Here is a 109,211-nt window from a genome sequence, read left to right on the forward strand (position 1 = left end):
CACTTAGGATCAATTGAAATAAGAACAAACATAAATTGTCTTCTTACTTATCACAGAAAAATGCAACAGTGTTGTTTAGTCAAACATCAGGATGGTTTAGTGAGGCATCTGAATTAGCTCCAAGTGAAGAAGCATTAAGACCACCCCTACTGGGCTCACCTGGGCCGTATTCCGTAGGCCCGAAAAATGCGGCTATTTAATCGATGCTACAAAAGTTGCGGCCCACGCGCGTCGTCCGTTTCAAATCCTACCAACTACCAAGCACGGGGCTGCCCGTTCCCGCCACGGCCGCTGCCATCTCCGCCGCCGCCGCCTCCCCCTGATCCGACCGGCCGCCACGCCATCTGCTGCTGCTGCTGCTGCCTATGGTACGCGCCGCTACCGTAGCCTCCAGGCCGGAGGTTGTACGAGCCACGACCGCCGCCGCTGTCACCCCCCGAACTCCCATTGCCGCCGCTCCACTGGTGCCGCGCCGTCGTCTGGCCGTGGCCAAAGACAGTGCCGCCGCTCCCTCGCCCCCGAGCGTACCTGGCACCGCTCCACGACAGCTGCGCCTCGGCGGCGGGAGGGACGACGGCGGCGACGGCGACGGCGCTCCCTCTGCCTCGCCCCAGCCACCCCGTGCCGGCGCTCCTGATCTCCTCGCGCGGCGGCGGCGGCGTGGTCGACTTCCAGCAAGGGGTGTCTGGCCTGCGGCTCTGCTGCACACTGCAAGAACGCATCAGGATACACTGATTCAGTAAAACCATGGGCGCCCGTGCATCAACTCAACGTAAACGCAACGAGATTTCAGAGATCGAGTACACTACAATTGCTTGGAATTCGCAGGAGATTTCGGGTACGGGTGTGTGTGCCAGAGCCGGCCTAACCGAAATGTCATCTTCGGTTACAGTCTGCATTACACACCAGTTAATTACATAGATGATGATATTAACTGTCAAATGTGGAGTGTAATTTCTTGAAAAGATTGAGTTATGCAGTATAAATTTTGATTACCTTGTCAGGAATTCTGACACTGTCAAGTAGCCTTGTGGCTGGCTTCACTGTCTCAGGATTGAAGAACTTAGCTGATCTGAAACATACACAAATTTGATGAAAATTCAAAACTTCAACGGCCGCCACCAAGCATGACAGCATATGAATGATAGGATTCAAGAATCAAGAACTCTCACAAAGACAGGTTATTTTTGACAGGAGAGCTATCGAATCCACTTAAACCATCATCATCATCATCAGGTAACAACCATCCTCCAATTTCACTATGGAGAAAAAAAATCAGCAAGAGTTCAAAACTAGACTTCATATTTCACCAGTTTTAAACCAGATCATTTCAGGATTTGCATGTACCTAGTAGCAGGATCTATCGGGAGCTTTTGCAGGGAGCAATCCAATGTTTGCGCAAACGCTTCATTGTTTGCCAGGGCATTTGATTTCCTCAGAAAGATCTTCTCTTGACGAACAGCGTTGCGTCTCAACTCATGCACCTAATTTTGTAGAAACCAAAGAGAGTGATTAGGTGATTACCTATCGCTATCTAGGTTTAACGAAAATAAGTTTGTGCAACATTAGGATAGATAGTAACAAATTGTTTTACCGCAAGCTCTTTCTCTGCCTCCTTGGTGACTGAAAGAAGCAGCTTGTCATCTATGAACGGCAGCTTCGCAATGCCCTGAAAAATTAGCATCTGAGTCGTGTTTGACAAGTGCATCAATCGATTCTTGATTACACTAGCTAGTGCACTTACCTGCCACAAGAAACGTTTCCCATCTGTGTCGATATCTAGCTCTGTTAAGAAAAGACGAAAGGAATTTGTATATTTACTAAAGCAGAAAAATAAAACCATGGTGATGTTCACTGATGGCATGTGTTTTTGTATAATAGAGTAATTTTGCCATACTTTAGAAAACATAGACGGCACCACATTTTCTAATGTAAACTTTGGTAGTTCCAATTACTTTGTACTTAGTGCCAAAAATTTTAATATAAATTTTGGTTACTAGAGGTACCTTTCCAAGGAAGCTAAAATTGCTCATGCTAATATACCTGATGGATAATACGCTCGTATCAGAGACTCTTCAGAGTTCATCACTTTGCTGTAACATTTTGGTAGTGCAAACGAGCTGCAAAAGGCAATCAAAGTTAACTTTCGAAAATAATGTGCATGGGAAGAACTTAAAGCATGATAGATGATCCAGTGTGCCTTTCAGGTGGTAGAACCGCCATGAGCTGATCGAATGGCCTCAGTGGTTTGTCCAAGGTGAATGATATCTTAAACCGGGAAAGACCTTTGACATCAGATGCAAAAGGAGCATAATAAAATGGATAGTACCTGAAAGGGAAAAAGGGAGATGAAACTTATATCTGCATACTTGTACATATAACAAGACTAGTAATTAGCAGTGGCACCACAGCATTTATTGAATTTAGTACTTGTCATTCAGATAATTGCCGTCAATACGATTCAAAGCACAAATTACTGCATCATGACAAAGGAATAAGCAAATATTAATTTACCAGCTCCATGATGGTACATCAGAAAAATAGTAGAGTAGTACCCAGCAAAGTCCTTCCAAATACTTCTGGACCTAGCTCAGCAAATGAAAAGAGAGATTATGGCGATGAGATACCATCCAGTTACTGTATTCCATTTGCATAAGGAATGATGGAAAATTGTAACCATCTCATTCTGCAGCTTCGCAATTTCATCTTTGGCTTCAGCACCAAACTTTTCCTTGAAGTACCGAGATTTCCATCCAAGTGATCCTAGTTTTATCTGCATTATATATGTCAATATTTCTGCAGAGGACCAATTGCCACAACCGACATTACTAACCTTGTCAAGTTTACAAGCTCCACTTTTTAGAAGATTTTGCTTATTAGAAAGAATGTCCTTCAATTTTTGCCTCAGCTCTAAGCTATTCATTTTAATCTGAAAGACAAAGAAGCAGTCAAGTTCATAGGTGTTAAACCAGTTATGTCAGCATTGCTAAATATTTGGCACAGGGAGAGATGAAATTCTAATACAACAGATTCGTCAGTCTTGCAAGTAGAAACTTCATCATCTGTGAGAGAGATCTTGGCCATCATGCCTTGGTAATCAAAACTTTCTTCCTGAGTAAAACAAAACTGATAAAATCAGTATATGTAATACTTGATCTTACGGGTGTACAGTTCACAATCCTATAGCCACAAATGACCCTTACTACATTTTCAGACTTTATTTCATTCCATGCCTTCTCTGCTGCTTGGCGCTCCATTTTGCGAACAAAATCCTGCATGCATTTAACCCGCGGAATGGATTAGGAAACTCCGATTCACAACTGTGAAAAATAACCATTTGATATAGATGAGGATTCAAGAACCTCTCACAGCCGGTATCTTTTCTGAAATATTTTCTCTTCATATAAAGATAGTTCATGGAAAAACTTTTCCAACCTCGAAACTTTCAGAAAGGCGGCATGTTTATCCTTAACCTGTTTCCAGTAGCAACAAAACTAAGTGGGAGAACAACATATGGCCATTGATGTACGTAAATAGGTGGCAGAATTTGTCAGTTACTTTGTCTGTGTCCACAATATAACCTCCCATTTTGTTGAAGGACGCTTTGTATACTTCAATAATTAGATCAACAGCACCCTGTCAGACAGAACAAAATCCATAAGTATTTGTGCAATAGCATGATGAAACAAGTGAAACAAGTAACAATTACTCATGAACTTGTAACCTCATTTATTTCAAGTGACGGAACGTGAGCAATGAAATCATTCCCAGTCAGGAAACAAATGAAGACAAAGTCATCGATTAGCCTCTCGATATCAAGTTGCTGGACCGGGTTTGGTATCTTCATATCAAGCTCCAGGTACTCTCTAAGTACCCAAATGTTCAGAAACTGCACGAGGAAGAAGCTATTAATTTACAGTCCAAATAAGAAATATCTAGTATTTAGCTACAGGGGAACAAACCTGATATGGTTTCTTGGGTAACTTGCCCTCAGGTCTTGCTTCTGTTATCCGAGGGAACCATGCTCTGCACTTGAATTTTTCAGCCTCTTGGGCCGTGAAGACATTATTTTGGATAATAGGGACGACGTTTTCATGCTGGCTTCCAGTTAGCACATCCTGATCATGTTTGTAAAACAGGAGCAAATCTTAGCTCCAGTAGTTACCTTGAATGTGAAGGCATAGTATCTACTCAATCTAGTTACCGAACTAAGATTTGAAGATGTGGATGGACAGAACACAAACCTCGCGTAGAATTGAGAAATGGACTTCATGAGATGCCAAAGCAAGCATGATCAAATCAGCATCCTGCAGCAGTTTGTTCATTAACTCCATTGTAACTAGGTATATAGGACAGAGTGTCTGAATTTGAAATGTCCAGTTGGATTGGATTCTTACCAGTCCATAGAGGCAATGGCGAGTATTTGGGTCATAGCCTTCCCTGCCACGCTGTGCACGGATGAAAGACATGATCTTGTGCTCCCCTTCTCCAGGGACGTTTGCATCAGAGAGAATGACCTTCAAATTAGGTGATGAACTTAATTGAGCAAGAAAATGGTGATGTGTTCCAGAGTCTAATAATCTCTTTGTTTTACATTATAAGCTACTTAGAGTTAGGCCCAAGTTAAACGTTTTCAAATTTGACAACGTTTATAACAAAAATATACTAATATCTATGATACCAAATAGTTTAAGTAAATCCACTACTCAATATATTGTATATGGTATATTTTTGTGTTAGAAATATTTAAATATTTTTCTATAAACTTGATCAACCTTGAAAAGAGTTTTATTTAGAACAAGACCCATGTATAGTACTTCCTCCATCCCAAATTGATCATCATATAAGAGAAGATTAGAAATCTCAAATTGATAACCATATAAGAGATGAGAGCCTATTATACATTAATTATAGGGTGAAAAACTCTTTAGCTAACGCACACATTAAATGCTTACATGCATCTACCCAATCAGCTTTGATGTGATTTGCAAATTTCGATTTTGCATGTACACATGCGGCTTGGGATTTGTGACTCTAGTTTTCCAATGCTAATTAAATATATTCTTGGTTTTTTCGTCTTTGCACCTAGACCGTATATGATAATCAATTTGGGATGGAGGAAGTAACTTATAGTATGAAGCGGAGAAGTTAACACACTGTCAAGTTAAAGACATTTAATTTTGGGTGATTATATATGGTTTACGGAGGCAAAATTAAGGATGGTTATTAATTACGGCAGGGAGCATACTGTAGAAGCAGCTAGCACGAAACTAATGTTGGTATTGGTAGAATATACAATGAACTGGTGCAGGGGCATCACTTACATACTACTAGAAATTAGGATCGGAAGAGAATGGAATGAATCAAAATGCAGTGTGATATAATAGTGTATTAGTGATGAGGAATCGAGACCTTGATGTTGCTCCAGAGTGGGTCACTGCTGAGGCGGGCACGGACGTAGTACTTGAGCGCCTGCGACAGCTTCTCCATGAACTCCGTCCCCGGCGTAATGACGTTGGGATCACGAGACGACGACGCCTCTCGCGGCAGCACCTCCTTCCCTTCCACTCTGAACCTCTCCCTCAGAATCATCTCCTCCGTCTCCTGTATGAGATTCAGATCGATGCATGGATGCATTACGTAGAGGAGGGAGGTGGGCTTGACGATGCGGATGAGGCGATCCATGTAGTCGAACATGGAGACGAACACCTCCTCCAGCGTCGCCGGAGGGCACACCTGCGGATGTTCTCATCGTCAGCTAGCAGCAACCATGGATGGATGGATGGATGGATGGATGGAGCAGTAATCTAATCTAATATTATACTATACTATACCTGCAGGCCCTCGGGGTGGAAGCGGGGGTGGATGATGCCATTCATGTCGAGGTAGAGGTTGTGGTAGACGACGCCATTGCCGGAGCCGGAGGAGGAGGCGGAGCCGCTAGCAGCGTTGCCTTCTTCGTTGGCCGGGGAGACGATGGCCGGGTACTTGCCGACGAGCCACCGGTAGAAAGACGGAGTACTGTGCTACACCAGCTGCTGCTACTGCTAGAAATACGGAGTTGAGTGGGAAGAAGAATGCGGAGAGGCGGTGGCTGCAGTGCGTGGGGAAGGTGGAACGTCGTCGTGTGCACCGCAGGCGAGGGCACGTACTCTGGAGTAGGACGCGCCGCCTCGTCTCGTCTCGCATGCACGGCCAACGAGCAGATCGACAGGCCAGTTCTTGCTTGATTTGCTGCTCGCTCTTCTTCTCTCGGGGACCCAACCAATGATGGCGCCTCCACATTTTTCTCATTTCATTTTAGTTCTTGCGTATTAATGCCCGTACATTGCAGCGATTTAATTAAAAATTATCATTATTTCATTATATTATCATTTTTTTAATTAGTAGCAGTATTTAATACTCTTTCCATCTCATAATATAATTAATGCGCAACTATAACATGAATACCAAGGAAAAGTTATAATCACATCCTCGTGTAAAACAAGTATAATAGCAGGCTATACGCCGACTAAAGGCTGAGGTGGAGGAGAGAGCGGAGGAGAGGGTTGTTAGGTCAATCTCAATGCTCAGTTTTACTACATAGTTTTCAAAACAGCTAACTCGATGAAACGATGTATGAAACAGTTATTCACAGTGCAACGTTTCATTGTACCATTTCCAAAGCTAAATAAAACATTTAATTACTGCTAAAAGTTTGATTGCATGGAGAGAGTGTTAGATTGCATGAAACGCCTCGAGCCCCTCAATGCGAGTTTCACTGTATTATTGAAGACTTGGTAATGGTGTCCAAAGGTTTCATGACCATGAAACAAATTCCCAGTCTCTTCTCACAATTTCATGCAAATATTCTATTTTGTACTGATGTGTCACCTAATTAATATACATGACACAGAACCACCATTGAGACTGACATAAGCTTATAGCCGGCTCGGGCACAAGAACCAAAAAACTCTGTGAGAGAGACAAGTGGATCATGTATTAATGACGAAGAGTATATGGGTGGGCTATAAAAAGACTACACAGAGTCTTATTATTAGCCTGGCTTTTAGATTATTATTAGCCTTGCTCTTAGATTATCTATGTGCATTATACATAATACATGCATGTAATGTGAATGAACGTTTTAATGATAAATAATTTAAAATAAATCAAAATTAGAGGAAAATGTGCTAGTTAATGTATGCTTGCATGCACGCCTTATATTCTTGAAAAATAGTTTCTATAAAATTATTTGGTTTATAAAAATATAGAAAACTAAAGTAAATTATTATTTTTACATGTTACAGAGAGAAAACATAAAAAAAATCATCCCCTCTAACCTTTTGAAAAATGTATATGGATGTTTTACCAGAAGTTCGAAAACTTGTCGGTTTCCTGTTTCCTTTTGAGACAAGCCCAACTTTATCTCTCAGACACCAAGCTTCCTAACTAACTCCTTGACAAGGGACGTGCAAGGTTGGGAGCCCGCCACAAAGTGGTCTACACAACATCGATCTCTAGAATTATCTCTTCCTTCACGCTCCGGAGGTGTTATGTTTCCAAACACTCACAAATCATCTCGAATCTCCACCACAAATTCCTTGGGAGATCATCGTGACTCCACCAAGCCGTTTAGGAGGCAACAACTCTAAGAGTGAAAAATAGTAACCTCAACTTGGAGATTATCAATTGCAAAACACACAAAAATATAATGTTGTATGCTTGGCTACAATTAGACTCAATCACTCACATATGGAGAAGGGATGTTCAATAGTGAGAGGAGTGAGTGCAAGTGCTAAAGTGGATTTGAAAGAGTGCCAAGAGAGGTTAGCTGTGGATGATGGGGGAGTATTTATACTCATACCAACCATAACTACATGTTTGGACGGGGGAGGGGGCAAAATCCCCCAACTGAGGCCAACTTTGGTCCGACCATAGGCAAAGGGCTGGTCTAACCATCGACAAATGTATCCGTTAGGGTACATTTAATGCACTGGTCGGTCCAATCACCACCCCTAATGGAAGGCTCTAGGAGTTACTGGCCAAAGATGGGTGGTTCGATCGCCAGGCGCTAGAAGGCTAGGAAAATTGGAGAAAGCCAGGCATGCAAACCTGGCGTGGTAAATTGATCATTTTTTTTGCCAAGATTGCCATCGCTTTATAGCAAAACAAAGCTAAAAACAAACCCGACTTTACAAAATTGATAGCTCGGCTCCTCGATCATCTTAGCAAACCACTAGAGTTTTTATATTTGCTTAGTCACTTCACATCATCAATTTTAATTGGTGGTTATCATTCTTGACGGGATTTAACTCCTTTAGCATAGACTTAACATAGAGATAAATAATTAGCGGAGCCTATATGCTTCAGCATGGAGGCTGCTAGGGTTCGAGGGGTGATGAATATGGGATTCTTTTAGTTTAGTTTTTTTTACAAAAAAGGTATACATGTGCACGTTGGCCTTTAGGCTATGAGCATTTAATCTTCATATGAATTTCACCGAGCTTTGGATATGTCCATGTACATATTAACCACGTGTCACAATTAGGTAAGAAGTAAGGGGCAGTAATAATATCATCGGACTGACTCTACTTGACATGGATACAGTTTAGTCGTAAACATAACACTTATGTAGTGTAGCAATAAAATAGTTTTTCATGTTGGTTTTGGGGTCCTATTGTCATCCCTATATTCACCCCACCATGCCAATGCAAAAATATGATCTAAAAGCGTGAATGGATATTGGCATGAGCAACATAAAGACTGTAGATATATGTGTCGCACCAATTGCCTGCAATTCAATTTAGTTAGTTAGGATATGTTTCTAAGTATCATTTGACCAAAACAAAATAATACTATTCATCTGTCCCAAAATATAATACTTTTTAGGATTTCAAGCATGTATGAAAATAAAAATATTATGATACTATTCACAAAACTACATATCACACGCAAGATCACTTTTACATTTTGAATTCTTCCTACTTTATCCCCAGCTGCACCCGATGATCATCCGTTCCCTATTTATTAAAGAATACTATAGTTTTTTACTTAAACATAATCCATAATTAAACAATGGCCGCGTTCGACTCTCTCATCAGTAACCATTTCCTTTTTTTACGCGTGCGCTTCCCGAACTGTTAAACGTTATATTTTTTTACGAAAATTGTTCATATGAAAGTTACTTTAAAAATTATATTAATCTATTTATATTTTTTATATTAGTAATTATTTAATTATATACTAATCTATTCTATTGAACACCGATATGAATACCGAAATGAATAGAGGCATCTTACTCGCCCAAGAAGAATAGAAAGTAGGACGGGTCGGGTCAACCTTATTGTGAGCCCGTTTTGCGGATATCCGAGCCGAGTCCAGTCCAGCTCTGCGACGGCAACCAACCCGAACCACAAACGGCCTAGGGTTCGCGACCCACCTTGCCCTCCCCCCTCGCCCCTCGCCGCCGCCGCCGCCAACGCCGGCGTCGCTCGCTGCCCCCGCGCCACTCCGGCGAGACGAGGCGAGGCGACGCTCGCGGATCATCGAGCCTCCCCCCTCCCCCCGCACCCCCTCGTCGTGGGGATAGGGTTTCGACCCCGCAGGTTCGTTCCCATCTGATTCCGATCTCCGATTGGCTCTTTCGTTGCTCCAATCGCATCTGGGGGATGGGGCTACCGATCGTGAGTCAGGGTGCTCCATTTGTGCTAGTTACTGCAGCTTAATTTGACGCTCTTAGATTCGGAGATGCTTGATTTCGCATCTCTCGCCGCCGCCCCCCCCCCCCCCGATTTCGCCATAATTTTGTTGTCTTTTTGCTGGCTGGGTGGAATCGCGTAGGTTTCGATGTAGCGAATTTCCTCGAGGAATCTGTGGGGTGCCTGGTTGTGAATCAACTATTTTGTGTTATTTACTTTGGACAGCGGCATTACTAGTCATGGATTGGATTGGTGCCTGTGAGGACCTAGATTTGTGATTCTTTGTGCCCGTTCCTTTAGTGAAATTTCGGTGTTCAATCTACATGAAACCTATGCAAATTTCTTGACGGATGCGTATTACTACATAGCATTAGTGCAACCATAAATCCAATAACTTGGCTTGAAAGGATCTGTTTCACCATATGGTTTAGCCAGAAAACTACCTTGTAAAAATTGTCAATCTGTAGCTTCAACAGTCGTGAATCCAAATCCAAAATCACCATATACGGTGTTAAATACCTGGTTTCAATACTTCAGGTTGTTAAATCCCTGGTTTCATACTATAACGTGTAAAGTAATTGAACCTCAATACTTTTATGATGTCAAGCGGACCTTTCCTTTATTTATTATCATCATCCACTTGTTACAAATTTGGAGAAGGTCGTATGAATGCTTAATCTTTTATGAACTTATTGTTTTTATATGAGTGGCTAGATGGTTGGAAATCTGAAATATGATTCAGCAATCTTTGATGGACATAATATTTCAGTAGCAGGCCTATTATTTTGTTTTGTTATATTTATGGTGCTCACATCTTACTCTTGATCTTCGAGGAAATTTAACAAAATATCTTTAAATCCTGCAGTTTAGTGATAGGTACTGCTTATGTAATATGTATCGGAATACAAAATTGTGGATAATTTAGCTTTTAGGTTCTAAAATCTGTTTTACAAAATCTAGTTTGGTCAACCAGAGATTCAAACAACCAATTTGGTTCAATTTTGGATCTTCATTTGCTCTGTGCTCGATTAGTTGTAAATCAGCAAATAAGATTTTAGAAAACTCTTTTGTATGCTATTATTATAGCATCCATGTGTGACATGTGCTAGCGACAAATTTGCTGAAACATCCGGGGCTAGTTTTCCAGGCAATTCATATGGGTTGCATGATTATGCGACCAATTTCTTGGTCATGCTGTAACAATATTTTACCGCACCCTGAATGTGGAAGCTGTCCATTGTCTTTATCATGTTCTATGGGCCTTTCATGGAACAAAAAAGGAAATAATCATTTTTTAGATTTAACTCTTTCACCCCTGTTGTCCTTTTTTTCTTTTTAGCTATGCAGCAATCATTTATCCTAACTTTCAACAGTAGGGCATATCCGTTTAGCTATGTGCCCAGCAGCATTACCACGCCACCACTTAAGCAATCATACACAGTTCAGGCTTATTCACCTACCTATTTTTTAACCCATTTGATGTTAAATTTGAAAATGTTAACACATGTACACTTTGTCAGGTAATTCAGAGGTACATCCTACATGGATGGCATACAGACAAGTGACTCTTCGCATCATGGAATCGTAGAAAACAGCCCATATAGAACTCCCTATGATAGGTATGCAGAAGGTGGTCAACTTGGTGCCTCCTGGTATTTTAGTAGAAAGGAAATAGAGGAGAATTCCCTATCAAGAAGAGATGGAATTGATCTGAAGAAAGAGTCTTATCTTCGCAAGTCATATTGCACTTTCCTGCAGGATTTGGGGATGAGGCTTAAAGTGTAAGAATATGTTGCTTTATGACTATTTTATCATTGTACTTGGTTTCCCTGTTAATATAACTGCTGTGTCATCAATGTTTGATGTCTGGAGTTCTTTAAATGTTTGTTTGGAAAACAAGCTGTTTTCTTTTAGCTAAGTTTATTTATTTCCAAGCACCTTTTTTCCCATTGCTGATGTTTATAATATTTGACGACATATCAATTGAACCATGTTACTAAGCACTTAATTGAGATGCTTTATGTACAATAGGATGTTTAAATGCCTGCTTTCTGATTTATCCAATTATTTTTGCCTAAACATTCATTTAGCTTATTGAATTATTTTAAGACACAAGTGCAGTCTGTTGACCTTGTGAGCTTTATGCAAAGTTCTTTATGTTTTGATCCAATTTTGCATCTAGTTTGGTTCTGAATAGGTCTAATTTGCTATGTTAAATCATTCTTTCTGTTCTGTTGAGAGGTGTTCACTAAGCATGCCCCTGTTAATCCATTGATTTTAAATTGAAAATGTTGTTAGTTCTCCATTTCACTGTGCAATTTTTCTTTCCAATTTTCTGTTTCAAAGGTAATACATTCTCTATAAATATGATTCAATTCTAGGAGCAGCTTATTGGCACTCTATGAAATATCAGTTGAAGATAGCAAAGTTGTTCTAATGAGTTATTGTACAACACCAATTCTTGCTGGGTCTGAATAGCAAGGATTTCCTGGTTTAAGTAGAGCAGAAAATATACAACATCGTTTATATATTTACAATTTTGTTTCCTGTATGGCTGTGAATGTTTGTGTATTACCGTGGAAGTACTGTATGTTATATGTCTTGTTGATACTTTTGTATACCTGTTGTCCTAATGATGAATTGCTAATTCAGGCCTCAGGTGACAATTGCTACAGCCATCGTGTTTTGTCATCGTTTTTTCCTTCGTCAATCTCATGCAAAAAATGATAGACGGGTAAGTATTATTGAAATTTCTGATGGCATAATTATAGAGACAGTATTCATGACAACAGTATTTTCAATTTTACCTGCAAAATTTATGGAAATAGTAGTCAGTGTTATATGAATAACTAAATGCTTGTCAATTTAAAGTACTTTCTTCTTTGGTTGCCTCTTATTTGTGGAAGAAATGAAATCTCACATCAGTGTGGTATATAAATAATCAAATAGTGGTCAATTTGAAGTACTTGCAGTTTTGATTGCTACTCATTTGTGGAAGAAACTAAACCTCACATCTGTTTTTAGAGTATGATATGGTTGATATTGTGTGGTCCTTTGAAAAAAGTTACACGGACTAATAAAGTTAGTTTCCTGTGTTGCATACACCAACACCACACATGATACACCATGCAGCTTATCAGGGTGTTGTTTTTCTATCAAGTAATTGCAGCCAGTAATATTTATGTTCATTATAATTTGCAGACAATCGCCACAGTTTGCATGTTCTTGGCAGGGAAAGTTGAAGAAACACCCAGACCCCTGAAAGATGTCATACTCATTTCCTATGAAATCATCCACAAAAAGGATCCAGCTGCTGTTCAGAGGATTAAGCAGAAGGTGAAATTATTGACTGAGAAATCTTTTGTTGGTTTCCTAACCTAGTTACCCCTATTTTTTCAGTTGCCAGTTGCCACTCAGTGCAATTGTACTTCACTTACTGCTTTTCCTCTGAAGCTCGTTGTTTCATTTATCATGTTGGTGCTTTCACTTTTTTCTTTCTTTTTCTTTTTTGTGAGGAGAGGCGTAAGTTTTAAAATATCTTGGTTTCCTTTCTTTATCTTTAACTCAGTTTCTTGATTACTACATGGAATGGACTTGGGACTAATTATGTTGTATTCTGCAGGAAGTATATGAACAGCAGAAGGAACTTATTTTACTTGGGGAGCGTGTTGTGCTTGTAACACTTGGTTTTGACCTGAACGTGCACCACCCTTACAAGCCCTTGGTTGAAGCAATAAAGAAATTCAAGGTTGCTCAAAACGCACTTGCTCAAGTTGCTTGGAATTTTGTCAATGATGGGTATGCTAAAATTACTCTTCTCCTTAAAAAAATAGTAATCCCCTATTATGCCTATTTACTACGCCTTAAAAGGGGTGTACAGGCTACGCACATCACTTTGCCTTCAATTTAAGCCCCACCATATTGCGGCCGGCGCAATCTTCCTGGCTGCGAAGTTTCTCAAAGTCAAGCTTCCATCAGATGGCGAGAAGGTCTGGTGGCAAGAGTTTGATGTAACCCCACGGCAGTTGGAAGGTTGGTGTCTAGATACAAAGGCAGTACTGCATTTTTGCACTACCGCCTATTGGGCTATTCAATTTTCTTGAGGTTTTCAAGTTATGCATAACCCACAAGCAGCTGCAGTTGCCTTAGATTAGCTATCTAAGAATCCCAGCCAAATTTCATCTTCGCAAAACGGTAGATTCATAGTGGAACTAGAGTAGGTTAATGACTTGCAGAGTATTGGGAGAATGTTTTAGGATACACATGGGAATGCCATGTGCAGGAACATACTGGAATGAACTTGTACTGGATTGCCTCTAAATATGGAAATGTAAATATGTTCTGTTGGTGGCACCTTTGAGTGCAACTGCTTTGGTAGATGTTATCTGTTTTGGCTTATGTCAAATCTGTTTGCCAGTCTCGCTCAGCTTCTGTTACTTTTAATATTCTTTTGTTTCTAAGCTGCACATGCTTACATGGTGCTTTTATTATTATTTCCCTTTCAGAGGTTAGCAATCAAATGTTGGAGCTCTATGAGCAAAACCGTGTTGGACCACCAGCATCACAAGGGAATGATACTGAAGGTAGCTCAGCGAGTGTGGTCAATCAACGTGCTCCGGGGAAAGCCCCGGGAGTTTCCGAGGAGCCTCCTGCCCATGATAACCACCTAGCATCCAGACAGTCAAGTGTGTCAGGTCACCAGGTCTATGACCACCCTCATCCTGAGAGGAATGAAGGGAGAGATGGTGCTGCCAATAGCAGTGAAGGCCCCAATATGTCATCAACGATGGATGCAATGAAAAAGATAGACAAGGATAAAGTGAAAGCTGCCCTGGAGAAACGGAGGAAATCGAAAGGTGATGTTGCTAAAAAGGTTGACATCATGGATGATGATGACCTAATCGAGAGGGAGCTGGAACATGGTGTGGAATTGGCTGCTGAGGACGAGAAGATCAAGCACGAGAGGAGGCAGAGTTGGCCTCATTCTGCACATCGAGAGGATCACCAAGGTGCCACTCGCCTGACTGAGAATACTGAAGAGGGCGAGTTGTCCATAGACAGCCAAGAATACCGTTCTCCAGAGCTTGACAACAGAAAGAGAAAGGATATGCACGAGCACAGGAACTACGATCGTGGTGAAAGGGACCTTAAAAGGTTAAGGTCTTAGAGTGGAGTGTTAATGCACGGCATATTGTGGACGATTGGCATAGTATCGCATGTGACTCGGGCCATCTGATTTGTAGAACCTATTTCTTGTCACGAGAGCTTATGCTTATATGTATGTGGGAGATTGAACTGTAATATATAATTTAAAGGATTGTTTCCCCGGGGAGCATGTACATGTTCTAGAGATGTTAGCTGTTCCTGATAGTGTTAAGAATATTCAGGAGCAGCTTTACGCTGTGAACGATATGAATGAGAGAGCATCAGAACACTACATATATATGTATGCCTGAATGAGATTGTTGTAATCTGGATTGCTGCTGACTACAGGTAGTATGGAAGAACAATTGTTTTCCTACAATGTGCTTCTGCTCTTCAGTCTTCATGTCAAAGTCCTTTTTACTTCTTTGGTGACCTTGTGTTTGATTAGTTAGTTTGGTGAAATGCGCTTCGACCCGGGCATGTGAGTAAATGAGGTTCATAGTTTTGTAAGTTTGTATACTCATCCTGCTTAGAGAAAAAGCTGCTTACTCTTTTTTCTCCTGGTGTTAATTATGACATAATTCTTCAGCATCCTCACAAGATAACAGTGTTCACTAATTCCTGGAAGCCATCTTTTCCTCTTATCATGATAGTACCAGTACCATGATATATCATTCAATCAGATCATCATCTGAACCCAATCACAAACGAGTGTCGTTCCAAAAGTGCCAGGCAACTCACATCAGATAAAACAAGAACTGAAGAACACAATTGATGAGGCTGGCCACTTCGGCTGGCCCGGTGGTTGCATCTGCCACCTTTCCTCAACACGTACAGGCTCAGTTCGGTTGCATTTGCAATTTGCAAAGACAAGAAATGATCACAAAAAGATCCATGGGCGACGACGGATCAGAGGCAGCCATATTGCCAGCTTTCCGGTGCCAGAAAGGAGACATGGTGAGGCAAGTGCAAACAGTATCCTGAACATGAGCCAGACACACAAGCAAAAGCAAGGAAAGCGACCCACATGGACATGGACATGGATGCAAATGCAATCAGCATTTCTTTTGCCAATGCTATATTACTTAGCCCCTAATCTTTTCATCACCTTTAGTGGTTTGGGCAACTTCTCAAGCAATGCTGCTAGGAATTAGTTAAGCAGTAACATCCTTTCACAGAGTAAATTACAGATGCAAATGCAGTTTGTGGAATCCTCAATCACAAAAAGGAAAAAAAAAATCAGTGGAGCAGTCTACTTCCTCCTCTTTTGTGAAAAACCAAAGGAGAGAAGAAACAAGTGATAAAACCCTTATCATTTTGGAGGAAATCTGGGCCACATGGCGCTCCTCCAATCATGCAAGCATCACCATGATCCCTAGAATCTTATTGCATCAGTCAGTTAACTCCGAGTTGAAAAAATAAAAATAAAAATAATTGGACACCACTGTCAATGACAGTGTCACTGTTCTATAATAACAACCGTTTACCTAAAAAGGAGAACAGTTGTAGCTACTGACTGGAGCACTGATCAAAAGGCTAAATCATCAGTTACTACTGCAACTACTACTACTACTACTACTACAAGTTTGGCAGGTTCAGAAGAAAAAGAACACCTAGAAACTTCAAAAAACAAGTCTTTGTTGAAAAAAAAAACTCCTTTTTCTCTCTCTTTTATTTGGTTGCTTGGCCACATGGAGAGATGCCAGTACAATGGTAGTGTATAGAGTGTTCTCCATAGTCTCTAAGAAAAATGCATTCTTGGATAAGTGTTCTCCATAGTCTCTAATAAATTTTTTGTTGAAGAAGTTTTTTGCGATCTCCAAGTTCAGTTGAGAGAGAGAGAGACTAATCACCAACTGCTGGTCAGTCCACAACATCTGGGATATCATCTCCAGGCCCAATCTAAAACGTACTTAACATCACCAAATCCCATACTTTGATGTGTGTTTGTGGTTGTTGGCACCAAACTTGAGATCTCCAACAAAGTTCCAAAAAATTCGTTGAGGCCCTCAACTCGTATGCTTCAAAATCGACTTGCAACCTACCAAAAAGCCCCCGAATTCCCCCCAAAAATCCGGACTTGGATAGAACCCATCAATCCACAAAACAACACGGATTGGATGGAAGCTAAGAGACAACACAGAGATCTCGAGAAAGAAATGGGAGAGAACCAAAAAAAAAAGAAGAGTTTTTTTCTTTAACCATAGTTATTACTGCTTATTATATCCTTTTATTAACAATTAAAACGTGGAATTGAAAGTTTAACAAGGTTTAAACACAAAATATAACCGACGCTAAATTTACCTCTATACCCCTCGACGCTACAGTAATCACCGACATGTACTTCTATTCCGCTATGAACACGCGCCGTCGCCGGAGAAGACAAGAGAAGACTAGACCTCGACGCGGCAGTAGGTGGCGGTCTGGAACTTGAGGCCGCTGGCGCCGGGGTAGCCGTTGCCGCCGGAGGTGATGAAGAAGGCCGGGCAGGTGACGAAGAGGTGGTAGTGGCCGGAGATCCAGCTGCCGACCTTCCAGCGGACGCGGCCGTCGACCTTGACCTGGAGGATGAGGTAGCCGGAGGCGAGGTCCTTGGCGAGGGCGTCGCCGAGGTAGGGGGCGAAGGGGACGTTGGGGCCGGCGAGGACCGGGGACCAGACGTCGACGTCGCCGTGGCCCTGGTAGACCGGCGGGAGCGAGGCGGCGAGCGTGATCTGCTGGTACTTGTAGGAGGCGTAGACGTCGAGGCGGTCGTAGTAGACGCCGACGCGGTCGTTGGGGTTGCGCGAGGCGAGGGTCACCTGGATGGAGGTGGAGAGGAGCGCCGACGCATTGGAGCCGTCCAGCTGCCGGAGCGTCGCGTCCTGCAGGAAGAACCGCGGGTGCGTCGGCCGGAGCACCAGGTACACGATCAGCGCGATGATGGCCACCACGAAGGCCAGCCCCAGCAGGACCGCCAGCAGCCGCCGGCACGCCTGCCGCACGTCGTCGTCGCCGTGGTTGCCGCAGTCCTTGCTCATGGCCGCCGACGAGCTCTCTTCCTGTGTGCTTGTGCTGCTTTCTTTCTCAGTGGCTGGCGAGAGGAGGTGGCCGTTTGGGAATGGGAATGGGAATGGATGAACTGGGATTGGAATTGGAATTGTAATTGGAGTTGGAGATGGATTCTTAATAAATGGGTCACCTTCTCCTTCCCTTTTCTTTTTGGGTTTGTTATTTGTTTATTTTTGGAGAGAAGGAGAGAGAGACAAGGACTAAGGTGTCTGGGTGTGTGTGCCGTTTGATGATGGATCATGTTGAATTTCATGGAGGGGAGGGAGAGTTCCATGGTTGGTTCTCCCTTTTTTGGATTGAGCGCTAGATTTTGATCTTGAGGGGTATGATATTTTTCAATAAAATTTTATCAATATTTGGGTTGAAATTTACCTTTTAAATTTGAGTTCTCAAGAACTGTTTAGAATTTCACTCGGAATCTGCCTTTGTCCCACAATAAAAACATCAAAATTTAGCGGTTTTATAATCGAAAACGCAAAGCCTCTTCTATATGTGTTAAGGTTTTTGTTATACAACCTCGTCATTTAGCTTATGCTTATATTTATAAACTAAAATTTAAATTTTTAACCTTAAATTTAGAGATTTTTATCGTAGTTTATTTTTCACTCTTTGCTTTTATATCGATAAGAATATATATACAAAAGTTTGATTTATAAATTATTTTTTATTTGTAAATATGTTGTTTAGTTTTTTTGTTGAAAAAAACCAAATGATGAGGGCAAGTTTTGTTGAAGTGTATGGTTTAAGAGAAATATGAATTATTGTGTATGTTTGGCTGGGTCTCATCAAATTATTTTTAAAGCAATTTATCTGTAGTGGAAGAGGAGTTAAAATTATTTTAAACAAGCTTACGCATTGGTGGATGACCGGTTTTAATCTTGGGGATTATTTGTCGGGGAGGGCTTAATTAGAAAGGAAAATATCCATTATCTAAAAAAAAATAGAAAGGAAAATGCCTATAAACAGTTGAAAGGAGGTTTGATGAGAAATATCAAAGTTTGGTGTTACAGAACAAGTTTTTATATGAAATGAAAAGGATGGAAAAGACAAAGACTTCTTTCATGAATCACCAATCTATGTTATGTATCCATCGCCTTTATTATGAAACAAAATTATTACAGTTACAGGTTAGTTCAAGTCTTGCCATTAAAAATATTAAATAGAAATAATTCATTATGTTGGGACAGTTACATGATAACTTATTATTGTAGCTAGGGAAATCTCATCTATCTGTACACATATAACAGCTCCATGTTATTGAGGAAAGGTAAGTAACCAGAAATCTTAATCCTGATGGACCTATCAACAACAATAGCTTATTTTTACAAGCTATAGAGATCTTAAAGCAAAAGTCAATGTGAGATTGCAACGACAAGAACGTCCTACCTGATTCTACTAACAATGCACATTGTTATATGTCAACCGATCGACCATAAGCATACTGTTGTTCAACCAAACACTCACTTTAAACAATTAGTTGCAAAAGAAAAAGGGTCAAAGTTGATCATGTAAAACATCTAATCAAAGGTTAGTTGTACTTTTTTTTTAAAAAAAGAAGTAGTATTACTCTCGAAGAGGAAAACAAGTCTATTTTAGCGAGAGAGGGGAGTAAATTTAAGAAGTGTGGCGAGAAAGGCTTTATTTGAAACATATTTGGAACAGAAGTATTTTGCATGAGTTTTAAAAGTCTGGAATTACTGTTTATTGGCTTATCCACCATATCTAAAATTTAATGTTTAAAACTCAATTTTAGAGTAGTTTTATGCTTCACCACAATCTATTTCTCATATTTAACCTCTAAACCACGAATAATATAGATAAAAAATTTATCCATAAATTACTTCTCGCTTAGTTTGTATTTCTACCCCTTAGCAATGGTAGCTCAACATTATATTTAACTATTTCTATATCTATAAAAATACATATTTCCTTCGTCCTACAGTATATTTTTTTATTCTAAGAATTATTCATCACGGTTAACCCAATCTGAACAGTACCGAACCGAATTATAAAAAAAAGAGTAATAAAGGATGTGACATTTGGAAACAGTACATAAACCAGGGTGACGTGGCATGCTCGCTGGAACGTTGTATTGTGGGGTACTGTCTGTATCGCTCTGGACCCGTTGGAGTGAGGGCCCACCAGGCAGGCAGACAGAGAAAAAGTGGGTTCCAGCTGCTAGCTACCACAGTATAACCAACTAATACCTCTGCTTCATCTATAACCAATCTAATAGCCAGTTTATATAATACTATAGTTATCTATAAAACATACCATCATATCATATACTCATTCTGTATTAGAGTCCGTGTTGCAGCTGGCTATAAATTAGTAGCTCACTCCTCTTCTTACTCCTCTCTTATTTTCTTAAAATATATTTATAGTTGGTTTATAGCTTCCTATTATACCTTCTCTAACGGTTCTCCCTGTCCATTCCATTCTCACCAGGAGGCGTTTATTACCTGTACATTAAATATAAGCGTATAACGAAAAACCGAGAAGACAAAAATACCGTATCCGTAGATAGATAAGAAAGAATGAGGTGAAAATACGTATAAAAATAAATAATTAATAATTAATAGAATAAAAACTATTATAAAAAATACGGGAACGAGAGAGTATTATTATGGTGTGGACGGCGAGGCCATGTCCACGTGGCACATGTTACACGAGTACCCTGCACACGGACACGCACGGCCGCTACCTCCATTTGTTTTTTGTTTTTTTTTTTTGTTTTTTTGTTTTCTTTCCATGGGGGGAAGAGGAAGAGAAGCTTCAGGCCTTCAGCTTCTCATTTGTGTCCTACGCGGCAAGGACGACGACGGACAATTCTTCACTCGGTGATGAACCGCGTATGCACATGTTAATGGAGTGATGGAACACTACTTTCACTCGCAGCATAGTAATTAGTCATGACAGTTTCTCATTATTACTTTTTTTCCCTATCCTTCAGAAAATTCGTCTCACAATTCTTACATAACTATGTAATTAGTTTTTCGTTTTATCAATATTTAATACTCTATTTAGGTGTCAAAAGATTCGATGTGATGTTTTTGGATAAAAATTTTTGGAACTAAACAGCCCCTTAATCATCTTTTTATGGAAGTCTTAGATGGTTTTATGGCTTAAGCCTGATTTTGCCCCTTGAGCATATCTATTAAAAACCAAAGGGGTACTCGCTACTAATCCTTTTGGAAGATGGACCCGGACACAACTAAGGTTGGATAGTCCTATCTCCGTAACTAAATATTTGACGCCGTTGATTTTTTTATATATGTTTGATCATTCGTCTTATTTAATTATTTTTAAAAAATATGTAAAGCTATATATATACATAAAAGTATATTTAACAATAAATTAAATGATATAAAAATAATTAATAATTATGTAAACTTTTTAAATAAGACGAATAGTCAAACAGATATAAAAAGTCAACGACTCAAATATTTAGGGACGGAGGGAGTAAATTGCATGACCTACAGTTGTTGTTGGTCTGTTCGATTGTGGGGATGATGGGCTAGCCTACGGCGTAATGAAGAGGAGGAAGCAGGCAGGCAGGCAGGCATGGAAGCTTCGCCGATCAGCTTAGAGCAAGTCAAGTCCAATATAGTACTTCTAAATTATCTATATAGTTAATCTAATAATCAATTTATATAATAGTTATCTACGAAACATTAATACCTGATAACACATGTCATATATACTCCGTGTCTTGAAGTCCGTGCTATAGCTGATTATAAATCTATAGCTCACTGCTCTCTTCTTTTATCTCTTTAAAATATATTTAGAGTTGTTTTGTAGTCTGCTATTGTGCTGCTGCTCTCTTCTTTTATCTCTTTAAAATATGTTTAGAGTTGTTTTGTAGTCTGCTATTGTGCTGCTCTTATGGTGGTAGCAAAAGCGGCTTTTAGAGGCGGATCCACATCCACCCACCTCAGCTGCTCTGCTCTACACCTTTCATCCTTCCCCCTCTCTCTTGCTTTCTTTTCCCCCCTACGTTCTCTTTTTACAAAACAAAAGAGAGATTCTGGCCCCAGAATCCGATTCTCCTAAAGCCTAAAACTTTCCTGCTTGTTTCCACCTTTTAACACCGTATCAATAATAAATTTGTACATACGTGTTCTTAGCATTTGCTTAAAAGCTAGTGCTGAAATAAAACTACGATAAATAAATCTTTAAACCAATACACAAAATTAAGTATTAGAATTAGAACTTTTGCAATGGCATTATACATGGTAGGGCTAATGGTGAGGCGCAGGGTAAGATCAAATTCTCTCACTAGACTAGATTAATTTAGCATTTGATGTGAATTCATCCTGTCGCTTTAAGATGGGGTCAAGAGCTAGAAACAGAGATGTCTGGTCTGTTTATAATGAAATAAACAATGCAGATCAATATGTAAAACATCACACATATATATATATATATTTTTTAAAAAAGACGGCAATTAGCAGCAGAGGGTGACCGGGATCAGAACGGGGACCTGCATCCCATTTGTGAGTGTACTGTGTGTATGTATGTACTCTTGTGTAGTCACAGCCGGTGGTGATGAAAGGAAGATGGACAATGACCTATCCCTGCTCCCCATGGCTGTCGCTCTCTTCTGCAGAGACGACGACTCACAGCTACGCATTATTTTCCACTTTTCACTGACCGTCCGTACGGTGGCTACTGCCTCTACATTGGCCCCATCTGTCAGACATGGAAACAACGCATGAACAGGGCAAGGTTACTTAGCAGTAATCATATCGGTTTTGACCCCAGTAGGCTAGCATAAATCCCTCTCAGAATAATATTTAGGCCATGGTGTTAACAAGTCTGCTAATGTAGACAACCCTTCACTTGCTGCCCATCCAGGAGAGGAGATAATCAGATAAGATCATCATCTTCAGGACAACTCAAGGCCATTCCTCACCAACCCCCTCCAATCCATCGTCTTCTTCTTCCCTCTGCCCATTTCAACACCCAAAACTTCCTCCTGGATCATAATTCCATCACACAAACCCAAAAAAAGATGGCCATAACAATCCAACACGCCCAAATCTTCACAACAGGAGGCTGGAAGGGATATGGGAGTAGGCAGGCAACAACAGATTCTAACAAGATTTTCTAAAACATTAGGGCCACACCCACTCACACATCTTCTTCAGTCTTCTTCACAATAGACCTCCTACCTACCATGGAAGAGTGCTGGATGCTGCAAACTGCTACTGACTTCTCTCTGTGGTTATCCAATTGGTGTTTGGTTAACTCACCTCGGCCGCATTTGCCATATCCTGTCACTTGTAGCCATGACCATCCACACCACCACCAATGCTGAGGCCACTAGCAAAGCAGTGTCTGGACTCTGATGAGTGTCTGCAACTGCAATCATGATCCTGAATCCAACCAGCATTGGTTTAAGAACTCTTCCAATTAAAACCACAACCTGCAAAGCAATGCAGAACAAAGGACACAAGGTGTGGTGGCCCTATTATGAAGGATTTAGGTTGTGCAGTGCCGAGCTTTTAGGTCACATGGAGTAAAATAACAGCAGGCCCACTATCTGAATTCTGAACATGCTTTGGCAGGCCACCAACCCTACTTGAAAGTTAATGAATCATACCAGGTTGTATAATTTTGTAATGCTGGGTTGCTCCTCCAACAATTATTGAAGGCTCCTAAATAATGCCAACAATACTTTTCATGGAATTTCTAACTAGCATGCAGCAACAAACAGAAAAGCACAAAAATTCTTGTTAGAAACAAACTTGGCACTGGCCTTATTAATGGCTAAAGAATGAAACAAACCACACTTACATAGAAAAAATGCACTAATAACATAGTTAGTATGGTGATACAGATGGATCCATGGCATTACAGTGAAAAAAGCACCAGCAGTTCAAACATCAATAGTATAAATGCCTCAAAAGATACAGTTCCACCCAACACACTTCATCTACATTCAACTTAAAGTGTCTATTCAGGAACAACCCAGCTTGCCCTTTGAAAGATTGTCAACAAACAACAACTTCCAGGTAAAAGCTGTATGGTGATGGGTGGTGCAAGAAAGGCATTGTAAATTAATCAAATGTGGTCAGGGAAGTCAGCAAGCATTACTGCCTACAAACACAAAACTGAGTAACAAAGGGTACTGTGGTTAAAAAACAATAAGAAAAGGTTAAAAGTTATAATAGTTGCCATTGATGCTCCGCTCCAAACTTTTAATAGAACAAACAAGAAAACAGCAACAAAAAGGTCATATATATATATATATATATGTATGTATCCAAAGCTCAGAACATCAGGTTTAATGTGCAGGGCCAGCTAAACACTATTTGGATCCTGTAGTCCAAAATCAATCTGGAACACAAGAAACATAGCGGGGCTGGGTTGTGCTACATCAGCAGGCTAATAACGGGGGAGCTAAATACAGGACTAAGCAGCATATCCCGTCCCCCCTCTCCCTCCGTCGCTCGCACGCAGTGCACCTTCCTGAGAAAACCAGAAAAAAAAAATACTGCTGCTTTCTGCTCGAGATCCCAAGTCCCAACAATGCCGGCTCATTTCCAATGAGCCCATAGAACAGTCAACAGCCTATTATAACCCAGTAACCGATTGCAAAGCACGTGAATCTTACTAGTTTGATATAAAGGCAACACTGAACATAGATTTGGATCGGATGAATTGAAATGGTTACATTACTAATCAACATCGTTCCAATCCAGTAGTGGAATCTTATTAGACCATATTGCAATCCGTTTGGTTAGACAATAGATGTACCTGCAGCTAACTAATGAAATAAAGCTGCAAAGTCGACCTCGAGCAATTCAAACCAGTATTACTAAAAAGAAAAAAAGCCCATTTTACCACTCCAAACTAATTGATTAGATCACTTAACCCCTTAAACTATTTTTGGCTCATTTTACCCCATAAACTATTGAAAATAGTTCACTTCGCTGCTTAATAACATTTCTTTTTGTTGCTATTGTTAATACAAGTTATATTTTAAGCTGAACATTTTTAGAGCCATAGATAACATCATTATCAAAGTTTAAAAATATTTTCATTTTTTCCGTAACTATTTGCTTGAACTTTAAAATATTGATGTTTAAATCAATCTAAGTTGCTTCCAACCTATGTAAACAGGTTGAAAAATTCTAATATACTGGTGAGCATATGTTGTAATTCGTCTATCGTCCTAACAAACTTTCAGTGCAAACTATCACTAAAATAGAGAGGAAAAAAAATAGAAGTAGCATTAGAGAGTAAAGTAAACTGTTTCCAATAGTCCAGGGTGTAAAATGAGCCAAAAATAATAGTTAGGGGACTAAGTGCTCCGATGGAATAGTTCGGGGGAGTAAAATGGACTTTTTTCAAAAATAAATAACTAGACAATTAAATGAACAATAAGAGTTACAATGTAGAATTAAAATCAGGTACCCATCTAGAACTAGAGATCATAGCTTGCTTTCAAGCAATAGTAGCTTAAAGTATGAACATTCACTGAGGTTTCATACATGTTTAAATTCCTCTCTGCGAGCAAAACAACCACCAGGGTATAATCATTCTAGCCAATTATCTCCAACACAAGTCATATACCCACCCATTAAGGATAAATCATCCAGACTTTTCCCTGTTAGGGATTCTATGATGGCCAGGTAAACTATAGTAACCCAGCAGCTATCGCTCATGAATCAGCAGAAGACCAGCTTCTTATAGCACCAGTCAACTTTTCGTACCTATGGAAGATGCTCCTGTAGATCAGCATCTGAGGTAGTCAACAACCACAATAGAATGAACCTGACAAAAGCAGACAGTTAACTTGGTCCAGAATTCCAGAAGTTCTATCATACACTGAGTATAAATACTAAATAAAACCGAATCACGTGACAAGGTAACAATACTATTTTTTTTAACCCAGCGTATACAATCTACAATAGTGTTATATTAAAAAAAAACTAGGATTTGCTATACACATATTGTATTCCAAAGGTTATGGTCACGACAGATGCCAATTGTAACAACGGAAGGCAGTGGTAAAAAAAATTCAAAACACTAGTTGCATAAGGTATCCAGGGTTGCAACATAGCAGCTAGGCAATGAATCATATTACTCCCTAACAGCAGTAAACATGATTAACAACAAACATAGTCCACAAATGGCATCAGTCTATGTTTCCGGGAAGATGCATAGAAGAAAAAACACAAATATTTGAATTCATTTTTGTAGATTTGCAAGACTATTAATGCAAACTCACAGCTAAATTTTCATATCATGCACTATCAGTGTGCTCGTGTGGACAACCACCATGGGCTTGCAAACTCATCTGGGTGTAACAATCAATACTTTGGGAAATCTTGCAACTTCTAACATGTAAACATCAGAATCTAAACTGAAAACATGTCTGCCCAAAATGTGTGGCAGCAATGACTCAGTCACAATGTGCTATCATATCTCAATAACATAAACATGCAATACCATGATAGAGATAAACTTGGTAACTCGACTCATGCTTATTTACTCTTATTACTCAGTTCCCACAATCAAGGGAACTGTGATGTAAGGGTATTGTTCCTTTTGTTTTCCATGTTTTTCAGATTGAAGCATGTTAATACAAGACTCCAATTGAGCAAGTATCCCTGGAATACATTGTTTCACTCATTTCAGCTTAGCTTTCCACCGTGAGTCAGAGAATATACATACCAATATGACAGCTTTATAACATGCATATCTCGCAAGAAATGGTGCTCTCTATTCACATAGATGTGCACAAACAAACAAATAAGTTAATCATACAGCTGTGCATAGACAAATCTCATTCCTTTGAAAGAAATGCTCACAAACATATAAAAATACAAAAGGGATGATTCCATGCTATATAGTTCTGCCAGATTTCCATTTACTAACTTTGGATGTAGGTAAACACAACGTTAATCACCCTACATATATTGGCCTGGAGGTGCAATACTCACAACCAAGCTGTCATACATTGCCCTAAGATTAGCACAGTGATTCTCCTTCGAATTGACCCATACCATAGTGCCGTTTCATTTCTATATTCAACTTCAACGACCAAACAGGGAGTACTTTGACTTGTGAGTTAGAAGACCCCGTGGAAATAAGTACAAACAAAATCTAAGTCAAGCTCATCAAATCCAGAACAAGGTTGCAACGGCCAAGTTTTGAAATCCTGATCAACTTTAAACCTCCTCAATATAATTACATATCCGGCCACACCACACGGTTGTTCCTACTCCTACAATCCAATCCATACATGAACTTCACCAGTAAGCTTTACGGTAGATAAATAGGGGATCAAAGGATCAGTAGTAGGAGTGTAGGACTAACCTTCACAAGAGTACGTCGCAGCGGCGGGCAGGGCCATTGAACGCCGCCTCCGTCCCATTCTTGCCGTGGAAAGTGACGGGCACGCCGTCGCACATGACCCTCATGACCCTCCGGCGCGTGCGCCAGCCGCCCCGGTCGAAGACGGCGACCGCGGCGAGCCTAACCTGGACCTGCATGGTGCCGACGCCCCCGCCCTTGAGAGGAGCCGCGTCGTCGGAGCCGACGTAGGCCCCGTCGACCTCGAGGCGGAAGGCGAGCGTAGTGGTGTTGCGGGGCGGCTGCGCGAAGGGGGGAAGCGTGGCGACGGCGATGGGAGAGGAAGGGGCGAGGGAGACGGAGGCGAGCGGGGAGAAGTAGGTGACGGTGAGCTTGGAGTTGGGGTTGGCGGCGAGGAGGGCGGCGTCGAAGGAGGCGGAGAGGGAGGAGTTGGCGGCGGAGTAGTTGACGCGGGAGAGGCTGAGCGACGCGAGGGAGAAGGCCGGGACGCGCGGGCGGAGCAGCAGCCAGACGATGAAGGTGGCGGCGCCGAGGAGGAGGAAGGCGGCGACGACGAGGCCGAGGAGGCGGCGGACGCAGGTGGGCGGAGGCGGGTGCGGCGGGTAGGGGTGGTGGTGCGGATGCGGCGGCGGCGGCGGAGGCGGGTAGTGCGGGTGGTAGGCGTGCGGCGGCGGGTGCGGGGCCGGGTACGGGTAGGCGACGCCGAAGGCCGCCGTGCCGTTGGCGGCGGGGTAGGCGGCGGCGTTGGAGGAGGGGGGAGGTGGCGCGTGGTTGGCCGGGTACCCCATGGCGTGGGGCGGAGGCGGCGGGGACTTGGGGCCGGGGCGATCGGGCGGGTGGGCGGCGGCGGCGGAGGAGGAGGAGGGATGCATCGGCGGCGGCGGTGGAGTCCGATCGATCCGGCGATGGCGATGGCGATGGCGATGGATCTAGTCTAGTCTAGTCCAGTGGAGTCGAGGGGGAGAAGAAGGGAGCAATCAATTTGTCGGTTCCAACCGCTCGGTGCTTCTCTATTCGTATTTTTTACGGCTTTTGTTTTTCCTCTTGTTGATTGACGGTGCCACGGTGGTGGACTGGGTAGAAAAAAAAAAGCTTATCTTTTCGTTTTAAATAAGTATAAGTAAAAACTTATTAGTAACAACTATGTTGAATAAAAGTTTGTATATACTTGAGTGATGTAAAAATAATGGTTAAAAAATAAATTTCGATAAAAACACTCTAAAATATACTCTAAGTTTTTTTTTAAAATTTTGTACTCGTATTTTCTTGTGTTTGTTGACCCGATCGTTGACTAAAATGATAACTCAGGGTTACTGCAAGGATGTTGACATTTATCTTTTTCTCAACAAGGCTGTAATCTCAATAATGGTCTCTTTGTGGCCTAATACACAATGGTACTTGGTTTTCCCCTCGATATTAGGCTTTTTCCGACGGATGGACCGAACAACCCCTGATATTTTCTTTATTTTTTAAACTTTTTATAAATAATTTTATTATTAAACCTCGAAAGAAAAAATATTTTTACCGTAAACCTTTTAGTCACATCAGTGTTGGTGGCAAGACAAAACAACGCTATCATGCAAGCTAATATACTAGTAACACAAAATTGCCACACCAGTATTGGTGGCCTGGCAAACCGTCACGCCAATGCTATCATGCAAGCTAGTTGGCGTGACAGACTTGCCACACCAGTAACACATAGCTACCACGTTAGTGTCGGTGGTCTAGTAGCATGTCACGCTAAATACTCTACGTGGTAGCGTTATCTTATCACGTCAATATTAGTAGTGTCATCAAAAGTTTCATACAGATAAACTATTTTCTCTTAAAAATTTTACAACCCCCTAACTTTACGCCTTCTCGTATTACTAATTTCCTAATCTCTGTAATGCTCACGATCTGTGGCTAACTCACCATCACATCTACCGCCTATAACCAACGATGCCACCCCCACACTTGAACCTCAACCTCGGCCATCTGCCATCCGTTGAGCTTTCTATTCAGCTCGTTTAGAAAAAAAAGGACTCCCAATATATATATAGCCTTGTCTCAGACTGTTTGAATTGGTGCAAATTCTTCCTGTTGCAATGCTGGTTGCTGTGAGAGTCTCTTCATCAATAAATTATATGAAAATAGGCTAAAATTAGAATGAAGAAAAAAAATACTTGAATGATTGCTTGGTTACATTTTTGGGGAGTCCTTTGTTTCAACAAGCTTAATGGAAAGCTCAACTCAAATTACTGAGATTTCTGTAATATGATTTGTTTCTACCGGATTAATGTTACTGCTAATTTAATATATTTACCCCTCATTTTTTGTTCTTCATATGAAATAATTGTTTGTAATTGTGCATACTCAGCCATAAATTCCTACGTCCACAGCTAAGTTTTACTTTATCTTATCAGTCAACTTATATTCTTTTTCTCCATTTTATCTCCAACGACCGTATTACTCTCAACTATCCCCATTTAATAGGAGGCAATATGTCATTTTTTTCTTCTCCATAATTTACACCCTCTCTCTCCCTTTATCCTAATAGATAAACGATTCTAGAGATGAATCTAAACAAATGTTTGTACGGATTGATCCTCAGAATCTTTTACATTCAAAAACAGAGGCAATACCTACTTTGGATGGAATATAGTAATTGCATGGGCAACATTGCCATCCAACCGGTTGATTGACATTGGGCCACTCCTGATGATATTTATGTTGATTGATATTGGGCCACTCCCGTTGATATTTATGCACCGAATATATACCAGAAAGGAAGAACATAAAAGAGGACATATTCATCAGACTATCATGGAGGACTCCAACTTGTGCTTGAAAGAAAAAAAATCTCTTAAGAAACAAGCTACCACCGGGCCAAATTTCTGCCAAAATAATCAAGCATTTATTCCGAGAAATATCTCCGAAAACGTGAGTCGGAACACGAGTGCAACGAACACGGTTTTCCCATGAGAAGAGGATGATGCTGCTGCAGCATGATCTAAGCCGAATGACGTGATGAGTTAGGCCAAGTTCTAGAGGAAAGTGGGTAAGTTAACTTAGTCAACGCGAAAAACGGAGTAATAGATTAATACATAATTAATTAATTATTAATTATTAAAAAAATATGAAATAGATTAATATGATTTTTTAAAACAATTTTCCTATAGAAATTTTTTGTAAAAAATATACCGTTTAGCCGTTCGAAAAGCATGCACGTGAAAAAACCTACTGCCTCGAAGACGGCCTTAGCATTTGAGAGTGACCGAGAAGGCAAGTGAAGTGATGAGGAGTGGGAGAAGCACAAATCATACGTGCAAGAACAACTCAGGTCTTATTCAGTTTGTAAATTTTGTTTTAAAAACATCATATCAAATTTCTAGACACACATTTAAAGTATTAAATGTAGTGTAATTACAAAATAAATTTTAGATTCCGTCTGAAAACCGCGAAACTAATTTTTTGAGTCTAATTAATCCGTCATTAGCACATGTTGTTATTGTAGCACTTATGGCTAATCACGTTCTAATTAGGCAAAAAGATTCGTCTCACGATTTTCTTTATAACTATATAATTAGTTTTAATGTTTATATATATTTAATGTTTTATTTAGATGTCTAAAGATTCGATATAATTTCTTTAGAAAGGCCTCATTAAAGGCTTTGGTCACGATATGCTCAGCTCACCACGGTGAATCGATTCGCGCTCAGCTTGACATCCTCCCATTTAGTAAGACGAGCGAGAGTAAGTAAAATGAGCTAGCTCGGCTCGTCCGGACTCGTTATCTTAAAAACAAGTTAGTTCACCTTGGCTTTGACTCGTTAATGAGTTAAAAATTTAGCTCAGCTTAGCTGACTCATTAAGTCTGTTAAGCTCGTTAACGAGCTATATCTTATTTAAATTATTTCTATAATTTATAAATTTATTACATATTAATATTAGAATAAATATAAACAAAAATATACTAAATATAATATTTGGACGTGATTATAGGACTAAACACTAGTTAATAAACACAATGATTTTTTGTATTAATGATAGTTACGGACAGCTTGCAAGCTGGCTTCGAGCCGAGCTGTGCTTAATACGAGCCGATCTAAGCCATTAGCTGTGAGTTTTTTTAACCCTGTCTTTTTTTAACCCTATCTTTTTCTTCTGCTTGTACTCTGTTTTTTTTTCTGCTTGAGCTTATATGCCAAAATTTAAAACTTTTATTTAAATTTCGAGTTAATTTTAGGGTTTTCACCGAAGTTTTTTTTATATTAACTTTTAATTGCTAAGAATACACGTATAAAAGTTTTATTTATAAGTTATTTTTGGTTTGTCCACCCTACTTTCATACCACCGTCCTACGCGTCTCAGACGTGACGTTGCAGCCTTGCAATCTGGTAAAGCTCAGCAATCGCCTGTGTAAAACCTTGTTCAGTTACTAAAAATTTTTGTCCCAAAGATCACGTCGAGCGTTTGATCAGATGTCGAAAGAGATTTTCGGACACGAATGAAAAAACGAATTTCACAGCTCGCCTGGAAACCGCGAGATGAATCTTTTGAGCCTAATTAATCCGCCATTAGCACATATTGGTTACTGTAGAACTTATGGCTAATCATGTACTAATTATACTCAAAAGATTTATCAAACGATTTTCCTTATAACTGTGTAATTAGTTTGTATTTTTATCTATGTTTTAGTACTCTATCTAAGTGTCAAAGATTCAATGTAATGTTTTTAGAAAAAGTTTTTGAAACTAGTCCTGTCACTGGAGAAAAAGAGGTGGAGAAAGTGCAAATAGTGTAAAAGGAATAAGTGATAGATAAAAAGTGTGGTCGTTGCTTCTTTGAGCCTGAACCTTCTTCACCCCTTCTTTTGAGAAAGAAACACAACAGTCTCATTTATTATGCCTTTCCGTCCAAAACTCCAAGCGTCTAATAATAGTACCATCTCACTGCTATAAGCAATATTCTACAGAACAAAACACAGATGATCGTTGGATGCATAAATGGATTAGCAGTAGTCTAAACACCAGAACAGAACACTGCTAACCTGCTGTGTTTGCCACTCAATAGTGGAAGAAATTTGCTCTCTTGCAAGAGTTGCAGTTACTGTTATGTGCATTGGTAGCGTATCGATGTGGCAATACGTTGTAATGCAAAGAATCATTAGCTGCTTGGACGGAAAAGAAATACTTGCATAAGTCGACAACTCGCGCTGTTCAGCTTCTTATGTTATTCACTGCTCAGCGCTTCTGATCCCCCCATTGCTGTCCTTCGAAGAACTCCCCCAACAGTTGCTCCACCATTTCTGCGCTGTACCTCACGTACTTATGCGGGTTCTTGCCATTCTCGACAAGGTTACTGCACGTCAAATGTATAAAGTAATGTCATTATCTTACAAACAGGAGGGCACAAAAGCGTTGCAGAAATAGCCACTGTCACGCTCACGCCACTATCACATCGTGCGTGCACTATGCAGCTGCGCTGCTGGTTGACAACTAGACGCACACTGTAATGTTGGGAGTCTTGGATATGAAGAAAGGAACAAAGGTAATGGCAAATGCTAATATGGACATTTGACAGTGAAACATTTAACAGGATGGGGTAGTGCGTAATAGCCTTATAGCTTCTGTTAACATAAGACATATTTTCTTGCAGGGGATTGACAAATAGGAGTTTAGAAGGGTGATTGTTTGGCTTAGGCAAAAGACATATTTCCAAATGAAAAATAGTTCGTGAATAAAACTTTTATATACATATCCTTAGCGTCTAAAAGCCAAGGCTGAAAAATAAACTACGTTGAAAACACTATAAAATCAACCTCAAATTTAAGGTTGAGAATTTAAATTTTGGTTTATAAGTATAAGCAGAAACGAAAAGATAGGGTGTATGATACTAGATCTAATTCATAAGTTAAAATTTCAGACGCGTGAAGTAATCAATTGCATGGAGGGCACTGGGTGCAGTTCAGCACAGCTGTCGTACTTATGGTGAAACGGAGAAGAACAAAAGTGACTGCGGACTTACCCGAAACGTTTAACAAACGACCGATAGGCTGGTAGCAAAACCTCGGCTACCGCAAGCCTCAAAGATTCACGCAATTCTTGATCAGGTACAATCCATTGAGACTGCTTTGCATGGAGCTCTTCAAATTGCATGTTAAAAGATTTAAACCTGCCGACAAAAAAACCACAATGTTTTATGACTAATGATTCTGCTATCCACATTTATACCCAAGCAGTGAAAACAAGCTGCCAAGGTACTAACCGTTCTTTGATCATAGCTCTTGAAACACCACTACTGCTAAGATCTGATGCTGTTGATGAACCAGTGCTACCTGCACCTTGTATGGAAAGTGTCTGGAGAATCTGAAACGACAGGAGCATAGAAGATAGAGATTATAACAAACAGATTCAATATGTACAATCATGTACCCAAAGATGAGTATCACGTTATTCAATATGTACAATCATGCATCCAAAGATAGAGTAGCCCGTTAACTAGTGAATCCACAGTGCTTGATTTCATGAAGAAAAGAGAAACCCAGGCCTTACTACTATCTCTGCAGCTCAGCATTGCTACATAAATTAGTTTACAAAATTGAGTTAATGGGGCATGTGTATACGTTGAATTTCTTAATACTAGTTGTGTACATGTAATTTACAGATCCTGTAGTTTTCAATCTACTGATAAGATCACAGTAAGTACAATTGCACTTTTAAGCTCGTCTTTGTAAATAATTAAATTTGGGAATAACCAACTCAAATTTGAACCAGCTAACACAAAAAAGAGGTAAGTGGACCGCAATGTCACAAGTATCTTTCCACTGTGATTCTTAACTGTATTGCATTTGCGCAACTAGCAGTCTAGCACACCAAGAAGTCAGGTTCAGAAATGTAAACACCGTGCAGCCAAATGAAAAGAAAAGGTGGTCTGCCAATAACTGAAGAATTCGTTGATTCACTAACCTTTGCCCAAGCAACACGTTTATATTGATTGGCATTTTGCTGGACAATCCTGCGGTGCCTCTGAATCCAGTCATCACCAAGTATATCCTTCGCTTCGGATCTTAAGCAAATCAGGGGAACATTAAGTGAGCAGATTACCAGAATATTCTAGGACGCAGATCTGAAGAGAGGAGGCAAACATACCTGCGAACAGATCTAACCATATAATGGATGTTGTTCATAAGAAATAAGTTAGTTAAGGCAGGATCCCTATACTGTTTTGACTTTCCATCCAAGTTATTCTGCAGGGCTTGCATTATCCTCATGGTAACAATAGTAAGTTGAGATTCTGTCTCACTACCAGTTTCAAATTCCTGAAATAGTAGCTTCAGTGTTGACTGATAACTGTTCATATAAGAAAATTGTGTTAGTTTGCAATTTGAATACGATAGCAGGAAGACCATTAATAAGTTACAACTTTCTTGATGAACAAGTGAATAAGCTGATAGAGAACAGGTCTATCTGGAGCCTTAGATAAGAGGTTTTCTTTCGAACCCTTAGGAATTACTAGTATATATTTGAAAAGGTCCAGATATTCCCCTAAACCTAAAACACCTTAAAATGTAAGACAAAGGCATAATAGAAAGAGAATGGTACATACCTCCTAATGTTTGTATAGAAAGGAAGGGTCCAAAAAAGATTGATACAAGTAGTGTGTACAATGGGAAGTGCAGATCATAAGGGAAAAGCAAAATTATCTAAATTATGCATGACCATTAAAAGGAAATCGAACTCTTTCTACTTCCTCTAATTAGTCATTTTGTACATTCTCCTTAATGGATGTGAAATTCAGGATAATTATCAAAGGGTAGAATTATATAAACATATAATCCCATTCACATAGATAACTGTAATGTACCATACTTATATTATAGTGATCTAAAAATCTAAAAGTCCATGAATTCGAATACTAGGTTATAAAATGGAATACTTACTCAAACAAGAATTTAACATAATTAATCACATAGCTGGTCAAAGGATGCACAGTTCCATCATTAACAATAGTCTTGGAAGCATCCTTTTCAACAGCATCCTCAAAATCAGCAAAGGTTTCTTGAGCAGTCTGAGCCAAGCGCTTAGTCAAGCTCAATGAAGCCTTCCGCATCTCAGAGCATGATTGTCCTTCAAAAATCACCTCCATCTGGTAACATGTTCAAATAAGGGTAGGATTAAAATTTTTGTGGTCGCATAGTGATGGAAAAACATAACATGAAAATATCTCAAGTTAACTCTAGAAGCAAATAATTAGTAAATCAAGTTGGTTACAAGTCTCATTAAATGACTTCCAGGATACCTCAGATTGAAGTTCACGCATTACTTCATACATATCTAGCAATACAAACAGCTTTTCAGGAGACCGTTTGCTTTTAGCAACAGCATCTCCAAAGCTTAGAAGAGTCACAACACTATTTGCTGTCAGTTCAGCAAAACATTGGTCCTTATTGAAGTTGACACCATCAAAAATCTGGTCGCAGATTTTTCTTTCTCCTGCTAGTAGCAGCTTGACCTATATGATAAGCAAAATATGTGAGCTTGGTTCTCAGGTCTGAACTGAAACTACACAATACGGGCCTATTCTCGGAAGGGTCGTCACCCCAATTCGCATAAAGTGAATCCAGTTTCCAATTTTGGCCTCCAAAGCTTCCCATTGCATCTTTTGTACATCCTCTTTACTAAGCTTCTCTACTCCCAGCTTCTGAAGGCTCAATTCTAGTGCTGAACCACGGGACTCTCTGAAGAAAGAACAAAACTAGCTTGATATTTTTGCACAACTATGGTGTTAAAAACTCAGGATAGTTTTTGGAAAGAAACTGAGAAAGAAGGTAAAACTAATCCAGCACAGATGTAAAAATCATAATTCAAACCCACCTGTAAACTTTATGGCATGATTGCTGATTTCCCGCTTGAACCAGTTGCTGAGCTATGTCATTCATGAGGGGCAGTATCCTAGGAGGAATTAGTGTTGGTGTCCGGTATACAGCAGTCTCCAAGCTTTTGGATGGATGCTCAGAGTGGCCAGCATTCCCTCGATCACCATCAGGATCATCTTTTGTTGGCCGCAGAGACTTGGGAAGACAATCAAAGAGGCGATCGGGTTCAATAGGTTTGCTGCAGGTAGAGAACAGTATAATGTAACTACTCTTTCACTCTCCTTTCAGGAAAAAAAAACTATTCTTTCCTTGGCATACAAGCAATAGGCATTAGAGTACATATTTCAGGTGTGGACCATGGGGAGAGAAAGAGCATCTTACCTATATGTAGTCATCAGCTGCCTAAATTCCTCTTCAATTTTGAGAGCAGACTTAGCCAACAGATTGTTGACATGATTCAGAACTCCTTCACTGCTCTTGAAGTTCTTGTTTGAGGAAAAGAAGCGAACGATGCCTTTGAGCAGATCCACTGCCTCAAGGTAGCTCTCTAAATCCTCATGAGGACCCTTCAGTACTGCTGCCTCAGCCTACAGCTCGAAAGCAACATTTGCGCAAAAAATCACAAATCTATTAAAGCTTCCAAAACTGCAGAAATGCAGAGTCTGTATTTGAAGCATTGCAACATCAAGCCAATTTGCAGCATGCACACGCAGAACTACTATACTAGTGACGAATTTCGATTAGCTATCAATTTGGCTTAGTAAAATCATCTAATAACTTATTCAGAAATGTTCAGAACTTCTAAACCTACTGAAAATGGATTTGCAACAGTGTGCCATTTGTCCACCATATATCCTCATACTTAGTCCATCCAGATCCACACAATGTCATTATCCACAACACCATCCAACCCCAAACATTCAAAATTCAGTGTCAAATTCATCTAAAAATGTCGGCAATTTCACGGTGGAAGTAAAGTACCCTGCGGGCAAGGTCGAACTGGGAGAGGATGCCGTCGGCAGCCTTGATCGTCTTGTCGATGTTCTCGTGCGCCATCCGGATCGCGTGAGTCCTCACCTGCGGCGCCCACCACAGAATCATACAGAGTTCATATGAATCCCGCGCCGCGCTGGTACAAATTCCGCCGAATCAAAACGGAAAATGGTTGAAATGTGTGAGCGGGGGGCACTTAGGTGTGGATACCTGGGTTGGGCGCATGGCAGCCTCGAGCCCGGAGAGGCGGTGGTCGAAGGAGCCGAGGATGGTGACCATCCCCTCCGTGTTCCCCTGGCTCCTCTGCAGCGAGTCCCGCAGCATGGTCGCCCGCCGCTCCAACGCCTCCACCGTCCGCGGCAGAGCCGCCGTCGCCACCGCCATGTAGTCTTCCTCCTCCTCCTCCTCCTCCTCACAGATCAAGCGAACCTCCACCCCTCCCTCTCCGCGCGATCTCGAGGAAGCGAGGAGAGGCGTCGCGTGCGGGGGGGGGGGGGGGGGTCTTCTTCCACCAGAAGGCTCCGGAGCGAGGCTTCTGGAAGAATCTGGAGAGGTAGAAGCGTGAGGCGGTGGCAATGGGGATGCGTGAACGCGCGCCGGAATTGGTGGGTGGTGGTGGTGGTGGTGGTCGTCGGCGACGACGTGGTTGAGGAAGGAGGAGGAGGGAGATGGGTGAGGCCGTGAGGGGGAGAAGAATCGTTCCGTTCGAACGCGCGCTGCAAGGTTCGTGCGACGAGTTGACCGTTGACTACACGGGCGGCTCGGATTGCACGCGGCTTGGGGGCTTGGCCGTGGACAGGGTGTGCCTCGAGATTCGTGTAGCGGGAGGCTCCGAGGCTGCTGTAGAGGTGGGCAAAATAAACCGGCAACGAACATCGAACCGAACCGCACTGAGAATTGAAGTAGCTGCTTTAGAAAAAAGAGAGAATTGAAGTACCGATTTTTTTTTTATTGTCGGTTGGCTTTTGGCTTAGGGACGGTTTATTTCGATGCTTACCGAAAACAACCGAGAAACTAAAAACCTCACGTAGGAGTTAGTTATCCGTGTTGTCCCAAATAATTAGTGTATGCATGCACAAAATTTTCTTTTTTCAAGTAGGTGCGAGAACCATCAACCATCGCAGGTTGTGTGTCATGCATGTGTGACATGCCTAGTAGGTACGGGATGGCGGGACCCATCAACCCTTTGCTCCTTGGTGGTATAAAAATGAACCCAAGGAAATCAAATAATTTTCTTTGGTTTTTATTTAAAGAATTGTTGTTTGTTAGCTAATTCGGTTTCTATTTTACATAAATCAATCTTAGCTTAAATAGAAGAAACCGAATCAAGCAAATCGATAAAACCGAATGTCCTCCCATAGCTGGCTAGTCAAGCTTAGGGATGGGATGGACGGTTGGATTGGTGCAGGCGGCGAGTTAATAGTATCGGGAGTTTGGGACACTTGCAGGAGTTTTTTTTATTTGGTACTGGTATTAATCGGGATACCGTCCAATTATGAAAAAAAGTATTTTCTATATAAAATATGTAATATAATGTATAAATTTACATATATAATATTGATTTTGGTAATGTAAATTTACGTTTTAAAACTTGAACATACTTTTTCATACTATTTTTCAATCTATGCATGCTTTTTCATATTATTTTTCAATCTATTTATTTTAGATCATGTTTCCTTAGGTCAGTCTCAATATGGTTTCGTGTAGATGTTATGCATATAATTAGGTGATACATCAACACAAAAGGAATATTTGCATGAAATTATGAGAAAAGAGAGACATTTCGTTTCATGACTATGAAACGTTTAGGTACTGTTACCAAGTCCTCGGTAACGCAGTGAAACTCATATTGAGAGGCTTGAGACGTTTTATGTAATCAAATACTGTTTGCATGCAGTCAATCTTTCAGCAGTAATTAAATGCTTTACTTAGCTTTGGAAATGGTACAATGAAACGTTACACTGCGAGTGGTTGTTTCATGCATCGTTTCATCGAGTTAACTGTTTTGAAAACTGTGCAGTGAAATTGGATATTGAGACTGACCTTATAACTAAAGAAATCATATACTTCAGGTACCACAACCATGTTCTTTAGAGTAGATTATTCTTCAATTTTTATACACACGTTTCTCAAATTTCTAATTGATATATTTTTTAAAATATATTTTTATAGAAATCGATCATATTATATTTTTAAGGTAGATTTTTAATTTTATGTTAATTAATTTTATTGTTTATATCATTGTAGATAAAAATCAAATAATATAATTTGGTTTGTATCGTTTAGACTCGATAATATATCGGTATCACAAGTGGAGGTGGTCGTTGGGGCGGGTGGAATGGATGGGAGGTGGGGATTTAATTATGGGGAGGAGGGGATTAATGGATGAAATCATAGGCAGGTCCAGGGAGGTGCTCCAGCTGCTGGACCATAATATAATCATTTTATTTATGTCGAGGCCGGTAAAAAGTATATATACGTGCAGGAAATGTTTTACTACAACCGTTTTACATACTAGTGGCTGACATTTTACCGTATCTTGATTTTGTACGACTTTCGACTAATTAAATTTCACAGACTGTTTTGTTCTAAAATAAATTAACTTAGAATATGATATAACACATCCTGTTACCACGAAACTTTAATAGAACTCTTAGGAAAACGGAGGGTACTTTCTAGTATGAGCATACGAGCGCAACCACAATATTTACCAATTCAAACACATGAATGAGTAGTCACCATCTTTGTTTCTTCAACAGAATAGCAAACTGGCAACACATTGCCCTTTATCTTACATAGCAACTATGTGGTGCTAACATGTAAGGCCTTGTTTAGTTCCTAAAATATTTTTTTTTCAAAAACATCACATCGAATCTTTGGACATTTGAATGAAGCACTAAACATAGATGAACCAGAAACTAATTGCATAGTTATAGGAGAAATCATGAGATAATTTTTTGAGACTAATTAGTCCATGATTAGTCATACGTGCTACAGTAACAAATATGTGCTAATGACGGTATAATTAGGCTTAAAAGATTCGTCTCGCGGTTTCCAGGCGAGCTGTGAAATTCGTTTTTTCATTCGTGTCTGAAAACCCCTTCCGACATCCAGTTAAACGTCCGATGTGATATTTTTGCCAAAAATTTTTGCCATCTAAACACCCCCTAATTATAGTAAACGGAAAAAAATTATGACATCCACCTATCATTGAGACAACCCCTCCATCTTTTACTCTTCCACCCCCTCTTCTTTCTCCCTCGCTGGACCATAGGGACGTAAACAGGGAAGCGAAGGTGAGAGTCTTGGGTGCCGTGTCTATAGGGGAATGCAATGCAATGCCAAGCGGAGTGGGCTCAGCACGGAGCAAGTGTCGAGCAAAGCTAGATCTAGGCCATGTGGTTTCGGGCAGAGGAGCGTTATGGGACAGGTAAAGCAAGCTCAGATAGAGTAGGCAAAGTCTATTGGAGTTGGATCTAGGCGACGCAACTTCGGGTAGAGCAAGTGATACAAAGCAGGTGGAGCATATCTTGACTCCCAAGGTAGGGCTCACCAGCGCGCTACACACCTCCACGCCTACAACTAGATCCAAGATGCTTAGCATGGTAGTTGAGGTAGACAAGTAGAGGAGGCATTGTGGCGGTGGCAGATGGTGATGTCACGATCAAAGTTTCAGTGGTCCATGTGTCCCCGAGCTCATGCACTCCTTGAGCTCTACCAGTCCATGTCTCTTGAGCTTTGATGCATGCGGCTTGAGAAGGAGTGTGGAGGCCAACTGCCCAGGGGAGAAGTGGGAGAGGAGGGTAGAGCGAAGGGGGATAGAGGAAGGAAGATGTGAAGGAGATAGAGGATGACAAGTAGGTCCAATCTTTCGTTTTTTTAAACTACCAATGACAAGTAGGTCCATTTAGTTTGTTTTCAATGACTATGATTTCACATAGGTCGTCACGTAGGATAAAGATTAAGTCAATCTGCCACGTGTTTATCACATAAGCGAAAACCATTGTTAATATTGTCGAGAGAGTCGTTTTGCATGGTTTTAATAGTTGGAGGAGCTATTGTTCCCGGTTGTGCGGTTGATGGATACAAATCAGATTTGACTTGTAGTTGTCGGAGTTAAATTGGACCTTTTTTTTCCTCGTTAGGCTAGACAAAGTTGTTTATATGGGCTTTAGCCTTGATGAACTACTTCATGCACACTTGACGGTGAATATATGGTGATGAAGGGAGTACTACTTGCACTATATTCTTAGGCACAACAACACGCTGGCACCGTGAACCAAATAATTTCTAGGTAGCTCTGAAAAAACTCATGGCTTACTAGCTTGCTAGGTTTGTGTGCAACTCTTAGTTTAGTTCATTTTGATTTATTAATAAGCCAAGCGAAGCCCATTAGAGCTAGCTTGTGAGCTAAACAAGTATAGCAGGCTCACAACAATCTAACAAGATATCAATGCCTATCTCTAACCCCTACAATCCCCACTGCCTCTCATATCCACTCCTCTCATCTCTTAGGTCAGTAGGGCACACATGGTGGTGCATGGCTCACAGTCATGCCATCACCACGCCTTGCCAAAGTCCTTACCTTGGCCTGCACCACTGCTTGTGTTGGAGACTACTTGTTCCCTCGATCCCTATTGTTCTACTATATATAAATTGTCATCCGTTACCAGTTATCGCTCTTCATATTGTCCAAGATGGCAAGGTGCATTTTGTGAGGAGGATGATGAGCTCTAATACCATTAATGAGTCCTTGCTGCGATGGAATAATGATGAGCTTTCTTGCTGCTAGAAAGCCTCTTTCAGCCATCACTATCGTCTTGGAGCTTGTGCTACCAGGCGTATGGTCCCATTACGCTGCCGACTCACCCTTCCAGCTCACCCGCACCCATGGACTCAAATGGCATGCAATCATGCACTAAATGCAATCCATGGTTGGTGTAATGAGCCGAGCCAAGCTAGTTCAATATCCATCCCTAAATGCAATCCATGGTTAATGTCTAATGGCTAGTGTCAATATCCTAAGCCTTGCATATTAAATGCTTGTTGGATGACTGTATCTCCTAAATATAGTTGTACATAAATCCTGTAGTATTGGTATGAAGCGGCCTAAACTTGACTTATCTCTCTTTTCTTTTGAATTACTCCCTCCATGTTTTTATATGATGTCATTGATTTTTGAATCTACGTTTGACCGTTTGTCTTATTCAAAAATTTTATTTAAATATACAAAATTATAAGTCATACTTAGAGTTTCTAAAATAATAAATTAAATTATAACAAAACAATTAATAATTATATAATTTTTAAATAAAATAAATAGTCAGACGTAAATATAAAAGTTAACGATGTCATATAGAAAAACATAGAGTGGTTATTTAAGTTAGGCTCCAGCTAAAGAACAGTTGATCTGAAAGCTGGGTAGCCATGCTTCCATCCGAGGCCAAGCCACAGTGTCCGGAATGGGATGGCAAAGGCCGGAACATGTTGGCGCGTGTTGCCACACAAAGGGTCTGTTTGGGGAGCTTTAGATTCTGAGAAACAGCTGCTTGGTAGCCAGCTTCTGAGAGTCTGGAAAAGCTCTTAAACCCAGCTTCTCCAGCTTCTGGATTCTTAGTTCATTTTTCAGAATCTGTAACTACAGATTCTCAAAAGCTATGAACTGTTTAGAGCAGCTTCTGATAGAAACAGTTTTTACGAAAAGCTGTGGCTGAAAGAAACTCCCTCAAACAAGCCCAAAGGCCACCATCTCCTTTTTCGCCGTGTAACGCACATATCTACCGGACCTGCGCGCCTCGGCCTAGAATGCCTCGTGCTACGCCAAAACGCAGCAACACATGCAGTGTTGGACACGAACACGAACACGTTGCGGCTCCCATCGATGAGGCCATAATTTCACACCCAAGGATCGATCAGCCTCTGCACTGGAGTACTCCCTGATGGCGATCGATGCCCGTAATTGCACCTCCCCCGATCAAACCGCAAAAACCAACCGTCAGTTTAATTACAAGTGATGAATGGATCGATGTGACTATTAATTACATGATCGATCGGTCTTAACTTGAGAAAACGTACAGTGATTGTGATGGCGATCATGACCAGATATAAAACATTATCTCATCCTGTATCTTTTATCTTTTCGTTTCTATTTATACTTATAAACTAAAATTTAAACTTTTAACTTTAAATTTAGAGTTAATTTTAGATGTTTTCACCGAATTTTATTTTCCGGCCTTGGCTTTTAGATCACCGAGAATACACATATAAAAGTTTTATTTACAAGTTATTTTTTGTTTACAAATATGTTGTTTGACTTTAAAAAAAAACTTTCGAGTTCGATTAAGTACTGTTCACAAGCTAATAGGAGTACCACCTCATTAATAAAGGAGTAAATATAATACTAAGAGCAGGTACAATAGCAAGCTATAAGCTAGCTGTAAATATATTTTAAAAAGATAAATGAAGAAAAAAATGGTAGTGAGCTACTAATTTGTAACTAGCTGCAGCACAGGCTCCAAGACGCAGTGTGTGTATGATATGTGAGATATATATGTTTTGTATGTAACTATTGTATGAATTGACTATTAGATTAACTATAGATGAATTAGAGCCAGTAGTTAGCTATACTATTGAACTTGCTCTAAGTATATAATATTGATTTCGAGAAGCTTTTTTTTCTTTCATGTGTTTGCTTGGTGACAAGCAAATGAGGCAATGAAGCTACCAATGCAAGCGTGAACCTTTTTTTTCGCTTTCTACCACAGCCATTTTATACTAGCTCTTTACTTTTAGAGAAGAAGAAAAAGATTGCGGGACCAATGAAACTATGTGTCAATAACAAATATATACCATAATTAAATATAATATTCTATACTTACCATATAAAAAAAAGCACTGATAGTGACGGATGGTGAGTCTGTTAGCCACTCCACCATCAGCTTCTATTTTTTTTAAAAAATAAAAATAAGCGTGGAACTCTTAGCGCACATATAACGTGTTTATTAGCCGACCCTCTGCTCCTATCGCTAGGCAAGTCAATATAATAATATGAAGAAAATAGAGGAGTAGGAAGAAAAAGAAAAGCTATCGTTATACATGACAACTGTTCAAAGACGACTCTTAGTATTTATTAAAAAAAATCATGTTACATGTGGTAGCTAAAAAATAATAAAAAAATATTTTGGTATATTAAATAAGAGACCATACATTACTCTACCTTTATATATATTTTTATATAATAATTCTTATTCTTGATGTAGATAAGATTAGAAGAGTCCTAGGCTCTATTTTTAAGCATGTCCTTGTGACAGCTACTCCGGATAACTAATACTTTTCTGAAAGAAAATAAGACAACGAGACAAGAGATCCATATGTCAATAGCAGATATACGAGCAAGTAAGAGATAATATATGAAAAAAATAAAAAAATAACATGTTAATGCTAACTTTCTTTAATAAAATTTCATTGTAACGTACGGTAAAATACACTTGTTAGTAAATGGACAATTAATGAACTAGACAATGGACTCTATACGGACTAGCGAACTATCAACTTGCAACCTGAGATATTTTTATGACCCAATATGAGAATGTGGGAAACTGGGAACCTTTATACAGCTTCCAAAATATCTGCACTTGATTGGTTTTTAGGAGAATAATCAATACAATCAGTTGGGCCGAGCATACGTTGCAAGCTAAGATCCTAGTAATTTTGTGGCAGAGGTTTGAGGAATAATCATTTACACGTGTACCCTATCTTTTTACTTATGCTTATATAAGATAAAATTTAATTTTTAGCCTTAAATTTAGAGTTAATTTTATAGTTTTTCATCATAGTTTGTTTTTTAGACTTGACTTTTAATCACTAAAAATACTTATATAAAAGTTATTCATAAATTATTTTTTATTTATAATATTTTTTACGCGAAAAAGCCAAACAATCATCCGCTGCTAAGTTACTAGAGAGTTTATTGGGAGCTTGCATACAGCCAGCCAGCAATGCCCTAATGGATGGTGATAAATGAAAGCTTAACAGGGAAGACACACCATATATAAATAAAATATCGTTGACCGCCGCCACCATTATTTTTCATTAGAGGCCAAAATAAAAAGAAAAGGCAAAGCATGGAATATTGGTATACTCCTTGGCATTCAAATCAAATTTGAGGTGGAGAGAGATGCGGCGGCTCAATTTAGGAGTTGGTTTGTCGACATCGGGTAATCTCTGCCTACAAGATAGGCCATCGCAGCATTATAAACCTAGGGGGTGTTTAGGTGGTGAAATGAAAATCTTTGAATGTTATATTAGATGTTTGACTAGATGTCGAAAAGAATTCTCGGATACGAACGAAAAAACGAATTTCACGGCTGGCATGTAAACCACGAGACGAATCTTTTGAGCATAATTAATCTGTTATTAGCGTATGTAGGTTACTGTAGCACTTATAGCTAATCACGTACTAAATAGGCTCTAAAGATTCGTCTCACGATTTTTCACGTAACTGTGCAGTTAGTTTTCGTTTTATCTATGTTTAATACTCTATTTAGATGTCTAAAGATTTGATGTGATGTTTTTGGATGACAAATTTTGGGAACTAAACAGCCCCCTAGATAAAGGTTGTGCTAGATTTTAAAATATCAGGTGGTTAGCCTTGAGTTATACTCTCTCCAAGTTTGTTTTATATCACACCGTTAACGTTTAACCATTTGTCTTATTTAAAAATATGTAAAATTATAAGTCATACTTAAAATTTCTATAATAATAAATCAAATTATAAAAAAATAATTAATAATTATATAAGTTTTTTTAATAAGACGAATGACCAAACATAAACATGAAATCTACGGCGTTATATAAAAACATGAATGAAGTAGTTATTATCGTGGTAACCCGATACAATAAAGACTATTAGTTGTCACCGTATTTGTTTAGACGTATAAACCATTATCATGGTAATTTCGCAATATCGATAATCACGATTTTAGTGTAAAACCATGTGATAATCCACAATTATAGTGATACATTACCACAATTGTTTTTCAAAAATTTCCAAAAAATTAAATTCCTCACGATATTTTTCAAACGAAACTGCGACGTACCGTGACAACTTTAACTGGCAATCGCGATTACCGCGATGATAATCGCGACAAGTGAAACCATGGTAATTGCCTTTATATAGGCACAAAGTAGAAACGGCCCCTTGCATCTAGTATGCAGTTCTGTGTGGTGTCCCATCGTAGGGCGGTACACACACCATCATCTCTCAAAATGGTTGGCTAATCATTTTTCTTCGTATAATAAGCAAAAGAAAAAAAATAAAGAGAAAGAAAGCGCCGGCGAATTAAGCGTCGACAAGCTCGCGGCCGCACAAAAGTCGTCGTTTTTTCTTTTCCACGGTCATCCTCGCACCCCAAAACGAGCGGCCACGGGAAACCCACCAAATATCTCTCTCACTCGGTCACTCCCCCAAAAAACAAAGTCAAAAATCACCCAAATCGCCCGTACTAAATTCGAAAAAAACACCAAAATATCTCGGATCGGGTTAATTTCATTTCGGATTTCGAGTAGAGGCGGCAGTAATTCGAAAAAACCGAACAAAAAATATCTCCGAGAGCGGAGTGTATTTGGTTGATTTGATCCTCTCCTCCGCGCCCCGCCGCTGACGTGGCACCCACCGCCTGAAAGAAAATTTGCAGATATTTTTCCCACCTCTTCTCTCTCCTCCTTTCCTCGACGGCTCGACGCTTCTCTCTCCTCTTCCCAAATGTCTCCTGACGCCGACGCCGACGCGGCGGCGGCGGCGGCCGGCGGCGAGGGCGCGGCTTCTGCTGCGGGGGCGGGGGTGGGGCTGTCGCCCTCTGCGGCGGCGGAGGCGCGGGGGGCGATCCGGTGGGACCAGATCCTGCCGCGGCGGTCCCTCCGCGTGCTGCTCGTCGAGCACGACGACTCCACCCGCCAGGTCGTCACCGCGCTCCTCCGCAAGTGCGGCTACCGCGGTGAGTACCCTCGCGGTTGATTGATTGGTTGGTCGATTGATTGATTGCGTCCGTCCCGCGGGATTGGGTTCTGAGTCGGGGGAATTGGGGGGGTTTTCCCTGTTTTCTCCGTGTGTTCCTGCTTCTTCCCATCGGGGGGTGACAGTGGCGGCGGTGGCGGACGGGATGAAGGCGTGGGAGGTCATGCGGGGGCGGGCGTACGCCTTCGACCTCGTGCTCACGGAGGTCACCATGCCAACGCTCTCCGGCATCGAGCTGCTCTCCAGGATCGTCGCCGCCGACGAGTGCAAGAACATCCCCGTCATAAGTAAGCTGCCTTTCCAGTCTTTGCTCTGATGTTTTTTTTTGTGGCGTGTGCCTCAAACTGAGCTGCCAAATGGACTAAACCTCACTATCTAGAGGGTGCTTTAAGCAATGAACTCTGTGTTAGTTTTAATGCTATTGTATTTGCTTAGCTTTGGCTGCCATTTCTGTTGATAGATGCAAACCATGGTTATTACTACTGGATAACTAGTGCTGATCTCAAATGGATCAGGACTGTGATGTAGTTTTGTAATAATAGCTTTGTTGAAACTGAATTGCTGGTGTTAAACTCCATTTCTGCTATTGCTTGAGTTATTACCAACAGCATAACTAGTGTTTTCTTACAATATTAGTCCTGTACTCCTGTGTGTAAGCATCACTGGATGGATAATCTCTCATCTTAATATTATCTGGCACTATTTGTTACAGTATGTTATTTATGGGATTGGAGGTAGTTTATCCGCAAAATTTCAACGGTAAACATGTGTTTTTTGTATGGATTTTGAGTCATTTGACATTTTGGCCTTGTTTGAATAGCCAGCCCGTCCACATCCATGGGCCCGGATTTTAGTTCAAAATCCCTGTCCATGCATGTAGATGGGATGGGATAGAGGCCCATTCCAACATGACGCAGAAAATATGATTGAACATGGGATTGAATGTGTAATTTTACACTAACATGGTTTTTATTTAAGTCTGCACAGCTCCATTCCAATGAGGAAATACACTATTTTGTAGGTTTGTTGCATCAATCGCAAAGACGTGATTTCTTCCAAAATGAATTTTTGCTACTTTTGGAAATTAAATTAGGAAATTAGTGACTTTCTATGTTATTAAATAGTGGTTAAGTATTTGAGAGCAAGCACATTATTGTGAAGTGCTTATTTTAGTGTAGTCCATGTACTAAAATTGGTTCTAGGCACTAAATATGATCAGTCGTCAATGCATGCTTCAACGAGAGACAGATATGCACCATGTTAACAATGCATTTAGGGAAATCTAACCACTATGGCTAAACATTTAACAGCCGAGTGGCATAGTGGAGTGATGGACGCTTATCTAGCATCGTCAAGGAGATTGATGGGTCTTGAGAGGCTGTGATCGAATTTATTATTTACCAAATTTACTATGGGATTTTCATGATGTCTCACTGGGTTGTCTGTGGCAGTGATGTCGTCCCAAGATTCTATTGGCACAGTGCTCAGGTGCATGCAGAAGGGTGCAGTGGACTTCCTTGTGAAGCCAGTGCGAAAGAATGAGCTGCGGAACTTATGGCAACATGTATGGAGGCGACACGCAGTAAGTCCTCTTTCTGCTAGTCTTTTAAGAGCATGCTTTCTTTTCAGTCAGTCTTCTGATCCATGGGGAAATTTTCCTTGGTTGTATTGTTTGGTTTATATTGGTCAACTAATTCCAGATTTATTTTGTTTCCTTTTTTTCTAAAAAAAATGAATTGAATGACAGTTTAGCTGTACCTTAATGTGTAATTTCCGTTGTCAAGATTTGGAGTGTTATACTGTTGATGTTACGATGCAAGCTTTTAGTAAATATCAATAAGTGTGAGTACTCTTCTCTGAGCCCCTTGGAAATTCCAATGCAGATGAATAGCCAAACAAATGCATCGGAAAACAATGCGGCTAGCAATCATTTAAGTGCCAATGCTGATAATGGGTCAAAGACAGGAGAAAACAGCGACGAGGAAAGTGATGCTCAGGTGAGCATCTGTGCTAGTTTATACCTTGTCTGTTTTATTGTATAACGCAAATATAAAATGCTTCATTCTAAGTTCATGGAAGCCAAACAGAAAAATAAATTTGAAAGCTGAACCACTGATTGCTGAAGTTATTTGAATACACTTGTTTTCTATCATATTTTTCTCAGGACTTTATCCAGTAAATGTAATCAGCAACTCAGCATTGTTTACTGAAGCAAGTTAGAGTTAATCATAACTGATCTTCTATGAAGTTCTTATATCTATTTTAATTTTTTTATTGAAATTTCTCTATATCTAACATTATGGTGGTTCCTTTACGTTCATCAGAGTTCTGGTAGCAAAAGGGAGGTTGAAATTCAGAGTGTTGAAAAGTTGCCAGAGGTTGTTGCAGATAGTGGGGTAGGCTCATCCAGAGGACTTAAATTGCAGAATGGTTCTATCAATGGACTAAACACAAAATCGCATGCATTGAAGGGTAATGATGGTAAGGAATTTATACATACTTATCTAATCTTTGATTTTTATGTGCCTCTATCGGTCATTGAGTGTCAACTTTGCACTTGACAACATGTGATAGTTACTGCTATTTATCCTTTTCTAGATGCTCCAAGTGGAAATCTCTGTGGTGATAGCGAACCACAAATGCTTTCAACTGAGAAGAATGTGTGTTCCAAATTCCTTAATGGTATTACTTCTGCAAAGGTTGCTGGACAGATAATGGATAATGCCTTGAGGTTTGCTGATGCAAGTTTACTTCGTTCAAGTGATCCTGGAAAAGACCTTTTGGCTGTTGCTAAGACCACAGCTGACAGAAAATGCAAATCTTCAGCGATGGGAAACAATGCTGTCATGGAAAATAACCTTAGTGAAAATTCAAAGGGGGCTGCAACAGACCATGCTGAATCCTGTCCATCTCACTTTGTGGAGATTAATTTAGAAAATCAGCATCATCCCAATGGTCATGCAAACCACAAGTTGAAGGATAAGGATATCTTTAATCACTCAAACTCCTCTGCCTTTTCAAGGTACTAGTTTTTTAGAAACTTGATTTAAATAGATTCTAATTTTGAATAGATTGGTTTCTGAGTGCCATTTGTTTTGCATGCACATCTGTTTCTTTGTGTTATACTGTTTTGGTAGTAAATCATTATCTTTTGGGTTAGTGTAAGTCATTTCCTACACCTATATGGTTTTGTAACTCTTGCTAGCTTCGTTTTTCATGTCCTTTACATGTTTGGTACCTATCACAGGTATGGCAATAAGAGGATAGAATCATCAGCTCATCGGCCGTTTTCCCCCTCCTTCCACATGGCTTACCAACAAACTGTTTATGACAAGAATCCGCAATCCAGCCACGTCTTGCTTTCCCATGAACATAATACACACGAGAGGACAGTGCAAGCTCATCTTCCTTTGGACAATAGCACTGAGGGTGCTGCCATCCTGTGTTCTAGTAGTGTAAGAGAAGATGCTGGTACAAGCAGTTCTTCTCCTAGAAAGGATTGTTTAACTCATCCTTCATATGGGTTTATTCCTGTTCCAATTCCTGTTGGTGCTGCTATACCCTATCACTACGGTGCAATAATGCAGCCAATGTACTATCCACAGGCTGCTTTTATGCAAAGTGATTCAGCTGCCATCAACAAGACAGCAGTTCAGCATGCCTCTTGTCAATCTAACTACCATGAAAATCTTGGTGAACAGTCACAGATTGATGAGCACAAACAGCCAGAAGAAAACCATCAGTTGCATCATTCAAGACAAATTCTCCGAGAATCAGGAGAACCAACTGACTTTGCGAGGGCTCATATGGAGCGTATCAACCAGAGTGCCAGCTGTAGCCAGGATATCCGCAAAGGAAGTGGGTGCACTGGGAGTGGTGAAACTGATGCAAATACAAATACGGTCATTGCACTAGAGAGCGGAAATGAGAGTGGTGTACAGAACTGTAGCAACAATGTATTGGATGGTGACCGGTCTCGTCGTGAAGCTGCCTTGTTGAAATTCCGCATGAAAAGAAAAGATCGATGTTTCGAGAAAAAGGTACCACTTTGTTTGACAGACCTATATAGTTTGCATGTAAGGAGTGAGCATTAATAGATGTGTGCAAACAGTGCTCAAATATGCATACTATACTTTAGATCATCAACAGATAATTCTTCTGAATCTGAATCTCAGTATTTGTTCATCTCTCGTTTGTACAGGTCAGGTACCATAGCAGGAAGAAGCTTGCAGAACAAAGACCCAGAGTTAAGGGGCAGTTTGTGAGCCAAAAACTTAAGTCAGCTATAACAACAGAGGCAGAAACTGACTAGTAACACTGTTAACTCATACTGTACTTTTGATACTTACCTTCTCAGCGAAGGGCATTGGTAGTAACCCGTAAGAGTTAAGGCTGGCAAGTTTTCCTTTCATAGTTAGCCTTTTGTACAAGTGTTTTCTTCTTTTGCTGGTTGTTTATTGGCATCCATGCCATGCCTTGTAAAGACATCAAATTGATAAAAGTGTTCAGGGGTAAAGAAATTTTCAATGCAGGTATCCATATTTTTCTTGTTTATATACTTCACATGTACACAGTACATCTGTGCAGGTTTTAAAGCAGTGCATTTTGTAGGATTTGTCCACACTAAAACTCATTCTGTAGCAGGGACGATCATTGTTTATTGCACACAATTGAAGCGGCATCTGTTGATAAATGATTATCATATTTCCAGTTAAACCATGCACATATACGTTGCTTACTGGCTTGACCCCAGAAATTCTAATCATCTAGTTTTTTGATATTAATGAACTAATCTCATGCTGTTTTCTTGAGATTAACTAACTCACATCTGCAGGAAGAATCCTGAATTCCTTGCTGCTAATGAAGGGCCGGGCATCTTCACTTTACACCCTGCTGCTCATATTCTGTCCGAGCTTGCAGCTCAAGTTTGGCACATCTTTTGCATCATCACTGAGCTTATAAACCTGGAGGTCCCAGGGCTCGCCGGAATCTCACCTGAGCAAGCAAATCACACACGCAGCATCAGCATCGGCGACATTAATGGCGGGAGGAGCGGCCGTGCTGGCGGTGTCCGTGATCGTCTTGCTGTCGGTGGCGTGCTCCGGCGCTGATCAGGTCGCCGGCGAGGCGGCGGGAGGCCCGGACGCGAGCCTGCTGTGCGTCAGCGAGTGCGGGACGTGCCCGACAGTATGCACGTCGCCGCCGCCGCCGCCGCCTCCGCCCACCCCGCCGTCGTCGACGCCGCCCGTGCTGCCGCTGTACTCAGCGCCTCCGCCGCCGTACCTGACGCTGCTGCTCCCGCCGCCGGCGGCGGACGAGAGCGACATGTTCCCGCCGCCGGCACCGACGACGAACCCGCCACCGCCTCCACCGTCGTCGTCACCGCCGCCGCCGCCGAAGAGCAGCAGCGGGTCGACGGCGTCGCCCCCGGCGTCCTCCTCCCACTTCTCGTCGCCGCCGTCTCCGCCATCGTCGTCGAACCCGTACTACTACTTCTACCTCTCCGGCAGCGGCAGGCGGAGCGCCGGCGGCGCGGCGAGCGTTTACACGGCGCTGATCCTCGCAGCGTTGCTGACGTGACAACGTGCACGAATATTTGCGCGCCGTATGATCGGAATTAATTAAGCTCCTAATCCCTAATTAGGCGTGCACTAATTGAGTACTTCGCTGTCCCGATTCTTTTCTTCGTGTTTCATCGACTTTTTTCTTTTATTTTTTTCTTCTTTTGTAGTGACATCTGGTGTTCGTTGTTTTGGAGTATCAGATTCTGTCTATACATAATTGGTTGCTTGTGCAATTACTATTGTTAAAGTTGACTAAAGTGAAGCGAATGTGTGCGACACTATTTGTTTTGCGCAAGTTCTTTCCTCTCAAAATTCTTGCGTTTGCGTGAGATGTGAGAGGCCTCACACGACACGAGGTTACTTGAAGTATATGTGTATTCTATTCCACCGTATATTTATACCCATGTTTTTACGATCATGCATTTCAACTAGTTGTTTTTATTAATGTTTTGAGTGGTTAGGATTGCTCTAAGATTCATGCAACCTTTTATAACAGGTAACCCTAGGCCTTCTCTTTTACTCCCTCTCCCAACCACACCCTCGCCGTCTCTTGTCCTGTCTTCTTGTGCAACATGACTCTCTTCTTCAACAGGGTTATGAGGTTTTTGCTAGCCACCCTTCCCCACCCTCCTTCGCTATCTTCGGTGGATTTGCACCGCCGTCGTCATCTTCTTCCTCAAGTCTGAAGCTGACTCTCGGTCTTATTTCTTCTCCATCATCTCTTTAGCGGTTTATATCTCGGGTGTGACACCAACACCACCTCTTTGTTCCATCGGAACCACCTCACAGCACCGGGTTGCTCCTATCCGGACCATCATCGTAAGCCAAGAGACCCTCATCTTTCCTCCTAGCCCATACCACCTTGACTTCGACCCGAACCTTAATTCAACACATCATCTCCACCATCAACATTGGAGAAGACATAGCTGCCATGAAAGACAAATATGGACTAGGCATGGGTTGATGTGAGTAAATTTTTCTGATTATTTTGTTTTTTTAGTTTAGGTATTAGTTGATCCTCTATAGTTAAGTAGTAAATGTTTTAATGTTGTTTATGCACACGAGGTGTTTTTATTAGCCTTGGGAGAGGGGGGTGTGGAGGTCTAGTCATCACATCCCAAATAGTCTATTGAGTTGAGTATATTCCTTTTTAAGCTAGACTCCTTATAGAATGTGTGTGTATATATATATATGTCATGTCTAATATTTTTTATTTTCTTAGCCTTGATGCTACGTCTACTTACCGTAATGACTGATTTTGGATATAGGATTGTGGTTGGGGGTAAAATAGACACATTTTCCAATCAAACCATAAACAACATTGAATGATTATGTCTATTAAGACTACCTAAACCCCAACTCACTTTAGCACTATTAAACCATTACATGGACCGCGATATTCATTCTAGAACATCTCCCTTGCCATCCTCTTAATGCCACCATCTCCATAAACTCTCCGCATCCTATTATTGTGCTAATTCTTATCATTACTATTCTCTGCATCTTTTTGTATGTTTTTCCCACATTGAGTTGATCAATTTCTCTCGCTTGCGTAGTGTGCCATTATAACCAAGGTCAACAGTCATCGACAAGGCATTGCTAGTGCTACTGATGCCTCTCTTTTTGGTGAGTCTTTTTTTATTATATCTTGATGTATGTATCTTTGTTGTTTTTGTCTTTTTGATTGAGGTTTGCCTTGTTTTGTTCTTACCTTTCTATGTTTCAGATCTTCTAGTTGGATTGAAGCAAAACCATATATTCAAGGTTAGATTCACTACAACATGTCAATAGAGATGCCATCAACCTCTGGTGAGTTGGTATGTTTTCTATATTTGTGTGTATATATAAATGATGGATAATACCCTATTTTGTTTTGACGTGTCTCCTCCCAACTCTTCTCCTTCCTTTTTCCACGAACTTCAATTATAGCTCTTTCGTCCTTGGGTTTGTGATTTTGTTGTTAAATTCAAGAAATCCACATGTGCCAAGTTAAATTCACTCTAATGTGTCAATAGAGATGGCATCAACCTCTAGTGAGTCGTAATGGTGTTCTAGCTTTGTCTAGTGAGTACCTGATTTTGTCTCTCAAATTCCTTTATCTAGCAAGGGTATCTTTGTGATGAATGATTATTTTAGGAAACACACATACATATAGAAATAAAAAAATGCAAGAATCATAATGTTATGTAGTTCTAGATACCACATGAAAATGTGATTATTTTGTTAAAAACATATATGAATGGAAAATTCAAGTTATGAAAAATACAAGCAATGTGTTTGGATAGTATTGATCACATTTCTAAAAGTGAGTGTTGGTTAGATAGTGTTGATTACACTTATATAAGAAAGTGGTTTGCACACTTTTATTTCCCTACTTTAGGATTAAAGGGATGCAATAGTAATTTATAGACACTTGTCATACGTTTGGTAGAGACGAGATGAAATGTGGTAGAGCCATCTTGTTTTAGGGATGGGATAACCCTAGCTAGCTGCCTAAGGGATAGGTATGCCATTTGGAACCATAAACTTCATACAAAACTATAGAAATTTGGCAACCTTTGCAATCCATATCATTGATCCTCCAGTAAAGAAATACCATGATGATGATGATGTTTGACACCTCCTTAGGCATTACTGAGATTTAGATATATTATAGTGTCAATCATATGGTATAATATCACTACTTATAAATTGATCATAAAGAACTCTAACGTCTCGAACGCATGGGTGTGTGATCAAATAGGATCATGAGCTAAGATGACAAAACATATATTTTGATCCATTTATTCTCATCAAAAGTTCAGAACTGATAGCCATCACATTTTAATGCAGCAACAAGCCAACAGCAGCTCTTATTCATCATCATCTAGTAGTGACCATTGGGCGATATCATGCATATGGTTCATCAGATTCAGTAGACCCATTCTTCCGGCAGCAGCGCCAGCTCCGGGAAGTCATCCACCGTAGCGGCGGTTGCCTCCTCCTCCTCCTCCGGCGCCGGCGCCGTCGCCGCCTGCTTCTTCGTCTTCTTCTTCTTCTTCCAGGAGAGCCTGTGCCCGTGCTGGCTTGGTCTTGCCCTCACTGCTTCATGGCTAGGACCTGCCCCCATGGCTTCAGCTTCTTGGCTAGGCCCCCCTCCCTTCACAACTGCAGCATAGCTCTTCTGCTGTATCTCACTTCCTTTGCCTGCATCATCAGTCTTCAGGCCAGTGTTGCTGTTGCCATCTGCAGTTAGTGCCCTCACATCTGCACAATAATTACAGTGTACTGCATTTATTAGTATTATTTTATTGACACAAAAACCTTATCATATTTCACTTCTGCATAAAGATACTCCTATATAACATAAATATGCATTACATATGGTAGTTATTCCGTTTAAAAATATACATTTCTAACTACGCACTTAGGTAGAGGGGATGTCTGGATTCATAGCAAGAAATGATTATATTTGGAACGTGGGAAGTATTCGGTTAACACAAATAATGCCACAAACATAGCAATACATGAGCCTATATATTTTACAAATTAGTCTAGACATATTTAGGTATTGTTTAGTTCCCAAATTTTTTTTTCTAAAAACATCATATCAAATCTTTAGATACCTAAATAAAGCATTAAATATAGATAAATCAAAAAACTAATTGCACAGTTACGGAAGAAATCTTGAGACGAATCTTTTGAGCCTAATTAGAAAGTGATTAGCCATAAGTGCTACAGTAACCAACATGTGCTAATGATGGATTAATTAGGCTCAAAAAATTCGTCCCGCAGTTTTCAACTGGAATCTGAAATTTATTTTGTAATTAGACTACGTTTAATACTTCAAATATGTATCCGAAAACTTGATGTGAGGTTTTTGCAAAAAATTTTTGCAAACTAAACACCACCTATTCTCTAGTCCTAGTAATTAATTGAAGTGCATTAATTCATGCATTGAGAAGCATTTAAACCATGCATTCCAAATCTGAAAAATAAAAGCCCATATCAGTGGTTTTAATTTTGGCTGGAGACATAATTAAAAAATATATACACACCTCTGTCAGTCTCAGCTGGCAGCAAACTGGTTGGCTGCTGCACACTGGGAACAGCTGGGCGGATGCGAGGCTCCGGCAGGAACACGCCGGTGCCGGAGCTCTGCGTCCCAAAGCTGCCGGCGGTGGCCGCCGAAATATTGATCATGATACTGCCGCCGGACTGCATGTACATAAACTAATTAATTACGACATACAAACATGATTATGGATATCATTTATATGATTACTAGATTGAGCGTCAATATATCCAAGATAAGAAGTAAAACGGAAATGAAAAAACAAACAGGAAATAAATACTATACTATCTAGAGAGGGTCTGAGGCCGCGTTCGGTTGCTGGGGTGATAAGTTAACTTACCCGGCGTGGAAAACTAACTTACCCGGCGTGAAAAACGTAGTAATAGATTAGTACATGATTAATTAATAATTAAAAAATATAAAATAGATTAATATGATTTTTAAAACAACTTTCCTACAAAAAATTTTTTATAGAAAATATATTTTTTAGCAGTTCAGAAAACGTGCGCGTGAAAAACGAGAGGTAAGTTAAGTTACGACCGGCGGCCAACGTGGCCTGATTGCTCTCAAGCTAAATAGCATGTTTTTACTGTTCTCTTCATTTTGGTTACTTTACCTCTAATTAATATTGGATTTATTCATACTCAAACCTATAGTTATTGAATCATATTTGAATTTGCTCACTATTGAAAAGTTATTAACCGAGTTACCAATCTTCATTAATTTGCAGTTCATTAGCTAGTAATTAATGTTACGGTAGAATTTCTTATTCATGTGTATATTAATCTACACATTCTGGTTCATCATTACTAAAAGGTAGATCAAGTTACACATATTTCATTGCATCGTTGTGATTATTAATTCACGTACCTACATTACATGGGTGTGTATATATCTATATAGGATCTACATGAAGAGCTAAAAAAGAGATTTTTCATTGTTTGGGAGCAAAAACAGAATGAACTAAAATATTTCTAAACTACTACCTCCATACTATATATAGCTATGCCTTTTTACAGAAGACTTTGAAAACGAGTGAAAGTAAATAAGAAACTGACGATTACGATGGGAAAGTATATATGTGAAGAAATGAGATAAAGATAGCTATGATTAGTCGAGATGAGAAAATAGATATATAAGTAGTCCCTCTGAAGGAGGTGTAGAGTTTGATTTTTGTTTAACAATGTAATAACATCCCCGTCTCCTCGTATTAACCAATCACAATAATCTCTTATTTAATTTTTTCACCTACTTTTTTTTTCAATCAATCAAACATTCCATTGGCTCAACGTACCTTAAATCTCTTAAAAACTTCTTACATACATTGTTAGATGGAGGGAGTATATTATAGGAGGAATTTTCATTATTAGAAGTAACTATAACATGGGACAAGATAGTACTTCCTTCATTTCAAAATATAATTACTTAGTTATTAATACCTTTTTTGGACTAAGCTTGACGCGTGAAAATAGTTACCAATAGTTAAGATAGGAAAGTAGGTGAAGAAAACTAAATAGTGAAACGTTACTCCCCTATAAGGTTATTCTAAAAATAAATCTGAAGACGCGCTTGTACAGATTAATCCTAAAATCCCTTATTTAAAAACGGAAGTAGTATATATATATATATATATATATGATTGAGTGAGACGAGAAACTATTGCTGTAGTGCAGAAATAGATGTATTTTGAGACCATTTTGCACAGGAGCGATATTTCAAAATTTGAGAGAGTATCACACAAAACAAGAACCAATCAATAAACAAATATAATACATTAATGATGCGACGGTTTCTACCGGCCGTCCGGCAGCCGCGCACCGCGTGCCTACCTGTCCCGACGACGGCGGCACGTAGAACCAGTGCCCCGGCTCCGCCACCGTCTCCCACACCTGCACTCCGCCGTTCTCCGCCGCCGCCGCTCCGCCGCTCGCCGTGACGAGCAGCTCGCCGCGAGCTCCCATTCCGTAGGCCTGTACGCACAAGCAAATATACAATTAATATAATACACCTTAATCAAATTACCCCAGGCACATCAGAGAGCTAGTACGCTTAATACCGGCGCCCGGAAGCCGCCGGCGGCGTAGTAGCTGGGATAGCCAAGGAAGGACGGCGGCGTGGATGAGCCGTCGGCCATGGATTCCGGCGACCAAGCTAGCTAGGTAGCTAATGCTGATGAATCTCCGGGGAGATCGACGGCACAGTCGACGATGGATCGAGTGAAGAAGAAAAGGTGTGTACAGTACTATATTTATAGCTGGAGATATATGTGAACTGGTTCTGCTTTGTTGTTTGGATTCCAGGTAATTTTACTGAATTTAATTTAATCGCTTCCAGTTTTGTCCGTAGCCTCGTTTTGGCACATAGCTTTTAAATTTGCACAATAAATTATAACATAGACATCATTTTGACTCAATGGACATGAGATACTTCGTGCATTTTGTATGGCGCCATTATTGGCCACTGTGACAATACTTTCACTAGAACTTATAGAAAGAAACAGGAACAATGGTGCCAATAAAATTTAAAAATAATATAGAAATTCAAGGCTGATTCAAAAAAAAACAAACTTCTTTCATATGAAAAACATAAATTCAAGCATATATACCTTGAAGAAAAGCCTAAACACAAGCTCTCTCTCAATCTCTCGTCATGAGCACAAGAGAATGACATGTCATGGTCATGTGTGAGTCCACGGGGTAATGTTTAGCCCATTTTAGTTCGAGCTAGATGAACCAAATTTCAGTTTTACAAAATTTAAAATATGATTTAATTCATTGAATTATATTAATGTTGGTTGACCGTTACTTGTCGTCGCATGTTGGTTCATACGTAACCTTGTCGTCTTGTTGTCGGAATTTGGGTGGTGATAGTACCGCTGGACCAAACCCTCACACTATTTATACTATATTGATATATATACTTATTTCATAGTGGTAGAAATGGTTTAATGTAATTCTGTTTTTGCTGCCATAAAAATAATTTGTTCCATGGTAGAAATGGTTTAATGGACATGAGATACTTCGTGCATTTTGTATGCCATTATTGCCTACTGTGCCAATACTTTCACTAGAACTTATAGAAAGAAACGGGAACAATGGCACCCAATAAAATTAAAAGATGATTCAAAAAACAAACTTCTTTATATGAAAACACATGTGTTGAGCTTTCTTTCAAGAGCTTTTTTACCATCCTTAAAAAAATATCTCATTTTTTAGTGTAAAATTTTAGTACCTCAAGATACTTTTAAGGATGATGAAAACCTTGTCTCAATCTCTCATCATGAGCACAAGAGAAGGACATGCCATGGCCATGTGTCAGTCCACGGGGTAATGGTTAGCCCATTTTAGTTCGAGCTAGATGAACCAAATTTCAGTTTTACAAAATTTAAAATATGACTTAATTCATTCCGCTATATGAATGTTGGTTGACCGTTACTTGTCGTCGCACGTCGGTTCATATGTATCCGTGTCGTCTTGTTGTCGGAATTCGGATGGTGATAGTACCGCTGGACCAAACCCTCGCACTATTAATTTGTATACCATATATATTGATATATATATATTTATTTATTTCATAGTGGTAGAAATGGTTTAATGTAATTCTGTTTCTGCTGCCATAAAAATAATTTGTTTTAATTGTTAGCGGTTTCACATGGATTGATGTACATCCATCCACCCACCCATAGCTGATGCAATGAAAAAATCTAACTCGATTTGCTTTTATAACAATGACTCAAGATAGGGGTAAGATTTACTACTATCTATTTCAAAACTTAAGCATTTTTATAGTGCTTAGCAGAAAATATGTTAAAGTTGAGAAGAGGGATTGTCCCTCAATAAATGAGGAAAGGATGTGTATGGGGAGGGTAGGTGTAGGGATAAAATTGGAAAACTTTTGAATGGAAAGTAATTAATGAGATAAGCAATATCTTGAATAATATGAGAAATAAATTATTGTACAATATTTAAATAAAAATGATTATATTTTGCAAAAGATATATTATAAATGTTTAGTATGAAATCCAAGATGAGAAGTTATATCTCTAAAAGCAAAGACTGCAAAATAATTTTTGAATAATACTTTTATATACACACTTTTAACTATGTAAACGCAAAGGCTAAAAAATAAACTACTATTAAAAACCCTAAAATAAATTCTAAAGTAATGTTGAAAATTTATATTTTGGTTTATAAGTATAAGCGTAAGTGAAAATGTGAGACTGGTAACTTGCTCGCGCAATGCTAATATGTTTGCTCACGTCACCATTCCTGCCCTTTTTTCTTTTTAATCAAGGGGTAGACAAACATCATATTTATAAATTAAAAATATTTATAAATAAAACTTTCATATTTGTCTCTTTGGATCCTGATCGATCCAATAGTCCAAAATCTGTGAGATATGGAACACAATTTTCTTGCACAGGGTGCCATTTAGGTTTCTGTTATTTGAAACCTACTCCATTCCGGTGCTTCTTTTAGGGGGTGTTTAGTTAGTGAAATAAAAATTTTTGCGTGTCACATCAGACGTTTGACCGGATGTCGGAAGGGGTTTTCGAACAAGAATGAAAAAACAAATTTCACGGCTAGCATGGAAACCGCGAGACGAATCTTTTGAGCCTAATTAATCCATCATTAGCGCATGTGGGTTACCGTAGCACTTATGGCTTATCATGTACTAATTAGGCTCAAAAGATTCATCTCACGATTTCTCACATAACTGTACAATTAGTTTTTCGATTTATCTATATTTAATACTCTATTTAAATTTCAAAGGTTTGATGTGATATTTTTGGGTGAAATTTTTTGGGAACTAAACGGGGCCTTAGCTACTACATCCCAGGCCGATCCAGCCTACTAATTCACGTTATCGGAACACTCTTCCTAGGCCCTTAGCCCAACAACACACACCCAATACTCAACCTTTTTTATTTATATATTTTTAATTAAATTTAGCAAAAAAATTATTTTTGCTTCAAAAACTTGTAAATCTATACCCCAACGCTGGCTAGTGGGTTATTTTTTTTAAAAAAAAATGCTCACTAGCTTATAAATCTGACGTGTCTAGTGGGTGATTAATTAAGGGAATCCTACATGGCTAGTGGGTGATTTTATTCAGCTCAGGAAGCGCTTGCAAATGTTAAGGGCTGCACGCAGGAAGTGTTTAAATGCGGCCTCCTTAAAAAGACCTATTAGTGGGTTGTTTGTGCCGGTTATTTTGCGGACGACCCCCTTAACGCCTCACTAGCTCAATGATTTATTTGATATTTCTATAAATACATTTTGCATGAAAAATATAAGTATATTTAGCATTATTAGCAATATGCATATATATAGATATATTTGGTATTATACACATTATACATACATGTATTTGATTTGTCAAAATATATCTAAATTTGTATATGTATAGTGTTTTATATATATATATATATATATATATATATATATATTATTCACAGAAAATATATTTATGAAGATATCAAATAAATCACCTAGCCACTAGACGCTAGGGGACCATCTTCAAATTTGTTAACATAAATCACCCATAGCATGACTTTAAGGGAGCCAACTGCAAAATGTCAAGCCCCTTCTTGCACGCGCCCCTTTAACATTTGCAAGTGCCCCATGAGCATAAATCACCCACTAGCATGGTGCTAAGGGGGTCGCCTATATATGTATATATATGTATATGTATATATATATATTTATATGTATGTATATATATATTTATATGTATGTATATATGTATATGTATATGTATGTATATATATGTATATATATATATATGTATATGTATGTATATATATGTATATGTATATATATATATGTATATGTATATATATATAAAAAAGCCGTTGTCTACCTATCCGCTAGGGGCCAATTAAATGTCGTTTGCCATGTTCGATATAACCCAGTAGTTGGGCGTTTTATCTAGCTCATGGTGCACTAGCAAATGTTGAATGTTAGGGATATAGAAGTACAGATACTTAAAACAAAAATATAGTTTTGTAACTTTTTAATAAAATAAATGCAAATAAAAAAGATTCAATAGCCCACTCCCTCCAAGGCATTAAGGTCAGCAATGTGTTATAAATAGTTGAAAAATACTCTCTGGTTTTTTTATATAAAAGATGTCGTTGACTTTTAAACTTATCTTTCATCATTTGTTTTATTAACAATTTTGTATAAATATGTAAAAATGTATGTAATACTTAAAGTAGATTAATTCAATGATAAACCAAATCACAATAAAATAAATGATAATTGCATGAATTTTATAAACAAGAGAATGCTCAAAACATATGTTCAAAAGTCAACGGCGTTATCTGTTCTCTTAAAAATGGGAGGGAGTGGATAGATAGAAGTAGAGAATTGAATTATTTATACTGATTGATATTTGAATACAATGAATGATTACATATATTTATTATACTACGATGATATAGGACATGAGCACGGGTATATATATATGTGTGTGTGTTTCTAACCAGAGTCTCTCTATTCATCCCTAGCAACTGCTAATGACGGTTGCTAATTGATCCAATTTCTAACCGCTGCCTCCTTCCTCAGCATACGCGGCGGTTTCGCACCTGCAAAATTTCAACCACATCGTGTCAGGATTGTTCATAGTTTAATTTGATCGTCATGCATCAAATGGGGATGAATTAATTTATGTCGATCGAATCGAGGCAATTAAGTGCATGCTTACCATTAATCCTGGGAGGATTGGAGGAGGCTGATCTGGTCAGGTACACCTCGGCACGCGGCAAGAACACGCCGGTGCCGGCGAACGGCGGCGGCAGCGTCTGTCTCGTCCCGAATCCCCGCGCGTGGTGCAGGGACGGCGCCATTAGTCCTGCGCCGTCGCCGGAGAGATGCTGCTGCCCGCGCACGTGTGGGTGGTGGTGGTGGCTGCTGTACGGCGGAGCGGCGCTGGCCGGAGGAGGAGCAGGAGGTCGTTCTCCGACGCTGCCGCCGACGGTGGACGTGAGGCCGAGGATGCCGACGAGGCGCGCGGCGAGCTCCTCGACGACGGCGTGGCTACTCCGCTGGCGGCGGGCGCGGGCGGCGGCAGCGGCGTGATCGGCGATGCCGATTTCCACCAATATCTCCTGCGGCAGAAGGCGGTGGACGACGGCGTCGTCCAGCTGCTGCTGCTCGCGCACGTAGATGCAGTCGGCCATAGCCATCGCTGGTTGTAGTGGGGGGATGGATCGATCAATCGAGGTCGTGCCGCCGTCGTGGAGAGGTGGAAGAAGCACTCACACGGCCGGCGAAGTGTGGAGGTGTGGTCCGCGAGATAGACGACGGCGATTTTATAGCGGAAGCAGCCGGACGGGCGGGCGGCCGTGCGGGAGACGACGGCCGGCGAAGCATGCGCTAGCTGCACACGCGGTTGCATGCATGCATGCATGGGAAGTAGTGGGGAACGTGCCCGGTGAGTGCTTTAGCTTTCACACGTTGTTAATTTCTCCTTTTTTTTTCACATTTTACTTTTGGATCTTTTTACTCTTTTTGTCGGTGAAAAAAATTATGGATGGGCTATGTTTAGAATCCATCTGCATATTTTAAGTTTTCCGCGTGCTGTCAAAAAATAGTGTATCTTATGTTTTAAGTGATACTACAATCCTAGCTGGCATATATTAGTTGCCTAAAGTTTGTTGATATTCAGATTATCCTTTTTTTTAACACGTTATAAACACATGATAAGTTGATAATGCATATTACACTATAAGCAAACCCTACCTGTGTGAAAGCATACACGTATATTCTATCTCTAAAAACTACTGCATATCTTGAGATCGACAAAATTGTCACAGGAACCCCATTCACTTTAAGAGAAAATAGAGGTGCATAGCATTGATGTATATGTCACCTACCACTTAAATTAAAAACAATACAACAAGGGCTAGATACATGATATATATGAATATGGAATGGGGCCATCGTCTTCTCGTTCCTCCATCCCTCTCTTCTTTTTCCTCAACTCCATCAGGATCTAATGGGTAGAGGGGGGCTGGGGCAACCATCCCAAATTCGACCCTAATGGAAGAAAAAAAATAGCTATAAATGTGAGTATCCATATTAAACCTATGATTCGAATTCCACCGCAAGTAAAATAACCAGTTGAATTATGTCCACTTTACTAGTTTTCATGGTTAATTTGTTTCGGATTAATTGTCTTGAATGTTTTCTAGCCCCATTGTTTCCTTTTGAGTAACTACAGTTGTGAGGAAATTCAATGTGGTCGCTGGTACTTTTGGAAATGGCCCCACACTGATAAATTCAGAAGAGGAGGACCACAGCTCCGCACAAAATTTTGGCCTGTACTAACCCATGTCAGATGGGCCATGATCTAATGAGCGATCCACCGGTCACTTTCTAGCCCAACAAAAACAAGTACGGCCGACGACAAGCTCAATTGCCGCGGGGCCAAATCAGGCTTGCGCAACGGTCATAATAATCTCATCAGATTTGCTATTGGAACCACATGTAATAAATACATGAGAGTCTATGTGTCATAGACAACGAATTGCAAATATGTTATCATCCATTTCTAAAAATGACAAAAAAGTTAAATGCCCCACATCTGGAGTATATATTTTTATCAGATTTGATTGTATATTAAATTATGTAATTAAGCATGAAACACGTATATGATTTAATGTAATTTTATATGAAATTATTTCTTTTAATCCCGTGACGAAGCAAGGGCACAGAAGGAAAGTCTAGTTTTGTTCCTCCTCGTGAAGTAGACAGCTAGAGGAGATGGCTAATTACCGTCTGGAGGGCAAAAATAAACATTCCTATTTTCAGCAAAGTGATTGACAGGTGGGTTCATCTTCTGACAGGTGAGGCATCCTCCTTGTAATAATGAAATCTGAAAGGCCGATCGACACAGGGAGAGGATGAGCTCGTCGACCGATCGACACAACAAAATTTGCAGAATTTCCTTTTGGCGGCACTTGGATCAATTGGTGTGATCAATTGCGGCGTCAGCCATGCTCCGATCCACCGGCGACCGCGTGGTCATCGTCGGCGGCGGCATCGCCGGCGCCCTCCTCGCCAGGACGCTCCAGAACCACGCCGACGTCGTCCTCATCGACCCGTACGTGATCGCCATTGCTTATGTTTGATTCAAGATGGATGCAATGATCAATGGCGAGCTGCGCGTGTGCGTGCATGGATGGATGATGCAGGAAGGAGTACTTTGAGATCCCGTGGGCGAACCTGCGCGCCAAGATGGAGCCGGCGGCGGTGGAGCGCACGGTGATCCCGCACACGGAGTACCTCACGAACGCCAAGGTGGTGACGGCGTCGGCGGTGGGCGTGGACGACTCCGTCGTGCTCACCTCCGTCGGCTGCACCGTCGCCTACGACTTCCTCGTCGTCGCCACGGGCCGCATGTGCAACCGGCCGCAGAAGCGGGAGGAGCGGCTGCAGACGTTCGAGCAGGACAAGGCGCGGATCGCGTCGGCGGAGTCCGTGCTCGTCGTCGGCGGCGGGCCCATCGGCGTGGAGCTCGCGGCGGAGATCGTGATGGGGAACCCCGAGAAGCGCGTGACCATCGTCCACGGCGGGCCGCGGCTGCTGATGGTGATGGGCGAGAAGGCGTCGGCCAAGGCGCTGGAGTGGCTCCGCTCCAAGAACGTCACCGTGCTGCTCGACCAGACCGTCGACGTCGCCGCCGCGGGCGTCTCCCCCGACGACAAGGTCTTCACGACGTCCGCCGGGGAGACGGTCGCCGCCGACTGCCACTTCGTATGCACCGGCCGCCCCATCGCGTCGGGGTGGCTGCGGGACTCGTTCCTCGGCGACCACGTCGACGAGAACGGGAGGGTGGTGGTGGACGAGCACCTCCGGGTGGGCAAGCTGAGGAACGTGTTCGCCATCGGCGACATCACCGACGTGCCGGAGGCGAAGCAGGGGTACCTGGCGCAGCGGCACGCCATGGTGGTGTCCCGCAACCTGAAGCTGCTGGTGAAGGGCGGCGAGAGCAGGGAGCACAAGCTGCACCGGTACAAGGCGTCCAAGGTGAACATCACCATCACGCTCGGCCGCCGCGACGCGCTGTCGGAGCTGCCGTTCATGACGGTCATCGGCCACCTTCCCGGCGCCATCAAGCCCCGGGACCACTTCATCTCTCGGACCCGCAGGATGATGGGCCTCAAGCTAAGTGCGCGCCATGACCAATCCATGTTTCGCATCTGAAACTTGGATCGATCATGCACGCACTATATATCTATGGATTCAGGTGCGTAGCTAGGGGTAGTCCAGGTGAACGTGTGACTACCTCTATTTTGGTCTATGAAGACAACACCTATGTTATTTATATATTTGCATGTATTACTTTTTAATTAAAATTTTACTCGCATTTGTGATATGTAGCGTTTAAAACTTTTGATTTGTGATGTTGACTTGTGTCGTAGGAATATCCAATGAAAAATTTCTGACTACAGCATAATCAAGTATTTGCCACCGACGCATTGAATTAACACGCTTGGACCTTAGACTGGGCTATATGAATTTTGGTACAAGTCCAACACAAACTTGCTCAGTTTTTATCATATCATCGGCCGATATATATGGGTTGATTTTTTCTTACACATGATCTTACTAGCTAGCATTGTCCGTGATAGCGCTACGGTATGTATGGTGATGACCAGCAAGCAGTCACATTGAAAGAAAATATCAAAGATCGTCTCATGTTGTGCTAAAATACTTTCTTTTCCCATGGTTCACTACTTTTACCCAGTAACATCAGATCTAAAAAAAAATCAAATATCTTATTTTATTACAGAGCCTATCCTAATTTCATTATTTGTTACAAATTGACGGTATCAACACAACAAAACCTTATTCGTGAATCAAATATGATATACCAGTCTGCTTTGATCATGAATCATAAAAAAAAAACCACCCGCAAGGACAAGACACAAGAGTTCATATACCATCTGCAACAACTTGACTTATTTCTTCCTTGGCCGCATCCATGGAGACTATTGAATTAGTAGTGGCCACAGATGAAGCTTCGGATCAAGATTCACGCACATATGAATACACCATGACCCATACAAATCACAATTATTGTCCATGAGAAATACCATGTGCTAAGATACCATTTTTGCTGGCAGGTATTCACCTTTCTCTTCAACCCGGCCTTAAATGCGATTTTTCACCAATCGTTCACACTTCTGAATCCAACCAAATAAAAGAGAGAAAAATATCAACCCAACCACCTCGTCATCTGATGATGATCTATATGGGGATGTAACAATGCCATTACTACGAGACCAGCTGAAGGGGCATGGTGGTTAAAGACGGAGGTAAGAGTTGGAAGCATAGATGGAGAGGACATCGAGGAGGTCTAGAGGTCATCGATAGAGAAGAAGCGAGACTATGATCTAGTGACAGCACATGAGGGCAACATGATAGTGGCCTAGCTATGGGGACCTAGGAGGAGTGGACAACGAGGCAGCCTCATTGTCATCTTTGGCGATCTAGAGGCTATTGACGTTAAGGTAGAGGCATGTCGGCAGATGCAGGAGGGAGCTTGAGGAGGTGGGCACGGTGGTGAATTGGTGATGGCGGGGAAACAGTGATGGTTGGCATGGTTTATAGGGATTGGCGAGGGGCGTTGGTTTAGGGGTAGTGTGAGGGAGGAGTGCATCCTATGTACGGTGGCCCAGGGCTATTAGGCTATTGGTGCAGGTGATTTGTGGGGATAGATGGAATGTCTTGTGAGTTGATAAAGAGTAGGATAAAACTATATCCTTTATCAAAATAGGATGATCTAAACCATTCCATGATGAATGAGTTATGATCAAGTAAAATAAATTTGTGCACTGTAAGGTAGATTGATGCTCAAGAACAATATTTGTAGACCTCATAGAAGTATATGTGGCTGGTAGAGTTGAGGAATTAGGAGGAGTCAAGAAAATTGCATGCAATGGCTTTAGGAAGGACTGAGGAGCACAAGCAACATAAAAGATGAGAAGGTGAGGAACTAGGAGATAGCAGAACCATTAAATTGCAGGAAAAATGTAGGAATAGAGAAAATCAAATAAAGAATGGAAGGTAAAATATATAGGACTGTGGGATTTTTTTAAACACAGTTTACGTACTCTTTGCCTTCTGATAGTCTAATTTTAGTAAAAATTGTGTTGAGAATTATTAATATCCCCATGATAGCAGAGTACAAGATGTGTGCCGCCATGCGTGCAAGAGTACAATCACAAACACAATGAGATCTTTTGTTGCAATATAAGCTTATTATTCATCAACAACTACAAGTTTTTCCTATGCTACAAGCTTATAACATGGTCCATAGACAAAACATAATGGAATAATGAAATATGATCAATATTCCCATTCATCTGGCAGCAATGCAAGCTCAGGGAAGTAGTCTTCCTTCGCAACGGAGGTTGCCAACCCCTTATCCTTCTGCAATGGCTTTGTTTCATTTTGTTTGCTAGGACTAGCCTCTGCCAAAGCATCATCATGCTTCTTTATTTCCATGTTGTTACAAGTTGTGTTGAATTCAAACCTTTGATTAGCAGGTGATCTCACATCTACAAATGAGAACATAGATCTTCATGAGTAGTGTTTTTTCAATAATATTTACTAAATACTATATATGAACTATGGAATTGACAAAAATGTAATACACATAATTTTATAATATATAAATATATTTCATTGTGCTTGTTAATTCTAACATTGTTTGGAAAGAGTTACATGCAATACCTTCTTCAGTGGTCAATGGGGTCACGGGCGGGACAGATATGGGTGCTTGATCCATTCTGTAATCCATAGGGTATGAAGGCGTTGGCGAAAACGTATCAGTGCCACCATTCATTCTGAGAAACACCTCTATATCGATTGCTATTGCACCAAATGGCTGTTCGAAAAATAGATTATATCATTCTGTTTTTTTTAAGTCATAGTTGACTTGCAAATTGAGTAACACATCTCAAAAGGTCAAAAAGATGCATGCATAATTTCAAGGGAAGATTAGAAAAACAATAGAATATATTGAGGCTATTTTTTTTAACAAAATAAACTATGTGGTTTCTTTTAGCTAGCTGGTTACCTGCATCTCCGATGGTGGGAGGTTGAACCACTGCCCTGATTCAGCGACCAATTGCACCATTGTGTTATTGCCTCCATTAAACACCCAAATAAGAAGTTCACCGTGCGTGCCAAATCCATGTGGCTGCACAAAAGAATAGTCTAATTTTATTAAAATCTAAGACCAATGCAACATCAAAATCTTGAGGCATATATAAATCATAATAGATTTCTAAGGAAAACAAAATCTTTACCAAAGCTGATGGGTAGTGGTAGAGGAACGGGTGAGCAGTGAAGGGGAAAAAAGCACGCATGTCCATGGCGTCGATGACTTTGTTATTTTCTTGGAGAGAGATTAAACTGAGCAGGTCGGTTATTTATACAAAGATATGTGCATATTTATTGATGTTTTTTCATCCAGGTGCATTATTTGTTGTATGCATGGATAGATAAGGAATTAAATGCTCACCATATTTGTTAGATGCAAATGCATTTATTATCTTTTAACTATTAATTTATTTGAGTATGACTTCTACGTACGATTTCAATTATTTAATTTTCCCCACCTATTTTCATTCGGTTAAACATAAACAATAGAGCAATTTGTGGCTATAAAGCAATTGAGAAAAAGGCCATATTCACCTGGTAATGAAAGCTTAGTTTTGTATCTTGTCTGTGTCACATCCACTTACCAACATTTTCTCTATTAAGGTCATTGTTCAATCATGTGAATATATATTTCGCACAACATATTGTAATTGCAGTTTTATTATTCTCGTTTTATAGTTCTTGAGTTTTTGGTGGTTTACTGGTTTATTTATCTAAACACTAAATATACCCGACTTTTGAATGGTTCACCATGGACTTTGTTTATGCTAATAAGTGGTGTCAACATCACTTGCAAAAATCAATCTTATGTAGAAACAACAATTAATAAGTCCTCACTACACACTCACACTATGCTTCATTTGTTTCCACCACCAAACTCACATCTTCAAACCATATATGGCTATATGTTTCATAATATAGCCTATATGATTCATTAGAATATCTGCTATATGTTTTCCCATAAATAATACCACACAACCACTTTACCATATATGGCTATATGTTTAATGACAATTGAAATACAAATAAGAGTAATTATTACTTGTATGGCACTTACCACATCCGTCAAAATAAACGAATTTCTGTGTTTTTTTTGAATTTTTGACTTTCGTCTTATTTGAAATTTTTTTATAATTAATATTTTTTATTGTTACTACATGATAGAACATAAATAATATTTTACGTGTGACTAATTTTTTTTAATTTTTCAATAAAATTTTTAAATAAGACGGATGGTCAAACGTTTGACCTAAAAGCCTAGAAATCCTCTTTTTCTGGAACAAAGTAGTAGTTACCAAGCTATATAAGTTGTTAGACCTAGGTAAAAAACAACAAATATTTAAAGCGTGTTGTATTTCTCTTAAGGAGGTATTTTGGCTTGTTTTGATAGTTGAGAGGTGTGAAATGTGTTTTTAGAATAATCCAATAGTTGAGTGGCGTATTGTTGGTTAATCCTTTTGCGCAAATCAAGGGCATAACGCAAACCGTTACTTTGGTATGGTCCAAGATAAGGTACGATCAATTTGGCCTTTCGAGCGTTATGCGTTACATCAATAGTATAAAATTTTTGCTTGCTAGTTAACCATTTTTGGTGAAAGAGGGGGAAATCGATAGAGCATGTTCAGTGTGGCTAAAAGAGAGTCGAATAATTTCTTACCCTTGGTGCATTCCTTGCTGCCATAAGGGGTGGAAACTCCTGTCTTCCCATTGAGTATGCTCCCCAAACTTCTAGAAGCTGCATGTTTCTTAGAAAAAACTATCTAAAAGTTGCTTTTAAATTACATTAATTCACTTTTAGGTTTGCAATATTTAATTGAGCATTCACTAATGAATCTCCTCATTTTGCATAATCATCTTCATATTCTTCTTCACTCCCCTTAAAAAAAAGGCCTAACTCTAGCGTACCGGGAATGAGATTTTAAAATTTTGATGTGTTGGATTCAAGCAAAACAATGAATGGGAGAAGAGCAACTTTTACTTATTTTGGAAAAAGTATGCCTTCTTTTTTAGGATTTTCAATATATGATATGACGTTCGATATTGTTAAAAAAACACTCCAGTCATGAACAATATATGTTGGTACTTAGATGGAAGAAATCTAAACCACACGTGCATTGCAAAAGAAGAAAAAAAAGTAAGATTCGCAAATTAAGCTCCTTCCAACTAAAGTATCAATATAATATAAAAAATGTGAAAAGTAAAGACTACATGCAACGATGCTACTTACGAGACAGGTAGCTAAGCATGGACATTTAGTTATTTTGGTTTACAGATATACTGTTGTAGCACATTCAATTATCATGAAATAAAAACTTATTTCACACTTGGCAAACACGATGATTCCGAGTAATTATATCATCATTAATCACCAAAACTTTAGATATGGGTTCGAATTGTGATGGTGTGCAAGTTGACTAACAGAGTGATCAATTCACTCGAGGTAAGTGTGGTCGGTCGTAAGTAGTGTGAGAGCAAATTTTATAACAGAGATGGATATAATTTCTAATTTTATATATGTAAGTTACTCATTAATCGAAAGATGACAAGTACCAGAATAACCTTTACACTGCCCTCGATACACTAGTTTTATGCGTTGATTACCCAATTTACTCAATCTTTCTCGTAGAGATTGTCAGGAACACGTGACGGGCGAAGTTGACGTAAGCGAATTCGCGTCACTGTAGTCTGCAGGCGTGGGAGTCCAGCCCCGTAGAGACGACAGCCCAATCCCGCACCGCAACCCCGGCGGTAATGCATCGCCACTACGCCGTCCTGCTCCGCCGCGCCGCCGCCCTGCCGTCGCTCCCCCTCGTGGCGTCCCTCCACGCGGCGGCGCTGCGCCGAAGCGCCGTGCTGGCCCCCTCCCTCATCCACGCCTACTCCGCCTGCGGCGACCTCGCCTCCGCGCGCAAGCTGTTCGACGAATTGCCGCCCCAGCAGCGGACGCTCTCCGCGCGCACGGCGCTGGCCAGCGCGATGTCCGCGCACGGCCGGTGCCGGGAGGTCCTCGGCCTATTCGTCGGGCCGGAGGAGGGGGAGGAGATGGACGACAAGGCGGTGACCGCGGTCCTCGCCGCGTGCGCGAGGGCCGGGATGGTGGACGAAGGGAGGAGGGTGTTCGCGACGGTGAGGCGGCCCGCGCTGCAGCACTACACGTGCATGGTGGAGCTGCTGGGGCGCGCCGGGGAGGTCGATGAGGCGGAGGTGCTGGTGGCGCGGATGGAGGCGCGCCCGGACAGGGTGATATGCGCGGCGCTGCTCGCCGCGTGCCGGGTGCACGGCCGCGTCGATGTGGCTGAGAGAGTGCACGGGTTGATGCGCCACCATGGCATTGCGTGAGCTTTGCACTACAGTCTGAGTATAGTGACTGCACAATGCAGTTCAACCTAAAATCGTCTCAGCCTCCCACTGCTGTGTCTTTTTGAAGCTGACAAGTCCTGACAACTGAAGCTGATAAGAAACTGACAGGATGCTGGACATGGTTGTTCTTCAAGCGCATTCTTTCTGTAGTGCAGCAACCCCCGATAGTGCAATGTTTGCAGTCTGAGGCTCCATTTCAGAGTGGGGGAGATTATTTCAGGTTTCTTTGGGAATTGAATTGTTTCTTGTGAAATTCAAACGGCGCTGGCATACTTCTGCTGGCCCAGAGAAAAAAATGCGGGGCTTGTGTGATGAGTTGTGACCATCGCATGAAGCCATGAACACTTCAGATCATCTTATATCTATGCTCCTACTGACCTATGTGGTTCATAAATAAGAAACGGATGGTTAAGATGGTAACCCTTGTTACCGTTGTTCTCAGAGTTTCAAGTAATGAAGGACAGTGTGAATGGACTGGATGCCAAGCTGGTGAAAATAAGGAATTTAACAAGGTTATATTTTGGCAGTGAATTTAACCAGTCAACCAACTGAAGTCATTTCGTTGTTGCCTGATGGCTTCTGGCTATGTATGGATGCATACTTTGGCATCGTGCACACTGAATAGATTGTGCCTGTTCTGACATCAATGGATACAGCAGGACCAACAGTGCAGAACAAAAGGCTCTAACCAGGAAGGTGCCAAGTTAACAGACTGAACTGTCAAACTTGAGTAAATGCTAAGAGCGGGGTTTGTCACAATTTGTGCAAAACTGTCAAACTTGTTGGATAGCAACTCAGGAAAGGTATATTACGACTTTGTCGAATATGATATCGCTTTGCGAAATTTATCAGAATCAGGTTAAGAAGCTTCATATTATTTTGGCAAATCTCACATTGTGGGATTGTACCTGCTACTATGCAATGAGTAGTTAAGAGGTACAAAACAGATGTTGCAATGAGTAGTCATGAGCTTGTGATTTCGTATCTTGTGCTGGTGTGAATCACTTGTCTGGCATTTGATTGGAGCTCTTGGGATCCTTCAGATAACTTAGATATGGCTGTAAAAGAATACAGAGTTGTTCCTACGAGTTCAGAGATTCTGATAGCAATGCTGACAGAAGACAAAGAGTTGTAGTCTGATGTTGCAAAATGGCAGACTGGCAGGATAAGGAGATAAATAGAGGAGCTGTGCATCTCCATCTTAATCTTTTCTTGAGTCTTGATGAAGAAAAGAGCTATATTTTTCACGGCTGGCAGAGCAACTCTTTCCTGTGCCAGACATAGCTATGCTGATGCCGACATTTGTACATGACTGAGAAACAGCAACACATGGTTGGCGGCCAAGAAACCAGCTGCATGCCAAGGAAATACTGAAGATGAACTCGACTGTAATGGCGTTTTCTGGCGAAAATTTTGCACCGTGCATTTTCCACAGTTTACAGCTACAGTCCTTTTGAGAATGTACCAGATCCGGATCCCCGTGTCAACGGTTCTGGTTCTTTGCCAAGAACCGAACACAGCAGTTGCTTTCGATCTTGTGATGGATCTGGAGGTGAAAGTCTGCATGATTCCAAACTAAGCTGCCGTGCAAAACTATGTTAGCGTTGCTTGCAGTCTTCTTGTATCATTCGTGTTTTCTGACCGAATACATCCAAATGATGTGTTTTTCATGTCTGTCTTTTGCTCGTAGCCGATAAGCCTCGTGTTTCGCTAACCAAACTCGAATTACTTTTGTGTCTCAATTTTGCTTCCTGAACTCAAATGCAAAATTCAGGATTTGTTTTGGCCTATAAAAGCCTCCAGTTTCTGGTCACTTTTTCACATTACAACACGCTGATAAAATTCTTCAGTTGTAACCTGTTCCTTTCCAATAAGATTTCCATGGTCGTTTTTCCCCTAATTACGGATAAACTTGTTCCTTGTTGTTCGTTTTCTAAGTTCTTTTATTCTACTAGCTTGATACTCTCCCGATTTAATATACGACACTATTAACTTTTTCTCCCTATTTAATATATGACGCTGTTAACTTTTTGGTACATAATTGATTATTTATATTTTACAAAAATATGAAAAAATAATAATTAAAATAAATTTAGTAATAAATCTAATTATAACAAAATAAATAAATGATTATATAATTTTTAAATTAAAACGAATTACTAAAGGCATGCCAGGAAAAATCAGTGGCATTATCTTATTAAATACGGAGTAAAGTGAGTAGTTCAATTTTCCTTGCAGTGTTTAGGTATAAAGTATTAAAGCGCACCGATGCGAAATGTGATTATCATGTGTTTGACCAAATTACCAACGGCCGGTACGAGTCCACATGTCAGCATCATCCTCCCATCGCCTGACAGCGCGCGCCAATCCTGGCCGTTGATTCAGATGGCGCACGCGCAGCCGCGCATCTGCCACCTCACCTGCCGCGTGGGCCCCACCAAATCTCCCTCCCTCTCCCTCTCCCTCTCCCTCCTCTCCTCCGCCGCGGGGGCCTCGCTTCCTTTTACCCCTCCACCGCCTCCTCTCCGGCCAAAACCCTAGCGCCGCTCGCTCTCCCATGGCTAGCTACGGCGTCGACACGCGGCCGGCGCCCGCGGCGGGGGAAGGGGCGCTGTCCTTCCTGTCGCGGGGCATCCGGGAGGACCTCCGGCTCATCCGCGCGCGGGCGGGGGAGCTGGAGACGTTCCTCACCGCGCCCGTCCCCGAGCCCGAGCTGTTCGCGCGGCTGCGGCGCGCCTACTCGTCGTCGGCGTCCACGCGGCTGGACCTGTCGGCCATCGGGAAGGCGTTCGTGGGGACGGATGTGGTGGGGAGGGGGAGGAGCGGCGGCAGGTGGGGGTGGGAGGAGGTGGAGGCCGAGTGGGAGCCCATACGGATGGTCAAGGCGCGCCTCAGGGAGCTGGAGCGGAGGAGGCAGGGCCAGGCCACCGACATGCTCCACAAGGTCAAGCTCAGCCTGGTGAGATTCGATACTTCCTGGAGGCTTTGCTGAAGCAGTGCATCACCACCATAGCCAATACAGCTCAAATCGAGTAGGATGATCAAACGAATGAGTTGATTTGGTTAGGTTCACTCACGATGTCTTTCGTTCCGGGATTTAGGCTGATCTCAACGAAATTCATAAAATTCTCCGCGAACCTATTGAACAATATAATAGGAAAGTAATGATTGAGAATATTGATCGCGTAATTCAAGTGGGGGATGGGCTTTCTCGTATTTTAGGTCTTGGTGAAATAATGTCAGGCGAATTGGCAGAAGGGCCTAGGGTACTGCTCTGAATTTGAAATCCAAAAATGTTGGGATTGTATTAATGGGCGATGAGTTGATGATTCAAGAGGGCAATTTTGTAAAAGCAACAGGAAGAATTGCTCAGATACCCATGAGCAAGGCTTACTTGGGTCGTGTTATAAATGATCTAGCTAAACCTATCGATAAGAGAGGTGAAATTGTAGCTTCAGAATCTCACCTAATTGAGTAGCCTGCTCCAGGTATAATTTCCAGGCGTTCTGTACATGAATCCCTTCAAACTGGGCTTTCATTTGAGTTTTAGTTTTACAGTTTAGGTCAAAATAATTGCAGGATGATCAAGTTGAATTGGGTTGTCAACTGAATTATGCAGGTTAACGCATGACAGACTTGGTAAATATGAAACTATGCATCTTCTACTGTAGCTTAGCTATTACATGTTTCATAACTTGTTATTTTCAAAACTAGGATTTACAACTTCAACGTGATGTTCAATTTTATCTCAGCAGCAACTAGCCAATACATTATCCATTTAATCTTAGATAGGTCAAATCTTTGGAACAAATTAGGCTACAAGGGCACTAGCAAGCCTTAGGCATATTAGAGCTGTGGAATAAATATTTTAGCCGGGTTAGCCGAAGACTGACCAACTGAAGAATTTAATACTGATGTTGCATGGCTTATCTTTCTTAGTTTTTCTGAGGTTGACGAAATTCAAATTTTAAATTTTCTACTAAATAAACTAGTGAAAATAATACCATACAATAGAGAAATCCCAAAGCTCACAATGGTTGCTCTGTACTCTATATAGTGAATTAATGGTGCCTAAAAATCTGATCATCTCTGAGGTTTTTGATGTTTCAATGTATGGTTGTCTTTAGAGTAAACATAGGGCAAAGCCCATATGAATGAATTATATTGATTCAAAAGGGAGTACATGGGCTGCAAAATAGATCATGTTAAACACAGTAGCCCTGTCCCCCAGGCCATGTACACAGTGTGTTGGGAGGTTTTGCTATGGACAATGGTGTTTTTCAGTTTCAAAATATCAGAAGTTGTATTTGTTAACTTATTGTTAACTGTGGTGTTAGTGTAGAGTTGAAACCTTACAAGGGCCAGCCGTTGAAAAATAAGCTTGTGGTTATCCAATATTGTTTATTATTGCTTGCTTCTAAATGTACAAATCTTAATTAGGCTTGTTTACATGCTATAGCCTTCTTAGTAATCTACTGATTGAAACACATATATGATCCCACTCTATTGACGCACCTTCTGTTTTTCATTGCAGAAATCAATGAGCTTTGTGCCTGAATCTGCTGAGGTAGTAATCTGATTTCATATCCTATTGCACTATGCATTCAAGCATGACCATTTTTCTCATGTACTGGTGTTTGTTTGTCAGTTCAAGGAATTTACCTCTCCCCATATGAATTCCTTGTAAAGTTTCCATACTGATTAGGAAGGGATGTTTTTAATATGAAGGAAATAATTTTGCAAAGTGTTGCCTTCAGTTCATTTCTCACGTGTATGTGGTACTAATTTTGAACAGGTAGAATTTTGTTTGTTTCCAGAAGAAAGGCCATATAATGGTTGTTTTACAAATCATTGTTCAGATATATTTCTATCATATCATCTCATTAAACCTTTTATCTAAATAAACTTGAACATCAAATCTTTAAAGAAAAAGTTTAACCACTCCACCTTATGATCTTGTGAACATGGTTTAAGAGCATTGATGTATTCATATCATTGTGTGCTTTATTCATTGCTTTAATCAGTGCTGCTGTAATGCAGGAAGTTCCCCCTCTAGATTTAGGTGAACTTTTGGCATATTTCCTAAAGCAATCTGGCCCATTGTTTGACCAACTTGGTATAAAAAGAGGTATGAAGTTTGACCGCTAGATTTAGGTGAACTCTTGGTATATTACCTAAAGCAATCAGTACTGACTTTTTGTTTGTCATATGGTATAGATGTGTGCGATAAGCTAGTGGAATCTCTATGCAGCAAGCGCAAGGACCACCTTACATATAATTCATTCTCAGCAAGTGAACCATCTGCATTTAGTAATGACAATGCTGGTGATGAACTTGACCTAAGAATAGCTAGTGTCTTGCAAAGTACAGGACACAATTATGAAGGTGGATTTTGGAATGATGGGCATAAATATGAAACTGCTGACAAGAGGCATGTTGCAATAGTCACCACTGCCAGTCTTCCTTGGATGACTGGAACAGCTGTAAATCCTTTATTTCGTGCTGCTTACTTGGCTAAATCTTCCAAGCAAGATGTAACCTTGGTGGTGCCTTGGCTTTGCAAGTCAGATCAAGAACTTGTTTATCCCAATAGCATGACATTTAGTTCTCCACAAGAACAAGAAGCTTATATGAGGAATTGGCTGGAGGAAAGGGTTGGTTTCAAGACAGACTTCAAAATATCATTCTATCCTGGAAAGGTAAGGATTGTTTTTTCAGAACAAGTAAATAATCTTGCAATGTTGTGTTCATTACTTGTCTAATCTCGATTATTTGCGAAATATAGTTTCAAAAAGAACGGAGAAGCATAATTCCTGCGGGGGACACATCGCAATTTATACCATCAAAGGAAGCTGATATTGCTATTTTGGAAGAGCCTGAGCACTTGAACTGGTACCATCACGGGAAACGTTGGACTGATAAATTTAATCATGTTGTCGGTGTTGTGCATACAAATTATTTGGAATACATTAAGAGGGAGAAGAACGGTGCTATTCAAGCCTTTTTTGTGAAGCACATCAATAACTTGGTTGCCAGAGCTTATTGCCATAAGGTACTCAATTAAGCAGCGTACTATGGCCCACTGCGTCACTGCAATGTTCAATTGTGGCAATGTGAACATTTTTATTTTGTAGTTAAGACTTAAGAGCAGAGGTATTCAAAAGTTATGTAAGTTGATTTTCCCTAGTGAACTGATTGTTGGTTCAATGTAGGTTTTGCGACTGTCAGGAGCTACACAAGATCTCCCCAAGTCCATGATCTGCAATGTACATGGCGTCAATCCCAAGTTTCTTGAAGTTGGAGAGAGAATAGCAGCAGAGAGGGAGTCTGGCCAGCAGGCCTTCTCTAAAGGAGCTTATTTTCTAGGCAAAATGGTCTGGGCCAAAGGTTACAGAGAATTGATAGACTTGTTTGCAAAACACAAGAGTGATTTGGAAGGTTTCAAATTGGACATATATGGAAATGGTGAAGATTCACATGAGGTGCAATCAGCTGCCATGAAGTTGAATCTAAACCTCAACTTTCATAAAGGCCGGGATCATGCGGATGACTCTCTTCATGGGTAAAGACCAAGGCTGCTCAACTGCCTGACATCTTCCTACATCTGTGATATCACTGATTTGAAGGTGTCTGATGTACTTTTTTCACTTTCAGGTACAAAGTTTTTATAAATCCAAGCATTAGTGATGTCCTCTGTACTGCGACTGCTGAGGCATTAGCAATGGGCAAGTTTGTTGTCTGCGCAGACCACCCATCCAATGATTTCTTCAGGTCATTCCCGAACTGTTTGACATACAAAACATCGGAGGACTTCGTCGCTAAAGTGAAGGAAGCAATGGCCCGTGATCCACAGCCCCTCACACCCGAGCAGAGATACAACTTATCCTGGGAGGCCGCAACACAGAGATTCATGGAGCACTCCGAGCTGGACAAGGTCCTGAGCAGCAACATGGACTGCACCAGCACCAGTGGATGTGGTAAAAGTGGAGACAGCAAGATGAAAAAATCAGCCTCGTTGCCAAACATGTCAGGCATAGTAGATGGTGGGCTGGCGTTCGCCCACTACTGCTTCACGGGCAATGAGCTCCTCAGGCTGTCAACTGGAGCAATACCCGGCACCCTCAATTACAACAAGCAACATAGTTTGGACCTCCACCTCTTGCCGCCACAGGTACAGAACCCCATATACGGCTGGTAAGTTATACGTGTTAGTACTACTTAGCGCATAGATAGCTCTGTAATTTGTTTGTAACACTAGTGTTCCATTTCTTTCTTGTTTATCCTCCCTTTGCCAAAGGCAATCTTGTCCATTATTTAGTACTGTACAAACTACTACAGACTACATGTAGTGTTAGATAGAAGAGCCATTTTCACTGGCCTTCATGCTAAGCAGGGTTGTTCAGATTTCAGAGTTTGAGTAGTGTTCCCGGCATTGATCAAACATGCATGCATGCGCATATCTCTGTCAGCTACCATACCAAAGTTGGCTGATGGTTGTTGCTGTTTGGTATTACAAGCCCACGCCATGTCCTCCCCTTGTGCTTGCACAAGAGAAGTGCCATGGCAGTGCTGTGCCTGTGCGTGCGCTTGCTCCTTGCATGCGTGCATCTCAATGGTGGTGGCACTGTCGCACTCATGAATTGCTGCTGCTTTTCTAGGCTCTATCTTACCTTTTTATCCATCCATCTACTTGTATTTACCATCATCGATGAGCCATGACTGGTAAAGAGCTTGGTACACATTGTATGTTTGTCTGATCTACAATACATACAGCACTTTGTTTGAGTATACATGCTAGTTGTATACTAGTTGTAAAGAAGTAGTGCTAGTGTAGGGAGAGGCCAATGCTATGCCATGTCATCCATGTCCAGCTATCCGCATGGCAATGGCATCCCCATACTGGCAGTGGCAGAGGCCTACGTGGGGTGTATGTGGGCCTTTGCCCTTCTCTCTCTGCCATTGCCAGCCTCAGCACAGCAGCTACTAGTAGCAGTAGTGTGTAGCACTGCAAGGGTCTTCGTGTTGATGCGAGGTGATTCGTTGCTGTACTGCCTGCTGCTGCTCTAATCTGCCATGCAATGTGATAAAGAGGACCATGTGCTGCAAATGCAACACTGCTTCATCCATTTTTTGTATTTTTATTGTTATCATCATAATAATATGTGTACTCCCTTGTGTTGGTGGTGGTGGTGTTTAAATTGAGAATTTTTTTGAGAAAAGTATCACGTCAAATGTTTGACCGGATGTCGGAAGAGTTTTTTAGACACGAATGAAAAAACGAATTTCACGGCTAGCTTAGAAACCGTGAGACGAATTTTTTGAGTCTAATTAATCCGTCATTAGCACATATTGGTTACTGTAGCATTTATGGCTAATCATGGACTAATTAGGCTTAAAAGATTCGTCTTAAGATTTTTTATATAACTGTGCAATTAGTTTTTTGATTCATTTATGTTTAATGCTTTATTTAAGTGTTTAAAAATTTGATGCGATGTTTTTGGAAAAAAAAATTGGGAACTAAGCAAGACCTGATTCCATCACATGACTAGCTTAGCACTAATGTCTAATGTACTATGATTAAGAGTGCTAATGTCTGTTGTGGCCTACTAATTGAAGGGTTAGTACACTCCTGCATGGATGTTTCCTCCTTTCCTTTGCAGCAACTATAGTGAACAAAATGCCACTGTTTCTACTTCACTTGATTCCCTCTGCACATCAAATTCTGAAGAGAGATTTGTTGAGTGGAGCTGCATGTTTGATCGGACCGTGTTGGTGAGTGAGGGCAGGCATGATCTAGCTCGTGATAGAGGCAGCTACTGCCGCTGCTATCCTAGTAGTACTCCATGGAAGAGGAAGAGGAGCAGTGGTGGTAATAATAAGTAGTTGCACCGGCCAGTGGAAGAGGAAGAGATGGCGGGATGGGACGTTGGGTTTATCCTTCTCTCTTCACTGTGTTCACTTGTTCAGCGTCATTGCTGGCTTTTTATACCCACGGACTAACATTACCCCTTCTCACTGGTCTTCTGTAGACTTTCCGAATATAATTAGCTGTCTTGGAGCATCTCTAGCAGCTTATCTAAATTTGGTCATCCATAACTTTATTTGGATAATTGTCTAAAACAGTTTCATTCTTCATATTCATATCTATTTATACTCCAACAGATTATCTATATATGGCATTTAATATCTTTTTGGAGGATGAAAAGAATATCTGAATATGGTTTTTCTCTTTTCTAATATGGTTGACATCCAAAATTGAAAGATGGGATGAATGCTTTGTTGGAGTTTAACTTTTACTCTCTATTCTTTATTTTCAGAATGAAGGATATGATAGCCGATTTGCTCAGGATGCTCTTAGCTCATAACCTTTTAATCCATTTAATATAGTATGATCTTAGCTTGGCTCAATAAATAAGTTTTACATGGTCTCTATATCTCACATAAAATGTAGTTCCTCACACAAAGCATGTTTGAGACACTAGAGTTTCGCAAAGCTATGTGAAACCTCATGAAACCATGGTCCTATAGTCACATCAGCTCTGATAAGCTATGGCTACTAACTAGGTCACGGGTACGGGTATGGTCTAAGGTGGGTCGCTAACATATGTGTACATATATCTCTCTAAAAATAAAAAAATAAAGAACATTATGTTAAGGATCTGGTTCCTTTCACCAAGGCCAACAAATGTAGCATAGAAGAGACGTGGGGTTTTGCTTTGTGGCCACTAGACAGTTTGAAGTATTTCCTATGTAAAATTTCTATAGAAAATCTTGTAAAATCCCATGTTCATTTCAAAGGCCTTAACTTTGGAATTCTCATCCCGAAACTGAAGACTACCTATGTATGAATAATGTATAAATTCTTACGAAATGGTTCTCTATCCAACAAACAAATCAGGTAGTATGAAGAAACAAAAGGGAAAGTAAAGGAGCTAGAAAGGGAATTGGGTTTGAGAATGTAGCTGGTACCAACTATGCCCTCTTCCTCATCCTGATGCCTTTCTTGCCAACCATGATTAGGGCTTTAATCGGTAGAGCGACAGAGAGAGTAGAACAAAGGCTAGCACCCCCATCTTGTGGTCACATGGATCCCTCATGCCAATCAACTGTATAAGCTACTTTATTTTTATCCACCATCTTTTTACCATTCCTGCAACTATGAATGAGCTCAAGAGCCCTACGTATCCTTCCATCACAAATAATTTGGCACAACCTTTTGTAGGTTTCATACTTAAAATGTGAAAAGATCAAACAATTTAGGGAGGATCTTATTTTAATTAATTCTTAAAGGCTCCGGTCAAACAATGTGCTGAATGCAGCCGCACAACCAATCAGAAGAAAGGTGGCTTGGCGTTTCTGACAGTCCACTTGAAAAGGATTAGATATCTAAAATTTTACATAATGAAAAAAAGTGTTTACGCTTCTGCGATCTCTACACGGGTGGTGAGCACTTCAAAATAAGGTAAGGGTAGAGCTGATCGGAACACATAAATTATTTCAGTCTATCGTCACATCTTTTTGCTTCTGCTTATACTTATAAGACAGAAGTTCGATTTTCAATCTTCAATTTGAAGTTGGTTGTGAGGTTTTTTCACCGAAGTTTATTTTTTAGCCTTGGCTTTTAGATGGTTAATAATACGTATATAAAAATTTTATTTAAGATTATTTTTTGTTGGCAAATATGTTATTTGGCTTTTTTAGAAAAAGTCAAACCATCACCCTCTACAATAAAATGAATGAATTGTTTTTTTAGATTCCTATGAAATTATGTGATATTCCTGCAATGGTGCAAATGGGGCCCTAGTCAAACATTTACAACAGGCTATATCTATTAGATTCTTGATGAAATGTCCACAGTGTGATAATGTGGCATGCATATCCCACATGGCTCCCCAACCATATAGATTGAAAATGCTACTGTACACCGTTGGTGGTACTGGCCAAATGATGTTAAGAAGAGAGAGAGAGATGGAGGGGGACCCAACTTCACTGGTGTCACCGCTGATCCATCTGTGCCCCTTTGCTGAGGCCAATATCACCATCAGATTTTGGTGGGGGCAAAGCAAGGCAGGCAGCCTTCACAATTTTTTTTCAGAAAAAATAATTGAAACAATTCCTAGCCTCTCTCTCTAGGGTTTGTATGATTTGCAAGAGGCCAAGGTCAAGATTCTCATACAGATCATGTCTTGTACTGAGTGGGTTGGTGCCTAGCCAATTCAACATCTCCCTTTCCTCCTCCCCTTGCATTCCCTCTTGATCAGGGCACCCAACAGCTCATTCATCTACATTCTGCGATATGCTGCTGCTCCCTGTACTGCTTGTCTCACTCTCTCATCATGTTTTATGGACCAGCCATAAATAACCATTTCCCTTGATTGATAAGGTGTGCAACTATTGGAGTCCTATACTACTTAGGCCTTGTTTAGTTCCCAAACTTTTTTTTCAAAAACATCATATTAAATTTTTAGACACCTAAATAAAGCAATAAACAAAAAAATAATTGCATAGTTATGGAAGAAATCTTTAAACGAATCTTTTGAGCCTAATTAGTCCATGATTAGCCATAAGTACTACAGTAACCAACATATGCTAATAACGGATTAATTAGGCTTAAAAGATTCGTCTCGCGGTTTCCAGGCTAGCCGTAAAATTCGTTTTTTCATTCGTGTCCGAAAACCCCTTCCGACATCCAGTCAAACATTTGACGTGACACTTCTTCCAAAAATTTTCTCAATCTAAACACCACCTTATTTATTTTATCCTACAAGAATCAGGCGCTGTTAGTTTCCCCGTTAGCAACCCTAGATTCTTTCGTTTTTCGCGCGCACGTATCCTAAACTATTAAACTGTGTATTTTTTGCGAAAATTTTCTATAGAAAAGTTGCTTTAAAAATTAAGATTAATATATTTTTTATTTTTATAATTAATAATTAATCAATCACGTACTAATCTATTTTCACGTTTTTTTCACGCCGGTTAACGACCCACCTCCCAAATGCAGCTCAATGAGGTTAAAGAATTGAGTCAAATTTAACTCACATGAGGTGTGGTTAATTAAACTTCTAGAGACTATTCCCACATTCGACAAAGAACATTGGAGGTATTAGGATTAGTACGCAAGCCTCCACTAATGAGCCAGGATTGGATTTCTTGGATTATTAATCCTTCACCTATATTGGATTGGATTAGGCAATCTATTATTAAACAAAACAAAATGCCACGTGTTCAATGATGGATGCATGTTTTGTTTTGTGACTTCCAAGCTAACAGTGGGAACTCTTTCTTTAATTATTTTTTTTATAATTCACAAAAGTAATGCCTTTTTCTTTTCTCCTTTGCCCATCCCATAAGCTTTTTAGGTTTCTGGCTGAAAGGAGAAGCAAACAATCTTTGGTTCAATGTTTGAACATCATCTTTCACATTTGTTGGACTGGTCAAGAACTCTGCACTTTATATCCAAATCTCTAACATCACACATGAAAGGGATGCTTCTTTTAGTTTTATGGGTGCATCTTGAACAAAATGTCCTCACAATTTCCCATGAGCTACTTTGGCAAATATTGTACTAAAATAAATTTGATCTAGAAACTGCCCAGTGGTTACAAGGAAAACAAAACATCTTTCAACAGCCAAGGCCAAACCCTTTCCCAAAGGGACAACAAGATCAAACGACAAAAATCTCATCCAGCAAAAAAGCGGTTTATACACTGAAAATTTTCATCAGCATTAACTGACAAGTAGGTCACTACAGACTTAAAAAGCCCATTTGTCAGTTATTGTTTGTTAATCAAGCTTATCTACCCACATGAGCCAACTAATCTGACTGTCAGAGAGAAAAAAGTGAGAGGAGTTAACAATGAATATTTTAACCCTAAACAACTCCAAACATCCATTTCAGCTTAGACAGCTTTATTGGAAAAGGTTTCAATTAAGCAAAGACAGCAGCCTCTGCCATCTGAATGGTTTAGCCTTTGCTTTTCTTTTTTTTTTCCTCCATCTCCTTTATGAAAAACAATACTATATGTTTGTTAAATTGAAAACTACCCCACCACCCCCTCAAAAGCATACACGACCGCATAATTTGTACTCCATTGCCTCCTTTTGAAGGTCCATATTGGCATCATTGTAAATGCTCCCAAATACCAAGGGTATGTTTGAATATAATCATAAAGTAGCCAAATTGTTCTGAGTTTTTGGGGGGACATTCCGATTGCTGCAAGTTTTTCTATGTTATCCGGGTTGTCTTGTTTGAAAGAACTTCTTTTTTTGGCTGTACAAAAGCTTTGCAAAAAGTTTTATAAAGAGAAATGGCAATCTATATACATCAGAACAAAATTTTGGGTATCAAAGAAGGAAAATTACTAAATCATCTAATGCATTTTTTTTTGCGGGGAACATCTAACGCATCTTGATTCAAAGATTTTTTAATGCATTTTTTTTTTGCGGGGAACATCTAATGCATCTTGATTCAAAGAATTTTGATTCAAAAATTCTGGCTCAATATTTCAATGCAAGATAGGATTGACTACAGGACATGATGTATATGTCTACAATTAAACACGGGCCGAGTAAAACTGCCAAAATTTAAGCTAGTGGTTGTCTAAAATCTTTGAGTATTTAGAAAACACAAATATAATACTCCATCCGGTCAAAAATATTTTTCATTTAGAACAAGATTTAGTCAAACTTCTGACAACCAATTTTTTTGTTAGAATAAACTTATAAAATCAAATAACTTTATGATATTGTGATTATACCTTTTGAGAAAAATCTATGATATATCATTTATTTTGTATTTAAATGAATCATTAAGAAATAATTGATGGTTGAAATTTTAAAATTTTGACCAAATCTTATTCTAACCGACAAATATTTTTTATTAAAGGGAGGATAAAGAAAACTTGTGCTATGACTGAACATGAATTTCGAATCTCATATATAATACGTTAATTTGCACAGGTCAATAACCTAGAGAACTGGTTAAAAACTGAGCACGGAAAGGAATTGCGTAGGAGCTCACTCATGCCCTCTTTATTTGTACTTATAAGCAATATTTTAAACTAAAAAGCATAAAACCAATATTTGATTGGGGTTTGTTAAGCCATAAGTCACTCTTATACAACTATATATAAGCCAAAAGCTACGTTCAAGTAGATTTTTTGGTTTATTTGGAGTAGAGGTAGCACTCCACCATTAAATTTGAAGTTTATAAGCTATAAGCTTATAAATCATATAAGCCGAAAAGTCGGCTTAAAAAGCTTAATTCAATAAGTGTAAGGCTAAACAAAGAGTGCCTCAATCAGGCCTTATCCCCCATTGTAAAGAGATTATTAGGCTGCAACTATTTTATGTCATTTTTCGAAAGTATGATTTCTTAAAAAAATGTATATCAGTATTATTTAGACCACTTATTCTAAGCAATTTATTAGGTTTATAACATATAATCTATAATTATTTCACATAAATAAATTGATTGTTTATTTGAACCACAGTAAAAACGGATGTGCTCATAAACACATTTAACACTTATCTCTATAAACACACACATAACAATTATGATTATGATTATCTCTGAAGATTGGACCGGCAGGACTTAAGATTAATAAGACCATTACAAGCGCATCACAGTTAACAGATACGTTGTCTGCCACTGAATGAACAACAAACCGATCATTTATCCGTTATCCGTGTGTTTATCTGAAAACAAAGCAACCAAGTGCAAGGAAAATGAAGGGGCATATCGTCCATTTATTTGTTAATTTGCAGTAGAATTATATAACATATCAAAAGGGCTACGCAATTAAGTGGATATAAGTATAACTGTTAAATCTATCGTCCACTCTCTCTATCTAAAATATATGATTTTTTAAAGATATACTTGAATAATTATGAGCTTTCGATTGCTTAGGATCCAACGGATCTAATTTTATTATATTATCCAATGGTATATGTAGTAGAAATTCTATAAGGATAAAATTAGAACTAAAATATATAATCCTGCATAAATTTGTGTGTCATATATCATATTAAAATAGATGAATTAATAAATATATCTCACCAAAATTTCAAATAAAATATTTAATATACTTATAAAAAAATACATAGTTATATTTGAATTTTACTATACTCCTACGTATGTAGTTATATTTGAATTTTAGTATACTCCTACCACTACTAGTAGTAAGTTAAGGTAAAATAATCCAAAGTATAACAATCTAGTGCACAATTATGCAACATGTAGTTCTATGAATTTGGATATAGATCATATACTAAACTATTAATATCTCCGTTACAAAATATACATATTTTTAGTTGTTTAGTATGTATTAATGTCGAGAAGAAAAATGATGGCACACCTTAACAAATAAGGAGTCAAATGGAAAGTTATTGTTGAGACAATATTATCCGGTGTTGTTTAATAAATCATGAATAAATGTGGTTATAGGATAAATGGAGATAAAATAAGAATAATTTTAAATAACAAGCGATTAATGAGACAAGTAAATAATATTATAAGTAGTACTTCAAAATATTTACACTAGAAATAGTAGAAATACTTTTTTTAACGGACAGAGACCGCGTTAGGCTGACCCCATATTCTCTTGTTTTTCGCGTGCACGATTTCCGAACTGCTAAGCGGTGTATTTTTTTTACAAAAACATTTCTATAAAAAAATTGTTTAAAAATCAAATTAATCTATTTTATTTTATTATAACTAATAATTAATTAATCATATACTAATATATCTACGTTTTCGCGTCGGATAACCCATCTCTCCCGAACGCGGCGGAGTTTATTTTAGAAAAGCCAAAGCAGTGAGGTACGCGCTCGGCGAGAGTGTGGTGCTGTTTGGATTTAGGGACCTTTTTTAGTCCTTGTCATATCGGATGTTTGATATTAATTAGGAGTATTATATATAGACTGATAAGACTATTTTATTAGAATTTTTTTAAGCCTAATTAATCCATGATTAGCAAATGTTCACTGTAGCATCACATTCGCTAATTATGGACTAATTAGGCTCAATAGATTCGTCTCGCGAAATAGTTCAGAGTATAGGGTAGATTTTATTAATAGTTTATATTTAATATTTCTAATTAGTATTTAAACATTCGATGTGACAGTGACTTAAAAAGTAAGAATCCAAACGGTCTATATACTCGATCCTCTTGGAAACGTATGCAGAAATGTGGTTGGTTCATCGGATTCCCCATTTTGCCCCCCGTGGAGGGAATGATGGCTGTCTCGGGAGCTGCAAAGGGCAAATACTCTTCAAAAAAAGAGAAGCCAAATCAATAAAGACAGTGTAAACCAAGAAAGCAACAAAGAAGCGGAGCAAAGCAAAGAAAGCGAGAGAAAAAAAATCACAAACACGAAGAAGGGGACAAGCAGCAGCAGCAGCAGCAGCAGCAAGCTTAGCTTAATTAGCTAGCGACAAGCCGGCGATCTCATCCGAGGTGAGGTGACCGCCGCCGCCGCAACGCGCTTCTGCGTTTTACCGGGGAGATCGAGCTCGTCGAGCGGGGGCTGGCTCTTCCCTTCCCACTGGTGCGGCGGACAAGCCGGCCGACGGCAAGCAGGTGCAGTGGGCCCAGCCTCCCCGTCGTGGCGTGATGGCTGCCCGTGCGGCGGCGGCGAGGGGAGGCGGCGCGCCGGCGAGGAGGGGCGGGGGTCTCCGCGCCAAGCAGGCCGGCCGCGCCAGCTGCCGCGGCGCCTAGGGCGGCCGGGGGACGCCATCATCCACAAGCAAGCAAGAAAGCAAGCTTGCGAGGCTGCGAGCTAGGTAGCTTCGCTCGCCTGGTGCTTCGTCTCCGGAGCTAGGGTTTTAGCTGGGGTTTCTCGCCGGGATGGCCGTCGGGGAGGCTCTGCGGCGGCTCTGCGAGGAGGTCGGGTGGTCGTACGCCGTCTTCTGGAAGGCCATCGGCGCCGCCGACCCCGTGTAAGCGTCGTCCTCCGCGTTCATCTCCGGAAAAATCTCAACTTTTTTTCTTCCTCCATCTCGTTCCCCCCTTAAATGTCCCATCTTTTTTTGTGTTTCCTTTTAAAACATCTCTTTTTTTTCCTGGTTTTGCTCAGTTGTAACATGAATTTTATGGAGATTTTTTTTAATAAAGTTTACGATTCCTATCGTTCGTCACGGGCAAAAATAAATAAAAAAGTTACTACAAAAGAGAGTGGTTATACTTGAGCACTGAATTAAAAAAAGCTTGAATTTGTTGGTTCATCTCGGATTGTCGTTCTGAGTTTGGCTTCTTGATATGGTCTTTTGGTTTGCTTCATTAGTGATTATTATAATTATCATCATTATTTTGAGCATTTTTTTCGTCGGACATGTGCAGGCATTTGGTGTGGGAGGACGGCTACTGTGGCCACACGTCATTCCCTGCCGGATCTGAGGCTTCTGAAGCTCTGCCTACCGACGTCGGCTGTGCTGCTGACACCATGACCATGTGCTCCCTCGTCAAGAAGGTCATGGCGTCTCAGGTTCATGTCGTAGGAGAAGGGTAAAAAGCCTCTGTTTTTCTTTTTCTTTTGTGGTTTCCTTTTGTTTTCTCGTTTGGTCAGATGCTGTTTTCTTGGTTGCTCCATCATTATTTGTTTGTAGTTAGGACGCATTGTTCTTTGTTGGGTTTGTTGCTCCTCCGGTTGATGGATTGTTGTTTGGCAGGACCGTAGGGCGTGCTGCTTTTACTGGCAACCATGAATGGATCATCCATGGTACTGCCAAAGATCACGGGCTTCCCTCCGAGGTACTACACTTTCTTGTGTAACGGTATAAATGCAAACAAATTTCAGTTTTGTCTGGCTCAATTTTGCTGGGGGCATCATTCAAAGCATCAAGGTAGTGAATTTATGTAAAGCCTTGTGGGGGAGCCTTGCTGACTTTTGGCATTTAGCAAGCTTCATCGATTTTTTTTTTTTGGACCCTGCTATCATTCATAGAACCGATGTTCGCAGGGATGTGGGTTGTGCTTGTGCTACTAGTAGTAAATAAGCATACTTGGACCCATTATATTTATATGGAATTCAGGTTAATGTAATGACGTTAGATTGGTTAGTCTTGAGTAGATCTTAATGTGACTTGCACAATGATTTTCTACTGTCCACTTATCTACATATTGGCCTGTCTATTTTAATTATTCCGTTTTGGGGATCTTATGCAATAGTTTCACCATTGTAGGTTGCTGCTGAGATGTCTAATCAGTTCAGAGTTGGCATTCAGGTGAGTAGAAATGAACATTTTGAATGGCATGTTATTTACTGGTTGGGTGCTTCTAGAACTCATTATTTTCCCACTGCAGACTATAGCGATTATTCCTGTTCTACCACGAGGCGTGCTACAGTTGGGATCTACTCGTGTGGTATGAAAAACAAGCTTAAAATGCATCCTGCATGTAAAATGTGTAGAGATATCTTGCTGCTGTATGAATTATAGAGTAAACAATACTTCATATGCTTTCTAAGTTCAGAGATTGTTCTGTTATTGCACGAGCTGTGAGGTACCATTAGTCACACTCCTACAGTTCTCCGTTGGATTGTCATGGAAATGGTAAAAAAACCAATGAGATTAAGATTTTCCATGGCTTTGCAAAACATGATATTTTGATTACAACAGATAATGTGGAGACCTATTTTTCAAGGTAATGTAAATTCATAGCAGCTTTCAGCTATTGCTTCTAGTGAATAGCAAAGTTGGATTATTTGCAGTCCCCTAGGTGCATGAGTTGTCCATTGCTTTTTATCTGATGATCATATTCTACCATAATACACCTGTTATCATGGTAGTAGAAATTGAGGGGTACTGCTAGTAAAAGGAACCATGATAGAGGCCAAAATGAACTCATGTTATTCAATGATATTAGTAGGATGTCCTGTTTTGCATGGAACTTCGATCATCGGTGGTTTGCAATTAATTCTTAGGATTACTGTGGCACGGTGCATTAGGATCTTAAAAAGGTGGGGGGGGGGGGTGGTCAATGGGCTTGCCTTTGAAGTTTTTGACTACACTGGGGTTCTGTTAGCAGTTCTATTCACCCCATATATTCGAATCAATAACAGACTTGTTTTATTGGCAGGTTATGGAAAACAAAAGCCTCATGACACATGCAAAAAAATTATGCTCTCAGCTGAACAATCGATCAAGTATGGCTGTATCTTCTTCAGTTAAAACTGCTTCAAACCATCAGGGTCGTTCACGCCCTTCACATGGTGCCTCAAATGTTCAATCTACAGAGAATTGCTCAAAAAAATTCAGTCAATTCCCAGTGACTTATGAACAATACAGCCATCCTGATACCACGGCTGTGTCAGGTAGCACTTCACTAAATGCGTGCATGAATGCATCTACGCTTAAGATTGCACAACTGAATGGCCAAGCTGTCCGAGATCACATTAGCTATTCCAAACCTGATGTGAGGTTCATACAACAAGCTTATCGTGAGGGTCAACTTGTAAGTAATGCGCAGAGTATTGCTATGAGTTCAGATTTGATCTCGTCGAGTTTGGCATCAGGGCAAAAGCAGCCACTGTTTATGAACAACATTGGCCAGCTAGAATTTTGTGATGGTGCAGATACATCAGCAGATTTACATAGGAATGCCCTGTTGAAACCACTTGTATGCCTTGACTCCTTTATCCATGAAAATCGGAACATAAACATATCTCATGGAATAGCTGAGGTATCCAATGGCATAAACGGTCATGGTAATTTTGATTACCTCTTAGGAGGTGCCAGACTTGTCAGAGCTAATTTATCTACCAGTGCAACAAGTCAAGTTTTAGACCAAAGAAACCATTCTGTTTCAGGAATGTTGCTGCATAGACAACCTCTAGTGTCTTGTGAGCTACCCCAATCTTCTGAATTGTCCGCGAAAATGGGGAGCCTTGAAAGAGGGTCGTTTCAAATTCCTTCAGCTCTATCTTCTGAATCTGATTTTCAGATTTCTAATGGTTTGAATGCAAACATTTCTCAAGAGAATCAATTTAGTGTGTCAAACCACATCTGCCAAGACCAAAATATTAATAGAGTAAATGATCTGAGTGCTACTTTGAGCACACAAAAAATGAACAATATGGATGGATGCAGGCCACCGAGCTTGTCTGTTGGGAAAACCTCACCGTTGTTTGTGGAGCAGAGTGTAGAGAATGACTTGTTTGATATACTTGGTCCTCAGTTTCATCACTTATGCCACAATGTTGGTGCTGACTTGGTCCCCTGGACTGACGCAAAACCAGAGAGTTCAGATAGAGATGTGCCTGAATCCTCTATTCATGTTGATTCCTCTCTGCTATTCAGTTCACGAGACAATGAGCTCTATTCTGGGATGTTTTCGTTAACTGATAGTGACCAACTGTTGGATGCTGTCATCTCAAATGTTAATCCAGCTGGTAAGCAGAGTTCTGATGACAGTGCTTCTTGCAAGACTTCATTGACAGACATTCCTGGCACTTCTTATCTTAGTTCAAAAGAAATGAAACAATGTGGGTCCTCTGGCATTCCCTCGGCGCTAATCAAGCATGAGTCTGGGCAGTTTATTAAACAGCCATGTCTCACTGAGAACGCCGAGGATGGTTGCCTATCCCAGAATAATGGAATGCACAAATCTCAGATACGTCTTTGGATTGAGAGTGGGAAGAACATGAAATGTGAAAGTGCATCAGCTTCTAACAGCAAAGGTCTTGATACACCAAACAAGTCAAACCGAAAGAGATCTCGGCCTGGAGAGAGTCCTAGGCCAAGGCCAAAGGATCGGCAGTTGATACAGGATCGTATAAAGGAGCTCCGAGAAATGGTACCTAATGGGGCTAAGGTATCCTCTAATGAATCTTGCCGATTTTAAATGATTTTCATGGTAGTTTGCGCTTTAGATTGCAGATTTGAACTTTAGATTGAACTGCACAATGTTGACGTATCAATTGTGATCACATTTTATTTTCAACAGTGTAGCATCGACGCCTTGCTGGAGAAGACAGTTAAGCACATGCTTTTCTTGCAAAGTGTGACGAAGCATGCAGATAAGCTCAAGGATTCTACTGAATCCAAAGTATGTACATCCTTTTTTCTGGTATCATTTTACTATTGCATAGATAAAGATGCAAATTTTCTACTTTTAGACAATGGATGTAAATCCAGCCTCTATATCCACAAGATTAAAATAATATTTGCAGTTGGAAAATTCTACTTACGTTGCTATTTGCTAATCATTCAAGCAGATTCTTGGCAGTGAGAATGGTCCTGTTTGGAAAGACTATTTTGAAGGTGGTGCAACCTGGGCATTTGATGTTGGTTCGCAATCTATGACGTGTCCAATCATTGTTGAGGATCTTGACAGACCTCATCAAATGCTTGTTGAGGTAATTAATATCTGATTGTTCTTTGTAATTGTACGTCTCTCTTGCAGTTGCATACTCACGTTGGCATATAATTGTGGTTCTGATGCATAGACATGGGTGCCTCTGCAGATGATTTGTGAGGATAGAGGCATCTTCTTGGAGATAGCTGACTTCATCAAAGGACTTGGATTGACCATCCTGAGAGGTGCAATGGAAGCACGTAAAAGTAAAATCTGGGCACGGTTTACTGTTGAGGTAATTCATTCAAATGTCTTTAGCATGATATTCTTTTGGTTCAAAAATCCAAAGTAACAAAATCTGCAAGCAGAATGGAACTTCAGCTTGCTACCTGCAGTTTTTCATTCAACAAAAAGAAAAAAAAAACTGAATGATCATCTTGATGCAGGCAAACAGGAACGTAACCCGAATGGAGATCTTCCTCTCACTTGTGCGATTACTGGAACCAAACTGTGACAGCACTGGAGCAGCAGACAATGCTAACAATGTGAACATGCCTCTTGGCTTGGTACGCCAGCCTGTAATCCCGGCGACAGGTCGAATCCAGTGACAACTGACAACTTGAGCGACTAATCATCATCTCCATGAAGAACATCAAATGCTAAGAGCAGGAATTCGGTTCGTTCCTGCCATGACTAGCATTGCCAATTTGCCGGTGCAGCACCTGCTTCCATGTGACACCTTGCAATGGAATGAAAATGAGCCATCATCCATGCTGCGAGTCGTCTGATCCCAAAGCCTAGAGCTGAACATGAGATGCCTCAGAGGTTCAGAGACGAAGTACCGTTGATTCAGCCAATGTTCATTAGACAGTGTTTAGTCTGTATAATCTTAGTTCTTTTTTCTTCTTAATTCTGTCTTTGACATATATTAGTGGATTTCGTCGGTTATCTTGAATGGAAATTCTAGTGTCGGTTTGTTAACATTGAGAATCGTAAAGCCCCTTTATATAACTTTCTCTGATAGTGATTCAGTGATTGCTTGTACGTTTTCTGAAACACTATTTTTTAGACCGACTCCCTTGTATTTTATTGATAGTATAATTTAATCCATACTATTGATCTATTTTTATCGGACATGTAAATCTGCTTTATGCAGTTGAACTTGAACAGCTCTCCCATGATCGACTGCATTCGTGAGAACATAGACATACAGGTTTTACTCGTAACTTATTTTTGGTTAATGCTTCGTTCATTCTCCTTGGCTTATCAGTTATGGGTCAAACGATCAGATGTCTTCTGCATTTACTGGGACTTGCATTATGTTCTATCAAAGGTTAACTAGTGGACATTATCTGACTGAATCCATCAATAATTGGATCAGCCAGAATCTTCTGCAATGCATGCATCACCAGTAAAAAGGAGGACAATGGTGGAAGTATTGAAGCAAAGTGCTAGTGCTATATGTCTAGATTAAACAATAATATCCCAAAACCAATACTAAAATCACTGTGATTGGCCAAACTGCCAAATACACTTGCAATATCCAAATCCATATACCCCTGCACATCATGGTATACCCCTCCTCCCTCTTCCTATACCCCCTATAAAATCTTGTAAGATGTTTGGGTTTTTCACTAATTAAACTATCCTATATATATATATATATATATATATATATATATATATATATATATATATATATATATATATATATATATATATATATACACATTGCCCCATCTTTAATTACATTCCCAAAACCTATAGCCCAATTAAGCTTAACTGCTTAAGCATGCATGTCTAGGCCTTTTACCATTTTATTTCTATACAAGCTCTAAATTAATTCATGGATTAATGGATGGATTTTTTGAGCTAATTAAATATATATTGTGCAATCATACTAGGCCACGAAGTCTCTCATGAGCTGAGCCGCGAACGACTTGGTGCTCTGCATGTTCATGTCGTAGCCGCCGCCGCCGGCGACGCTGTGGCCGGCGCTGTCGCTGGCATTGCTGCCGCTCATGAGGAACGAAGCTGCCGTCGTCTGGTCGGCGCCGTGGGGGAGGCCGAGCGTGAGCGACACGCCGCCGCCGTGCCCGGCGAACGCGAACTGCTCTGAGCCGAACTGCCCGTACGGCGCCGGCGCGGCGAACAGCGAGTAGCCGCCGCCGTGTTCGCCGTGGTGGTGGTGGTCCCTGGAGCCCGCGCCGGCGGCGCTGCCGCTCTCCATGAACTTCATGAGGAGCTCCCGGTGGCTCACCTCGTCGTGCCTGGCAGCCGCCGCGGCCGCGGCGGCCTGCGCGTGCAGCGTGGCCATGTCGGACACGTGGAACGCCGCCGTCTGCTGCTGCTGCTCCTCCGCCGTCCTCGCCTTCTTCAGCTTCTGCTGTAGAACGGCGGCGCCACCGCCGCCATCCTCCTCGTCGTCGTCCTCGTAGAACCCCGGCTGCGCCTGGTGGTCACCGGCGAGCTCGAGCAGCGACGCATGGACACCGCCACCACTCTCCGCCACGCGCGCCGCCTTGTTCTCCACCTTCCCAGCACTATCGACGACGACGCCATTGACACCAGCGTTGCTTCCCTTGCTCCCGCCGGGCTTCCCCTCGTCTCCGGCGCCCTCCTGATCCTTGGTCTCCTCCAGGTACATCTCCTCCACCATCGGCTTCCACAGCCTCACCCTCGCGTTGATGAACCAGTTCGACACCTGATTAACAAAAAAGATAATTTTTCACAGAATCAAACACCCAACAACACGTCCTAGTAATTAAAACCGATCAACATGAACACCGCAGTAAAAAAAAAAGACTCCATCTTTTTCACTAGCTCTCACCTGGCTCCTTGTGAGGCCGGTTTGCTTGGCGAGCATGATCTTGTCCGAATCCTTGGGGTATCTGCATGATGTCAGGAACAGCGATGAGTCAGACACCGACATGATCGAGCACGCATCACACTCACACGTAGTACAAATTCAGGCGGTTGCACGCAACGCATCATGCGTGCATGCGACATGCATGGATCGATCCGGCCATGAAGATATTATGATCCATGGATGGATGGTGACAAAGACTGCAAGTACAGCGTGATATGATGGACCAGCGGCACTGCAACTTGCAGCACATTTTACTCTGTGTCTTTCGATCTTGATCTGCACGTACTGTCGTACTGATATGATGCAGCTAAGGTTCATGTAATGACTGAGTACTCCTATATGTTACAAGCAATTTCCAAGCTGAAAGTTACTATTTCAACTTTGACTACTAACGGACGTCTAAGTTGTCAAATTGATGGTAGATGATGGAAAGTTAGCGTATAGTTCCTCCTTATTCAAATATATATGGCATTGCTAATTTTATTTGATTACAAGTTGAAACCTTAACCATTGTCTGCTCTCAAAATATTTAGCTTGAAATCATATAAAGTCATATGACAGATTTTCTCTATAAGTGCTTTTTTTAAAAAACATGATTTTATTATATATTATCCACTATTACTATTGATCAACTATTTGATTTTTTTTTTGTTCTTCTGCCAAACACGCGTACAATGCATGGGGTCTAGGACGAAGGACGTATATGGGTTTTTTTTTACTTGCGTGCATGACTTCAGATTACGTCTAACAGCAGTGACCGAATTTGATTGATGAAATTAAAATTTTTAAACATTTAATCATTAGGCGGACCTATAATATCGCTATATTCTAATAGAAGTAATTAAACATCTGCATTTATGTAATGATCGAGCTTGGTAGTGGAAAAGAAAAAGGAGATTGAGAAGGAATAATATAGGTGGGTAGAGGTAGATGGAGATGGAAGAGAGACATACGGGTGGAGGAAGTGTTCGAAGAGCCAGGCGCGGAGGATGGAGACGGAGCGCTCGGGGAGGCCGCGCTGCGGCCGCCACGCGCTGCTCTGCATCATCCCCAGCTGCTGCAGCGCGCGCTGCTGCCGGAGCTGGTGGTCGATGTACCGGAGCCGCGACCCCATGCTGCGCCCCCCGCCGCCGCCGCCGTCCGCCTCCGCCTCCCCGAGCGCCCGGCTCGCCGCCCTCACCTGCGCCGCGATCGCGTCCCTCAGGCACCGGAACTGCCGCGAGATCGTCCGCAGCGCCAGCGCCGTGTACGTCCTCGCCGACCCGCCGCCGGCCACCGCCTCGAACGACGTCACCACCACCTGCATCTGCTGGTGGTACTGCCTGTACCGCTGCTCCACCTGCATGCATGCACATATGATCCATGGCCGCATAAGATCCCACCTGCCCATTAATTAATTTGCACTGTACAGCTTATGATTCATTAGTTAATTAGTCCTACATTAATTAACAGCTTGATTACTACATGCTAACCATCTCTTTGGGTCACCAAGAACACAATATTTGGTAGTTGATTATCCTGTTCTTATGTGGTTTATATGCATTAGTCTTTTTTTCAGAAAAAAAAATGGTGCGTTTTTAACATTTTTTTCAGAAAAAAGCAGATTTGTAAAAAAAGAGAGAATTATAGCACATACCAATATAGCTAGTGCAACCAAAAAGATACACACATGCATAATCTATTTGCTCAGGATCGAAGACACATTAATAATTCTTGTTTGCTCTAGCATGGACAAAGAATTAACAACCAGAATTAAGAATTGTAAATTTGTACACACGCATGCTATATATTATTGTCTTAAAAATAATCAATCATAGGAATACAACAAAAGATTGCTACTTGTCACTTGTTAGTTTCGGCATAGACATATTCTTGTCACTCGTCACTTCATTCCTTATATTTTCCAATATAATACTAAGATAGAATAATTTAATTTATATTTGCCCTTTAAATTTTCCGATGATGACAACACCCACCTAGCTCGAAATAAAACTATTTTTCTTACAATCAACTGTTTGAGAATTAGAAAAAAGCACTATCTAATTACATAGTTAATTAACTTTAAGATAATAACTTTTACTAGGAATTAAAACACATTTAGTTACAAAAACTAAAGCGAAAAACTGATTGGAAATGTCCAGCAAGATAAGGCTAGCTAGCTCTACTGTTCCAACAGCTGTGTTAGCTGACCAATCATAAAAAAGAACCAACAAAACAAGGATAACCTAAAAGCAAATGACTCATATCCTCTCAATAAGACTTTCTACAACTGTAGAGGCAAGAGAATTGCAAAAGCATCAGCAATATCTTCGACCCAGATTGGGAGAAAAAGTTTAGCTTTTTTCCAGATATGTTTAATTTATCAGAAAAATTAAAAAAATGCAAATTAAAGTCCAAACAGCAAAAGAATACAGTTTACATTTTTCATAAAAGATAGATTTTTTCAAAATAACACGAGAAAGTCAATAATAATAAATCGAATTGTACCTAATTATTATGTGCATTTTTTAATCATAGAGGGACAAAAAGAGCGAAATAACTAATAGAGTTTAATTAATTAGTTAATTAATTACTGACCTCGTCAAGCATGTTAATCAGCTTGCCTTTCTTCATCTGCAGCTCCTGCCGCTCGGCCGTCGACATCTCCGGCGGCGGCGCCGCGCCACTGCGCTTCGCCCCGCCGCCACCGTCCTCCGTTCCGCCTCCCGACACGCCCTCCGAGTCCTCCTTCTTCTTCACCGAGGTTGGGCTCTTCGCCGCCGCCGCGGCCTTCCCGTCATCCACGCCCTTGCTAACGCTCACCACCTCGTCGAGCAGCTCCTGCGCCGCCTTGAGGTACTTGGAGCTCATCACCATCTGCCCCTGCGACGTCGTCGTCGGCACAGGCGCCCCATACTTCCCCTCGTCGCCGGCCACCACGGCCGCAACCGTCACCGGCGGCGCCTCCCGGGACGACAGGCTGAGCACAGCACTGACCGCAGCCGCGCCACCGCCGGGAGCTTGCTGCGACGGCGGCGACATGTCGTCAGCGCCGGTGGCCGCGGAGGTCCACAGGTTGTACCCGGAGGCCTGCGGCTGGAGAGGGATGCCGACGAAGTGCTGCGCCGCCGACGACGGCGACGGCTGGTGGCCGAACGACACCGGCGTCATGGAGGTCACCGCCGAGTTCAGGAGCATCATGTTGGCCGCGCCCGGCTGCGCGGCCGCCGCCGCGGCGTCGCTGTAGCCGGCGTAGCTCGGGTTCATGAGGTACAAAGTCTGCAGGCCGTCGGTGTCGGACTGGATGTCCGTGCCGGCGCCGCCGTGGTAGTACGCCGCCATCGAGATCGACTCGCCGGCCGGCACCTATAAATTTCGTCACTGGCTACAATAATTCTACTGAAAATGTATGCCCCTCTCTTCTTTGCCTGTCAAAAACAAAAAAATAAAACAAGAATCAAGAGGTAATTCACACACATATATATAACAAGAGAAAAATAATTACCATATCAACAATTTGAAGTAGGAAAAATAAAACTAGATCCATGCAAAAAAAGGAGACAAGGAAGAAGAAAGAAGTATGGTGCAACAACAAGGAAGAAGAACTACTCTCATCACCAACTACCCTAGCTAGCTAAGGTATAGCTTAACACTAGAAGAGAGAAAGATGATGAGATAGAGAGAGAGAGAGATGTTGTGATGTAGCATAAGTAATACTAACAACTAGGCATCAGTATCAGAAAAGAAAATTATATATTAAAAGAAGAAGAAAAAGGGGTGTACCCATCTTCATCAAGTGATTTAACAAAGAACCGTGCACATGCGTATACAGATGTCAACACAAGCACACACACGCATCAATTCAGCTGCAGGCTCTTGCTTTCTCTCTCTATGTTTGCTATATACCTCAAGAATTGCTGAAGCTAGTCAGCTCTCTCTCTCTCAAATAACAAGAAGAGGAATTAATCCAAGAAGATCCTAGAATTGAAGAGAGAGGAACAAGAAGGTGAAGGCGAAGACGAAGAAGAAGAAGGAGGAGGAGGAGGAGGAGGTGATATGATGTAAGACAACAATAATATACCAAGGTATCAAGGGAGGTGAGTGAGATCACTCATGTCAGTGTGAAGTACCTGCAACTGCAAGTTCCTTTCCCTTTTGCTCTCTACAGAAGACGCCGGCCGGCCAGCCTATATACTTTCCTCTGATCTCCCTCCAGCTGAAAGGGAAAAGATGATGAGGCATATATGAATATGATAGAGAGAGAGACCCAATTAGTTAAGTCTTTAAGAGAGAGAAAGAAAAATATGTAGAGAGAGAAAGAGAGAGAGGTGATGTGAGAGATAGAGAGATGAGAAATGAAAAGGGCAGTGGAGGAGGAGGGACACCCACCTCCCACTTCCATTATCCTCACAAGCACACACACACCTTTTCCCCCACTCTCCTTTTCATTTCCTCTCTCTAGATCTCTAGCTGCAGCAAGATTTTTTTTTCTCTCCCCCTCTCCCTTTCTCTCTCATCAACTATTCATTCTAGGTGTTGAACTCTTATCACTTGTACCATTTTGGCCTTGGATGACCAGTTTGAGCAAGCATGGCCATCAAATGGATGTGTACTAGTGTGTAGTACAAGTAGGAATTATTGTGTCTATTCTTGCCTTTTATTCATGCACTAGTACAGCCAAGGTATTACAAATTAATTGATATTTCCTTCAAACAAAATACTAATTAATCTTTTTTAGACTAAAGTTGTGCTAGCTAGCTAACTACTCTCTCCATCCCCAAATATATATATAGTGTATTGGTTTTGTCCTAAGTCAATTTTTTTTAGTTTGGTCAAGTTTATAGAGAATATAGTAATACTTTTAATACCAAACGAATATATTATATCCATGGCAGATTTTAATAAAATTAATTTGGTTTTGTAGATGCTTCTATGTTTCTCTAAACTTGGTCTAACTTAAAAAATAGCTTCACTTAGGAAAAAACTACTGCAATGGAGGGATGATTGATAGATTATCGGCAGAGGAAATTTACTTGTCAATGAATTAAATATTGTAAGTATAACAAATGGCTTTAAAAAAGTTACTCAAGTAATGTTGGTATATAATTTCTTTTTGAGAAATTGTGTTTTTGGAAGCGTGCATGAACAATCCGTACCTCCATCGGATGTTTAGAACATGCTCCAATTAATAGATACTCCCTCTGTGTTATGACGTAAAACTTTCTAATTTTATCTAAATTCATATAGATGCTAATATATCTAGACATATATACAACAAATACAGATACATTGATCAATAGACTAATATATGAAACGGATGGAGTGCTATTAAACTAAATAAGATCGAACTAATAATTTCCCCCAAGAAGATAGTAGTATATGAAAGAAAATTTTATAGTTGATGGAAGAAAGAATGTCAAAAGGACCTGAGGAATTTGTTGATTCATGTATGTAATGATCTGACATGCAATTTTTTTCTCCTCATGATTAGTTGCAGGGAGTGGTAGGGTTGAGGACATATGGTAAGTTGCAGAGCAGCAGTGTACGGGAGATTCCTCTTCCAAGATCTCCCTGTCCTGAGAGGAGGAGGAGAAGAGAGTCCATCCATGTTCAGAGACTGGAAAGAAAAAGGTGCATGCAGATGGATGATAGGGATATCTGGTGTACTATTCGGCACACAAGAATTGAAGCTGGGCATGCAGTGTAGGTCACAGGGCACATGAATTGAGGTAGATATCGTTGTAGAGATGGACAGCAATGTTCTTGTGTGTGTAGATAGATAGATATTCAGGCTGCAGACTACTGCACATTCCCAGCTCCTGAACTGACACACAAGTGTGCCTGTGTCAGAAGAACTAGGAAGTGTCCACGTCCAAGTCTAGGTCAGTTATACACTGGGTGTTTTTTTTTCTTTTTCTCTTCTTTCTCTTTTTCTATAGAAGCTGTCTAGGTCAGAATTTTAATAATACTAGTACCCTGTATGTGTGTTAGCTACCTTTGCTTATGTGTTCCTTTTCCTTGCTCTTTTTTTTTTCCTGATCTCACTCTCCTGCAGGTCCAATCTTGTGTTGTTGGACACTTGGACATGTACATACGTGATGATGTGCACTTTTGTTGTTACAAGGTTTGTTTTTATGCATATATTAACCAGTCTATTTCATATCTTAAGTCTTCTGTTTATTGGTGGATAGTTAGTACACTTGTTTTTTCCCCATTATTTTGAGACAGATGCTGGGCTTTGGAAATGATGAGATTGAAAGCTCAGGAATATATTCAGTTTCAACGCACTAATAAGGATATATTCAGCGGCATGTTATCATTTTCTAGATCAGTTACAAATTGTTAGAATCAATTATAGTATTAACTTGTTCCAATGATGATGGGAAAGATATTTGACAGTCGAAGGTTTATGCATCCGGATATGACAATGGTAGATTTCATAATTTGCTAGATATTTATTTAGCTAACTATTCCCGTACAGATGAGTGTGTTTATTGTTGGTCTCTCTTGGCTCAATATGTTCCATTCATGAGTTAATTAACAAAGTGCATATGTTCAAACATATCAATAAATGGTTTATTAAGCCCATCAAAAATAAAAAAAATGTTCAACGAAATTATGGCAGAAAAATTATAGATCATTAATGCCACACCAATAGTATATTAATATCAATAGTGCCATACAAATGGTATATGATGTGTTATTATTAATTCGTCAATTATCATGTCTTCATAAAAAAGTAGCATATATGTTTTTCATAAAGGATATTAGATAAAGCAAAAGTAATGAAATTGATCAAATCTAAAACTCAAAAATGTACATATCATCACTTGGTTTTTTTTTCTCGAATGCGCAAAAAACTTACACGTCAATATATTAGCAGGAATCACTTGGTTTTACTAGCAAATTCATTAATTCATTATCAAACTTGGCAATATTCTAATGAATTACAAGACACGTATATAAACATCAATCTAGCTGGATAGCTTGAATAGTAATGATAGTTAGCAACAATTTAATCCACATTTCCTCCAGTTTTGCAACTGTACATATAACTGAATTTTGATGACACACAACTCGTACGTAAACATCACATCTACATATATGTGTAAGAACATTCTTGCAATATATTCTTCGATTACATCAACTTTGCTTGTTGGAGTAGCTAGATGTTGAATTTGTCATGGAAGAAAAAGAAGTTCAAAAGGCAAGGGGAGAGTGAAGGGTATATGCTCTGTCCTGAAAATGATGGAATGGACTTCTCTCTTGTATTTTATATATTTCCAAACAGGCTACAAGAAAACGAAACAAAATTGGTCATTTTCTAGTTTATCCATGGTGCCAGGTAGATTTAATTATTAATTATATATTGGTTCACCAAGTCTTGTTTATCACAATAATCTGCAACATATTCAGGCCAGTATATTTTTAATTTTCCAAACAAGTAACGATATATTAAAGGTATAAATAACTGGAAATTAATATTTTTCTATTAGCCCATGATTTTTATGACGTCTCAGATTGAATGCACCCCCTGACCTACCAAATTTTACTTTTTGCATAAAAATTATATACTATCTCCGTTCCAAAGTATATACTTTTCTAGAATTCAAATTTTGTACCACAATGTAAGCATATGTGCACTAATTCTATTGTTCCTATCATTTCAATGATTGCTAAGCCAATCATGTGCTTTCCAAGGGAATTTAATTAATTCAAAATTAAAAAATAACAACTGAAATAACTAAAATAAAATATTTTGATCTAACCTTAGTATTTGTTAAACAAGTTTAAAATGGTTATATGTTTTGGAATGGAGAGAGTATATCTTTTTGGCTGCTTCTCTTGATATATAGTCCACAATTAATAAATAAACTTAATGCATGTTAGTTTTCTATGATTCGTATTAAGCACACTATACATACATGTACGACACATCGCATATTCACATTTCATATTTTCATTTTTATCATGATCATGCCATTATAAGTTCACCTCTTAGCGATACTGATATGTCTTGCAGAAGTTATTGTGTACTATACCTATCCACAAGACTAAACTCCACTTTTCACTATATAGGCATGGTTAAGCATTATAGTAGGTGCTATCAGCTAGTACTAACAAACTGGTCAAGAATGGAGAGGGAATCAAAAAGGGACCCCCCCTCCCCCCTCTACACAATAGCAAGGGAAAATGGCTCCAACATTATCTCTTAGTTTGTGTGATGCACATTCTTCTTTTAAAAAAAACCGTTTCCTATACGCAATTCCAACATCTCTTTTTGCTGATATTTATTCATTCTCTTGAGTTTCAGCCACAAAATTTTCATTTCTTAATTTCTCTTTTCCAATACCAATACATAAACGTAGAAGTCTCCCATATTATACTCTTTTTTACCCTTTTCACGAATATAATTTGGTCGGCCGATTCCCTTTTAGTTTTTGTTTGATTATCTTGCTGCTAGGCCTCCTCTAGTGATCACTTGTAGTTGCCGCCTGTCAATTCCATCACAATACAGTGATTGGTACTAAACATAGACAAGCATGTATATTTGATCATATAGTGGTAATCCAAACTTTATCATTGTTGTTGCTAGCAATGTAATGTAGCCTTTTGTTGTCCTAGCTAGAAGGAAAACCTTTATTGTAACAATAATGTATATCTTGTGATTTTACTTGATTGTGGAAATCTTCAGAGCACCTGTGATCTAAAGAATTCACATCAATCTGGGAAAATTCATGCATGATAAACCATATCAAATTTATATAAACGGAAGACATATTCTATCATCTATCAATAAAGGTTGGGTAACCTCATTTTGATGCTAACTATTAGCCTTGTGTCTCCATGTGTTATAGGATACCTTAGTCCAATATACAACGACCCTCTCCAATTGCCGATCAAGTATTGACTATTGACAGCCCTCGTCCCCTTTGCATACATGATACATATTTCTTGCTGAGGCTCTGCATTGAGTTTCACCACTTTACTTCTGCATTTGGAATTTTGTTTATATAAATAAAATATTGTTTAAATAATCTTCATATATACATGTTGAAATACGTTATCCTCAGGAGCTAGATTTTTCACCCTCTATCCAAGTACACCCTCTATTTTTTATATGACGTTAACTTTTACATTCATGTTTGACCCTTCGTCATTTTTAAAACAATATATAATTATTAATTATTTTGTTATAATTTGATTTATTATTATAGGAACTTTAAGTATAACTCATATTTTTTATATTTGGATAATTTTGTTGATAAGGTGAACGATACGGCATTATATAAAAAAATAGAGAGAACTAATAAAATCCAATGGGAAAAAAGTCCAGTGGGAAAATGGAGAAGTATGTTTTATTGAAAAAAAAGAGAGAAAAGCACAACAACAAAAATTGGGGTCGTAACATGGACACGTCACTCGGATTCCCTCCTTGCCCCGTAACCCACTGACAGGTGGCCCCACTCGTCCCGGGGACCCACCTGTCTGTGGGCGTGGCGGATCACCAACCCGCGCGCGGCAGCCGCTTTTGGAGGTGGGCGTCCCCACGTGGCAACTACCGTGACGGAGCCGGCCACCCGCGTGGGGCCCACCCAAACTTACCGCTACACGGACACGTGTCGACCTCCCACCTCTCCTAAACCTGGACGCCTCTGGTTGGGCCGCTGATCGGCGCGGCGCAGGGGATCCCGGCGATTCGGTGGGGGCAGCCCCAGCCCACCCCTTCGCGAGAAGGTCAAGGGCCCGGCCAATGGCGCCTCGGCAGCTCGACGCCACGTCGCTGTCTGGTGGGCCCGCCATGGCCCACCGGGCAAGAGCACGCGCGGGCCCCACACGAGGACTGGGTGCAATTGGACAGAAAATACGAGAGATATTTCTTCATTTTTGCACGCGCCGGCTAGAGCAGCAGACATTTGATAAAAAAATTATCTGATTTTTTAATTATTATTATATTAATGATATAACCATGAAAATGATTATTATAAAATTAAAATTTTATTTTTACAAGTGCAACATGCTAAAAATTTTTATAGATTTTTTTGTAGAAAAAGTATAACCCAGTTCGATAAGTATGTATAAAAACGAGAAAATAAAACTATGAAAAAAAAAGGCACAAAGCTAGGTGTGGTGGTGCATGGAGGGAGTGGTAGTTGGAGGCAGAAGAGAAGCAGGGCATGAGAGCGGTGTCGGTTGATGAGGGGGACGCAGGGGCATGGCCTTGGTCCGCCATTGTCGTCTATGCCCATTCATGCATCACTGTTGTTATCGCTCGTGTGATGACTAGTGTCTAGCTACAACCAAGATAGTGTTAATTGATTTAATGGATATCTCATTTTTATAATGGTCATCTGGTGTATAAACAACTGAATTAGTTACTTTTAAATTAAGTGAAAAAATGCTTAATTTAGTAGTCGTGTGAGGAGAGGGAGGAAGAAGAAGAGGTGAGGAAAAAGAACAGGGGTCGAAGGAGAAAGAAGTTAACTGATCCCCAAACTTTTGGATCCTAGATCCGCCACCAAATGGAAAGATCATGTAAGTAAATTTTTTATATAAAATCTTTGCACGAAACATATTATTAGTAGGAGATCGGGACACATGCCCACAAGATTACGGAGGACAAACTTCTATAACTCATTTGATGCCTTGATGGCATGAAGGTTTCATGGCTGAATTAGGTGTTTTAAGTTTTTTTCTAGAGTATTCTCATACAGAATTAATTGTACATCTACTTGAGAGTGTAATTAAGCACTAATTGTAGCCGTTTATCATGGATCGTAGACGTAGTTGTTCGATATTAATGCTTGTCTGGAACCATGGTACGTAGGATAGGTTTGTAAGATCAATGAATAATTTGGTTGGACGATTAGTTCCGCACCTAGACTGTTTTTTTTAGAAAAGTCAAAGTTGTCCGAAGGATGGACTATTAATTCTTTTATGGTTGTTTAAAGTCGTCCTATATATCTTAGGGATCAGGTTCCTCTGCGGTTAAAGGCATGGTGCTTTTGTCAATAACATGTGAGCCCTATGATTTGCTGGGCCGATATGTCAGTGACAAAGACAGTGTCTTTAACTGCAGAGGATCTCAATCCATATCTCAGACTACTCGTCTAACTGATCTATTACGAAATTTTAGCTCACATATGTTAGACTATGAAACAGCCACATTCTTAACTTGTAGTTGGTATATTCAACCGATATTTTTGTGTGTCATCTAAAACATATTTTTATATAGCGTATACTAAAATAGCATGTAGAATCCATAAACTTAATTAAATTATAGAATAGGAAATTAAGTTAGAGCTCGATGAATATGATTATCCGGTGCATTTGCCAAAAAGAAAATTACAAGATGTGAATACACAATCGACAGACACATAAGCTGCTACACTAACAAGGCACACATGAACAGTAACAGTTTGCTTCCTACACAGTGATGTGTAGTCATGTACATGGTGCAAGCCAGCACTACAGGACCAATGATATGATCAGTCTTTTAAAAAACTAGAATAAAAGATAAATTAAGAGCAAGCATGACACAAGCTAGCTAGCAGTATTAATTAATTAAACATAAACATGCTTTTCGTTTCTACCTACGTTGATTGATTCACATTTCTCTATCTTGCATGTCGCGCTCTGCATCTTTTGGATCAGTTAGTTTCTGCACCTCCAATGAGGAAACTTAACTGATCGATCTGGCTGGCTTTACGCATGATTTGTCCAAATTAATGTTTCTTTTTTTATTGATAGGATTCCCGTTTCACAAGTGTTTGGTTTCATGCTAATATCGACGTACGTAACGGGTCAATCTCATGTGATCGATCGATTGTTTAGTTAATTAG

At 40.3% G+C, this 109,211-nt stretch overlaps 14 protein-coding genes across 22 annotated transcripts; 7 read left to right on the forward strand and 7 right to left on the reverse strand.

Moving 5' to 3' along the window:
• Positions 1-254: 254 nt before the first annotated feature.
• LOC102712861 (5'-3' exoribonuclease 4-like) lies at positions 255-10,183 on the reverse strand. The gene is made up of 21 exons (XM_040528768.1): positions 10,124-10,183; positions 5,830-5,940; positions 5,413-5,736; positions 4,398-4,517; positions 4,245-4,307; positions 3,963-4,118; positions 3,725-3,889; positions 3,559-3,636; positions 3,370-3,473; positions 3,090-3,111; positions 2,678-2,929; positions 2,515-2,585; positions 2,201-2,329; positions 2,044-2,120; positions 1,745-1,785; positions 1,595-1,669; positions 1,348-1,484; positions 1,173-1,259; positions 997-1,072; positions 805-893; positions 255-708 (listed from the first exon to the last, which is right to left on the reverse strand). The coding sequence occupies exons 1-21, from the start codon at positions 10,181-10,183 to the stop codon at positions 255-257; spliced, it is 2,691 nt and encodes an 896-aa protein (XP_040384702.1).
• On the forward strand, positions 9,377-15,151 carry LOC102699994 (cyclin-T1-3). The gene is made up of 7 exons (XM_006662685.3): positions 9,377-9,587; positions 11,201-11,461; positions 12,333-12,414; positions 12,882-13,016; positions 13,303-13,478; positions 13,561-13,712; positions 14,186-15,151. The coding sequence occupies exons 2-7, from the start codon at positions 11,223-11,225 to the stop codon at positions 14,845-14,847; spliced, it is 1,446 nt and encodes a 481-aa protein (XP_006662748.1). The 5' UTR covers positions 9,377-9,587; positions 11,201-11,222; the 3' UTR covers positions 14,848-15,151.
• A 1,851-nt stretch (positions 15,152-17,002) lies between these two features.
• On the reverse strand, positions 17,003-18,099 carry LOC102700276 (NDR1/HIN1-like protein 1). The gene has a single exon (XM_006662686.3). It carries the CDS (start codon positions 17,843-17,845, stop codon positions 17,219-17,221), a length of 627 nt encoding a protein of 208 aa, XP_006662749.1. The 5' UTR covers positions 17,846-18,099; the 3' UTR covers positions 17,003-17,218.
• Positions 18,100-25,233: 7,134 nt separating this feature from the next.
• LOC102713134 (forkhead box protein D1-like) lies at positions 25,234-28,187 on the reverse strand. Of its 2 annotated transcripts, none has more exons than XM_006663168.2 (2): positions 27,207-28,187; positions 25,234-25,658 (listed from the first exon to the last, which is right to left on the reverse strand). In XM_006663168.2, the coding sequence occupies exon 1, from the start codon at positions 28,073-28,075 to the stop codon at positions 27,209-27,211; it is 867 nt and encodes a 288-aa protein (XP_006663231.2). In that variant the 5' UTR covers positions 28,076-28,187; the 3' UTR covers positions 25,234-25,658; positions 27,207-27,208. The 2 variants fall into 2 exon arrangements, with proteins under 2 accessions (XP_006663231.2, XP_040384529.1); XM_040528595.1 differs by lacking the exon at positions 25,234-25,658 and adding an exon at positions 25,672-27,114.
• Positions 28,188-31,846: 3,659 nt separating this feature from the next.
• Positions 31,847-37,525, reverse strand: LOC102700563 (exocyst complex component EXO70A1-like). Of its 2 annotated transcripts, XR_001551365.1 has the most exons (13): positions 37,267-37,525; positions 37,045-37,140; positions 36,445-36,650; positions 36,062-36,301; positions 35,787-35,925; positions 35,487-35,699; positions 35,128-35,333; positions 34,337-34,537; positions 34,154-34,253; positions 33,453-33,553; positions 33,213-33,359; positions 32,236-32,546; positions 31,847-32,154 (listed from the first exon to the last, which is right to left on the reverse strand). XR_001551365.1 is itself a non-coding variant. In XM_006662687.2 (12 exons), the coding sequence occupies exons 1-12, from the start codon at positions 37,438-37,440 to the stop codon at positions 32,429-32,431; spliced, it is 1,941 nt and encodes a 646-aa protein (XP_006662750.1). In that variant the 5' UTR covers positions 37,441-37,525; the 3' UTR covers positions 31,847-32,428. The 2 variants fall into 2 exon arrangements, 1 of the variants encoding a protein (XP_006662750.1); XM_006662687.2 differs by having other exon boundaries at positions 31,847-32,546.
• A 9,290-nt stretch (positions 37,526-46,815) lies between these two features.
• LOC102700837 (two-component response regulator-like APRR3) lies at positions 46,816-51,610 on the forward strand. The gene is made up of 8 exons (XM_006662688.3): positions 46,816-47,051; positions 47,197-47,358; positions 48,523-48,653; positions 48,955-49,068; positions 49,396-49,552; positions 49,670-50,093; positions 50,319-51,111; positions 51,273-51,610. Exons 1-8 carry the CDS (start codon positions 46,820-46,822, stop codon positions 51,381-51,383), a joined length of 2,124 nt encoding a protein of 707 aa, XP_006662751.2. The 5' UTR covers positions 46,816-46,819; the 3' UTR covers positions 51,384-51,610.
• A 468-nt stretch (positions 51,611-52,078) lies between these two features.
• LOC121055726 (protein enabled homolog) lies at positions 52,079-53,017 on the forward strand. Its single transcript, XM_040528724.1, has one exon. It carries the CDS (start codon positions 52,112-52,114, stop codon positions 52,649-52,651), a length of 540 nt encoding a protein of 179 aa, XP_040384658.1. The 5' UTR covers positions 52,079-52,111; the 3' UTR covers positions 52,652-53,017.
• A 2,473-nt stretch (positions 53,018-55,490) lies between these two features.
• Positions 55,491-58,823, reverse strand: LOC107305212. Its single transcript, XM_040528769.1, has 4 exons — positions 58,746-58,823; positions 58,519-58,659; positions 56,673-56,832; positions 55,491-55,881 (listed from the first exon to the last, which is right to left on the reverse strand). Exons 1-4 carry the CDS (start codon positions 58,821-58,823, stop codon positions 55,547-55,549), a joined length of 714 nt encoding a protein of 237 aa, XP_040384703.1. The 3' UTR covers positions 55,491-55,546.
• Positions 58,824-63,060: 4,237 nt separating this feature from the next.
• On the reverse strand, positions 63,061-63,958 carry LOC102713412. The gene is made up of 2 exons (XM_006663169.3): positions 63,398-63,958; positions 63,061-63,278 (listed from the first exon to the last, which is right to left on the reverse strand). Exons 1-2 carry the CDS (start codon positions 63,876-63,878, stop codon positions 63,220-63,222), a joined length of 540 nt encoding a protein of 179 aa, XP_006663232.2. The 5' UTR covers positions 63,879-63,958; the 3' UTR covers positions 63,061-63,219.
• A 1,572-nt stretch (positions 63,959-65,530) lies between these two features.
• Positions 65,531-67,386, forward strand: LOC102701113 (ferroptosis suppressor protein 1-like). Of its 2 annotated transcripts, XR_005812797.1 has the most exons (3): positions 65,531-65,797; positions 65,889-67,220; positions 67,310-67,339. XR_005812797.1 is itself a non-coding variant. In XM_006662689.3 (2 exons), the coding sequence occupies exons 1-2, from the start codon at positions 65,691-65,693 to the stop codon at positions 66,898-66,900; spliced, it is 1,119 nt and encodes a 372-aa protein (XP_006662752.3). In that variant the 5' UTR covers positions 65,531-65,690; the 3' UTR covers positions 66,901-67,386. The 2 variants fall into 2 exon arrangements, 1 of the variants encoding a protein (XP_006662752.3); XM_006662689.3 differs by having other exon boundaries at positions 65,889-67,386.
• Positions 67,387-72,516: 5,130 nt separating this feature from the next.
• Positions 72,517-74,087, forward strand: LOC107305281 (putative pentatricopeptide repeat-containing protein At3g13770, mitochondrial). Its single transcript, XM_015842429.2, has one exon. The coding sequence runs from the start codon at positions 72,619-72,621 to the stop codon at positions 73,204-73,206; it is 588 nt and encodes a 195-aa protein (XP_015697915.2). The 5' UTR covers positions 72,517-72,618; the 3' UTR covers positions 73,207-74,087.
• Positions 74,088-75,730: 1,643 nt separating this feature from the next.
• LOC102713684 (digalactosyldiacylglycerol synthase 1, chloroplastic-like) lies at positions 75,731-81,411 on the forward strand. Its single transcript, XM_006663170.3, has 7 exons — positions 75,731-76,186; positions 77,762-77,794; positions 78,268-78,355; positions 78,445-78,926; positions 79,013-79,279; positions 79,440-79,789; positions 79,882-81,411. Exons 1-7 carry the CDS (start codon positions 75,785-75,787, stop codon positions 80,423-80,425), a joined length of 2,166 nt encoding a protein of 721 aa, XP_006663233.1. The 5' UTR covers positions 75,731-75,784; the 3' UTR covers positions 80,426-81,411.
• An 8,059-nt stretch (positions 81,412-89,470) lies between these two features.
• On the forward strand, positions 89,471-95,548 carry LOC102701663 (transcription factor LHW-like). Of its 2 annotated transcripts, XM_006662690.3 has the most exons (10): positions 89,476-90,166; positions 90,567-90,731; positions 90,896-90,977; positions 91,409-91,450; positions 91,530-91,589; positions 92,304-94,037; positions 94,170-94,271; positions 94,441-94,581; positions 94,690-94,815; positions 94,967-95,548. In XM_006662690.3, exons 1-10 carry the CDS (start codon positions 90,075-90,077, stop codon positions 95,126-95,128), a joined length of 2,706 nt encoding a protein of 901 aa, XP_006662753.2. In that variant the 5' UTR covers positions 89,476-90,074; the 3' UTR covers positions 95,129-95,548. The 2 variants fall into 2 exon arrangements, 1 of the variants encoding a protein (XP_006662753.2); XR_001551441.2 differs by lacking the exons at positions 94,690-94,815; positions 94,967-95,548 and having other exon boundaries at positions 89,471-90,166; positions 94,175-94,271; positions 94,441-94,532.
• Positions 95,549-96,420: 872 nt separating this feature from the next.
• On the reverse strand, positions 96,421-101,891 carry LOC102713956 (BEL1-like homeodomain protein 1). 5 transcript variants are annotated; one of them, XM_040528918.1, is made up of 7 exons: positions 101,758-101,891; positions 101,499-101,584; positions 101,152-101,346; positions 99,967-100,796; positions 98,343-98,728; positions 97,351-97,411; positions 96,421-97,224 (listed from the first exon to the last, which is right to left on the reverse strand). In XM_040528918.1, the coding sequence occupies exons 4-7, from the start codon at positions 100,708-100,710 to the stop codon at positions 96,421-96,423; spliced, it is 1,995 nt and encodes a 664-aa protein (XP_040384852.1). In that variant the 5' UTR covers positions 100,711-100,796; positions 101,152-101,346; positions 101,499-101,584; positions 101,758-101,891. The 5 variants fall into 5 exon arrangements, with proteins under 5 accessions (XP_040384852.1, XP_040384854.1, XP_040384855.1 ...); XM_040528920.1 differs by lacking the exon at positions 101,152-101,346; XM_040528921.1 differs by lacking the exon at positions 101,152-101,346 and having other exon boundaries at positions 101,450-101,584.
• Between the last annotated feature and the right edge of the window lie 7,320 nt (positions 101,892-109,211).

This window comes from Oryza brachyantha, chromosome 11 (assembly GCF_000231095.2).
Source record: "Oryza brachyantha chromosome 11, ObraRS2, whole genome shotgun sequence".
In the NCBI taxonomy this organism is placed as follows: domain Eukaryota; kingdom Viridiplantae; phylum Streptophyta; class Magnoliopsida; order Poales; family Poaceae; genus Oryza; species Oryza brachyantha.

Bases quoted from the DNA above. Each gene is read 5' to 3' on its own strand.
- LOC102712861 (XM_040528768.1), bottom strand. From the start codon at position 10,183: ATGGTGATTTTGGATTTGGATTCACGACTGTTGAAGCTACAGATTGAC. The intron at 3,890-3,962 runs GTTTGTTCCCCT...TTCCTCGTGCAG, and splicing joins TACCCAAGAAACCATATCAG to TTTCTGAACATTTGGGTACT. The intron at 3,637-3,724 runs GTTACAAGTTCA...TCTGTCTGACAG, and splicing joins CGTCACTTGAAATAAATGAG to GGTGCTGTTGATCTAATTAT.
- LOC102699994 (XM_006662685.3), top strand. From the start codon at position 11,223: ATGGATGGCATACAGACAAGTGACTCTTCGCATCATGGAATCGTAGAA. The intron at 11,462-12,332 runs GTAAGAATATGT...TTGCTAATTCAG, and splicing joins TTGGGGATGAGGCTTAAAGT to GCCTCAGGTGACAATTGCTA. The intron at 12,415-12,881 runs GTAAGTATTATT...TATAATTTGCAG, and splicing joins ATGCAAAAAATGATAGACGG to ACAATCGCCACAGTTTGCAT.
- LOC102700276 (XM_006662686.3), bottom strand. From the start codon at position 17,845: ATGAGCAAGGACTGCGGCAACCACGGCGACGACGACGTGCGGCAGGCG.
- LOC102713134 (XM_006663168.2), bottom strand. From the start codon at position 28,075: ATGCATCCCTCCTCCTCCTCCGCCGCCGCCGCCCACCCGCCCGATCGC.
- LOC102700563 (XM_006662687.2), bottom strand. From the start codon at position 37,440: ATGGCGGTGGCGACGGCGGCTCTGCCGCGGACGGTGGAGGCGTTGGAG. The intron at 36,302-36,444 runs GTAAGATGCTCT...CTCTACCTGCAG, and splicing joins CAGCTGATGACTACATATAG to CAAACCTATTGAACCCGATC. The intron at 35,700-35,786 runs GTGACGACCCTT...CTTATCATATAG, and splicing joins TTCACTTTATGCGAATTGGG to GTCAAGCTGCTACTAGCAGG.
- LOC102700837 (XM_006662688.3), top strand. From the start codon at position 46,820: ATGTCTCCTGACGCCGACGCCGACGCGGCGGCGGCGGCGGCCGGCGGC. The intron at 47,359-48,522 runs GTAAGCTGCCTT...TGTCTGTGGCAG, and splicing joins CAAGAACATCCCCGTCATAA to TGATGTCGTCCCAAGATTCT. The intron at 49,553-49,669 runs GTAAGGAATTTA...ATCCTTTTCTAG, and splicing joins TGCATTGAAGGGTAATGATG to ATGCTCCAAGTGGAAATCTC.
- LOC121055726 (XM_040528724.1), top strand. From the start codon at position 52,112: ATGGCGGGAGGAGCGGCCGTGCTGGCGGTGTCCGTGATCGTCTTGCTG.
- LOC107305212 (XM_040528769.1), bottom strand. From the start codon at position 58,823: ATGGCCGACGGCTCATCCACGCCGCCGTCCTTCCTTGGCTATCCCAGC. The intron at 56,833-58,518 runs GTAGGCACGCGG...ATGTACATGCAG, and splicing joins TGCCGCCGTCGTCGGGACAG to TCCGGCGGCAGTATCATGAT. The intron at 55,882-56,672 runs GTGTGTATATAT...ATTATTGTGCAG, and splicing joins GCCAGCTGAGACTGACAGAG to ATGTGAGGGCACTAACTGCA.
- LOC102713412 (XM_006663169.3), bottom strand. From the start codon at position 63,878: ATGGCTATGGCCGACTGCATCTACGTGCGCGAGCAGCAGCAGCTGGAC. The intron at 63,279-63,397 runs GTAAGCATGCAC...GAAATTTTGCAG, and splicing joins CAATCCTCCCAGGATTAATG to GTGCGAAACCGCCGCGTATG.
- LOC102701113 (XM_006662689.3), top strand. From the start codon at position 65,691: ATGCTCCGATCCACCGGCGACCGCGTGGTCATCGTCGGCGGCGGCATC. The intron at 65,798-65,888 runs GTACGTGATCGC...TGGATGATGCAG, and splicing joins GACGTCGTCCTCATCGACCC to GAAGGAGTACTTTGAGATCC.
- LOC107305281 (XM_015842429.2), top strand. From the start codon at position 72,619: ATGCATCGCCACTACGCCGTCCTGCTCCGCCGCGCCGCCGCCCTGCCG.
- LOC102713684 (XM_006663170.3), top strand. From the start codon at position 75,785: ATGGCTAGCTACGGCGTCGACACGCGGCCGGCGCCCGCGGCGGGGGAA. The intron at 78,356-78,444 runs GTATGAAGTTTG...CATATGGTATAG, and splicing joins CCAACTTGGTATAAAAAGAG to ATGTGTGCGATAAGCTAGTG. The intron at 79,790-79,881 runs GTAAAGACCAAG...TTTCACTTTCAG, and splicing joins GCGGATGACTCTCTTCATGG to GTACAAAGTTTTTATAAATC.
- LOC102701663 (XM_006662690.3), top strand. From the start codon at position 90,075: ATGGCCGTCGGGGAGGCTCTGCGGCGGCTCTGCGAGGAGGTCGGGTGG. The intron at 91,451-91,529 runs GTGAGTAGAAAT...TTCCCACTGCAG, and splicing joins AGTTCAGAGTTGGCATTCAG to ACTATAGCGATTATTCCTGT. The intron at 94,582-94,689 runs GTAATTAATATC...GTGCCTCTGCAG, and splicing joins CTCATCAAATGCTTGTTGAG to ATGATTTGTGAGGATAGAGG.
- LOC102713956 (XM_040528920.1), bottom strand. From the start codon at position 100,710: ATGGCGGCGTACTACCACGGCGGCGCCGGCACGGACATCCAGTCCGAC. The intron at 98,729-99,966 runs GTCAGTAATTAA...GCATGCATGCAG, and splicing joins TGATTAACATGCTTGACGAG to GTGGAGCAGCGGTACAGGCA. The intron at 97,225-97,350 runs GTGAGAGCTAGT...TTTGTTAATCAG, and splicing joins CCGGCCTCACAAGGAGCCAG to GTGTCGAACTGGTTCATCAA.